General features: G+C 36.7%; 5 protein-coding genes across 6 annotated transcripts; 1 reads left to right on the top strand and 4 right to left on the bottom strand.

Annotated features, from left to right (window-relative positions):
* Positions 1 to 4,781: 4,781 nt before the first annotated feature.
* Positions 4,782 to 5,945, bottom strand: LOC108986934. The gene is made up of 2 exons (XM_018959748.1): positions 5,372 to 5,945; positions 4,782 to 5,164 (listed from the first exon to the last, which is right to left on the bottom strand). Exons 1-2 carry the CDS (start codon positions 5,943 to 5,945, stop codon positions 4,782 to 4,784), a joined length of 957 nt encoding a protein of 318 aa, XP_018815293.1.
* A 410-nt stretch (positions 5,946 to 6,355) lies between these two features.
* LOC118349195 lies at positions 6,356 to 21,051 on the bottom strand (the record flags this gene model as incomplete). The annotated part of the gene is made up of 8 exons (XM_035692787.1): positions 6,356 to 6,871; positions 7,397 to 7,606; positions 7,748 to 7,924; positions 16,723 to 17,057; positions 17,196 to 17,976; positions 18,106 to 18,741; positions 19,189 to 19,437; positions 19,939 to 21,051. Coding segments are annotated over 8 exons (4,017 nt in total), but the record flags the coding sequence as incomplete, so codon positions are not given.
* Positions 21,052 to 44,122: 23,071 nt separating this feature from the next.
* On the top strand, positions 44,123 to 63,391 carry LOC109000454 (beta-glucosidase 42). Its single transcript, XM_018977318.2, has 13 exons — positions 44,123 to 44,265; positions 45,758 to 45,824; positions 45,958 to 46,016; positions 49,221 to 49,296; positions 52,481 to 52,555; positions 52,625 to 52,712; positions 60,043 to 60,268; positions 60,986 to 61,101; positions 61,343 to 61,557; positions 61,711 to 61,745; positions 61,906 to 62,008; positions 62,388 to 62,496; positions 62,955 to 63,391. Exons 1-13 carry the CDS (start codon positions 44,146 to 44,148, stop codon positions 63,148 to 63,150), a joined length of 1,485 nt encoding a protein of 494 aa, XP_018832863.1. The 5' UTR covers positions 44,123 to 44,145; the 3' UTR covers positions 63,151 to 63,391.
* Positions 63,392 to 71,437: 8,046 nt separating this feature from the next.
* LOC109000455 (sister chromatid cohesion 1 protein 4-like) lies at positions 71,438 to 88,460 on the bottom strand. Its single transcript, XM_018977320.2, has 14 exons — positions 87,618 to 88,460; positions 85,779 to 86,040; positions 85,250 to 85,347; positions 85,098 to 85,147; positions 84,873 to 84,922; positions 80,901 to 81,973; positions 80,333 to 80,782; positions 79,909 to 80,053; positions 78,287 to 78,423; positions 76,656 to 77,686; positions 75,494 to 75,527; positions 74,936 to 75,044; positions 74,108 to 74,237; positions 71,438 to 71,834 (listed from the first exon to the last, which is right to left on the bottom strand). Exons 1-14 carry the CDS (start codon positions 87,739 to 87,741, stop codon positions 71,736 to 71,738), a joined length of 3,792 nt encoding a protein of 1,263 aa, XP_018832865.1. The 5' UTR covers positions 87,742 to 88,460; the 3' UTR covers positions 71,438 to 71,735.
* Positions 88,461 to 124,269: 35,809 nt separating this feature from the next.
* On the bottom strand, positions 124,270 to 140,961 carry LOC109000457 (mitochondrial proton/calcium exchanger protein-like). 2 transcript variants are annotated; one of them, XM_018977321.2, is made up of 16 exons: positions 140,754 to 140,961; positions 134,733 to 134,881; positions 133,847 to 134,510; positions 133,463 to 133,775; positions 130,622 to 130,768; positions 130,420 to 130,508; positions 130,168 to 130,260; positions 129,405 to 129,531; positions 128,588 to 128,652; positions 128,332 to 128,503; positions 127,699 to 127,893; positions 127,555 to 127,602; positions 126,693 to 126,839; positions 126,459 to 126,541; positions 125,583 to 125,698; positions 124,270 to 124,746 (listed from the first exon to the last, which is right to left on the bottom strand). In XM_018977321.2, exons 3-16 carry the CDS (start codon positions 134,437 to 134,439, stop codon positions 124,664 to 124,666), a joined length of 2,271 nt encoding a protein of 756 aa, XP_018832866.1. In that variant the 5' UTR covers positions 134,440 to 134,510; positions 134,733 to 134,881; positions 140,754 to 140,961; the 3' UTR covers positions 124,270 to 124,663. The 2 variants fall into 2 exon arrangements, with proteins under 2 accessions (XP_018832866.1, XP_035549246.1); XM_035693353.1 differs by lacking the exon at positions 134,733 to 134,881.
* Positions 140,962 to 144,179: the final 3,218 nt, after the last annotated feature.

Raw genomic sequence — 144,179 nt, 5'->3', positions numbered from 1 at the left:
AAGCTGTATAATATTTGGGATGTGGAGCTGTTGGTTTCTTTAGTGGGACGAGATAATGTGGATAACATTATTGAGGCTTTGGTCGGTGGTAAAGAGGGGTCTGTTGTGTTGATCTAGACCAAACATGAGAGTGGCAGTTTTTCTACTAAATCAGCTTGGGATTGTATTAGAGTACGAGGTTCAAGTATTGATTGGCATCCTTGGATGTGGCATAAGTTGTTGCCTCTTAAAATTTCGATTTTTATGTGGAGAGCATGGAAAATGGCTTTGAGCGTTTATGATCGTCTTAGACGGATTGGGATCCCTATAGTTTCTCGTTGTGATTGCTGTGAAGAAGGTAAATATGAAGATCAAAATCATGTACTGTTTGGAGGAGATTTTGCAACTAATATATGGCGTTATTGTGGTGCTATTTTTTGTTTTCCTCTTGGTCGTACTTGGATGCAGATGGTGGCGGCCTGGTTTCTACATGTGTCATCCAATTCTCAAGTGGGGATTTTTGTGGGGTTGCTTCCTTCTATTATTACTTGGCATCTTTGGTGCAGAAGATGCACTGTCCGTATGGAGGGTTACATTCAATCTATCAGTGTGGTTTGGGATACTCTTAAGAATTGGATGGGTTCAGTAAGTTGAGACATGAATAAAGTATATAAATGTTCTACGTATGACTTCCAAATTTTACAGGTTTTACAAATTCTGCCTTTGGTTCTCGAGAGGCAGTATTTAAAGCTTGTGGCTTGGCAAAAGCCCGCTCAAGGGTAGTTTAAATTGAATACAGATCGTAGTAGTCTAGGAAGCCTAGGCTCTTCAGGGGTGGGTGGTATTATTAGAAATGATCAAAGACATTTGGTTCATGCTTTCAATTCTCATATTGGCTTCGGTTCAAATAATAGCGCTAAGTTGTTAGCTTTGATGCAAGGGCCCAAAGCATGTAAAAATATGGGGATTAAGTTTGTGGAAATTGAACTAGATTCTCACGTGGTGATCTCGTGGTGGAATAGGCGGAGATGTGGAGTATGGTACTTGGAGGATTTTTGGGAGGATATACTTGCCCTTATGGACTTTATGGATTGCGTAGTTCGGCACGTTTATAGGGAAGGAAATAAAGTTGCTAACTGGTTGGCTCTGAGCGGGGCAGCTGGTCTTAACATGAAATGGAATATTATCGGGGATATGCCTAGGATCCTTCGAGGATTAATTCGCTTGGATAAACTGGGTTTACCATCTTTGTGTTGCTGTTAGAGTCATCCCTCATGTGGAGTTTGATTGTTGTGTTGGTTTTGTAAGATTTTATTTTCTATTTTTGTTGTTGTGCTAACGTTAACTTTGACAGGTGGGGTTTTTGTGCTTGTTTTTTCTCTTTGGCTTAACAGTTTTTTGGTAAGCAAAATCAAGGCTCTTTTGATACCTGGTTTCGAAATTATCTTGTATCCACAAGTATCCGTCTGTAACCACGATTTTCCTTTGCCATAAGTGAGGGTTTATTAATAAAATTGGGACGGGGTCACTCATGGACAAGTGATTCTCGGCTCTTTAATAATAAAAACAAAAAGTTCGATAGGCTTAATATATAAGCTTACTCGTATATGAAGCTATAGGTCTATGACTTTAGGAAAAGGAGCTTAGATTGAATCTGTTTTTTTTAATGGGAGACATTAGGAGATGAAGTTTTAAGAGAGTTGAAGGTATCGAATCCATAGGCCTTCCATACAAGGTGAATCTTATTGGGAGTGCAAGCTTGGGACATGAATCTAATCTTATTCAAGGTTGTAGATTGTGTAAACTTTAGGAAACTATTCGGTCGGACCTCTGAATAAAGATGTAGCTAGCCAAGATGAATGACTTATTTATTCATTGGTATAGGATATGATCAAGCTAAGATAGGACTCCTAGCATTGTCTTATGAACTTGAAATTGTTTTGGAATTAAGAAGTGGATTCTCAATCTGATAATCATAAGCATGTGTTTCAGGAAGTAACACATGGCGTGTAGTAGGCTACCGATAAATCCCGGTGGAGGCAACAACCAGGAGGAACGTAATCCTCCTATGGACGGAGGACAAGAGATAGCAGAAGCTCTTCGTTTATAGATAGAGGTGCTCAGACAGCAATAGCAACAGTAGCAAGTGCCTATACACATACCTGAAGTTAGAGGTTGTCCCTACGATAAGTTTTTGGTGCACCACTACACAAGCTTCATGGGCAACGAAGGGCTTATGAGGGGAGACAAGTGGACAACTGGGTATCTGTTTCAGAGAGAAGCCGGCATATGGTGGGATACAAGAAGGCTGCTTCTGATTAGGGAGTTGGGAACCCTGGCTGCCTTAACCTGGGAAAGATTTAGGGAGGAGTTCGATAATCGATTTTTTCCATAATTGATGAAGCAATAGAAGGCATAGGAGTTTGCGTCACTAGTACAAGGCAGCATGTCTGTGGAACAGAATGCTACCAAATTTATGGAGTTGGGGAAGTTTGCACCTCACCTAATTTCTATTGAGAAAATGCAAGCCCAAAAGTTTCAAGTAGGTTTGCCGCCATGGATCCGCATCCAAGTGGCTTGTCTCTGGCTCGAGAATTACCAAGAGTTGGTTAATGTGACAACTATTTCTGAAGTATAGCATAGGGGCTTAACTATAACACCCCAATGGAAGACCTAAATCATATGACCTATACTCCAAAAGGACTAGTCAATGATACAATTGGAGCCCCATTGGAACCTTATAAAGAGCAAGAAGTTCTCCTTCCCAAGCAATGTGGGATCTCATACACCACCTACTCTTATTCATATCATATGGGGTATCACAATTATAACGCCCCAATCCTGGAGATCCGAAGAGTTAGCTCTTAATACCTAATATCAACTTCAATAACACAACTATAAAGTCCAGAAAATTCCAAAAAATATTAATTCATTTACTCAACCCAAAAATCTATGTTCCTTCATAGGGACAGCAAAGAAATTCTCAATAACATAAATTAAAACTGTCAAAAGACTCGAAAATATCCTTAATTCATCAAATCAAAATAACTGAAAATAAATCAGTTTACTAACTACGACTCTCAAATAAGCACTTGTACCCTCAGGCACTTATTCCACTACGATCATCACACCTTGCTAAAACTTTATACTCTTGTTCTCCAGCTGAACCATCAAAATTATCTGAAAAATATATGGAGATAAGGGGTGAGTTATCAACAACTTAGTAAGTAGATGACATATACTAGTGTGCAAACATGAGCATTTACAGAGTTCAGAATGCATAACAAAATATTTTCTTTCAGAATGCAAAATCAGAATATTTGTTTTCAAAATGTAGCGTCAGAACATGTTATCAAAAATATTAGAGCGAAAGTTCAAAAATATTCATAATCAAAATCCCTTTGGCATATCATAAACTGAAATATCACATCTTATCTTATCATATCAGAACAGATACCATGTTTAACCCCCGTGGTAGGGTTGTGCAAAAACAGAATGCGAATCTTCCCCTTATTCATTCTCAGAGCCCCGAGTGTGCACATAGGAAAGACCACGCAGAAAATCACTTTGTTTCCAAAGTGGGTGCACTAGAAACAGAAAAGTTGGTACCAACCCGAATAGAGGCCACAGTTTTACACCCGTGGTAAGGTCAGAACGGAATAAAAATAGAAATAGAATGTTATGCCAGAGATTAGATCACAAAACATAATAGAACATAACATAATTAGATCACAAAAACTAAACATCTTTAGAACAAAACAGAATTACATCACAAAACATAATTTTATGCACAAAATTTCATATTTGCTCTCTTTTGCAAAGTTCAGAAACAAAATATAAAAAATAACTCATGTCTACACCAGTCATGCCAAAAAATATTTTATTCTTATACAAAATCTCATGAGTGATGCAGAACAAATAACTGAGATAGTTTAAATTTCTTTTCATATCCAAACATGAATATTTTTCAAAAACAACCTTAGCGCATTTTATTTTTATGCAAAATCTAGAATAGGAACCCCACTTACCTGGACTTCTTAGCTTTTTAAGAATTTTTCTCAAAAAATGTCGAACAATAATTAATCGTCACCTATAAAATAATCACATAATTCTCGTAAATTTCCAATCAATCACAAATTTAATTCATTTAAGCCTAAGCTTCTAAAATATCCATTTTAATTCTTCAATACCTAAAACTTTCCATAACCTTAAAATATTCCTTGAATCTAAAATATCCTCATTCTCTAAATTTCCTTGATATCAATAAACACTTTTTTTTTTTTTATTGAAGAGCAAGTAGCCACACAGTAGTGACTCTATCCCAAGTTTATTAAAAAATCTTCATTTATGGCGGAGGAAAACCGTGCTTACAAGCCAGATACCTAGGAGAGCACTCCTCCCAAAAACCAAAAACCAACACAAAACAAAAAACAAAGATCTAAACAGGCCTAAATAGTAAAGCAAAAATCTAAACAAGCCTATTTAACGAGCACCGAAGGATAAATTCTAAACAAGCCTAATATAAGAAAAAAACTAAACAAGCCTATATGAAAATAGAAAGAAAATCTAAACAGGCCTATAAAAAAAAACCACACACCAGACCAAACAAAAGACTATGAATACTGACAAATCCCATTGACGCAGGTATGGAAGACCCATCTTCTCAACACATGTAGTACCTCTTAGACGTCTTGGGAGAGAAAAATGCCCTTCATAAATCTCATTCTTCCCACTTTTGCCTTCTCTAGCCAGAAAATCAGCCGCACCATTTCCTTCCCTATATTGATGAACAACCACAAAGTTTATCCAATGAGCTCTCCATTTAGATCATCCCATAAATCCCAAAGGTACCATAAGGTACATCTCCCTTTCCAGAGCCAGTCTACAACAATACGAGAGTCACTTTCAATAATGATATTAAAAAAGTGAAATTGCTTGCAAAGAAGAATACCCTCCACGATCGCCTTAAGCTCGGCACTGTTATTGGTCCCATTCCCAAAGTGAGTTGAGAACACTGCTTTCACCACACTGTAAGAGTCACGGATAATTCCACCACCTCCCGAATTCCCTAGATTTCCACGACAGCTCCCATCGCAGTTTAGATTCACCCAACCCGAGGGAGGTTTGGACCAAGTCACTATTTTTACCTCCTTCGCCCCAGTTCTCGGACGTTCAATCTGAAATTCTTCAAGAATTTTAATGTCTTGAATAGATAACTTACGTTTAGCTCTAAGCTTATCAGTCAATAACTTCAATCTCTCCAGATTTTTTCGGCATTATCCTGTACACCTTCCATTCTGGCCTTGCACCTTCTTTTCCACAAACTCTAGGTAATGAGACAAGGAATTAAACCAACTAATATGCCTTTGATGGAGGGTTTTTTTTTGCGTACTAAAACCCAGACCATAACTCTGGTTTTCCAAGGCATCTGATGCATAAACGGGACTCCCATCACAGCACTTGCTCTGCACTCTATCATCGTTGATAGTTTCTGTGGCTTTTTGTGCGCAGCAATCACATGAAGAAGCCAGGTAAATGCCCTTACTCTGCACTCTATCATCCACGGCTAAGCAATTAAACCAAACTTTCCATAAACACATAGAAATACTTTTCGGCAACATATTGTGCCAAAAGCAATCATGGTACAATGTATTCAGGCTTTTGCCTCGCATCGCCTCCCACGCCGTGCCAATAGAGAAACTACCATCCAGAGCAGGTTTCCAGATGTACATGTCCTGTCCACTTTTACCAGTTGGCACATTTTGTAAAATCTCCTCTGTTAGTTCCGAACCCACTAACTCCAATAAACGATCAGAGTTCCTAGAATTATTGATCCAGCCATCTTTGATGCATAGCTTAGAGTTATGTACAGCCCCAACGCTAACTGATAATACGCCTGAAGCAAGCCATTTGTCAAACCAGAATGAAGCATTTCCTCCTCTCACCAGCACTTTTATATTCTCCATAACTTCCGGAAGGCAAGACATAAACTGATTTCCAAAAGCGGGATGCATTAGGCCTCACCACATGAGACGAAATATGCTCATTACGGAAGTATTTTGTGCTAAAAAATTTAGACCACAACGTCTTGGTAGTTATCAACTGGTAAGCAAACTTCATGTGAAGAGATTTTTGTACATCTTAAAGGTCTCTCAATCCCATACCCCCTTCTAAAATAGGCTTACAAACTTTCCCCCAAGATCTCCAATGCAGCTTTCTTTTGCTGTCTGCCTCACCCCAAAGAGGCCATAAGCGATTTTATACGAGACACAGTCACGATGGCGATACTCATCACCGACATAAGATGAATCGGCATGCTAGATAACATGTGTCTTAATAAAATAAGTCTCCCTCCATGCGAAAGAAGCTTCATTTTCTAGCCTGCGATTTTCTTCATTATCTTCGCAATTAATGGCTCCATGATACTATACGTTAATCTGCCTGAAACCAATGGTGCCCCCAAATACATAGCAAGAAATATGCCCTCCTTAAAACCAGTAATTCTCAATAAACCACGCTTACAGATTAAGGAAATATGCTTCGACATAAACAAAGCAGATTTATCCTTACTAATAATTTGTCCCGACCACTTCTCATAAGTCTCAAGAGTGTTGTAAACAAGGATTTTCATAGACCTCTTATTCCCATTTGCAAAACTAAGGATATCATCTACATTGAGTAAATGAGATACTAGAGGGGCACCAACTGGATGATAGAATTTTTGAATACGCCCAGAATTAAAATTCTTTTTGAGTAATCTTGTCAGAACTTCCTCCATGATAATGAATAAAAGAGGAGAAAGAGGGTCCCCTTGACACAGACCCCAAGTCGATTTAAAATAACCAGACACAGTCCCATTCATCATAACAGAAAACCACGGGGATTCCACACACTACTATATTAATTTGCAAAAATTATCAGAGAAGCCAAAGGCCCTAAATACCTCCAACAAAAAAAACCCAATTCACCCTATCGTAGGCCTTGGCCATGTCAAGTTTCATCATCACATTACCACCGACATTTTTCTTATGTCAAGAATGAACCATTTCCTGAGCGAGGATGATATTCTCAAAAATGCTTCGCCCAGGAATGAACGCCCCTTGTTCATGTGAGACTAACTTCTCTACAGCCACAGTAAGTCTAGATACAATAATCTTAGAAAATATTTTATAAGCCACATAACACAAACTAATCGGTCTGAATTTGACAAAACTAGAGGGATCAGGCACTTTTAGAATTAAGATAATAAAAGAAAAAGAAAAAAACCTGGTTAGGGGGTGCACCCCTGAAGAAATCTCTAGCCGTCTCAACGACATCATGTTTAATAATATCCCAGCAAGACATATAAAATCTAGATCCGAAACCATCAAAGACCCAGACTACTATATTTTGGAATAGAAAAAACAGCTTGTTTTACCTCATCCTCTGAAGGTTCAGCGCAATGGAATAAATTTGCTTCCTCAGATATTTGATTTTGAATCAAATCTGAGAGGTCACACTCCTCAACACTCGAGTTCTTAGAGAGAAAATTATGAAAGAAATCAGCAACTTCTTTATGAACAATATCGGCCCCCTCAAGAATTCTTCCATTTTCGAGCACCATCCTAGATATCAGACCTCTTTTCCGCTATTGATTAATAACTAATTGAAAAAATCTCATGTTTTGATCCGCCTCTGTTAGCAATCTTTTTTTAGCTATTTGACTCAAGCGGCTAGCTTCCCTCTTTTCGCACAGCTGAAGTTCAATTTTAGTAACTAGGAAATCAACCTCAGCTTCCTCCGAAAAACCACCTTGTAATTGGTTTTCCAGAAATTCCATACGTTCCTCAAGAGCTTTTAAGTGATCACCCACTCCCCCAAAAATATTTGTATTCCAAGCACGTAAAGCCACCTTAGTACGCTTAAGTTTGATAGCAAGCTTCAAAAGTCCCAAGGCTAAGTCCCGCTGATTCCACGCATCTCTAACACATGACAGGAAGGCTTCATGAGTACACCACATGTTTAGAAAACGAAATGGCGAAGGACCATAAGAGGAATGTGGCACCTCCGGAAAGACCATTATCGGACAATGATCAGATGCTTTCCACAAAAGGAATTTAAATTGAGCCGATGGAAATTATTCCCTTAAGAATTCATCATTAATAAGCACTCTATCCAGCTTCGCCCAACTCCTAGATACCCCTTCATGGCCATTACACCATGACATACGATGGCCAAAATTTGATAAATCAAATAGACCACAATGATCTAAACAATCATTAAACTCTGACATCGAAATGAGAGGTCTTGGATTTCCACTAATCCTTTTCGAGTCCATGCGAATCACATTGAAGTCACCCAGCACCATCCAAGGTGCGTCAGCCACTTGTGTCGCTTCTAACAGGTTCCATAGCTCTCTTCTTTCAACATAAGTGCATTTGGCATAGACAAAAGAAATCATAATTCTATGGCCGGCCATAACCAACCATCCAAAAACCATTTGAGAAGTGCAGGACGTGGGCTGCTCTGTTTTTGGTATAGAAAACAGAGGGTTTTAACTTGGTAAAAGCTGTGGGTTGCTGTTTCCCATGGCTATGGAATGCGGTTCTGGTGGTTGGTCTAGGTGGATGTTTACGAGGGGTGGATGAACCAGACGACAACTATGTGGAGGTGCTGGGGTGGCGCGGCAATGCAAAGTGAGGGCTTCGTGCAAGCATGGGTTACGTCGATTTTGTATTGGGGGGGGGGGGGGCAGCATGAGTTTTGGACGATGCAACAGTTGGAAAAATAGAAGGCACGAGGAGGCTTGAAGCACTGGGCACTATCTCACAGTGATGCGTGGTGGCAAAGGGAGTCGACGACAGCAATGGGATGGCTAAAGAGGCAGCACATGTAATGAATGTCACAAGGTAGTTTCTCTATGCGTGGGCTAATGTATATGTATATATATGTGAGTGATGGAAACCCTAAGGGAAATGCTGAGATGAAGAAACGTGCATGCCAAGGACGTGAGGAAAACTCTAGGGGTGAAAATAGACAAAAAAGAAAACCTGCGGGGAAGTTAACGTGTGAAAAAAAAAAAGGTGATTGAAACAAAACAAAAACAAAAACCCTAAAGCTGAGGAGAATAGAGGTGTATTTGCATGGGAGTGCAATCGTGCGTGGTGGCGAAAAAAAAATCAGGCTTGACTAGGTCTGGGTGTTATATTTACTACCCAAATTAATTCGGAGAAGAAGAGAGCTTACCCATTCGCTGTCAGTGGAAGCTCAGATAATAAGCGGTGATGACCGGAGCAAACAAATGAAAGGGCATCATGACTAGAGGACAAATGCCAATTCCACTATCCGTCTGTAGAAAGTGTGGCAGGAAACATAGAGACGAATGTAGACTCGCTTGAGGAGCCTGTTTCAATTGTGGTAAGATAGACCATATGGAGAGAGGCTATCTCAATAAGGCTCAGGAAAGTGGAATTGCCCCCAACATTGACATCAAACCAAAGCCGAGGAATCATGTACCTGTTAGGGTGCACGCTGCCACCATGGGAGACGCAACTGCTAATGTAATGACCTTGTCCCACAAGGGTCAGAGAGTTACTTTTTATCACTTAAAATCATATCTCACAGTACATATATAAACTCCAATTTCTTAATAACACATAGATCTCATTGTTTTAAACGAACTATTCCCAAAATAATATACTAAGAACACCACAAAGTCTCAAAATAAATATCAACCTTCCAAACTACCTAGTCAACAGAGTAAAACAAAACTACTTAATAAAGCTCTCCAATCACCAAAGTACTTTCTTTGTATTTAATCCACTATGCTCACATAGTCTTACCCATGCTCCTTGTAGGCATAAAAATATTTGCAAGACCACATAATTGTAACAAGTAGTAAAATGTTTTAAAGAAAATGGATGTCAAACCTACAGGGAATAATTATGCTATTGAGTATTGAAACCTACTAAATTAATTACTATTTGGAAAACCAAAATTTGAAAAATAGATTATCTAAAATTAAACTGAAGAAAATCGCATTAAAATTAAGATTTTAAAGATAATAAGAATAGATCTAGAGCGTTTGATTTCATCTAGCAAATCCCACACAATTTATTCTTCCTTGTTATAGAATTCCAATTATCCCAAGTTGATGATAAAAATCCCTTAGCTATTCAATATTTTCTCTCGACCAATACCAAAAATATCTCCAACTAATAACTCCATATCTCTATATGAATTTAACTAATTAAAAACTCATTAAATTATTTGGATTTTTCTTGCAAATCACACTAATCGTGGTAAAGTATCTATACTTTCGCTCAACTAATCACCTCTCAGTCTCATTGCGATTCAACAGGTCGAATAATAATTAGCTAAAAAATTGCAAGCATTAAGAACAATGAATAAACACTCAATAATGGAAATATTGAAAAGACAATAACTTAAAATAGAAATTGTGTGTTCAATGCTAGACTACACCAAAACTCTAGAAAATTGAATTAGTTCATAATGAAATTGAAAGCAAAAAGAATAAAAACTAGTATTTTTCGTTAGAGTTGGTTGAAGAAGCATGCGGCTCTCGCTTCCGCTCTCCAGATCCTCCTCCTTGAAAGAAACTCAAAGAATAAGCTTTGGAATATTGAAATCTAAAACTCAGACTCTCGAAACTAACTCCAAAACTATAGAAACTCCAACTCTCTAAAAAACTCCCCTATTCATCTAACAAGACAGGATTAAATAGATGTCAAAATTTAAATTCGGAAATAAGATAAATACAGCTACAATCTAGCCTAAAGATCTGGAAAATAGTTTCTAAAGATAGAGTTTAGCATAAAAGAAATTATCCCAAGAATATAAAGATGATCTAAAATGGAAGATTCAGTGATATGCAGCTTGATTTTCGGAGTTTGGGAAGATTTGTTGGTCAGCAGATTGATTACGGAATTCAGAAGCGTCCCACCGGGTAGATGCCATGTGTGCTAAATATAACTGGTCTCCTCGCCTACCTAGAGGAAAGACTCCCGATCGGGATGATAGAACCCTTTCGCCAACCGACCGAGCAGTAAAGCTGCTCGCTTTTGCTCGTTGTCGCCCATGATGTCGTTTAGGTTGGTCGTTTAGACTAGTCACCCAATCTAGTCGCTCGGAGCCTTGCGCCAAGTAAACAATTTATTCTAAGAAGTTTGGGATCTAATTAACTATTCCATCCAATCCTGGCCCGTATGCTCGTGGTCATCTCCTCACCTAGACGGTTATAAACATGTAATAAAACTAAATTGAGTAAAAAACTCAGTAGGAAACTCATCACAATGTGAACATAATAAATGTAGGGTTTTTATAAAATATTTCGTGCTAAGAGCTGAAAATCATGATTGCCCATACTGATGCTTATGTTATGCATGACTGATTATCTGAATTAACTGACTGATTTAATTTATCTAATTGATCTGAATGTCCAACACACTTAACCCTATGTGAGAGGTTGTACACCAGCCCCACGTCTTGTAGCTGCAAGGGGAGCCACTGAGTAGTATTCTAGCATACTACGGTGGACTACACTTGTAATACCCAGCTCCTTCTTCTTACTTACGTTTCTTCTTTCTGACGTATGTTTCATCTTTATGACGTAAGCAAATCCCGAAGGCAGAGATTATGTGATCATCTGCCTTTCTCACTAGCGACTGCGAGCCACGTTATGCGTGTCGAACCATGATGGCGTGTCTCAAAGATATCGTGTGACTTCTAGGGCATGCCCAGTGTTTTAAATATGCTGGAAATATTTATAAGGAGTATTTCCATCATTATTGAATTAAGATTTGATCTTAAATACGACAATCATAATATTATTGAAGAGCTCTAAAAATATTATAATTGCCAGAAATCATTTTAATATTATTATTAAAATGATTTCAATTATTTAAGATATTATGATATTTAAATTATGTTGAGAACTTTTATTAATTAAATGGTTTTATTCCCTTTAATATGTTAAGTGAGACTTCATCATTTTATTAATGATGAAGAATATTATTTTATAAACTAAAGTTAGTTTAAAATAATATTTACCTTAATTACTCTAAGTGCTTTTAATTAAGTTAACGTTTACGCATTTTCAAATCAGCGTTTTAATTCCTCATCGTTAGATCGTTGTGTAGATCCCCAAGACGAAGGGACTGGATTATAAACTCAGACCCCCTCTCCTTTCCCCTCATTTCCCCCGTGGCTCTCTCTTTCCTCCCTCTCTCTTTCGGTGTACGCAGTACGCGATCCACCCCATGCCCGAACGGCTTAAGGCCTCAGCCCGGTGCCGCTGTGCGCCACTAGCTCTCACCGCCGGCACCATTGGCCCCCTCTCCCTCCGGCGAGCTCAACCATACCAGCCTTTCTCTCCCACGCTCTCTCTCTCTCTCCGCTGGCCATGTACAGCCCGTATGGGCTTAGTGCACGTAGTGCCGCTGTGCGCCGCCCTCCAACGCCACCACTCCCTCGGCAGCTTCCTCTACCACCGGCCACCACTCCCCAGCGAGCTTGGCCTCTCCCATGCAGCCACCTTCCCTCCATCGCAGACATGCACGCACAAGGAGACCCACTCACTGCTTCACCGTGCGCGGCCCCTGGCGCCGCCATGTGCAGCACCCACGGCCACCTAGCGACACCATGGCTCCTCCCCGAGCTCCTCCACGTGACCCATGGCCAAAAAGCCCCTCCTCCACCTCACGGCTTCTCCCCCCTCTCACGCACGGGTTGCACACCGTGCACCACTGTGCACCACCACCCACGGCATAAGACCACCATCTCCAGCCTCCTCAGGCCGCAACCAAGCCAACCCGACCTCCCTTGGCCCCGATCTGCCACCCACGAGAGCACACTCTCTCTCACTCTCCCACGGCTTCTCCTCCACGGTATGGCCAGATCCACCACCGTGAGCCACCGTGCCACCACCTCAACGCCACCACGAGATCCACCGCACCTCCCTTAGCCGAGCCCTAGGTCCAAACCACCACTTTATGTGGTGGGTAATCACTGCATGTGATGGACAGCCACTGCGCGTGGTTGACCGCCACTGTACACGGCTAGATCCAATGTGTTATGCTCTTCACTGCCATCACAATGCCATCACGAGCCCCTTCCAAGACCACACCTAGCTACCTAAACGCCTAAACAGTCACCGTACATGAGTTAGCCGCCACGTACGACTCTTCCGACATCATCGGCTATGACGGTCAACGAGCAATCCACGGGTTATCCCATCGATGGTATAACCCTCTATCTCTCGTTAGTTATGTTAGATATTGATCAGTTGACTAGGTTGTGGAGTGTGCTGTTAGTATTTGTGGAATTGTGGTATCGAGATGTGGTGTTGTATGATGAAGTGTTGGGCATTATGTGTAGTGATTGGGCTTATCTATGTTATATGGAGGTGCATTGTGCCGTGTACTGTGCTGTGATGTGTTGGGTGTAGATGGGAAGTGTTGTGGACTGTGCCATGTACTGTGATTGGGGAATGTGCTGTAATGGTGGCGTGGTGTATGTGGAATGGAAACAGTACACACTGAGTGTATGTGGCGTAGTGTATATGTGAAGGGAGTACATGTGGGATGTACTCCGTATGGTGGAGTAATGCACCAAGTGGCGAATACGCCATAATGGTAATGTGGCATATGTGGAATGGGAATAGTACACGCTGGGTGTACTTTATGTGTGGCGTAATGTGAGACAAGGAGAGTATATGTAAAATATACCCTCCTGGCATATTGTGGAACGGGATGAGTACAAGTGGAGTGTACTCAGTGGCGTAGTGCGTATAAAAAGGAGTACATGTGGAATGTACTCCATGTGATGGTGAGATGCACCATATGGCGGGTATGCCATAATGGTGATGTGGCATGTTGTATATGTGGGGAGTACAAATGGAATGTACTCCATGAGATGGTGAGATGCACCATATGGCGTGTATGCCATAGTGGTGATGTGGCATAACGTGCATGGAGTATATGCAGAGCGTATTCCCTGTAGTGGAGTGATGCATCATATGGCGGATATGCCATAATGGTGATGTAGCAGGATGTGTATGAATAGAGTACATGTGGAATGTACTCCATGTGATGGTGAGATGCAATATATGTTGTATGCCATAGTGGTGATGTGGCGTGTTGTATACGAGGGGAGTACAAATGGAATGTACTCCATGTGATGGTGAGACGCATCATATGGCGGGTATGCCATAATGGTGATGTAGCGGAATGTGTATGAATGGAGTACATGTGGAATGTACTCCATTTGATGGGTGATGGACCATGTGGCGGATATGCCATAATGGTGATGTGGCGTAATGCATGTAGATGGAGTATACAAGGTGTGTACTCCATGTGATATAGTGATGTACCATAAGGCAGGTATGCCATAGTGGTGATGTGGCGTGGTATATATGAAGGGAATATACGTGGAGTGTACTCCACATAGCAGCGACACTCCGTGTGGCGTGTCGTAGAGATAAGGATGGTTATGTGTTTGATGGGCGTGGAACGTGATGAATAATGTCAGGAACTATGGAACAATATCCCGAAGTAGTTATGGCATAGCCTGTAGTCTGAGGTGACAAGTGTCACTGTGATGGACTTATGGCTAGGGGTATGCGTGAAGTATTAGAACAAGTACAAGAGTGCGCAGCGGAAACATGACTGAGGAATGTCACGAAGTGACATGACTACTGACAGTCATGCTTGTGATGGGCGAAGTAGTGGAACAAATGTAAGAGTATGTAGCGGAAGCATGACTGGGCAACATCACAAAGTGACGTGGTTATTGGAAGTCATGCTTATGATGGGTGAAGTGTTAAAGTGTAGGAATGGCGTAAAGGGAACATGATGAGATGTCACGATGTGATGGGAGTACGTGAGGAACCGTACTCGTGATGAGTCAGGAGTTGATGTAGGAGAATGATGGGTAACGCGACAAGGTTGTAGCTCTGGAGCAATCTCGGGCTATGTGACATGACATAAGGCGTAGTTGTGAATAGAGTCTTGTCGTGTTAAGTGCTGGGATGAACTGTCAAAAGGGATGGGTAGCGTGAAGAGTCATGCTAGCTTGGTTAAGAGAAGATTGGTATCGAAGTATGGCCCTCGTCCCTACGATCAGGTGATCAACGTGTTATATATATGTTGATCTTAGGTGATAAAGGGGTAAGGTACATGTGTAATCTGGTTAGACACATCTGTCGAACGGATTCACCATATGTAATGGATAATCTGTAGTACAGTTGCACGATGCTTAAGCCTCAGAGTTGGCTTAGAGCCGTGTGCTTGTATGGATGGGAATGAGGATTTAGAATGGGCTAAGGTGCATGAAGGTAGTGACAGGCATATTATCTAGGATTGAGATGCTTGATTCCATTGGTCGGAATCATGCGTCGGAATGTGGTTGTAAGAAGAGTGAGACAGATGTCTTAGTGTTTTAATTCTAAGGTGAATAATGGGTTCACCTTAGTGGATGAGCACTTGAGACAAGACCATGAGTTGGAAGATGTGGTGACCACAAGTGGTCCCTGAAGGGTTTAACATAGTAAAGGGCACGTAAGTGCATGGGATAAAAGGAGAGTGTTCTAAGTATAGTGTAGTTCTATTTATAGTATAAGTTACTTATGCATTAGATAGAGAATGATGCTAAGGTTATGTGTATGTATGTAGGTTGCCATCTGACAAGCACATGAATGGACTGAATGACATCCAAGTAGCATGGAGTCCAGGTAAGTGTTACGTTCATACTCTTCTAGAGTTTTTATAAGATAAAAGAAAATGAAAACGAAAGCTTCTCCTTTATGACGCTTTAATAAAAGACTAAAGACGTTTTACGAAAGAAAATACTAAATGTTCAAAGGTATAAGTATGTACGGCCCCTCCTTGGCAGCCCCTGTTTACGCAACCAAAGTATTAATTGTACGCATGTGAATTGATGACTATACGCTGTATCTATTGTATGTATTTTCTAAGAAAATCCATAAACTGATGAAGATGCATGAAAGGCATGAAAGCGTGATATGAACCCGTGGGAATGAATTCCCTTGAACCCACAATCAATTTGAAAACTCCCCAAGAAAGCCAAAATCAAGTCAAGGATGGAGAATCTAGACCCGATGAGAACTCGTTTCAAGAACCTAGATTATATTAAAATCTAGACCCGTTGAAGAACCCGTCTCAAGAACCCAGATTACAAAGGAGGAACGCCACAAAGGTTGTGATTTACCTTTGATAAGTTCAAGAGTTCAATCAAGAACAAGAGGAGAAAACTCAACTCACAAATAAAATTCAATATTGTCTAACTCTCAAATGAGGCTACAAAGAGTTTTTAAAGCCAAACCTAATCAAAACCCTAGCCAAAATAATGCCCCTTTTACCCAAAATTACCCTTGATGAACAGTACCGGCTACAGTACGCGCGGCTACAGTAACCCCAACAGTAAATTGATGAAACCCTAGTTCCTAAAATGTAATTTTCCAAATAAGCCCTTGGCCAAAATACAAGGCCTTCCCAAAAACATAGTTCAAAAGAAATAAGACATGTGAGCCAAGCATCTTCAAGCCCACTTATTCTAAACTAATAAAATAAATCATTTAACCAAATTGGAAGCCTCCAATAACGATAGGCCGTATGTTTAAGTCATGTCTTCCACAGCTTGAATAAAGTGGATCAAAACTGGTTCTTCTTCTTTCAGACCCATCTTCAGTGTTGGGCTCTTGCTGGCTTCATCCCAGGTGGATTGCACCAATCCTTGCATTGCTTCCTTGATCTTCTTGGCCCTTGATCTTGTAATTGGCCCATCTGGAACTTGCAAAGGATCTTTAAGAGTAGGCCCACCTTGGTTCCTATCATTCCCCCTCTCCTCAAAAGGATTCGACCTCGAATCTTCACCTACATCAAAAGGAGAAAGATCAGAAACATTGAAAGTTGCAGAAACTTTATACTCACCTGGAAGATCCACTTTATATGCATTGTCATTAATTTTCTCAAGAATTTGGAAAGGTCCATCTCCTCGAGGATGCAACTTAGTCCTTCTATGGGCTGGGAATCTTTCTTTGCGCATGTGAACCCAAACCCAATCTCCTGGTTCAAAGATGACACGCCTTCGTCCTTTATTGGCTTGGGAAGCAACCCTTTCATTCTTTTGGGCAATTTGAAGCCGTACCCTCTCATGAAGTGATTTCACCAACTCCGCCTTCTTTTGTCCATCCAAACTACTCCTGTCATCAACAGGTAAAGGCATCAAATCCAAAGGAGTAAGTGGATTAAATCCATAAACAATTTCAAAAGGAGAGTATGAAGTAGTAGTATGCATCGTCCTATTATATGCAAACTCTATAAATGGCAAACAATCCTCCCAAGTTTTTAAATTCTTATGAACAACAGTGCGTAAAAGCTGAGTTAAAGTCCTATTAACTACTTCAGTCTGACCATCAGTCTGTGGATGACAAGTAGTGGAAAATAAGAGCTTAGTACCCAATTTCCCCCACAACACCTTCCAAAAGTAGCTAAGGAATTTAACATCCCTATCAGAAACAATACTCCTAGGTACACCATGGAGTCGCACTATCTCCCTGAAAAACAAGTCAGCTATATTTGTTGCATCATCTGTTTTATGGCATGGAATGAAATGTGCCATCTTACTGAATCTATCCACAACAACAAAAATAGAATCTCTACCCCTTTTGGTCCTAGGCAGCCCCAAAACAAAGTCCATAGATATGTCGACCCATGGCTCACTAGGAACGGGTAAGGGTGTATACAACCCATGTGGCAAAACCTTAGATTTGGCCTTTCTACATGTAATGCATCTTCCACAAATACGGTTAACATCTCTCTTCATCTTAGGCCAAAAGAAATGTTCATGCAAAATGTCTAAAGTTTTCTTGACACCAAAGTGTCCCATTAACCCCCCACCATGTGCCTCACGCACCAATAACTCACGCATAGAACAATTTGGCAGACAAAGTTTGCTTTCTTTAAACAAATAACCATCATGCTTGTAAAACTTACCAAATGCCGCCTTATCACATGCCACATACACATTTGAAAAATCAGCATCATCGGCATACATGTCTTTCACGTATTCAAACCCAAGCATTTTGGCACTCATAGAAGTAAGAAGTACATACCTCCGGGATAGAGCATCAGCAACAATGTTCTCCTTACCTTGCTTGTAACGGATGACATAGGGAAAGGTCTCAATGTATTCCATCCATCTAGCATGCCTTTTATTCAACTTACCTTGACCCTTGAGATGCTTCAATGATTCATGATCGGTGTGGATCACAAATTCCCTTGGCCATAGGTAGTGCTGCCAAGTCTCTAATGCACGAACAAGAGCATAAAGCTCTTTGTCATAAGTAGGGTACTTCAGGGATGCCCCACTTAACTTTTCACTGAAGAAGGCTATGGGCCGCCTATCCTGCATCAAAACGGCTCCAATCCCTATTCCTGAGGCATCACATTCAATCTCAAAAGCTTTGTTAAAATCAGGTAATGCTAACACAGGTGCAGAGCACAACCTTTCTTTAATAGTGGCAAAAGCATTCTCTTGATTAGCCCCCCAATGAAACCCAACATTCTTTTTAATTACCTCAGTGAGTGGTGCAGCAATGGTGCTGAAGTCTTTAACAAAACGCCGATAAAAGCTAGCTAGCCCATGAAAGCTTCTTACCTCAGTGATGCTTTTTGGCGTTGGCCACTCCTTGATGGCCTTGACTTTCTCTTCATCCACCTCAATACCCTTTGTACTAACAACGTAACCAAGAAAAACAACTTTTTCCATGCAAAAGGCACATTTCTTGAAATTAGCATACAACTTTTCACATCTCAACACATCAAACACATATCTCAAATGCTCAATATGTTCATTTAAGTTCTTGCTGTACACTAAGATATCATCAAAGTACACAACCACAAACTTGCCTATGAATGCACGTAGGACATGGTTCATTAATCTCATGAAAGTACTGGGCGCATTTGTAAGTCCAAATGGCATAACCAACCATTCATAAAGCCCATACTTAGTCTTAAAAGCAGTTTTCCATTCATCACCCTCTTTCATTCTAATTTGATGGTACCCACTTTTAAGATCAATTTTACTGAAAATACATGAACCATGCAATTCATCAAGCATATCATCCAATCTAGGAATGGGATGGCGATACTTTACCGTGATATTGTTGACCGCCCTGCAATCAATGCACATCCTCCACGTCCCATCCTTCTTTGGCACTAGTAGCACTGGTACTGCACAAGGGCTCATGCTCTCCCTCACGTACCCCTTGCTCATCAAATCCTCAACTTGCCTCTGAAGCTCCTTTGTCTCCTCTGGATTACTCCTATAGGCTGGTCGGTTTGGAATAGCAGCCCCGGGCACAAAATCAATCTGGTGCTCAATGCCTCTAATGGGTGGCAACTCATTCGGCATCTCCTCCGGGAATACATCCTCAAACTCCTGCAACAAAGAAACAGCCAAACTAGGAAGAGACTGGTTAGTTTCATCAAGAGTAAGATAAGACTCTTTATAGACAAGAAAAATCATAGGGCGATCTGCGAAGAAAGCCCTCTTAACCTCACTCTCTCTTGCATAGAAACTCACTTTTGCCTTTCCTTTTCTCTCAGAAGACTCTCTTTCTTTTTTCTCTCGTGGCTCCACTATTTTTTCTTTACTCTCAGCCACCTCTCTACTTTCTTTCTCACTCTTTCTTTTATGCTCATATTCACTCTCACTCTTTCTTTTTTGCTCAATCTCTTTTTCACTCTTCCTTTTTTGATCACTCTCATTTTCACTCTTTCTCTTCTGATCACTCTCATTTTCACTCTTTCTTTTTTGAGCAACCTCACTTTTCAATTTCAATTGGTCCTCATAGACCTGGCTTGGAGTTAAAGGAGCAAGTTTAATTGTTTTGCCCTCCTTTTCAAAGCTGTACATGTTCTTGAACCCATCATGTGTCACTCTCCTATCATACTGCCACGGCCTCCCCAACAAAATATGGCCCGCATGCATAGGCACAACATCACAAAGCACCTCATCTTGATACTTCCCAATAGAAAAAGTAACTAACACTTGTTTATCCACCCTAACCTCTCCACAATCATTCAACCACTGCAATTTGTATGGTCTAGAGTGTTTTAAGGTTGGTAAATTCAATTTCTCAACCAAAGTAGTGCTAGCCACATTAGTACAACTCCCTCCATCAATGATCATACTACATACCTTATTGTTGACATGGCATCTAGTATGGAAAATGTTCTCTCTCTGTTGCTCTGCATCATCCACCTTAATGTGTGCATTAAGAGCACGCCTGGCAACAAGAGACTCACCTGTCACAGGGTATACCACTCCATCATCATCACTAGCATCATCCAACTCGGGCACCTCATCACTATCATCTTCACTCTCAGTCATCACCTCCCCATTGTCACGCATAATCATCACCCTCCTATTTGGACATTGAGAAGCAATGTGCCCTGAACCCAAACACTTAAAACATTTGATATCTCTATTCCGTGAAGGTTGGGATTCTACCTTGGGTTTGTTGCTAGTTCCCTCATCTTTTCCCTTAGGTGGTTCGGTCTTTCTCTTTGCTTCAGCTGGATCATTCCTATCCCATTTTGATTTCCAAGTAGTGCTAGAAACCGTAGTGTACCTTGCTGTCCCTTTTCTCTTTAATTGCCTCTCCACCTTCATAGCCATGTGCACCATGTCCTCTATCTCCACATAATGCTGCAATTCAATTACATTGGCTATGTCCCTATTCAACCCACTCAAAAATCTAGCCATGGTGGCCTCTCGGTCCTCCTCTACATTAGCCCGAATCATCGCCACCTCCATCTCCTTATGGTAATCCTCCACACTCCTAGACCCCTGTGTAAGATTTTGTAATTTCTGAAAAAGGTCTCTATAGTAATGGCTAGGAACAAATCTCCGCCTCATGAGAGCTTTCAACTCTCCCCATGTCTCTATAGGCCTCTCATAATTCCTTCTCCTATTGGTCACTAATTGATCCCACCAAATAATAGCATAATCAGTGAACTCAATTACCGCCAACTTCACTTTCTTCTCCTCAGAGTAATTATGACAATCAAACACCAACTCTATTTTTTTCTCCCACTCTAGATAAACCTCAGGGTCAGTTCTACCTTGGAAAGATGGTATTTTCATTTTGATGCTACCAAGGTCTCTATCTACACCATCCCGACCCCTTAGATTCCCCTCAAGTCCTCTTTCATGCCTAACTCCTCTATTTCTACCCGACCCAACGTCAGATGCTAAATCTTCCTCTTCCCCACCATCTCCTTCATTCTCATACTGATTTTCGACTCTATGCTCACATCGCCTCCTATCCCTCCTACCTTGTAGATTTCTAATCGCTGCTTCTTGATGATCCATCCTATCCCTCACTTCACCCAACACCAAGTTTAACCGCTCAAACTGTTGTTGCATGGCTTGCAACACAAAGGATGAGTTATCTGCTCTCCCCCTTGGTGATGCGCTACTCCGATGAGACATTATTAGGCGCTACACAAGAGAAAGTTAGTGGCAAAAAAAAAAAGTAAACCTCACACACTCCCTCACGTGTTTACACTCGAATAATGACACTCCACTCGTGTTTCACTCTTAATTGGCTTTTTTCGATAATAGTCTCACACTCTCTTTGCCTTTTACCTCAAGAGTTTTCCCACTCAAGTTCTTTAAGAACTAATTGACTCAATCAAGACAAAGCAACCTTGTTTTATCCCAACTAGTAATTAAGTCCAAGAAACAAGAACAAGAGAAACACGGAATGAATGAAAAAAAAATGGCACGTGAATCAAGAAAATTATACGAATGAAACAGTAGCAATAAGACAAGATATCAACTAGAATCACCCCCTTTGATGATAAGGATCAAGGAAAAAAAAAATCTCGAATTTTTTTTTTTTTTTTCACGATTTTTTTTTTTCTTTTCCTTTCTTTTCTTTTCTTTTCTTTTCTTTTCTTTTCCTTTCACCAACTGATTTGATCACAATCAAGAATAAGCAGTTGAGAAAAACCCTAACAATAACTCAAAAACCCTTGGGCAAATGATATACGGCAGCCCCTAGAACAAGAGATTTCAGCCAACACAAACCCTAGAACAATGAATTTCAGCAACCCTACTAACCACCACTATTTTTTTTTTTGTAATCAATCCTAGAACAATGACACCCTAGAATTAAATATGCAAGAAATAAAAGATAGAATAAGACCTGATTGGAAACCTTGCTCTGAATACCAAATGATATGAACCCGTGGGAATGAATTCCCTTGAACCCACAATCAATTTGAAAACTCCCCAAGAAAGCCAAAATCAAGTCAAGGATGGAGAATCTAGACCCGATGAGAACTCGTTTCAAGAACCTAGATTATATTAAAATCTAGACCCGTTGAAGAACCCGTCTCAAGAACCCAGATTACAAAGGAGGAACGCCACAAAGGTTGTGATTTACCTTTGATAAGTTCAAGAGTTCAATCAAGAACAAGAGGAGAAAACTCAACTCACAAATAAAATTCAATATTGTCTAACTCTCAAATGAGGCTACAAAGAGTTTTTAAAGCCAAACCTAATCAAAACCCTAGCCAAAATAATGCCCCTTTTACCCAAAATTACCCTTGATGAACAGTACCGGCTACAGTACGCGCGGCTACAGTAACCCCAACAGTAAATTGATGAAACCCTAGTTCCTAAAATGTAATTTTCCAAATAAGCCCTTGGCCAAAATACAAGGCCTTCCCAAAAACATAGTTCAAAAGAAATAAGACATGTGAGCCAAGCATCTTCAAGCCCACTTATTCTAAACTAATAAAATAAATCATTTAACCAAATTGGAAGCCTCCAATAACGATAGGCCGTATGTTTAAGTCATGTCTTCCACAGCTTGAATAAAGTGGATCAAAACTGGTTCTTCTTCTTTCAGACCCATCTTCAGTGTTGGGCTCTTGCTGGCTTCATCCCAGGTGGATTGCACCAATCCTTGCATTGCTTCCTTGATCTTCTTGGCCCTTGATCTTGTAATTGACCCATCTGGAACTTGCAAAGGATCTTTAAGAGTAGGCCCACCTTGGTTCCTATCACTTGTTCTGGTACTTCACACATACTCCCAGCCATAAGTCAAATACGGTGACACCTGTCACCTCAGACTACAGGCCACATCACAGCTACTTTAGGACACTGTTCCACAGTTCCCGACACTACTCACCATGCTCTACACCCATCAACTACGCAACCATCCTTATCTTCGCGACACGCCACATGGTGTATCGCTTCACCTCATGGAGTACGTGTACTCCCTTCACACATGTTATGCCACAAAGTACACTCCACGTATACTCTTCCCAATCCACACAATGCCAAGTCACTATTATAACACATATTCCACAACCACCCTTCACAGCACAGTCCACAACACTACATAGCACACTTCCTAACTACGTCCAACACTTCACGTACACAGTACATCACAATTACTAACAGCACAGTCCACAACCTAACCAACCAACTAACGTAAATAACGAGAAATAGAAGGTTATACCATTGTCGGGGTTGACCCATGCATTGTTCGCTGACCATCATGATTCATAACGTCAGAAGGGTTGTACATGGCGGCTAACACCGCGTACGGTGGCTGTCATCCATGTGCAGTGGCTATTTTGGCCACTGGAGGTGGCTATAGGTGCGGGTCTGGAAAGGGCTAAGCATGAAAGGGCTTGGGAGGACCTTGGCGAGGTGGTGGTGGCATCTGTAAGGTGGTGTGGCAGCTCTACGGTGGCAAATCTAAGCCGTGCGTGAGGGAGAGTCTGTGCGTGTGAGGGAGGGGCTACCGGCCTCGGGTCAACGGGAGGAGGAAGGAGAGAGGTCAGGGGGAGCTCATGGTGGTACTCGATGGGGCTAGAACCGACACACGGCGGCGCTAGGGCCGTCGGTGGTGGTGAAACCCGTGTGAAACCCATTTATGGGTTGTGTGCGTGTGTGCGATAGAGAGGGAGAGAGAGGTTTGTGGTGGCTAGGTCTGCGAGAGGTGGTCACTGGTGTGAGGTGGTGGAGGTGCGGTGGCCTGGGTAACCGCGTACGGCGGCTCTAGGAGCCGTGCGACGGAGAAGGTGCCTGCGAGATGGAGGCTGGGTTCGATGGTGGGAGCTCGCCGGCGTGAGAGGACGCCGATGGTGGTGGCGGTGAGGCGGGCGGCACCGGGCTGGGTTGAGGGAGAATTGGGTGAGAGGGGGGAAAGCTTGCAGCGTACGTGTGAGGGAGAGGGAGGAGAGAGAGAGGAGAGGCAAAACTGAGGGAGAAAGAGATGGGGCTTGGGTATTTAATCCAGACCCTTCATCTTGGGATCCTCAAAACGATGTAACGGTAAGAGATTAAACACCGATTTAACTTAAAAACATTGAGAGGAATTAAGATAGAATATTATATAAATTAAACTTTAGTTTATAAAATAATATTATTTCATCATTAATAAAATGAAGTCTTATTTAATATCTTTAAAAGAATAAAACCATTTAATTAATTAGAGTTTTCAACATAATTTAAATCTCATAATATTTTAAATAACTGAAACTATTTTATTAAAATGATTTCCTAGAATTATAATATTTTTGGAGCTCTTCAAAAATATTATAATTGTCTTATTTAAAATCAAGTTTGGTTCAATAACACTGGAAATACCCTATATAAATATTTCCATGGCATTTAAAATATTTGAGGGCTTTAAAACATTGGCTTACTTTAGAAATCACATAATATCTTTAGAAAGATGCAATCGAGATTCAGCACGCATAACGAGGCTCGTAGTCAAATTTTTTACATAAAAAAGAATAAGCGGGCTGTTACATAGGCTACGACGGTTGTTTTGGGGTGGACCCATTAGGAAGAAGTAGGGGTTTGACTATTATGTAGAAAGTAAAAATTTGTTTTGAAGTTCACAATTTTTCCTTGGGACATGTTAGTGGTCGGATCATTGAAGAGAGGAAGAGAGTCAGATGGCTTCTGACTGGATTTTATGGTCACTCATAAGTGATTAAAAGGGAAATGTCATGGGACTTGTTGTCTAGACTTAATCAAAGGAACATTCTATGGTGCCTAATTGGAGATTTTAACGAGATTCTAGTTCATACTAAGAAGAGAGGGGGCAGAGATAGACTAGACAATCAAATGGATTCGTTTAGGATTGCTCTAGAAGAAAATCAGTTGCATGATCTAGGGTATAAAAGAGATATGTTTATGGGGAGTAACAAGCATGCATATGAAAGTTTCACCAAGGAGAGATTGAATAGGGTAGTGGCCGACCTTTCCTGAAAAGAACTATATACAGATGTTAGGGTTGTATGTATGGCAGCTAGATGCTCATATCATAAACCGATAATATTGTCAATGAGTAATGAGGAAATAAGGCAACATAAGAGAAGGCAAATGTTTAGATTTGAAGCTAGCTGGATAAAAGATGATGAGCGTGAAAAAATTATTGATAAGGAATGGAACTTGGGTTTCTCATCTATCTACCCCATGGAAAGAATTCAACTTACACTTAACAAGTGTAGTAAGGCTTTATCTAGCTGGAGTAATAGGAGACTTCCAATTGATGAAAAATGGATTAGAGAAAAGTCATAAGAGATAAAAAGACAGCAAAAGAATTAAGGGCCACAGAATGTTGAGTTGATTAAGAGATTATAGTGTGAAGTTGGAAGTTTACTAGAACAAGAAGATATTAAATAGAGGTAGAGGGCTAAGAGAAACTGGTATCAACATGGGGATGGAAACATTAGATATTCCATGTATGTGCTACTTAGAGCAAGAAGAAAAATCAGATTCTGCAAGGGATGGATTCTCAGTCTACTCTTACAACAGATCATGTGGAGATCTAAAAGGCTTTCCAAGATCATTACAGAGGAGTATACCGGTCAATCAAACCTATACCAGAGGCAATTAGAGAATGCTATTAATTCAACTTATATTGCCTTAATTTCAAAGGTTAAAAGCCCTAGTTAGTTGGAGATTATCGGCCAATAAGTTTATGCAATGTTTTGTACAAAATCATTGCAAATACTATTGCTAATAGATTAAAAAAGGTACTGCTAGAAGTTATTTCCCATAATTAGAGTGCTTTTATTCCAGGAAGACTCATTGCAAACAATATCATATTAGCATATGAAGCCCTAATGGATTAGAGAAAAATAAAAAGACAGCAAAAGAATGAAGGGCCATAGAATGTTGAGTTGATTAAGAGATTACAGTGTGAAGTTGGAAGTTTACTAGAACAAGAAGATATTAAATAGAGGTAGAGGGCTAAGAGAAACTGGTATCAACATGGGGATGGAAACATTAGATATTTCCATGTATGTGCTACTTAGAGCAAGAAGAAAAATCAGATTCTGCAGGGGAGGGATTCTCAATCTACTCTTAAAAAAAATCATGTGGAGATCTAAAAGGCTTTCCAAGATCATTACAGAGGAGTATACCGGTCAATCAAACCTATACCAGAGGCAATTAGAGAATGCTATTAATTCAACTTATATTGCCTTAATTTCAAAGGTTAAAAGCCCTAGTTAGTTGGAGATTATCGGCCAATAAGTTTATGCAATGTTTTGCACAAAATCATTGCAAAGACTATTGCTAATAAATTAAAAAAGGTACTACTAGAAGTTATTTCCCATAATTAGAGTGCTTTCATTCCAGGAAGACTCATTACAAACAATATCATATTAGCATATGAAGCCCTACACACGATGAAAATAAGACAAAAAGGTCAAGAATGGAGTATGACTCTAAAATTGGATATATCCAAGGCTTATGATAGAGCTGAGTGGGAGTATTTGAAGGTAGTGATGAAGAAGATTGGCTTTGGTGAGAACTGGATAGACCAAATAATGCAATGTTTGTCCTTAGTGCAATATTCAATATTAGTGAATGGACAGCCTAGTGGGAAAATAATTCCTACAAGGGGTCTCAAACAAGGAGATTTTCATTTCTTTTATGTGTAGAGGGGCTCAGTTCCATGGTCAACATCTCTAAAAGGAAGGGTGGTATATGTTGCCCAGATGACTAACATAAGAAAGGGTAAATTGGGTTGTATTTAAAAAATTCACAATTATAAACCAAATGCACAATATAAAATATGAATAAAATACGAAGCCACAATAAATATAAAGAGTAAGGATAAGAAGGAAGCAAACTCAGAATTTTAATGAGGTTCAACCCTATTGCCTATGTCCTCACCTCAAGATACCACTTGAGGATTCCCAAATTCACTATTCAACCTCCTTCAGGAGGAGAAAGAAACCTATTACACATTTCAGCAGTACTGCTACAAAGAATTCTTGTAGAACACCTTCTACACTTGCAATCACCTTGCACGTGGTGATTCAACTATTCCTAGTGTAGAACACATTCTACACGCACAAGGGTTATACACAATCCCTTTTACTAATACCAGAACTGACAATGGGTAGGTTATCAGAAAACAATTCTCAATGAGTGAAATAAAAACAATACAATGCAAACTATATATCTCTCAAAATGAACAAGAGTTAAGGCTCAATGTTTAGAGAATAGAGATTGAAATCTTTGAATGAATGTTGTAAAACTTGCAATTGATATGTGTATGCGCTTGTTATTGTCTGTGTTAGTTGATTTGAAGATCTCAATTGGGTTATTTATAGGCATATGAGATTTCGTTTTTAAATTTAAAAAGATTCACATGTCAAAAAGGAGCATCACTTATTTTTCAAAATTTTCAAATAAAAGTTTCTCATTTTTGCAATTGTTAAAGATGACATCATTCACTTTTCAAATTCTTCAAACCTAATCTTTTACTTTACAAATATGTCAAAAAGAACATTAATCATTTTTCAAAATTTTCAAAACTAATCTTTTACTTTTCGCATATGACAAAATGAGCAAGATTTACTTTTCAAAATATTCAAATAAAATAATCTTCCTTTTTCATATATCAAAAAGAGCATCAATTACTTTTCAAAATTTTCAAAAAAAAACATGCACATGTGAAATTCAATCATCTTTCAAATTTTCAAAATTCAAACTTTTAATCATGTCATGCACATGTGAAAGATGACAATCAATCATCTTTCCAAAAATACAAATTTCAAACTTTGAAATTTCAAATATGTCATGCACATGTGGAAAATGCAATTTGATACTTTATGAGAAAATATTAATTTTGAGCCTTAATCTAATTTTAAATTTTATCAAGAGATGTGCAAAATTTCTCTAAGAGTTTTATTTGTAAGCTTGTTCCATTTCTGCCCATGCTTGATTCTCTGATGTGCTTGATTCGCTGATGTACTTGATTCCATTGTGTAGACAACTTGAGTTTGAGACTCCTTTATGCTTGAATTCATTTGTTATCATCAAAATCCATATGTAGATATATAATTATATAAAACTTGAAATATTGGATTCAACAATCTCCCCATTTTTTATGATAACAAATACTTAGTAAAACTCTAAAACCTGTAGTAATATTTAAGCTCCCCTTGAGAATGTGCGTTATTTTTTCAAGCAATAGATAAACATAATTTGAAGTATATATAATAAGCTTAATAATTCAAAGGCTGTAAACTTAAAATAAGGCATTGGAAAGAACATGTTAATGTTCTTATTCTAAAACTTCTCCCCATTTTGGCATCATTAAAAAGGAACCGCAGTAAGCAATAGACTGATAAAAACTGTGCGTTTATAGAAACTGTGGAGAGCTGAATAATTGGAGCTGCTCGAGTCCCGACAAGTGTTCCAAAGCTAGAGGTCTAGCTCTATTGGTTTAGTACAGAAGGAGATATAATTCCGTTTAATGTTGTTGACAAACGAGATTTTGCAAAAATTTGAAAGCTCCAAGTTCCTTTTTAAAATGACCATTTTCACCAATCGGATACTCACTAAAAAAAGACTCTCACATTACTCATTGACCTAATTTCTATTTATCCAAAACAATAGTATGACTGAGAAACTTTCTTCCACTAATGTTCCAGATTTGAATCATAAACCCTTTATACCTCAACCATTAATTTTCTCTCATGAGGTCGTCAACACCATGATAGGAGCAGAAATGTATTTTTCTAGTAGGACTAATTCTGAGATTGTTGCATAATCAAGAATGCTCAATACTCAATATGTTGCCTCTGTTATGACCATGTCTCAGAGGTTACTGGCGAGAGTGAGTGAGGTTGATCGGCTTAACAATCAAATATCTGAGTTGCATCAAAGGCTTGCTAATAAAGATAGAAAGAATAAAAGGTTAAAGAAGAAAACAAGGAGTTGAAGAAATTTGCGGACTGATACGCTCATGACCTTCAACTACAAATAGAGGAGCTGGAATGATAGAGAGTTCAAATACAAAGTCAACATCAACCTATAACAACAGAGGTTTAGCATTTACGAGAAAAATAGGGACAGTCTTGATGGCTTAACTAAATAAATTTTGACAATATGCGTCTAGTATATCTTGTAATTTTTTACTAAGTAAGATTTGAAGAAATGATAGCTTGTCTTGTTCTCATTTCTATCTCTACAAAATCAGTCTTGAGTTTCATCTAATTTGCATCAAATCCTTTTTACTCTCTGTAACCCATCTGCATTCTCACCCTCTAAGGTTTTTTTTTTTTTTCTTTTCCTGATGGCTCCTTGATCACTATATGAGGTTTCTACATCTCAATCACCAGTTATTTCTGCATCTGTCATAGGTGCCATGATGCAGCATGAGAGTGATCTAACTAATAAGTCAGATGATGACACCTTTTATGAACTTGTGATTCTCGGTTCGATACTCATCGTCCATTATCGCATTTTTCCGGTGGTTGCAATCTAGAACTCGTGAGGTTGAAAACCTTAACGAGAAGATTTATGTACTTCAATGACTTGTTCTCGAGTCTAACAAAAAAATAGAAAACTTAAAGTAGAAGAATAAGGATTTAAAATCCTTGCTTGACTCTTCATTTCGAATTTCTAATCCTTTAGATAATGATAGCAAGTTGATATATAAAGAGCAATAGCACTTGAAAAATGAGGCTAAAAGTCTCAAGTTTTTTTAAGTAATTTGAGATAATAAAATAAAAATATTTAATAGATATTCATAGAATGCATCATTCATATTTCTCTTCTAATCAAGTTGTTGCTTCATGTAAAGAACTTGAGCACAACAACTACCCGCAACAACATATGCTGCCTCAACAGTAGATAATACAACATAATTTTGCTTTTTACTAAACCATGAAACAAGTGCATGACCTAAGAAATGACATGTTCCCTAGTGCCTTTTCAATCAACTTTGCAACCAGCATAATCTGCATCTAAGTACCTGATTAGATCGAAAGAAGTGTGCTTAGGATACCATAACCCTAGGTCAACTGTACCAACAAGATATCTAAGAATGCGCTTAACTGCTGTCAAATGAGATTCTTTTGGAGATAATAGAAAATGTGCACATAAGCATACACTGAACATAATATTTGGTTTACTGTCTGTCAAATATAATAAACTACTAATCATACCTTGTTATACTTTCGAGTCAACTGGCTTACCGTTTTCATCTTTATCAAGTTTGTTGGATGGGCTCATTGGTGTTCCAATTTCTTTTGCATCTTCCATTTCAAACGTTTTGAGTAATTCTTTGATATATTTTGACTAATTAATGAATGTTCCACTTTTTGCTTGCTTAATTTGCAATCCGAGAAAGAAGTTAAGTTCTCCCATCATGCGCATTTCAAATTCTTCCTGCATATTCTTAGCAAAAACTTGGCACATATTTTCATTAGTAGCACCAAATATTATATCATCCATATAAATCTGAATCAAAAGAATATCATCATTTTCGTGTTTAATGAAAATGGTTGTGTCAATTGTTCGTCTTTAGCTTTGTATGAGAGACTCAATAGTTTCTTGATTGAAAAAAGTATTTCAAGATGAACAATTGACACAACCTTTTTCATTAAACACAAAAATGATTATATTCTTTTGATTCGGATTTATGTGGATGATATAATATGTGGTGCTACTAATGAAAATATGTGCCAAGTTTTTGCTAAGAGTATGCAAAAAGAATTTGAAATGAGCATGATGAGAGAACCTAACTTCTTTCTCGGATTGCAAATTAAGTAAAGAGTTGAACATTCATTAATCAATCAAAATATATCAAAGAATTATTCAAAAAGCTTGGGATGGAAGGTACGAAGAAAATGGAATACCAATGAGACCATCCACCAAACTTGACAAGGATGAAACCGATAAGCCAATTGACTTAAAGGTATATCGAGGTATGATTGATAGTCTATTATATTTGACAGCCAGTAGACCAGATATTATGTTTAGTCTATGCTTGTGTGCATGTTTTCAATCATCTCCAAAAGAATCTCATTTGACAGCAGTTAAGCGCATTCTTAAATATCTTGATGGTACAATTGACAAAGGGTTATGGTATCCTAAGCACACTTCTTTTGATCTAATCAACTACTCAGATGCAGATTATGCTGGTTGCAAAGTTGATAAAAAAGGCACTAGTGGAACATGTCATTTTTTAGGTCATGCACTTGTTTCATGGTTTAGGAAAAAGCAAAATTATGTTGCATTATCCACTATTGAGGCAACATATGTTGCTGCAGGTAGTTGTTGTGCTCAAGTTCTTTATATGAAGCAACAACTTGAGGATTTTAAGCTCATGTACAATCTAATACAAGTGTTATAAATCTTTCAAAGAACTCAATACAACATTCTAGAACTAAGCATATTGAGATTAGATATCATTTTTTTCGAGATCATGTACAGAATGACGATATTGTACTAGAATTCACAAGCACACACGATCAGTTGGCAGACATTTTCACAAAACCTCTGCTAGAAGATAGACTATGCATGATTAGAAGAGAAATATGAATGATGCATGCTTTGAATATCTGTTAAATATTTTTATTTTATTATCTCAAATTACTTAAAAAAACTCTCATTTTTGAAATGCTCTTGCTCTTCATATATCAATATGCTATCCTTATCTAAAGGATTAGAAAGTCGAAATGAAGAGTCAGGCAAGAATTTTAAATCCTTATTCCTCTGCTTTAAGTCTTCTATTTTTTTGTTAGACTCGAGAACAAGTTATTGAAGTACATAAATCTTCTCGTTAAGGTTTTCAACCTCAAGAGTTCTAGATTGCAACCGCCGGAAAAATGCGACAATAGACGATGAGTACGAGTACCGAGACTCACAAGTTCATAAAAGGCATCATCATCTGACTTGTTAGTCAGATCACTCTCATGCTGCATCATGGCACCTATGGCAAATGTAGAAATAACTGGTGGCTAAGATGTAGAATACCTCATATAGCGATCAAGGAGCCATTGGGAAAAAAAAGCCTTAGAGGGTGAGAATGCAGATGAATTACAGAGAGTAAAGAAGATTTGATGCGTATTAGATGAAACTCAAGACTAATTTCATAGAGATGGAAATGAGAACAAGACAAGCTATCATTTCTTCAAATCTTATTCAGTCAAAAATTAAAAGATATGCTGGACGCATATTGTCAAAAGTTATTTAGCTAAGTTAACGAGATTAACTACAGACTAGCCCTATTTTTCTCATAAACGCTAAACCCTTGTTGTTATCTGCTGATGTTGACTTTGTATTTAAACTTTCTCTTATTAGCTCTTTTATTCATGGTTGCAAGTCATGAGTGTAACAGTTCGCAAATTTCTTCAATTCCTTGTTTTCTTGTTTTAACCTTTTATTTTTTTTTTCTATCTTGATTAGCAAGCTTTTGACACAATTCAAATATTTGATTGTTAAACTGATCAATCTCACTCAGCCTCGCCAATAGCCTCCGAGACATGGTCGTAACAGAGGCATCATATTGAGCATTGGGCATTCTTGATTCTACAACAACCTCATAATCAGTCATACTAGAAAAATACATCTCTGCACCTATCATGGTGTTGACGGCCTCAAGAGAAAAATTGATGGTTGAGGCATAAAGGGTTCCTGATTCAAATCTGGAACATTAAGGAAGAAATTTTATCGGCCATACTATCGTTCTGGATAAACAGAAATTAGGTCAAGGAGGAATGTGAGAATTTTTTTTTCTTGAGTATCCAATGGGTGAAAATGGTTCTTTGAAAAAGAAACCCAGAACTTTCAAATTTTTGTAAAATCTCGTTTGTCAACAATATCAAACAGATTTAAATCTTATTTCGCACTAGGTTGATAGAGTTAGGTCTCAAGATTTTGCAGCACTTGTCGGGACCTAGGTGGCTCCAATTATTTAGCTCTCCACAGTTTCTACAAATGCACAATTTTTATCAATCCATTGGTTGCAACTAGGGGAGGGCAGCGGGGCCCTGCCCCGCTTCCGCTCCACCCCCGCATGGCGGGGCGGGCAGTCCCGCTCCACCCATGCAGGGGCGGGCCCCCCCCCCCCCCCTCCGCATCTAGGGCTCCTAGCGGGGGCAGGTGACGGGGAAGGCCCAACCCCGCCCCGCATTTCCCCCGCCCCCATTTATATATATATATATATATATATATATTATATACATATATATAAACATAAATATATTTATATTTATATTTTACAAATTGTGTATATATAAATATATATTACAATTTGTTAGACTTGTTTACAAAATATGCATTGGAAAATTTAAAAACTATATAGTTTAAAAACTAATACACTACAATTTATACAAAATATGCACTAGCAAATTTAAAAGTTACATAGTTTTTAAATTATAGTTATATTTACAAAATTTAAATTTATAATTTGGATCTAAAAATATATTTTTAATTACTTTTACACTTATAAATAATTTTTAAATAAAATAAATATAGTATTTTTTTTAAGTGAAAAAAGGCGGCCCGCCCCCGCCCACCATGGCGGGGGATGGGGGTGAAAACCCCACCCCCCGCCCCATGCAGGGCGGGCTACGGGAAGGGGTGCCCCCGCCCCGTAGGGGGCATGTAGCACCCCTAATTGCAGCGGTTCCTTTTTAATGATGCCAAAAGGGGGAGAAATTTAGAGCTAGAACATTAATATGTTCTTTCCAATGCTTTATTTTAAATTTACATCATTTGAATTATTAAGCTTGTTATATATACTTGGAATTATGTTTATCCATTGCTTGAGAAACTAACGCACATTCTCAGGTGGGCTTAAGTATTACTATGGGTCTCAGAGTTCTACGAAGTATTTGTCATCATAAAAAAGGGGGAGATTGTTGAACCCAAGGTTTCAAGTTTCATATAATTATAAATCTACATATTGATTTTGATGATAACAAATAAATTCAAGCATAAAGGAATCTCAAGCTCAAATTTTCTACACAATGGAGCTAAGCACATCAACGAATCAAGTATGAGCAAGAAAGAGAAAAAGCTTACAAATAAAACTCTTAGAGTAATTTTGTACATCTCTTGGTAAAACTCGAAATTAGATTAAGGTTCAAAATTAATATTTTCTCATAAAACATCAAATTGCATTTTCCACATGTGCATGACATATTTGAAATTTCAAATTTTGAAATTTAAATTTTTGGAAAAATAATTTATTGTCATTTTTCACACGTGTATGACATGATTAAAAGTTTGAATTTTGAAAATTTAAAAGATGATTGATTGTCATCTTTCGCATGTGCATGTTTTGTTTGAAAATTTTGAAAAATGGTTGATGCTCTTTTTGACATATGCAAAAGGTAGATGATTTTGTTTGAAAATTTTGAAATGTAAATAATGCTCCTTTTGCTATATGCGAAAAATAAAAGATTAGGTTTGAAATTTTGAAAAGCGATTGATATTCTTTTTGACATATGTAAAAGGTAAATGATTTTATTTGAAAATTGTTGAACCGTAAAGAATGTTCATTTTGTCATATGCGAAAAGTAAAAGATTAGGTTTGAAAATTTTGAAAAGTGAATGATGTTTTATTTAGCAATTGCAAAAAGGAGATTTTTATTTGAAAATTTTGAAAAGTGAGTTGTGCTCCTTTTTTATTTGAATATTTTTAAATTTGAAATTAAAATCTCATATGCCTATAAATAGCTCAATTGAGATCTTTACAAACAACAACAAGAAGAACATACACACATCAATTGCAAGTTTTACGACATTTATTCAAACCTTTCAATCTCTCTTATCTAAGTATTGGCTTTAACCCTTGTTCATTTTGAAAGATATATAGTTTGCGATGTATTGTTCTTATTCCACTCATTAAGGAGTGTTTTCTAATAACATACTCACTATCAGTTCTTGTATCAGTAAAAGGGTGTGTATAACCCTTGTGCGTGTAGAAGATATTCTACATAGGGAATAGTTGAATCACCACGTGTAAGGTGATTGTAAGTATAGAGGGTGTTCTACACGTATTCTTTGTAACGGTACTGCTCAAATGTGTAATAGGTTTCTATCTCCACCTGAAAGAGGTTGAATGGTGAAGTTGAGAATCTCCAATTGGTAGCTTGAGGCGAGGACATGGGATGTGAGGCTGAACCTCGTTAAAATTCTGAGTTTGCTTCCATCTTACCCTTACTCTTTATATTTACTGATGCTTCATATTTTGTTCATATTTTATATTGTGTATTTGGTTTATAATTGTGAATTTTTTAAATACAACCCACTTCACTCTCTCTTCCAAGCAGGTTTGAGGGGTGGGATGAGACACAAAATTATCATCTCATCTCATCTCATCATTACACCTTTTTCAAATCCTCATATAAAATATGATAAACAATTTAATTTTTTTCAAATCTCAATTCAACATGTTCTGATATGAACCCGCGGGAAAGGAATCCCTTGAACCCACAGTCAATTTGAAAACTCCCTAAGAAAGCCAAAATCAAGTCAATGGATGGAGAACCTAGACCCGATGAGAACCCGTTTCAAGAACCTAGATTATATTAAAATCTAGACCCGTTGAAGAACCCGTCTCAAGAACCCAGATTACAAAGGAGGAACGCCACAAAGGTTGTGATTTACCTTTGATAAGTTCAAAAGTTCAATTAAGAACAAGAGGAGTAAAACTCAACTCATAATGAATAAATTCATCAAATTTTATAAATTTCATAATCTGATTAGAATGAGGATACATATAGTATTTAAAGGAAAACCTAATAAAACCCTAGCCAAAATAAACCCCCATCTTCCAAACGTGCCCCTGGATGAACAGTGCCGCGCTACAGTAACTCGGCTACAGTAACCCTAACCCTAGTTCAATAAAATAATAACTTTCCCAACATGCCCTTGCATAGGCCCCCTTAAGTGTTTCCTATAATAAACCCAATTATTCGAAACTAATAAAATAAGTGCTTTAAATGAATTAAATAAGTTGAAAGCCTTCAAGTGCCCAAAGCCTTTAAGTCTTGTTGTTGCCCTTTCCATAGTTTATCAAATGAATCAAAGCTGAATCTTCATCATTTAAGCTCTTGAACTTGTATTTGGCCAATCTAGAACATGCAACATATCTTTAAAACTAGGCCTACCTTGGTTCTCATCATTCCCCCTCTCCTCAAAAGAATTCGACCTCGAATCTCCACCTGGATCAAAAGGAAAAATGTTAGTAACATTATCATTAATTTCATAAGCATTATCATTAATTTGTTCAAGAATTTGGAATTGTCCATCCAAGCTACTCCTATCATCAACTGGTGAAGACTTTAAATCTAAAATAGGAAATGGATTAAGTCTATAAACAATTTCAATTGGTGAAAATTTAGTAGTAGCATGAACACTCCAATTATATGTAAACTCAATGAATGACAAACAATACTCCAACAAATGTTCATGAAACACATCTAAAGTCCCCCTCACCCCAAAATGATCACTCAAATTATATGCAAACTCAATGAAAGACAAATGATTCTCACGTAAACGTTTATGCAACAAGTCAATGAATGGCAAATGATATTCCCACAAACGTTCATGCAACACATTTACAATCTTATTTACACCAAAATGACTACTCCAATTATATGAAGACTCAATGAATGGCAAGCAATACTCCCACAAATGTTCACGCAACACATCAATGAATGAAAAAAGATACTTCCACAAACGTCCATGCAACACGTCATGGAATGGCAATTGATATTCCCAAAAACGTTCATGCAACACAACAAAAGTCTTCCTTACTCCAAGGTTACCCAACAAACCACCATGTCCATCACACACAAGCAACTTAGGCATAAAACTAGTAGGCACACAAAATCTATTCTTTCTAAACAAGTACCAATCTAGTTTATAGAACTTACCAAATGATGCTTTCTCACATGTTCCATACACACTAGCAAAGTCATCATCATAAGCATGTAATTCCTTATCATATTCAAGTCTCAACAATTTTGCATCTAAAAAGAAGACAATGACATACCTGCTTGCAAAAGCATCAACCACAAAATTTTCCATACCTTGTGTGTATTTGAATACATGAGGAAAAGTTTCAATACAATCTTCCCGCTTAGCACGCATTCTAGTCGACAACTTACCTTGTCCCTTTAAGTGTGTCAAGAACTCATGTTCTTCCAAGAAAGGTTGGTTAGGAATTGTCGCACTTGGCACAAAATCAATGTAGTGCTCTATCTCCTTAATAGGTGGCAATCCACTAAACACACCGCTAGTAATCACGACCTCATATCCCTGCAAGAAAGAAACAACAACACTAAGCAAAGAGTCGTTAAATTCGTTATTATAAAAGTTTGCCTTAGCATAAAAACTCACTTTTGTCTTTCTATTTCTCTCTGCAATCTTTCTTTCTTTTTCCTCTTGTGGCTCATCTCTTTTTTCTTGACTCTCAACCACCTCTCTATTTTCTTTTTCACTCTCTCTTTCTTTTGATGTTTTGGCCTCATTCTCTTTGTTTTTTTCACTCTCTCTTTTTCTTTCACTCTTCTCTTGTTTTGAACTCTCGGCCTCACAATTGTTTTTCAACTCATTCTCTTTTTTTCTTGAGGTTTCAGCCTCACCCAAATCTTTTCTCTTAGGTGGTTCGGTCTTTCCCATTGTAACAACTTGATCATTTTTGTCCCACTTTGATTTCCAATGAGTACTAGAAACCGAAGTATACATTGATGTACCCTTTCCTTTTAGCCGCCTCTCCACCTTCATAGCCATATGCACTATATCCTCTACCTCCACATAATGTTGCAACTTAACTCCATTGGCTATCTCCCTATTTAACCCACTCAAAAATCTTTTAATTGTGGCCTCCCGATTCTCCACTACATTAGCCCGAATCATAACCAACTCCATCTCCTTATGGTAATCCTCTACACTCCTAGACCCCTGTGAAAGATTTTGTAGTTTTTGGTTGAGGTCTCTATAGTAGTGGCTAGGTACAAATCTCCGCCTCATGATAGCTTTCAACTCTCTCCATGTTTCTACAGGCCTTTCAAGATTCCTCCTCCTATTGGATACTAATTGATCCCACCAAATAATCGCATAATCAGTGAACTCAATTACAACCAACTTCACCTTCTTTTCCTCAGAGTAATTATGACAATCAAACACCAACTCTATTCTTTTCTCCCACTCTAAATAAAATTCAGGGTCAGTTCTACCTTGGAATGATGGTATTTTCATTTTGATGCTCTCAAGGTTCTTATTTACTCCATCTCGACCCCCAGAGTTTGCCTTAAGGCCTCTTCCATGCCTAACTCCTCTATGTCCACCCATTCCAACTTCAAATGTTAAGCCTTTCTCATTCTCACCAAACTCTCCATTCTTATACCCATTCTCAATTCTAGGCTCACATCGCCTCCTATTTATCTCACCTTGTAGATTTCTAATCATTGCTTCTTGATTATCCATACTATCCCTCACTTCACCCAACACCAAGTTCAACTGCTCAAACTGTTGTTGCATGGCTTGCAACACAAAGGATGAGTTATCTGCCACACTTTTTGGTGATGAGTCACTTCTATGAGACATCATAATATGCTGCACAAAAAGAATGTTAGTGCAAAACCTCACACACTCCCTTACGTGTTTACACTCGAATAATGGCACTCTACTCGTGTTTTACTCTTAGTGGCTTTTTCCCGATAATAGTCTCGCACTCTCTTGCCTTTTACCTCAAGAGTTTTCCTACTCAAGTTCTTTAAGAACTAATTGAACACAATCAATAGAAAGCAACCTTATTTTATCCCAACTAGTAATTAGATCCAGGAAACAAGAACAAGAGAAACATGGAAGGAATAAAAATGACACGAGAATCAATGAAGTTATACGGATGAAAGAGTAACAATAAGACAAGATACCAACTTGAGTGATGTATGCAGCAGCCCCTTTGATCATAAGGTTTAAATCAACAAATTTCTTTCTTTCTCTTTGTTGTAACTATGTAGCAACTTTGAATATGCTACATTCTCTTTTCTTCATCTTCTTCTTTTTTTTTTTTTTGGAATTTTCTTTTCTTTTCTTTTCCTTTCCTTTCTTTTCTTTTCTTTTCTTTTCCTTTCCTTTCTTTTCTTTTCTTTTCTTTTCCTTTCTTTTCTTTTCTCTAATTCATCCACAAACAACAATATTCAATTGTGAAAACCAACCAATTGAATTCAAACACACAAACATGGACAATGAAATAGAAGAGAATCAATGGAACGACACTCCAAGCAATTGACAAACTTAGAGATGCAGGAAACCCTAGAATTTTGAAACCCTAGGTGATGCAAATTTCAGCCAAACCCAAAACCTTAAGAATTTCGGCAGCCTACTTTTTATTTCAATTTTTTTTTTTTTTTTTGGCAACCCTAGAACAATGAGGCCCTAGAATTAAATTTAAGGATACTAAAATTAAAAAATAGAATCAGACCTGATTGGAAACCTTGCTCTGAATACCAAATGATATGAACCCGCGGGAAAGGAATCCCTTGAACCCACAGTCAATTTGAAAACTCCCCAAGAAAGCCAAAATCAAGTCAATGGATGGAGAACCTAGACCCGATGAGAACCCGTTTCAAGAACCCAGATTACAAAGGAGGAACGCCACAAAGGTTGTGATTTACCTTTGATAAGTTCAAAAGTTCAATTAAGAACAAGAGGAGTAAAACTCAACTCACAATGAATAAATTCATCAAATTTTATAAATTTCATAATCTGATTAGAATGAGGATACATATAGTATTTAAAGGAAAACCTAATGAAACCCTAGCCAAAATAAACCCCCATCTTCCAAAAGTGCTCCTGGATGAACAGTGCCGCGCTACAGTAACTCGGCTACAGTAACCCTAACCCTAGTTCAATAAAATAATAACTTTCCCAACATGCCCTTGCATAGGCCCCCTTAAGTGTGTCCCATAATAAACTCAATTATTCGAAACTAATAAAATAAGTGCTTTAAATGAATTAAATAAGTTGAAAGCCTTCAAGTGCCCAAAGCCTTTAAGTCTTGTTGTTGCCCTTTCCATAGTTCATCAAATGAATCAAAGCTGAATCTTCATCATTTAAGCTCTTGAACTTGTATTTGGCCAATCTAGAACATGCAACATATCTTTAAAACTAGGCCCACCTTGGTTCTCATCATGTTCAAATCGTAACACAATAATAATATTAAAACATAATATTTTAAACTTTCAAACAAAACACAAAATTCTCATCTCACCCCCCAAACTAACAGACAAAATGAGCATGATCTACTTTTCAATTTTTTTCAAACAAAATCATATTCTTTTTGCATATGTACAAAAGAGCATCAATCTCTTTTCAAATTTTTCAAAACTAATCTTTTACTTTTCGCATATGACAAAATAAGCATGATTTACTTTTCAAAATTTTCAAACAAAATCGTCTTCCTTTTGTATATGTCAAAAAGAGTATCAATCACTTTTCAATTTTTTCGAACAAAACATGCACATGTGAAAGATGACAATCAATCATCTTTCAAATTTTCAAAATCAAACTTTTGATCATGCTATGCATATATGAAAAATGACAATCAATAATCTTTCCAAAAATTCAAATTTTAGACTTTTAAATTTTAAATATGTCATGCACATGTGGAAAATGAAATTTGATGCTTTATGAGAAAAGATTAATTTTGAACCTTAATCCAATTTCGAATTTTATCAAGAGATGTATAAAATTACTCTAAGAGTTTTATTTGTAAGCTTGTTCCATTTCTTGCTCATGCTTGTTTCGTTGATGTACATGGCTCCATTGTGTAAACAACTTGAGTTTGAGACTTCTCTATACTTGAATTCATTTGTTATCATCAAAATCCATATGTAGATATATAATTATATGAAACTTGAAACCTTGGGTTCAACACTATAAAATACTCGTATTTGTAGCAAAAAGTGTAATCGGTATCAATCATTTGCTCTTTGCATATGATTGCATACTTTTTTTTAATTCCAATATGAAGGAGTGGAGATGTGTAGATTAGATGTTGGATAAATATGCAGAAGACTTCTATCTATTTTACTACTAATACCAGGCCAGCAGTAAGAGGCCAGATAGTTAAAGAAACACGGGCAAGAGTCAGTGGGGATTTTGAGAAGTACCTGAGTTTGCCTATAGTGGTTGGAAGATCCAAATATAATTAACTTAAGAGGGATCAAGAGTTTGGGAGATGATTAATAATTGGAAGAATCACTTTATTTCTCAGGCAGGTAAAGAGATCCTTAATAAAGCTATGATACAAGCAATCCCAACATATGCAATGAGTGTTTTCAAACCTCCAAAGAAGTTATGGAAGGAATTTTCAGCCCTTATGGCAAGATTCTGGTGGGGGCATTTGAAACAAGACAAGAAAATTCAGTGGAAGAAATAAAGCAAGATACGTATATCAAAGAGTGAAGGATGGTTGGGCTTCTGAGATATTTTAAAGTTTTAATCAGGCAATGTTGGTAAAGCAGTTCTGGAGATTGCTTACTAATAATCCAAACTCCTTGGCTGCAAAGATCATGAAGGAAAAATACCATAAACAAGGTAATATTTTGACTGCTAAACTAGGTGGAGGTCCTTCACATATATGGAGTATATGGAGTTCAAGAAATCTGATTCAAAAGGGCATGAGATGGAGGGTAGGGAGTGGTATTAAGATAAAAATAAGGGGTGATAAATGGTTGCCTACACCTAGTTCTTTTAAGGTCCAATCTCTTGTGAAGAGTTTTACTAAGGAAGCAACAATGAATGAATTAACAGATAATACTAAAGGTTGCTAGAATATCAACCTTATTAAAGAAGTAGTGGATGGAAAAGAGGTAGAAATAACAAGTAGCATACCCCTTGAAAGTCCTAGAGCTATTCTTAGTTGTGCAAAGAATGACTTGGAAGAGTATCAGTCAATACAAGTTTACCTATGGAAGCAAACAACTACAACCGGTTCAGTAAACCGAGCTATCAGATGGCAAAAACCAGGTAAAATTTTTTTAAAACAAATTGAGATGCAGCTTTAGATGGAAAAAATTTGAAAATCGGAAGCTGGAGTAGTTATTAGGAACTAGGAAGGAGATCTAATAGCAACTTTATGCATGCCTCATTTTTTTGTCTCTCACTTAGTAATAGCAAAAAAATTAATGCCTTATGGAAGGCTATGGAATTATGCAAGGAAATGAGTCTAAACCAAGTCATATTTGAAGGGGATGCTCTATCTGTGATAAGGGATATACAAAGGTTTGAGGAGAACATGTTATGGTATGGACAGTTGATTGAAGACATCAAAACAATTTTGCAAAGGTAGTGTAAATTGGAGAATCCAATATACACCAAGAGAAGGGAATAATGCTGCTCAAATGGCTAAGTTAGCCTTGTCATTTGAAGAAGAGTCAGTTTGGTTAGAAGAGGATCCGGAATTGATTAAGAAAAGCATTGTAATGACTTATCTTTTGTCTGACGAATGAAGAATACTTTGATTTCAAAATAAATTAATTAATTAATTTCAAAACCTTTTGAAGAAAATCTTGGACCATATAATTTGGGAGTTCAGAGTTTTTCTAAATGCTTTCACTCTCAATTTAAACATATTTACGCTACAACGTCTTTATCATAAAAATATCTTTAGCTTTTATAGAGTAATACTATATATAATTATGGATTGTACAAGCGTCGGGTATTTTTTAAAAAAAAAAAAAGAGATATTTTTAAAAAATTATTTTTTTATGTAAATTTCATATTTATATATTTTTTTCAAAAAACGTATACGACACTTACACACTCTATAGATACAAATATCATTTCTTAAAAAAAAAAAACCAAAACAGTTCACAAAGTTTAAGCATTTTTTGAAAATATTTATTTTTAATAGATCCGCCATCTGTATAACGTCATAAATGACAAAAATATTTAATAAATAGAAAAATGCTTTTTTGACACCTATTTTTTACACTTTATTTTGATATTTCTTATATTTTAATTTTTTATTTTTAAGAAGTATTAAAAAAATATTTAAAAATAATAAAAATTTTAAATAAAAAATTTTAAAAAATAAAAAATAAATTTATGCTAAGGCCTAGCTGTCAATGCAGCGATGGCAGCCTAGCACTACTTAATTTTATTAATCATAAATAATAAAACTCATCTTTTATGTTATTTTATTTTTAAAAAAAATTCCATAAGTATCAAAAGTAGTCTAATCTCGGAACCGATGCCAATAACTGCAAAAGAACCTGATACGGGGATATAAGAATAAAGTACTGCCAGAGTGTCGCTGGGATGCCCTTGGCAAAACTTTTTTTTTAATTTTTTAATATTTAATTTTTTAATATTTTTAAAAAATATAAAATTCTTTAATTAAAAATAATATATAAAAAAGTTTAAATATATGAACGATTAAGAAGTAAAATGAGGCAGTATAATAATATTTTTTTAAATTTTTTTAAGAATAATGTTAATATATCATCGTTTCTGTATTTATTTATTTTTTTAATTAAATGATGATTTTTTTTATTTTTTAAAAATATAAAAAAAAAAAGATAAATTTTATCTAACCGACGGTCCGACACGTCCAATAATCACTGCAGCCAGACAGCTTAGCATATAATTGTCAACTTCTTTTAGGAAAAGGGACCAATTAGCATCTGACAGATCATGGCATCATGCATTAGTTTGGTAAATCGGGGCCCCACACTTAGAAGAGATCTCATCAGAGACCCACACGTGGCTAATTCCCTTTCCACTATATTTATACACATAAATGCATCCACTCTGCTCAGACTCCAACTGACAACAATGGTGAAGAAAAAGGACTACTTGAAAGAATATGAAGCTGCCGATGCCAGCAAGAACGACATCTCTCGCAGTGATTTCCCTCCAAACTTCGTCTTTGGCGTGGCCACTTCTGCCTATCAGGTGATCTTTCTGTTATCCACCCGTACACCCGCATTCTTATGCTTGAAATTGGTACTACCTTTGATTTCTGACATCTGGGTACTAGTTGATTTTCACTTTCTAATGCAAATGTGTGTATGTAAGGAAAATGCGTTTCTTTGTTATCCATTTCCTTGCAAATTACGATCTGGGCGTTTTCTGCTTGAGCGTGCAGTCTTCTGTTATCTATGGAAATGGGCTTTGTGTTGTACCGCGTTTGTCATGTCTTTCTAACGGACATAATTACGTGATTAAGATTTTTGCTCCTTTCGTTATGTTATTTCTCCGAATTCTGTTTGTAGTTACTGGGTGGTCATTCCTGGCAGGCATGATTGCCTGGTCCTCGCACGTTTTTCACTTCCCTTTTTTTTTTTTTTTTTTTTTTTTTTAATTTCTTGGTCTTTTAGGAGTAGTTTTTGTTGCATATTATCCGATTTCATTTTTTACTTGATAGATACTTAAAAGAATTATATATCCTTCATATAGGGAGATATGTTTCAAAGAACCTTGTGCCACTCTCATGGTTTGGTAATCTGCTCTCTGCTTGTAGTTGTACCTATGGGTGTGAGTAAAAGATTACAAGTTTCCTGCTGGAATGCATAATGATCTCTACATAAAAGTATCATTTTCTAATCAAAATTTGAAATAATAAACTCAGACTTTGAAAATCTTAGCGCAAGATGTCATATATTCAGTTATGGCATATTGTTATCTGTCTGTTTCCTCACTTTTAACGTTTTGAACAACTCTCACCTCGCACTCTTTATATGACTGGGAATTGAAGATGAAAGGGGGAAAAAACAGTTTGTAGTCAAGATCTTGGATATGAACTTGGTGGGTTGCCTTTTGCCACTCAGTCATGTGGTCAAACGGGAATCTTGTGTTCACTTTATCAAGGGTTTGATGATGCATATGCACACTAAGAGAAATGAACAATTTAATTCCGTAGAGATTTCTTTCATACTATAGTCTTACAGTAGAAAAAGGAAAAGATTTTTTTTTTTTAAGAATTGAAAGAAGCTAAGAAAAGAAAATTGGAGAAAAGGATGCATGAGATGAATTGAAGCCATTATTCACAGTCATCATATTTTCTTGACATATTAACTGAGATTTAATGCATTTTTTTCAGCAAGGTGTTTGATAGTGTGCCTCTTCTTATAAGGTATTAGAAAATGATGTGAAGGAGATGGATATTATTTGCCTTGGAAAATAAATTTTGTTAAACTAAATATGAGACTAACTTTCATACCATTGGTTTCAGAAATATTAGGCTAAAAATAAAGTTTGTTAAACTAAATATGAGACTTAACTTGCATACCATCACTTTCAGAAATATTAGGCTAAAAAGAGTTAGCTTATCTGTTTTATATTTTTATATTTATCATTTTATTTTTCTGTTGAGTTGGTTAATGTTGAGTCTTTAATGTAATCCTTAATGATCTTGGAATTCGGTCTTCTTTGTGGTTATTTGCAGGTTGAAGGAGCCTGTAAGGAGGGTGGTAGGGGCCCTAGTATTTGGGATGCTTTTTCACACACTGAGGGTATTCTTCTTGTTTTTTCTCCTCAAAAATTTTATATATGAAAATATCTTCTACGACAAGTTTTGGATTGACATGATTAAGTTTTTCTTTTTCATGTTTTGGAACTTATTTGTTTACGCATTTGTAATGTTAGGCAAGATTGTTGACAAAAGCAACGGTGATTCTGCAGTGGATCAATATCATAGATACAAGGTCGGTGATACTAGTGTTAGCCATGTATGGCACGTGTTCCTTTTGTTATTGCTTGGCCTTGTTATAATCATGCACTAATTTAGCCCATTCTTTCATTGTCATCTCACACTATTCTGTTGTGCCGTTTGGCTCAATTCTAATTCTTACTTCAAGAGCATAGTGCTGTTTGGCTCATTCCTAATCCCTATTCTGTGAGCAACACCATTCCATGGTGGATAATGCATCACCCTAATATGTATTTTTCTTCTCTTTCTTGCGTGAAGCTACAACATTTCATTGAACTGCTGTTGATTTGTAAAGCGGTTACAGAAAAAGCCAGATAATTTTCACATGATTAGCTTTTTCTGTTTGCTTTGCTTTATGAACTCTCATAACATGCATGAATATTAATTGCAGTTGTTAATAATCATCGCTCCTAAACAAGATGTTCAAGACGTTACCTGTTTCTCTGATCTAAACGTAAAAGTTATCGGTGCACCAATCACCTGTGCAAACAATTGCTAGGTCTTGATATGGAGTTTGGCTTTAGTGCAATGCTTCACCACCTGTTAATGCATTCTTTTTTTCTGAATTTGAAGTTCTAAGATCTAGAAATAATTATTTATTTTTTAAATGTTTTTTAGACTTACATTATCATTATCTATTTAATCATGTAATGTTGGCAGTAGGTAGGTATGATGTGCTTAATAGGAAGCTGTAAGAGAGTGAGTCTTTACATGAGATAGAATGCTGGATAAAGAAAGCTGTTTTGCATTAGCACAACCATTTTCTCACTCACAAGCTGCAATCTTTCTAAAATGCACACAGAAAGTGCTTTGAAAGGCACCGGCTCCATTCATACTGACAGCACAGCTACATGATGGCACTCAATTGGTACGCTGAGCACAACTAAGTAGTGCCACTCTATCTGCCTTGTTGGAATAATGTTCCAGATGACACTGATTGATTACACAACAGTCCCCACCTTTGCCCAGTCCTTCTCATCCATGAAAATCCAACAGAAGGGCAAGCATTATTTATTGATCTCTTTATTCATTATTTTGTTCTGTGTTGAGAGATAAGACTCCCATCCGTCCTCACATCCATCATTAAGTTGCTCAAATTATGGAAAGCCATCCTTTGAGTACCAACTAGTAGTGTAGGCCAAGCTTTTTTTAAGATGATGGTACCCCAATTTGTTGATAACTCTCACTTGTTGCGGAAGAATACCTTGTACAAAGGGAGCATTGGGGTTACAACCAAAATCCCAAAATTAAGCTCCCAAGGAAAATTAAAAGTGAAAATTAATTATAAAATGTTACAATTGGTCCATAAAGGAATTAAAGACTATAGCTAATGTCGAAGGCTAGGAGCACCTGCACAATCTAAAGCAAACAGTCCAAGCATATGTTTAACCAGTTGAACTAGAAAAGAGAAACCTGTAGTGTTGCCCAAGTCTCCAAAAGAGGCAAGGCTATCCACTAAAGCATTACTCTCCCTGTAAACATGTCTGAGACTAAAAGCAAAATGATGCTTGAACTATAAAATATCATCCCAAATATCAAAATATTGACAAGAAGGCTGGGATTCAGTATTAAACTAGTTAATAATGATCTAAGAAACACTTAATTGATAGCATATAGTAAGACCAAATCTCAAAGCTGATAATTCAGCAAGAGTATTTGTACCAAAGCCCAAAAAAAGAGAAAAAGCCAGCAATAATTGAACCTAAGAATACCCCGTTTCCAGAAGGATCTGGGTTGCCTTTGGAAGCACCATCAATATTTAATTTGGGATAATAATACCCTTACACTTCCTTTACTACTGTATTACTACTCAACTATTTTTTTTTTCCTTTTACACTTTGAATCTGGATTAAAATAATAAAATATGACCTTCTTGCATAATCTAGAATAAAATCAATTCAATCAACCAACTAATCATGTAATTTAATTAAAAATAAATTCAATTTTATAAAAATTGACTCAAAGAGCAAAAGAATGTCAATTTTTATCAAATTGAATTTATTTTTAATTAAATTACTTGATTACGTTAGTTGATTGAATTGATTTTTTTCTAAATTATGCAAGAAGTATTCTAATATTTTAATCAAGAGTCAAAGTGTAAAAGGAAAAATAGTTGAGTAGTAATACAGTAGTAAAGGAAGTATAAGGGTATCATTACCCTTTAATTTGAGGGTCCCCAAAGGAGGGGGAGACCACTTCACCAAGGTGGGCCTCTTAGCATAAATCGTAATCTAAGAAATATGATGAGACTCAAGGACGGAAGCATTGGCGGTGAGGAAAAGAGAACAAGGCTTAAGAAGGATGTCGAGATTCCTAAGCCAATTGACGATGTTATAAATGATGGTATCAGAGTTAGTGGGAATTTCCTCAAATCTAGCTATATTCCTTGCAAGCCAATCTCCCAGAGAATGGGAGACGGTAGAGAGCTAGCAAGTAGATGAAATTAGTCCGAGCCACAAGAGGCAAACCATCATTGAGTGACTTGATTACTCCAGCTGCCAAGGGTGATGAAGTTGTAACCAAAATGGAGGAGAAATGGTGCCACAACCGTTGGAGAGGACACAATTTGCAAAAACATGGTTAGTAGTCTCTAATGATCCCTCAGGGTAACAAGAACACTTGGAAGCGAAAGGGGTTCCATAGTGTTGGATTCTATCATCCAGAGGAATGCCATTATGCCACAATTTCCAAATGAAGACAGAAACTTTTATAGGTAGAACATTATTCCAGATATTCGAAGCAAAAGGTAATAAGGGGTAAGGCCAGGTTCAAATTTGTTTACAGGAGCAGACTTCTTAGCCTGTAATTGTGCCTGTTTGGTTAGCTGTTTTGTACATGTATTGCATTAGCTTTTCATTAACTAAACTTCTGCTAAATGCTGACTCCCTCTGTTTTCCTCCCAAAAGCTGAATTCATCCAATTCACTGATGATAAAAACAAGCAAAATGTGCCTTATACATGTAGTCGCTAACAATTAATGGGAGAAGGTCTATGGAGTTGACCCCAAAATTAGTTTGAAAATAACACTTGTTAAGTTGATTTGGCTTATGCTTATGTTTTTCTGCTTTCTGCATAATTGGATCCTTTTCCTTTGTTATAGAGAAAAAAAAAAATTCTTCTTATTACCGTTATGTCGTTTTTTGGTTATGTTTTGAAGCTTTGTTAGATCTTGGTCATTTCATTCAATAACTATCTGCAGGAAGACGTTGAGCTTATAGCCAAGTTGGGGTTTGATGCTTATCGCTTTTCCATATCATGGTCGCGTATTTTCCCTGGTATGTTGTTTAGAATGTGTTTAATATCTTCCCTGGTGTGTCGTTTAGAATGTATTTAGTGCATTTTATCATTTATATTTTCAAAAATTGTACAGTCTGTATATTTGGTTGTTTCATTTGATTAGGGTTGAAACTTACTAATTACTGGTAATTCCTTTGTGCAAAGCCCTTGGTCAATTCTATCATTGTTCTCCAATGTTTCTGCCTTGGTAAGTCTTGTCTAGGAGTAAGTGGGAGGTTTATTTTTGTTTGATTAGTGTTTGTGAGCTGGATATGCATTTTTATCCTTCTAGTTGATAATTAAGGCTTTCAAGTTAGGTGGTTCATGCATCATATCAGTGTGCTGTTCGACTAATAGATAATGTTTTCTAATCCTGGATCCCCATTATTTTGGTGTTTGTTTCATTTTTACAGATGCAAAGGCCCACCTCATATCAGGGTGTTATAATTCTATTGCTTTGTAATTACATTCTAAAGTTCTGAAGATGAAGAAAATACTTAAAATAGGACGCATGGACACAACCTACAGTATCATACCATTATACAGTGATCTAAAAAATGAATATTTATGCAGACTAGTCTCAACATCATTTCATGTCTATATTGTATTCTCTTTATATGGCCTGCATGAGGCAACTCAAATAATGATTTTATCTATTTTCATGACTCCAATAGGGAAACTCTTACTGAGTTTTCCAAGATTGAAAGCAATTGGAACTTAAGAATACTATAGTTGAGTTTCTTGAACAAAGAATTCGAGTTGAACTTTTAGTTTGAAGTTTAGGCAGGAGTTGTCAATTTGTAATACATTCTTTACATGCATGAGCTTTATAAAATAGGTATGTACATTTTTTCCGTTTTCTTTTGTGAAAAATAGATTTGGACCTGGTTTTCATAGATGGTTGGTTTTTCGTAATATCAGCATGAAAAGATTTGGACTGACACAAAAAGGGGCATTTCTATGGCTCAATACAAGCTGTTGTGTTTGTATGCACGAATGCCATGCTTGTACCAATAACACGTGTTTGCATTTCCATGTTGAATATCCTTATAAAAAATAGTCTCTTGACACGAGTTCGTGTATTTTCTTCTAAAATAATAGAGACAATTTTTTTGAAGAATAACACCATCCCCATGGGGGTGATGGGGACCCTTGTGCCACCCCCCCTGGGTGGGGGAGGGACCTACCATGAGGGGGGAGGCAATTCCTCCCTCTCTGTTGCATTAGCTTGATCTCCCCTCCACACATGATGGTGCAGCTACCCTGCATGCCACCCCCTGATGGATTATCTGCCCCCATTCCGCTCCATTGGGGTGGAGGGTGGATCCAGCCAATCCAATGGCCTATATCCGCACACTCTATCCACATTTTATGAATGAGGCTAACAATCTCTTATATGACCTGCAAATCTGACATGAACTCAACATGAAATTTGCAAGGTTGAGATATCTGACGCATTTAATTATATTGGTTGGATTAGGATCAATTTATATATGATACAAACCCAACTTGACACAACCCTATCCCAACATGACAATGCAAACTGTCAGCCTTAGCTGTGAAGGGTGAGGGGCTTCCCCTCTCCTGTGCTGCCCCTTTTGTGGTGACACAAGAGGTCCCCTCCCCCTATTTGGGTGGGGAGAGGGTGCTGCCACAGGAGAAGGGGCAGTCCTCTTCTTTTTATTTTGTTGTTTATAAATCATCATTTTAATTTTAATATTTTTAAATATATTTCTTAGTTATCCATTAAATAAAATTTTATTATTTTTCTTGTTCTAGATTTTATATGTACTCGTGTCAAGATTGATTTGATCAAAAGTAAAAGCTTAGTGATTAAAATGTCCAAACTAAATGGCCTATGGAGCATTCTATCCAAAAGGCAAGTGATGAAATAGGAGAGAATAAAATTACTTTTATGAGCTCCATGTAGGTGCAAAACCACAATTTTATAGTAATAATTCTTCAAACAAAATAAAGCCCACTCTTTCTATTTATAACCATGCACCCATGGTTATCTTATCATATTGAAACTAACACACCAAATAGAATCGTGAGTCCTAATTAAAAAAAGCTTGAACAAGCCACGAAGCAGCCTAGTTTGGGTATTGAGAATACTTTAGGTATTCTGAGAATACCTTACTACTATTTATTATTTTATTATTACTTTTCACTACTATTTACTAATATTCAATATTTTATTATTACTTTTTCATTACTTTTTTACTATTATTCATAGAATACCTGAGAATACCTCACTACTCAAGTGTTTCATCATAATACCTCCTGATGAAACACTTATTGCTTTCCATGAGACTAAAGTAACAGGATAGAAACAAGGGAAAGGAGCATCATGGATTCATAGCCAAATTAGTCTGAAATCTTCTCGTGGTTCTCTTCCTGCTGCAACTCCTTGTAGCAGCTCATTTTCTTGGGTTGCCTTTTTTCTATGTATATATCTTGGATTGAGATGATGTGGCCTTTGCCTTTGATATCTCGCCAATTTGCTACACCCCTCACCAATTTCTTGTCCCTTGAATCGCAATAGCTTCTCTTCTAAGCCCCATAAAACTCAGGTTAAGCTTATATGGCCTTCTAGCTATATCAGTAAACCACACGGACTACAATAGTAACCAGCCCCTAGTTGTTTATAGTTAAACAAATGTAACCTATGAAAGGACAACCATACCAAATATCCTCATTAAGAAGTAGGGTACTGTTTGTTTTTTAATGTAACAATGAACAACATGAAGTCTCTTTTTTTTTCCTCAGCCTAAAAAGAAGAGTATATATCTCTTTTCCTTTCTCATTTCCTCCTACCTGCCATATTAACAACTCCGTTTCATCTGAACCCTTTTTGTCTATCTATTCACCCTTCAGCATGTCCTCCTTTTAGGACTAAGCTGTTTTGACACTTTGAGTCCCTGGCTTTTTCTTCTTGGGTTTGGATCCTATTGCTCCCCTACGTACTTTGGTTGCACCCCTCTGCATATTTAATAAAATTATATTCCTTATAAAAAAAAAATCCTTGGTTTTCATCCTGACATTCCATTGCTATCAAAAACTAAGTTGACTGACAAGTTTTCCTTGTATTCCTATAGTCGAACAGTGATTCTTCTTGTCATTTCCACCATGTTGCCTGAGCTGATGACAGAAATTTTGTTGATGGTTTTCTTATGATTGCAGATGGTTTGGGAACCAAAGTTAATGATGAAGGGATTGCTTACTATAACAATGTCATTAATGCTCTTCTTGAGAAGGGTAAGAAATTGTACTTGAATCCCTCTTCAGTTGCATAAGCAATGCATGTTAACAGCTTTGTTACTGCAGGTATCCAGCCTTGCGTAACTTTGTACCATTGGGATCTTCCTTTGCATCTTCATGAGACAATGGGAGGGTGGTTGAATAAACAAATTGTGTAAGTATTATGTCATATTCAAATTTTCAGTTTTGCATACATTTTGGAAAATAACAATGCTTTTCTGATTGATTTATATTTTACTCGTTTCAGTGAAATACTATTCTGGGTTTGTGACTCCTAAATATAGTCTGATAGGTCCCAAATGTATAGAATAGAAAATATTAAGAAAAACGGTATTCTCTTCGGGTGAGAATAATACCACACTTTGAACGTAAGACTTTTTCTCCCCTTTTTTCATTAATCGCGTTGCTACTTAAATAGGCAAAAGCCCTTACAAACAAATATGAAGAAAACTGAATTACTAACAACTTACCTAAAACAAAGCAAGTAACAGAGCATGCCCGTAAAAACAGAGCACGTCCGTAGAACAGAACAACTTAACGAAAATAAAAAAAACGTAAGACCCGTTAAACTCTGCAGCTCCACTTCACGTAAGATTCTCATCTGTGAAGACTCAGTCCCTTCTCCATTCCTTACGTGTAACGTTTGCATGCAATTCTTTATTCCTCACGTGTAACGTTTGCATGCATTAACTCCTCACCTTCCCGCTTATTCCAAATATTTGGGATTCGGTTTATGGCCCCTCTCTGAACGTCGTGGCCTATCATTACCGCCCCCAGCAAGAGGATCCTTGTCCTCAAGGTCCAAATTTGGAAACATTTGCCGTAACTTCTTTATGGGCTCCCATGTGGCTTCCTCTGGGGGAAGGTGTTTCCAGTGCACCAAGCTCTCTTCGATTAATTGAGTTCCTTGTTTGACCCAGCGGAAGTTTAAAAGAGCTTGTGGCTCTAATAAAACCACTCCTTCATCTGTGAAAGGTGGTAACTCAATTTGTGGCTGATCCACGTTCCTTCCATTGTCTTGATACGGTTTGAGTAATGATACATGGAACACTGGATGGATGCGAGTCCCTTCTGGCAGTTGTAATTTGTACGCGACAGGGCCGATTTTTTCTAAAATCTGGTAAGGTCCATAAAAACGGGTAGCTAATTTTTGATGAACTCGCTTGAAGACTGTTTGCTGGCGGTATGGGTGTAATTTCAACAGAACCCATTCTCCGATATTGAACGAAATGTCTCTGCGTTTTTTATCCGCCATTTGTTTCATTCTGTTTACTGAGCGTTCTAAGTTTGCTTTCAATTGCTGTAGCAATTCATCTCGCGTCATCAGTTGCTTGTCCACTTCCTGTACCAGTGAGAGGCCTTCTTGGTATGTTGGAATGGTTGGTGGTAATCTACCATACAATGCCTGAAACGGGGTCATCCCAGTGGAAATATGATATGTTGTATTATACCAGTATTCTGCCCAAGGTAAGTAGCTGCTCCACTTCCGTGGCCATTGATGAACAAAACAGCGAAGGTATTGTTCGACGCAGCGGTTGATGACTTCCGTTTGGCCATCCGTCTGGGGGTGGTATGCGGAACTGAGTTGTAATTTGGTGCCTGATAGTTTAAAAAACTCTTTCCAGAAGTTACTAATGAAAATTGGGTCCCGATCACTAACAATTGATTTGGGCATGCCGTGGAGCTTGATGATGCCCTCCACAAATTTTTCTGCTACAAGTTTTGCAGTGAAAGGATGACTCAAAGTGATGAAATGAGCGGACTTACTTAGTCTGTCGACAACCACCATGATAGAGTCTTTTCCTTGCGACGTTGGAAGGCCTTCAATAAAGTCCAACGTGATGTCGTCCCACACTTGGCACGGAATGGGCAGCGGTTGAAGGAGACCAGCTGGGGCTAATGTCTCGGATTTTATTTTCTGGCATACCTCGCACCCTTTTATGTAGTCTTGTACTGACTTATGCATCCCCGGCCAATAAAATTGTTGTTTCAGCTTCTTGAATGTTCGTAGGACGCCTAAATGACCCCCTGTTTTAGTGTCATGCATTTCGTGTAACAGGGTTGCCCGTAAGTCCACATTATTTGGGATAATGACCCTCCCTTTGTATAGTAATAGACCCTGACGCCACATATATGATCCCTTTGGCTGCTCTGTTGCCTCGCGACTCTTTGACTGAATGTATTGGTCTGTTGCTGCAGCTTTTTTAATCTCTTCCCATAAATTAACCTGCGGAAAATTTTTTTTAAGAAGAGTGGGACTACCCTGCTTTCGGGAGAGGGCATCTGCTGCGGAATTCTCACGTCCTGGTTTGTATTTAATTTCATAATCGTAGCCCAAGAGCTTAGCAACCCATTTTTGTTGCTCCGGTGTTGTTATTCGTTGTTCCAGAAGATATTTGAGGCTGCGTTGGTCGGTCTGAATATAAAATTTATGGCCTAGAAGATAAGGCCGCCAGGTGCGTATGGCTTCAACGATAGCCAACATCTCCTTTGCGTACGTCGACCAGGATTTTTTTGTCATTCCGAGGGCTCGACTCATGTAAGCAATTGGTTTGCCTTGTTGAGACAGGACCGCTCCAATTCCTTCTCCTGATGCATCTGTTTCAATGGTGAAAACATCATTGAAGTTAGGCATAGCTAGAATCGGTGTGGTCGTCATGGCCTGTTTGAGATCCCGGAAAGCGTTTTCAGCTTCTGCATGCCATCCGAACTGGCCTTTTTTGAGAAGATTAGTGAGAGGCCGTGCTATTATGCCATAGTCCTTGACAAATTTCCGGTAATAACCTGTCAAGCCTAGAAACCCACGTAATTCCGAAATGTTAGTAGGTCGAGGCCAATCTACCATAGCAGAAATTTTATGTCTGTCCACTTTCACTCCTTGGTTAGTGATGATATGACCCAAGTACTCCAACTCCTGCTGCCCAAATGCACACTTGCTTGTTTTAACAAAAAATTTGTGCTGCCTCAGTATTTCGAAGGCTTGTCTTACATGCACTAAATGTTGATCCCAGTCTGGGCTATATATCAGAATATCATCAAAGAAAACTAATATGAATTTTCGGAGTTGTTTTCGGAAGATGGTATTCATGATAGCTTGAAACGTGGAAGGCGCATTACATAAGCCAAAGGGCATAACCAAGTATTCGTAATGCCCATTATGCGTTCGGAAAGCAGTTTTATGGATATCACCTGGTTTAACTCGTACTTGATGGTATCCTGCCCGCAGATCGAGCTTGGTAAAATAAGAAGCACCGTAGAGTTCATCCAGCATATCGTCCACTATTGGAATCGGAAATCGGTCTTTAATGGTTGCGGCGTTGAGCGCGCGATAATCTGTGCAGAATCGCCAGTTCCCGTCTTTCTTCTTTACCAGTAATACGGGTGAGGAGAAGGGGCTAGTGCTGGTTCGCACAAGCCCGACTTGCAGCATGTCTTGGACTTGTTTTTCAATCTCGTTTTTTTGATAACGTGCATATCTGTAAGGCCGCACATTAATTGGTTCGATCCCTTCCTTGAGGGTGATGCTGTGATCAACCTCTCTTGTTGGTGGTAAGCTCGAAGGTTCAATGAACAAGTCTGAGAACTCCTGCAATAACTCACGGAAACTTGGATGAATGTTCTGTTGCAGTTCCGTATGGGCAACCTGGAGGCACACTGCGAACAGAGCATGGCTAGGACGAATTCCCTTGGTTAGCTCTTCAATTGATGCTGCTTGAATATTTTGCCCGTCGATGCCCACCAACTTCTTGGTCTGGTTGTTCCATGTGAATTCCATAGTTAATTTTCTCCAATCGCACACCACAGAACCAAGAGTTTCAAGCCATTGAATACCCAAAACCACGTCTAATCCTGTGAGTGGTAAGGAATATAGCGTTAATGAAAATTTGGTGTCATGTAAATTGATTGGTACCTCCTCAAACCTCCCTCGGCATTTAAACTTTTCTCCATTGGCGACTCGGACCGTGAAGGTTTCCGTAGGTATCACTGGAAGACGCAGCAGATTGGCCATATGCTCACTAATGAAGTTGTGAGTTGATCCGCTATTGATTAATACGATAACCTCGTGGTTGCGAATTTTGGCAGCGATTCGCATGGTTTTGGGAGCTGTCCATCCCGTTAATGCATGCAGTGTAATTTCTGGTTCTGGAGCTCCTTCGTGGTTTTCTTTAATTGTTTGTTCGTCGGTGACATCATCGCACACCAAGTTGTCGTTATCCTCACAACTTTCCAACAGGAGTATCCGTGGGCCTTGACATTTATGACCTGTAGTAAAACGTTCATTACAATTGAAACATAAACCTTGGAGACGTCATCGCTGCATTTCCTCCCAACTCAGTCGTCGCACTGGAGCGACAGGTGCTGCCCGATTTGCTGGTGGAAGAGCTGGGGGAGCTCGTAATGGTGGTGCAGGTCATAAGAACCTCCTTTGTCTCATTAGTTGATCATCTCTCATCCTTGCGAAACGTATAGCATCTTTCAAAGTCTGCGGTTTAAACATACGGATTCCATCCGAAACTTCTGTCTTCAAACCACCCATGAAGGTGCCCACCAGAGCCTTCTGTGTCCAACCTTTGACCCGGTTGCCTAATTGCTCGAATTCCCGTTGGTAATCACGCAGGGAACCCGTCTGCCGAATTCGGGACAAAGCCTCGTCAAAGTCTTCGCAGTCCGATGGCCCAAAGCGCGCCCATAGTTCCTCTTCAAAATCGATCCATGAAAGAATTTGACCTTCCTCTTGAAACGTCCTGCGAATCCATTGCCACCACTGGTTGGCTTCTCCTTCCAAATGGTAAGATGCCAACGTAACCTTTTGGTTGTCAGGAGTGTTTTGGAACTTGAAAAACTGGTTCACACGGTTGAACCACTCCGTTGGATCATCTCCTGAAAATCGAGGAAATTCTAACTTTGCCGTTTTGGAGGATACCACAAGTCGTCCCCCATTGTGACCTTCACGGTTTTGAATACCTTGGTTTGGAGGTTCTTGGTTGGCAAGGAGCACATCAGAGAGACGGTTAAGAGTCTCTTCGACATGCCGCAGTCGATCCGCCATGCCCAGCTCCATCCGGTGTAGCCCCTCTTGAACTTCACCGAGTCCAGCCTCCAGATGTTCAATTCTCTCTTTATTGGTTCCCATATTAACCTGGCTCTGATACCAATTGATAGGTCCCAAATGTATAGAATAGAAAATATTAAGAAAAACGGTATTCTCTTCGGGTGAGAATAATACCACACTTTGAACGTAAGACTTTTTCTCCCCTTTTTTCATTAATCGCGTTGCTGCTTAAATAGGCAAAAGCCCTAACAAATATGAAGAAAACTGAATTACTAACAACTTACCTAAAACAAAGCAAGTAACAGAGCATGCCCGTAAAAACAGAGCACGTCCATAGAACAGAACAACTTAACGAAAATAAAAAAAACGTAAGACCCGTTAAACTCTGCAGCTCCACTTCACGTAAGATTCTCATCTGTGAAGACTCAGTCCCTTCTCCATTCCTTACATGTAACGTTTGCATGCAATTCTTTATTCCTCACGTGTAACGTTTGCATGCATTAACTCCTCACCTTCCCGCTTATTCCAAATATTTGGGATTCGGTTTATGGCCCCTCTCTGAACGTCGTGGCCTATCATTACTTGTTACGATCCCACATCGACTAAGTATGGGATTGGTTGATGGTTTATAAGCCCCTAGGCACCCTTCCCTTACAAGCTAGTTTTCAAGGGTAAGTTCTACCTAGTGGGTTCATAACAAATGGTATCAGAGCCACCCCACATCTAAAGTCATGTTGCGACGGTTGCAATCATGCGGCACGGGGGGTGATGCCGATATGGCAGTGTTCGCCCGGAGCTCATTGTTACGATCCCACATCGACTAAGTATGGGATTGGTTGATGGTTTATAAGCCCCTAGGCACCCTTCCCTTACAAGCTAGTTTTCAAGGGTAAGTTCTACCTAGTGGGTTCATAACAAATGGTATCAGAGCCACCCCACATCTAAAGTCATGTTGCGACGGTTGCAATCATGCGGCACGGGGGGTGATGCCGGTATGGCAGTGTTCGCCCGGAGCTAGGAAAAGACCTAGCGCACAGCCAGCCCCGTGTGAGCGCCGGGACCGCCGTGGACGTCGGCTGCGGAGCGTGGTGGTTGTTACGATCCCACATCGACTAAGTATGGGATTGGTTGATGGTTTATAAGCCCCTAGGCACCCTTCCCTTACAAGCTAGTTTTCAAGGGTAAGTTCTACCTAGTGGGTTCATAACAAATCAAACTTCTAAACATGCTAACTTCAGCTTCTTGAAGTAGAACAAATTTCTGTTTTAACATCTCAGGCTTGAAGGGAGATGTATCATGTAGATATAGGATGCCTTAACAGTTGTTGACTTGAAGCTTATTTGGAGAAAACATGTTAGAAGCTGCAAAACAGAGTTTTTCTGAGGGAATATGATAACTATATTTTTCTGGCCGATAAACTTCACAGCCATACCAAGGAATAAAGAATGCATATAATGATTATAGGAAGCTACTAAGTGGAATAAAGAATGTATATAATGATTATGGGAAACTAAGAAGTGAAAACAAATTATTATTCACATTTTATGAACGACAACCTTTCCTTCTTCATGCAAGGTAGAAAAAACAAAACCTCAAGGGACACTGTAACTGATTAAATATTGCATGGACCCTTCTCTTCCCATTGTCTAGCTAATGGCAGATGTTGCATTTTTTTATTTCTGTACAATCGTAGAGGGGCTGATTTTCTCTACATCTTCAGCCCAAAGCCAATTCCACACACACACTCACGTATGTATACATACATACATACTTGGGCTTTGCTTTTTTTTTTATTAATAAAATTTCTTTTGCTTATCAATAAATATATATATATATATATGTATAGTTCAAGAATTGGTTAAAAGATAAAGAATATTCTGAGAATATCAGTTGTTGGGTACGCCTCACCCAGAGCTTCTAGAATCTACCTTCTTGGAACAGATAAACTCTTAACTGGTAGCATTCTTACTGTTCCCTTCAAGCTGGAGCATATTTTTCATATCAGCAGAGCTTGAAACAGATAAACTATACCTGGTTCTTATGCAGATTTTGTGAGATTTCATTTTGAGAGCTTATATGTCATGTGCTGCTATTATTAGAGTTTGGTTACCCTATCTGTTCATTTACACAATTGTATTCTTCTTCTCTCTCTCTGAAAATGTAGTCAGTTACAAACTCAGTTGTTTAAAGGGAGAACCATATGAAAGTGAGAATATTGATAAATATTATATTAATGACTTTTAGAGGAAAAAACTTTGTAATTCACCAAATCATTACACTATCCATATATAAAGTATCATGGAAAAAATTGGTTCTTTTTCAGTTTATGTGTGTTTGAACATGTGTGCTTACATATATGCATGCATGCATGTCTTTTGTGCATTTCTGTTGTGTATATATTATTGATCCGGCTTCCATGTTTGGCATCCAGAAAATACTTTGCAATCTATGCAGAAACTTGCTTCGCCAGTTTTGGTGATAGGGTAAAGACCTGGATTACAATTAATGAGCCCCTTCAAACTTCTGTTAACGGATATGATGCTGGGATATTTGCTCCAGGAAGACGAGAGCATTCTTTAACAGAACCATATTTGGTTTCACACCACCAGATCTTGGCCCATGCAGCAGCTGTTTCGATATACCGAAACAAGTATAAGGTATTCTGTTCATTCTGTATTACTAATCAGCACTTTTCCTTCAAAATAAGGTTGTTGTGCTCACATATTTTGTTTCTCTCTCAGCCTCTCGCTTTATTAAGGGTTTACCGCCATTAATTCTGGCTTTTCTTCTTTTAAAGCTTTTCTCAACTCATGTCCCATTCCCATCCTTACTAGGCATTCTCATATGTTGAGTGTGCTTTGGTAGTGCCTCTTTGTACCTTTGATAGAATTCGTTGACTTTATTTATCCCAAAAAAAGCCTGGGCATGTTTCCTTTCTAATTCAAAATATTATTTCATTCAGAATTAGGAAATGGACCTTAGTAGAAGAGTAAGTAGTTCTTAGTAGTTATATGCTTAATATTTAGTTAAATAAACCACTTTCAGTTTCTAAAGTTAAAGCATGTCTTGATTCATCCTTAATAGAGTCATAGGACGGACTACATGAATCAACAGCATAGTTTTGAGAGACATGGCACCGGCTAATTCACGATAATTAAGTTACGTGAAGATTATACATAATTTGGTCTGCCAAACACGCCATATGGTCATTATCTCCTCCTTTGGTCAGAATGGTTATGGTCTGTTATGTTCTTAGTGTTTAGACCAATATGGATGTTATTATATAGTCATCAATGAAATCGTCATTTGTTCTCTTGAATCATTATAAGAGTGGTATTCTTTTCTTGCTCTTTCCATTCCTGTCGTCGTTCCAGGACAAGCAAGGGGGACAAATAGGGTTGGTGCTAGATTGTGAATGGGCAGAGGCTAATTCGGATAAAATGGAAGATAACTCTGCTGCAGCAAGACGTCTTGATTTTCAGTTTGGATGGTAGTTCCTCTTAGTTGATTTTATATTCTGCTAAATCTTGTCATTGTAGCTTCTTGGTAATGTAGCATTTTAACTGAAAACAAGTATGATGTTGATGATTGTACCAGTAAGAACATAATACATGAGAAGTTATTTTCAGAACTTGAAAGATGAATAACATTTTATGTTTCTCAATTTTTACATGATAAATTATTTACATATCTGCATACCAGTTGTAAAACTTCTACAAACGTTGGTGCAGGTTTTTGCATCCAATATGCTATGGGGAATATCCTAACGTGATGCATGAAAGACTTGGAGAGCGGCTTCCTAAATTTTCAGAGGAAGATAAGGAGTTGATTAGGAACTCAATTGATTTTGTTGGTCTGAATCATTATACATCAAGGTTTATTGCTTATGTAAAAGATAGTCCCGATGAAGGTGATTACTATAAAGCACAAGAGATGCAGAGACTCGGTAAACACTGCCACTGCCACTGCCACTGCTTGTCAATACTTCACAACTCTCTTCTTGTTTCTTTTATTATTATTATTATTATTATTATTTTTTATCTGGTGAGCTCTCTTATCTCATTGGAAACTTGCAATTTCTTTTTCACTTTATTATCAGCTGAATGGGAAGAGGGTGAAGCAATTGGTCCGAGGGTATGAACCAATCAATCCCCCATCTCTCTCTCTCTCTCTCTCTCTCTCTCTCTCTCTCTCCATATAAAATATATCTACATATGCATGTGTGTGTACATGCGCACCCATGTGCATGCACGTATCATTGTCTCTTGTCCTCTGAAATATTCTTTTGTGACAGGCTGCATCAGAATGGCTTTATGTGGTTCCTTGGGGCATCCGGAAGGTTCTCAATTACATAGCACAGAAATACAATAATGTCCCAATATATGTTACTGAGAATGGTACAAAACCTGACACATCCAATCAAAAGAAACTGGTTTAATACTTCCAATTGTTCTTGGTATATTTTGTATAGATGCACTTCTAGGCTCATTGTATATTTTTTTGCGAGTTCCCTTGTATACCAGTTTTGCCAATTGAGTGGCTGGTATTCTCTAATATATCACTTTTCCAGTTTTTCCAGTTGTGTGGCTGGTACTGACCGTTCTGCAGTCACTTCTTTGATATGACTTATGAGATACAATCAAGAAATAAAATGGAAATGATAGATTTTTGGTTGTTGGTCTGGCTTAGTATATGAGTGCTGGGCGCTTAAAGGCAATTATGATTTAGTACTTCTCTTTCAGTTTCTCTGAACCAATTTTGTTTGCCTTTTAACAGGAATGGATGACAATGACGATGGCACTTCCCCACTTGATGAGATGCTAGATGACAAACTGAGAATTTTTTACTACAAGACATACCTTGAGGCAGTTGCTCAGGCAATCAAGTAAATTACTTCTACCATTATCTATTTTGTTTTAATCTGCTTGTTAAGAAAAAACCTGTCAATGATTTTGTGATAAGTAAAAATCTGTCAATAATTAGGGGGTTCATTTTTTTCTTTCGCTTGAAACTACCTGGTAATTTGTGCTATGAGCCAAACAATTTATGGTTACTAATGATTCCTTTGTTGGTTGTATGTGCATTGACTTCCATTTTCATTTTACCAGAGCCAAGTTCATATACACAACAATTGATCAATTCTAAACCATAGCTCCTTTTCTGCTTTACCCATTGGTCTTCTAGCACCTCACCCTTTATGTAGGATGCATAGAGACCCTTGTGATTTGTAGCTTGCAACTCCATGTTTGTGAGAATTATGACTAAATTAGCAATTAGAGGTAATATGGCATAATGTAGGAATAACTGAATGAATCCTTGTTTATATATATATTGCTTGGACAGAGATGGAGTTGACGTGAGGGGATATTTTGCATGGTCATTACTGGACAACTTTGAGTGGGCTCAAGGTTATACCAAACGTTTTGGTTTAGTTTATGTGGATTACAAGAATGGGCTCTCTCGGCACCCAAAATCTTCTGCTTATTGGTTCCTAAGGTTCTTGAAAGGTGGGGAAGGAAATCATGTCAAGGAAGACTAATTGACTTGTATTCAGCTTCCCAATCTGTATCTGCTGGGTTATGTAATGAGTCAAACCAAAAATAAAGATCCTCAGGCAGGCATGTGTAACAGCCATTTACCATATAGCCATACTTATTCTAGCTTTAGTTAATTGTGCTGGTGTACTCTCTTATCCTATCCAGAACATAAACGAAAAAATGTCTTTTAATTTTTCTTTTTGTGACCTGACTTCCTTTGTTAATACTGTAATTGTTTTACTATATTGGCCGCCAATTGGGTAGTGAGAAGTGTTGAGAATGTTTGTGAATAGTAGTGAAAAAGTAATCATAAAATATTGAATAGTAGTGAAAAGTAGGTAAAAAGTAGAAAAGTAGGTAAAAAGTAATAATAAAATAAAGAATAGTAGTGAGAATACTTGAGATACTCTCACTTGCCAAACATAGCCTTAAGGGCTGGTTTGGAAAGTGAGATGGATAATTCTGTTAATAGTAGTGAAATAGTCTGTGAATAGTAGTGAAATGATTTGAGTTAAGATGTTTTATTAGATTTTGGTAAAGAAAAGAAAAAAAGTTAAATACGAATATTATAAAATTAAAATATTATTATAACTTATAATATAATTTTTGTTTTAGAATTTCAAAACGTTGTATATTTTTTTTGGTTTTGAAGTTTGAAAAAGTTATAATAATTAGTCAATGATAGATGAAAAAATTTCAAATTTCAAATTAAAAAATGTGTTTTGAGTGATATTTGGGAAGAAAATTATGAGAAATTTTGAGATGAGATGGTTTATATTTCCAAACAAACCCACATAGCCATGTTTGTGAGAAACCAAAAGTCTCTCTTTAAATTTGTCACCTAGCCTCGTTGATTCAGGTACCCCCGCCTGTTTGCCTTCCAAAAATCTAATTTTAAATCACCACTCGCAAGCATTAGGGTAGAAAAGCACTCGCTGGAACTCAATCCTCTTCATATTGTGGAGGATTGAAAGCATGGAGAGCATATTTGCGTCAGGATTCTGGAAGGAGGATTGATTTACCATTAGGTTTGTTTGCCTGCATCCAGCATAATACTCCCAATGCTCCCTCCCTGAGCATCTAGAGTATTGTGGGTCACAACGTAGTGACAAATTTAGAATTAACTTGATAATTGAATTTCAATATATAAGAAATGTTCTTTATTCTAAATATTCTAAATTTTATCATCTCTAATCATACTGACTGATGTGTAACATGTTAAGTGACTTTTAAGTGACTGATTTATAAAATCTTTTTTTTTTTTTGGGAAAAATGAGGTCAAGTCTCTTATTATTATAACCTCACTAAGGTGGAGGAAAAACCATGATCACAACGAGTCATCTTAATCACAAATATAAGGAATACCAAAACAATCTAAACGAACAATTTCCCGTAGCTTTCCTTGCACCAAATCTTCACTTATAAAATCAAAAGTTCTACCTATCACTCCCTTTTTCGCCAAAAAATCTGCAGCCATGTTAGCTTCTCTAAAATTATGTTGAAAATGAATTTTGTGCATCTCTACTAAAGTTTTAATCTCTTCCAAAAAATTTCAAAGAAATCAATATTTGCATATCCCGGAAGTTAGCCATCCATCACTACACTTGAATTAGATTCCACTAATACATCTCCCAACCCAAGAGATTGACACAAACGAAGACCATCAAAAAGAGCACAACACTCAGCAATAGTGTTCGTTGCATGCCCATAAAAATGTGCAAAACCCGCTATCACCTTCCCCCTTGAATCCTGAAGTATTCCCCAACCACCGGATTCCCTAGATTTCCACAAGATCCACCATCAACATTAAGTTTAATCCAACCTCTATCCGGTGGTGTCCAAGTTATTAATCTTGGCAACTTCCAACAAACAGGGACCATAGACCAATTCAATTCCTGCAAAACTAGAAGATCATTAGCACCCATCTTTTTAAATTTTCTCAAGCCATTGGAAATAGCTCTTAAGTTCACTTTCACTACTCTCAAAATTCATTTCCAATCAAAATTTATTCCCTCCATCCGAGAAGCACATCTAAGCCTCCAAATAGCCCAAGAAATTATAATAGGCAACACACCTCGAACCCAACCAACCTGTGAAGAACCTGCCGCCTGCCTCCACCATAGCGCCATCATCCCCTCCCAAGTCAACACCCTTGGCAACCTAATCCCGCAAATAATTGCAAAATGATTCCAGATTTTTTTCGGCCCTTCCCCCTCACAAAACACATGATCTAAAGTTTCAATCTTTGGCACTTCACAGCAATAGCACCTGGAGACCAACGGAATCCCCAACTTCATAATATCCTCATCCACTGATAAAGATTTTCTTCTAGCTCTCCAACAACAAAAAGACATTTTTTTAGAACCAAATCATTCCACAACCATCTACGCCAAGGACATAACTCTCCTTTATGTCTCACGAGCTACCAAGCAGATTTTGTGGAAAAATTCCCATCAACTGATGGAATCCAGACACAAACGTCCGCCCTGTCCGAACGTAGCATAGCCTTCGATTGAACCACTCGCTGCACCATCTGCTCTGGGAGCAAATCACACAATTTCTCTATGTTCCACCCAACCTTAGTCCATACCTCTTGAATCTGCAGCCCCTTATCACCTATCATTGTATATTGTTCTGCCAAATTCCTTCTCCCAACCATTTATCAAACCAGAAACTAGCCTTCCCATTACGAACAACCCATCTTGAATTTTCCAACACCATTGGCATTAGCCACATAATGCCCTTCCAAAATCGAGACCCTTTCCTCAAATTCATAACTGAATAAACATGCTCCTCCCCTACATATTTAGTTGAGAAAAAATTCGCCCATAGCCCCCTTCTTCAATCGGCAAACAAATTTTCTTCCATGAAATCCACTTCCTTTTCCTCTTTTCTACGGATGAACCCCATAAAAAATTGGAAAAAATCCTTTTCAATGCTGTCAAAACTCCCTTTGGTAAATTTAACACTGAAAGCATATGTATAGGCATGCTATTCAAAACATGTTTTATTAACACAATTTTCCCACCAAAAGAAAGAAGTTTACCTTTCCACCCGGCAAACTTTTTCTGAATTATAGCAATTATAGCATCAAACATCTGTAATCTCATTTTCCCCACATGCAAAGGAATCCCCAAATAAATACAAGGCCAACCACCTTCCTCAAAACCCAACATTCTTTTTAACTCCACTTTCCTCTCAACTGAAAAATTAGAAGAGAAAAACATAGAGGACTTATGAGGGCTCACCCGCTGTCCTGACATTGCCTCATATAACTAAATCACCTCCAAAAGTCTTCTAACTGAAGCTTTACCACCATTCAAAAAAATCAATAAATCATCCGCATACAACAAATGACTCACCATTGTTCCTCCACAAGAATTGAAAGGCTTAATCCTTCCCACTTGGAACTCCCTATTTAATAGACGCGAGAAAACTTCTTCTGATAAAATAAACAAGTATGGAGATAGAGGATTGCCTTGACGAAGTCCCCATGAAGCCTTGAAAAAATCTCGAGAGCACCCATTCAACATAACTGAAAAAAATGGAGAAGAAATACAATTATAAATTAAATTCCTCCATTTATCCGAGAAACTCAACCTCTTCAATACCTCCAATAAAAACCTCCAGTTGACCCTGTTATATGCCTTGGCCATATCAATTTTAAGCATAACATTCCCTCCTCTCACTTTCCGATTCATCCCCTGCACCAACTCTTGAGCAATAGCCATATTATCAAAAATGCTTCTCCCCCTAATAGCAGATTGCTCCTGAGAAATAACTTTATGCAATAACGAAACTAAACGGAACACCATTACCTTCGATAAGATTTTATAAATCACCGAGTACAGGCTAATAGGGTGAAATTGTCCAAATCCAACAGGTTCACCAAGTTTAGGAATAAGGACCAAATTAGTAGCACCAAAAAAAGTGATTAGCGGCTTGCCCTCAAAAAACTCAATGGCCATCTCCAAAATGTCATTTTTAACAATATCCCACGCAATAATAAAGAAACTAGCCGAAAACCAATCAGGTCTTGGGCGGCTATCCAAAGGAATAGACCACAGTGCAGATTTTACCTCTTCCATGGAGGGCTTCATGAGTGAGGCTTCATTTTCCAAACTTGAAATGGACGGCGTAAGCAAAGACAATGTATCTTCATCTCTTTGCGTGCCTTTCGTAGCCAACAAATTCTGGAAAAATTCCACCGCACCAATGTGTATTTCCTCCTCAGATTCAAGCATCTCCCCAAAATCCAACCTCATCTTCTCCACCCTTCTATTCTTCTTTTTAATACGCATTCAAAGCATGAAAAAAAGCCGTATTCGAGTCCCCCTCCATTAGCCATTTAATTCGAGATTTTTTACAACCCAAAATTTCCTCTCTATGCAACCATTGCAAATGCTTTTGTTTACAAGATAAAAGCTCCACTTCAGCCTGAGGAGAGTAGTCAGCCACCACCGATTGCTCCAGCCAAACAATATGATCTTCGAGAGCTTCAACTCTCCCAAACACCTCAACATTTCATTTCCTCAAAGCCCCTTTTAATAATTTTAATTTTTTGCTAATTTGCACTATTGGACAGCCCTCAACAAAACCATCCCAAACCTCCTTAACAAGTGGCAGAAACCCCTCATGAGTGCCCCACATCCTCTGAAAACGAAATGGCCTACCCATCTTGCAACACTCACGACCCAACGACACCAACATTGGCGCAGGATCCAATGATGATCTCGGAAGATATTCAACACGCGCATCACCCCATAAATTAATGAATTCCACATTAACCAACACTCTATCCAATCTCGCCTAAATACACCTCACACCACTTCTACCATTACACCACGAGAGTCGATTCCCTACCATAAGGCAAATCAATCAAACCACAATGCTGAATACACTCATTAAACTCAGCTTTAGCACAAGGAGCTCGCATAATCCCACTCACTTTGTCTTCATCACATCGAATAATATTAAAATCACCCCCAATAAACCAAGGACAGCTACTCGAATCTTGATTACACAGAAAATCCCAAAGCTCCAATCTCTTATTACAAAAAAAACTAGCATAAACAAACGTACCAAAACTCGCAAACTGCCAAGGGTAAACCAACCACTCACAGCCTGATCCGTCATCAAAACTAAGTAAAAAACAAGGTCTTCATCCCAAAAAAGCCACAACTTCCCCCCAACCTCAGCATTATTTACAAAATTTGGTGATTTCATCCACTGTGCCCACCGGCAACATTTATTCTCACCAAGAAACGGTTCTAAAAGAGCCACCACAAAAGGGCGACGTTTATTCAAAAGTCATCAAAGCCTACTCTTCAACGAAAGAATTCCCCTAACATTCCACGTCAATATGTTCAACATAATTAAAGTGATTTCTTTGAGCGAGTCCGTCGCTCCAAAACCACAATAGATTTTTCTTTCCTTATACCTTTAAATTTCTTTATAGGAACATGCAAATCCGGATACGAATCAAAGCATTTAACTGCTAGCTCATTCAATTCATCTTCAGGTTCAACATCTGAAATTGCTCTCCCATTCAAAAATAATCCTTCTTCTCTACTCCCTTCCTCCCCAAAACAATCCCCATCTTCCAAACCTCCCAACTCAAACTCCAAAGACTCATCAATAAGCTTTAGAGAGCTTCTCGGGGACGCACTAACAACCACTTCAGCGTCCTCTGATTCCCTTTCCATCAACTCACCACAGCTCTTTAAACCAACCAAACGTTTCTCATTCAACCCAGCCCCTCCCTCACACACTACCACTGCTTCCGTCAATTCCGACCCAGAAATAGGGACCATGCCTTCACCTTGAATACTTAATCGCACCTCACCATCAACATCAACAAACAAAGAGTATTGTGCAACCCTCTCTCCACCTCCTTCTTCCGCAATTTATTAGCTTCCAAGATTTCATTCCGACGCATCCCATTGTACACCCCGTCCGCCCCATTTTGTTCCACAATTGGCTTTTCTTGCTCCTTAGTATTCACCATTTTCCACACCTTTTTTGCCCCTTCCAATTTTCCCACCTCAACTCTCGTCATTTCCTTTTTACTCTGACTTCTCTCTTGCTTTTTACATTTATGAACCAAATGACCCTGCTTCCGACAGTGTAAGCAAAAAGCAGGAATTGTGTCAAACACAACCTCTTGAAAATGACTATTTTCCAGCCCTGGCGTTCCTAGCCAAAAAGAATGACGTAATGGCTTCGAAACATCAACCTCCACACAAATTCGCACAGCCTCCGGACTAGTCACACACACCGTCACATTATCCCTTATCAAGAAACGCCCAAAACCTCCACCAATTCTTCTCAAGATTGACTCATGGAAAAAATTAGGAGGCAATCCCGACAACGTAATCCATAAGGGAACCCACGGCGAGTCCTCATCTACAAAATCCGGTGTCCAGTGTGAGACTCTATAAGGAACCCCCTCTATATTAGAATTTCCCCGTGCCATAACACTGATAAAATCCTCCTCATTTAAGATACGAACAAGAACATTCCTCGGATTTCGCAACTGCCCAACTACAGGAATCGTTCTCATTCCCCGATGATTTTTAATAAAACCACAGACTTGGTCCAGAGATGGCCTTCTCTGCAGAAATTTTAGAACCACAGAAAATCTGAAAGGCTCCGCTGATTGCTTGATCTCAGACTTTGAAAACAGGAAAAACATCTCCTCCCCATAAAATTTTGGCTCCTGAAATGGGAGCACCACTTCTTGAAGCATTTGAGGTCTTGATGCTACAACGTCCACAAACGCACGTGACGTAACAGAACGTCCATCAGCCTTTCGATTTGTAACATTCGCACCCTCCCTAGCAGAACCATCACCCCTACCCTGTCCTCCCGCCCTAGATGGAGGCCCCGCCGCAGGGCCGGCAGCTAGGACCATCAACGAAACCCTACTCGCCTCTCCAAATCAGAGAGAGAGAAAATATACCCTCCACATCAGGACTAAGAGCCAATGCAATATGCTTGATTTATAAAATCACTTAAAATATGTCACATCAATCATTATAAATAACGATAAAATTCATAATGAAGATGATAAATAATAGTGTAGGAGAAGGCTGATCAAAGAGGTTAGTACTCTTTATTTGGGCATAATTATACTTGCAAATCATAGTAGAACTCTACCTACGTAGACACTTGACATGAGAATGTCCAAATGAATCCTCAAAACAAGCGATGTAAATGCTCATAAGCCTGAACATCATCCTTCACGAAGGTCAACCCAATACCTCTCATTTACCAAATCGCAGGGAAAACAAACTTTACAATTAAGCCATCAACCTCCTCATGGCAAAGCCACCTTTCCTTGAATGGGTTCTCGTCTTCATCGGCACCTTCGCTTGCAATATTTATCTCTGTTCTCAGTGTGGCGTTCATGATCTTCAGATCTGAATGTCCTGTCACCTTTTTTTTTTCTAAGAGACTACGGTTTTCTTCACAACAATTCCCATTTTGAATAATTTATAGATTTATTAGGTGCCAACATAATTCTCTATTAAATTAGTTGCAATAACATGTGACAAATATTACTTATAAAAAAAAAAAATACCACTCAAAATTCTAATATTTGTAGGAGTTCGTGAGAGCAATGGCAATTGAATAGTTAAAAAAAAATTATTCATACAAATCTCGAATAGACAAGTCTCGCATAGTATCTATGTAAAAAAATGACCCGTCCACAAAAAGTGTAAAAAAAAACCTACTATTTTAAGTGGAATCTACTTTTTTACAAAAGATAGACTTGTCTATGTGAGACTCGTACTTAGTATTACAAAGTTGATTTGCAGCGGAGGTAGCCACTAAGTTAGCTTTGAGCTACAATGTCTGATAAATTTGTTGGACACTAAAACTCAACTAAAGGCATTAAACTAATCTATCTCTCACCCTCCCTCCCTCCCTCCCTCCTGGTAGTAGCTTTCTCCAAGTCTCCAGTTGGCACAATCATTCACCATTTCACACATTCATTCTCTTTCTCCCCCTTCTCTGCCTTCATACAATGTGTGGAATATTGTAAAAGTTATTTGCTAGAAACTGGGTGATGTTGAATCCTGTACACTCTCAGTTAATGTTTGGCCATAAATTGCAAGCTCTAAACAGATAACTAAGAAGCAGTTAAAAAACATTATTTTAATAGTTTAGATAAAGGATTGGGAGCATTTGAAATAGGTTAGGCGAAATTAGATATAATAAATCATTTATCCAGCCAAGTTAATGCAGTTTATAGTTTCTGGAAGAAGTTATTTTTAAAAAAAAAAAAAAACCAAACAAATAAATTAGCGTCTTCATTGCAAATGGTAATATTTTACAGATATATACATATAATTATGATTCACACTAACAACACTAATGCTAGAATCAACATCATGAAACTCTCACTGTTAAAGCTACATAGACTATTCAAAGACAATTCCTAGACTAAAAATTATAGATAGAAATACAAGATTAAGCAAAGAATCTAATCAAGAAAAAATGACTAACCCATCCCTGCCGCCCCATCAGAACACTAAAACTATATGGTTCTTTTCAACTGTATCTGCGTTTCCTACTTGAGATATCAGAAGCCTGACTTCGTGAGCTTTACCCGAGGTTTTATATTTACGTTGTCGAAAGGCTTTGCCTGTTCTACGTGTATGTAATCCCTAGTCTTGAGAACCTGCAATAGAGTGAAATTCACATCATGAATGAATAGTATTTTTCTTATCATGCATTGAAAAGAATGTGAATTCCCTTTTTTTTTCTTCTTTTTGGTGGGGAAGGGTTTTTGCAAAACCTAATTTAGAAAACAACACTAAATTTAAACGCTGCAATATGTTATATAAAATTGTTCCCGTTTTGGAAACAATGATTTTCATTGCAGCAGTGTCTCGTCTGAGAAATCAACTTTTCTCCTTTCCCAATATACCAGAAGTTGAGGTCCATGTCCAGTTCCCCCAATTTCATTTTTATAGAAAGGTAAGTAGAATTTAGCAAACAATCAAAGTAGAACTAACCATCAAAACTAGACAGTGACACTCATTGCTTAGGGGGCAATATACAGCTTCTAATGGCAACCAACCTGCCATGTCACCCACTTTTGTCAAAGAAACATTCCATTTTATAAACTCTGGCTTTGAAACCACCTTTTCATTCCACATAAGAAATCTACAAAGCTCCTTTCTCTACCAGAGGTATCCGCTAGGGCTGCTACCCGCCTTATAAGGGCACATAGCCCCCCCCCCCCCGGGCTGCTCTCACCCTTCCCTGTTGAACGGGCAGACAGATTGGCAACACATCATCCGGTCACCCCATCAATTCATAAAAATTGTAGCACAAGTCATCCAATCCAAAAATCGCATTAACCATCCAAAACGGATCTGAGAATCTGCCCACAACCACAGTTCTGACCGTAGACCATGAATCTCAATGTACACAGACTTGAGACCATGGGTCTCAGTGACTACGGAGATGCAGCTGTGGGTCTAGGGTGGAGATGTGGAGAAGAAGAGAGAAGAAAGGAGAAGGAGAAGGAGAAGAAAGAAGAAATGAAGAGGAAGAAGAGGCGGATAACAAAGGAGAGCTGAAGAAATGGGTGAAGGGTTCTTTTTACCTTATATAAGTAAACTCAGCGGGCAGGTGGGCAGGTGAAAACCCGAGAGTGGGTACCCCAACTGCCACCTGCCTGTGTGGTAAAAAAGTTTATACAACCTGCCCACCCCGCCCGTTCTCTACCGGGAAGGGTCCAGGTGACCTGCCCCACCCCTAGTATCCACAAGCACGTACAAGCATCATGCAAGTTTCAATACAGAGGCCCATAGGCCATACAGGAATGCAAGTGCACATTAAATCAGAATCTAAAATTACAAATATAAATATCATGCATTAATGCATGCAAGCATGCTGTATATACATTCAATATGCAAACGAAAAAGTGAGCTACAAGCTTCAAATAAAAACAAGCAGCAGCTACAGTATATTAAAAAGAGAGATTAAGGTATATAACACTTCACCACTCAATATATCCCACATTTTGAGCAGGTACCGTTCAAAATCTTCAATAATTTTAATCCTGGAAAAGTCGATTGATACTACAGAAATGGTTCTCATTCTTTCTTTTTCCTTTTTTTAATAATGTAGCATATACTAAAATTGTATGATCCTTAAGTTCTCTCTCTCTCTCCCTCCAACCACCCACTCCCAAAAAAAAAATAATACACCCACACTTCCTTGGGACAAGGGTTTTTGCAAGGTCTCGCAACTATGTTGTTTCACTCAACATCCTCTCTAGACTCTAGCTTTTGCACTAGTGGAGAAATGAACAGCAAGGATTTTTGTGACTTCAGAAGATTGTTGTAAATTTAGGGTCCCTTATTTCCCAGTTTGTGATCCGTGCACAGCCAGCAAATGAGTTCTAATTACGATGAGAATATAGATTAGTCAAGGATTCAGATTAGGAATTGTTTTTCATAGCTTTCAATATGGACTCAGATGTTGTATTGTTGGAGAAGTAGAGAATTCAGATCCAGGATGCAGAACCCAAGCCTCTCCCTCTCCCTCTCCCTCAAGTCAACGATGAACTCAGCATTGGAAGGAGTGGATTTGGGTTCGGCTTGGGTACAGTGGTAGTAGAGTCTAGTGGGTCTGTAGTGTGGATGGATGGCTTCTAAGGGCAGAGATCTTCATCTTTTGCATGCATATACACAAGCAAATACGTTTGTTTGGACTTCCAATACCAAAACTTCTATAGATAAGAAGCACTCCCACATTTCATCATGTATATGATTTGTAATTGTCTAGTAATCTGCATCATGTATTTACATAGGATCACCAAGAACACAATACCTTAATATTTTTTCTACAGTTTTGCTGAAAACTTTTCAGCAAATCTTTGAAGATATGAAAGCAAGGTAAAATATAACTTCAACCAGGAAAGGTTAATAATAAACATACCAGTGTCTCAAAAAACATCCTTGATGCTTCCTTACGAGTTTTACCAGCTAATAGATTGTCCATGGCGAGGGTCTTTCTTCCATGTACAGCTTGCTTATCAAATAAAGTCTGTAGATAATTGGCGACGGCCCTAATTTTTTAAAAAAAAAAAGGAAAAAAAAAACATTGAGTTGTTAAAGTTGGAGTCAATCGATATAGAATGGCCTGAAATCTGATTCAGGGCATCATAAGCAATTTAAGGATAATAAAGGAAGTCTATGAGACTAGTCAAGTTCAAATCAGAAGAGTAGACAAGGGCAAACTTTCTAAATATTTATTGAAATAGGCATAGCCCAAGTACACACAACTGGAAGAGAAATAATTGGAGGATTCCAGTGATCTAAACATGCATGCAAAAAGACTTCTATCAGAACTCCTTACAGAACCTTCAACCCAGTCATCAGCCTATCTCGCTATGTATTCAATCCAGGTTTGGGGTAAAACCTAGCGAAAACCATAAAACCAGACTATTATACAACTTAAGACCAGTGTCATGACATGCTGCCCAAGCTATTGGGGAAAGGGATTTGCATTCCCAAGTTCCAACAGGAGAATTAGCCACCACATCCTATCCCCATTCCAAAGCCATTGCTAATCGAGAGTTTAATCAAGATAGTAACCACCGTGGGTAAGCCCGAATACACCATTATGATTAGTATTATATTTTGGCTAGACTTCGAACAAAAACCCTGTTGCTACCATAAAAAATTAGTGATATAAACAGGCAACAGAGTCTAGAAGACTATTGCCCCCAGCATTAAGACATAAAACAAAACACAAGATGCATACCTGGTGCGAGAAGACCATCCACTGTTCTCAAGAAGACGAGTTTCTTCAGCACATGGCATACTGTCATCATCTTCTTCAACTGCCTCATCATCATCTACATTCAAAAATTCTAAGAGAAAGGAAAAAGAACATATATCAAACAGGGAAATCACAGGGCACAAATAAATGTACAAGCAGTAAAGATAAGTCTCTACAATAAAACTGCTATAAACTTGTAAAGCTCCAAGGGAGGCCCAAAACACATCTAGGCCCTACCGTCCCTATGAGACAGAGAGAGGTGCTGGCTGGCCATAAGCAATTCATAGGTTTCTCTAACCCCACAGCAACACAAATGAAAAACAAAAAGTCAAAGTAATTCCTCCGTTTTCAGATTCTAGAAATTATAAAGCTAGCACAGGTAACTGTACACCAATCTCATAACAAATTTATGAAAATGTATTCTACTAAATTCATAATTTATTCAGCCAACAAACATCACAAAGTACAACTAAAAATCTAGGACAATATAGAAATTCAGAATTGAGCACCAATGACAAACAAAAGAAAGAAAAGTTGAACCTGTATCATTCTCAAGAGTGACATCTTCATAACCCTGCAACATGTACCCAAAGGTTCTCTTTAAAATATGTAAGAGAATAAAAGACAGAACTTTCAGATAATATTGTGAAATTACTCTTATCATATAAGAGAGCATACTCGTAACATGAAGATGTTGTGCATGACAGATGCAGACTAAACTACTACCAAATTAAGGAATAGTAAATTGCCAGTTGATCACGTTTTATGCAACAAAAAAATCACAAAATAAATGGCAGACAGTGTATTAGAAAAGTACATGTCTATGCATTCATGTGTAATTTAGTATAGTATATAGGTATCCAAGTTAGATTAGACTGAAAGGAGATTAACTCAGAAAAAGCATTCTGCTGATGGGAAATGGAGGCTCATTGTGTACCTTTCATTGATTATGTATATAAGTTTTTTCTTTTAATTTGATATTGTTGCATTTACTTCCGAGAGGGAAAATTTTTTGTCAACAAAAGAATTCCCATATAGTTGAGTTTGGATATAACTATATTGTTTTTATATTTTTTTATTTACTCCAAAGAGGAAGAATTGCTCGTCAGCAAAAAGTTTCCCAAAGTGGTGACTGTTTTGGCACTGACAGAGCCAGTGTTGAGCTGTTGATGGTCAAGATGCAAAGATGGCAACAGAATGTAGTTGCAATGTCTAGGTGGTTGCAAGCGTAAGTGTGGCAGAAATGTCAAGTGGGTGGTGTTATACGGAGAATATGACAGTCACGATGAGGAGGCAAGATGCTCGTGATGGCACCCGTCAAAGTTTTGCTTTTCCTTTTTTAGAGGTTGAAGTTTTCATTTCTAAAACATTTTTTCCCTTTTATGCCTGGAAATTATTTTGTAAAACACTTTTTTCCCTTTTATGAGTGGAAGATTAAATTTTCATTAAGCAAGCCAAAATTCACATTAGAAATATGCTTAGCTTTATTAGAACCAGTTTCTATAATCTTATTAGAACCTAACTGAAGTTCCTTGACATCTTTCTGGTTAAGGAGTAGTTTCTAAGAGTTTAGAGAAGGGGAAAATAAGTAGAGGGAGAAAGAGACATGGAGCATGGAACAAAAATAATGAAATCAAACCCACCGTCCATGTAGTGCCAATTCATAAGACATCTTTAAAAAAGGATAAGGTCTACAACTTACACTGCGATCTTCATTGCCAGGATAGTCAAGGGCAGGGATTTCTCCATCCATGATACTAGGTGGATCAGCTTCCTGATAGCCAGCATTTACTTGACCATTCAGGGAAGCATTATTCACATCCAAAGGAAGTTCAACAGAATCTGGACAATCTATTTTACTTTCTCCACTCCACATAAGAGGGTCTTTAACATCACAACCCAAGTCCACAGGCAGGACTACTTCTTCATTGACAACTCCTAGCTTATTATTTTCTGCTTCCTCCAAGGTTTGGATACCATTTTCAAAAGCTAGAATATTGTACTCACTTGCAAGTGAAGCTTCTAAACCATCAGCAGGTTTAAAACAATCTGACTGAACATGTTCTTCAATTCCTACATTATCTTGTACAATTTCAATGGACTCAGTTACTTTCCCATTGCTTATATCCACCATTGAAGCATCCCCCTCGACAGTTTGAGCATCCAATTTCTTATCAGGTGACATGCATGATACATTCATCCGTAGGCAAGCAGATGCATCATTGGTTTTATCAATGAGAGCTGGCCGAACTGCTAAGTCAGCTGTCATGTTGCAAATATCTTCGGCAACAAGATCAGTTGGACATGATGATTCAAGCCTATTAACAGTAGAGCAATTTATGCCTTCAGCAACTTCAACATTCTCTCTCTCAAATTCCATTTCAGTGATCTCCCCAAAGGATTCATGTTGAGAAGTTTTAAGCTCCTCGACATCAGAAATTGCCTTTATCTGACCTTGAGAATCAATTCCATGACACCCAAAGTTAAAATTGCTGGCCTGATGCCGCTGACTAGGACTGGAAATGTCAGCAGGTTGTGCGTCTACATCACATCTCACTACCACGGATTCAGAACTTCCATTCATTCCACTTTCTTCAGCGACATATGGCCGAACGGAAGATTCTATATCCTTCGCTACTTCTAAAGAAGTATTGCCTTGATCATTTTCAGAAACCCTGGTTCTGCTCAGATCAAATGTCTCACTATGCACAAATATCAATTCAGCAGACATACCTGAAAGATATACAACAAAACCCCAGGTACATTGTAAACTGATGGTTAAAACAATTGCATAAGCAGATCTCAATTAGTCGCTTAAAACTAACAAAATCAACATAACAACAAAATCAAAATAAATGAGTTCAAAGATCTTGAAACAGAAGCTGCACTATATGAACTCATGAAATGTATTCTTAGTCAAAAACTCAACCTGTCCAAGTGTTCACCCCATTATTTTGGGGTCTTCTATGAATCCTCATTAACTAATCAGGGTCCGCTATGCATCCATGTTCAGTGAAATTCTTACAACAAAACATTGAATATCCACATTTCAAAAGTAACCATTTATATCTATCAGCGGCATAATTAACAGGCACAGGCAGGCAAAAGAGTGACTAGTGGAAATCTTAAAACTAGATATGCGACTGGTTAAGCAATATCCATCTCAAGTTAAACAATGCTACCAAAAAAAGGACAGAGAGACGGACAAAAACAGCTAAAATAAATTAATAAATAAACTAAGGCGAAAACAGCTCTAGCATCTTTCATCAACAAGAAGGAGCTCGTCAGTAAACAAGAATGAACTTGATTGAATCTTTAGCACTAGGAACTCACCAGTAGAAACGGGCTCACTAAATATTTCATCCTCCAAGAATTGTCTAAGAATAGTTGAGATCTCAGGGAGTGTGCAAGGAGCTTTCTTTCTAACACGACGTATGTCTTCAGTATTTGTCAGCTGTTCACGAATTGTACTAAAGAAAATAACAAAGTTGATTAGTTGTTACTTAAGAGACCCAAGAAAATACTTAGAAGTTAAATACTTTCTTTTTTCGTTGTGGGGGTTAACAGTTAGTTTCACTACAAAATATCAAATCAGGCAAGCTTAGTTTGATATTAAAATGGAGATATTATTGTATAAACAATATTAAAATACTGGCATTGGAACTAGAACTATTCTAGCATTCAAGGAATAGCTATCACAAAGAACCAGACTTGACTTGCATCCTACATATGAAAAAAACCACCAATGTGTTCCCACAAGTGAACATATCATATTGAAACTACACAGGGCATGGACAGCTTGGTCAAAGAGCATAGCCGAGGAATTAATGTAATTCCCCAAGGGCGGCCCAAGCAATATATGGTCCATACTCCAAAATTACTAGTCAGTGGTATAATTCAAAACCCATTGGAATCATTACAAAAAGCGAAAACTTCTCCCTACCAAGCAATGTACAATCCCGTACACCACCTACAATCACCACTCAGTATGGGGTATCACAATCTCCCCCCTTTAAATTCCCGACATCCTTGTTGAGTCATTTCATCATAGGTGGCATGGCTCAAGTCCCACACTTCTGGTTGGATAGGCTTTAATAAAATTTGTAATGCCCCACAGGAGGTCCAAGCCACATAGGTTCACAGTCCAAAAGAGCTAGTCAATAGTAAGATTGAAGCCCCATTAGAATCATTATAAAGAGCAAGAACTTCTTCCTCCCAAGCATTGTGAGATCTCATACACTACCTACACTCATCACTCAGTATGGGGTCTCCCAATTAACCATCCCTATCACAACAGGTCAGGATATTTCTTTTAATCTGATACAGTACGTACGACTTCCTTAGCCTTGCCCTGCAGCACCTAATTATGTGGCAAGGAAATTCCACTTGATCTGAAGGTAACTGGATAAACTCTAAAAAAGTTTTGAAATAAAAAAAAAAAAACAATACTCACTTTCACTAAAAAAAAAAAAAAAATTAGAGCAGTTATCAATATGGCTAATTTATGCCACACTATGGATGACTCCTGACTGTTAAGATGCTAAGGTATATCATTCGTTCCTTGCAGTGTTTTGGAGGGCAGGGGGAAATAGCCAAAATGGAGAGTAAGAGAACGATAAGCAGTTCGGTAGGTAAGGGAGGGGGAAAAGCCACTTTCGACAAAATTGAGAGATCTTTGTTTCCATATTGAGCTCCCTACTGACTTCTGTTAACCAAGAGATAGAGAAAAAGTTCATGAAAATAAAACAAAATAGAATGTCTATATTTTTCTGTTTTTCAATTATCTTCATAGAAAGAGAATAAAGCACTATAATCTATTTTTATCAGTAAATAATAAAGCACTATAATCTAAGTAGTATCACATCAAACGGGAAAAAACAGATCAACTACAAAAGATGTGTCAGTGGGTTCCATTAGGTGTACCCAAAGTAAAGGACATAGGAAATAGAACATACTCGCCATGCAAGACCATCGTATCATCCATAAGCACTTTCCTCTTCAAGGTGCTAGATCGGGGTGCAGACCGAGGACGTTTCATGGATACTATTTCCGGTGCAGGTGGAGTAGGCCTCATTTTGAAAACTGAAGATTTTCTTCCAACTGAAACAAACAAAATAATCATTTAAGTCGCATCCATATTTTAACTGGAACAACCTTCCATGTCAAATAAAATAACTTCTTTTATAATTAAGAGTTTTATTAATATAAGACTTGGCAAGCCCAAGTACCCATCCCCGTATTTTCCAAGCCAAATAGAATAACTACCGTTACTTCCAGAAAACAATAGGGCAAACTATTCATCCACTCATTCAACAGTAATATTGAAACTACGAAAAGCATGCCTTATTGTAAAGGAATTAAGAAAAAACTGCTTCACACCTAAAATGGAAGACAATAAATCATCATCATCAGGAATCGACTCTGCAGTTCTCTTGGATCGTGTCATGCCAAAAGAGTCCACTGAGTTTAAACTCTGCACTGTTAGATTACTTTCTGTGAAGCTACGCTTTTTTCCTGAGATGATTTTGGTCTCTTCAGCAGCTCCATCACCACCAGCTAGGTCTGCTTTATCTGGTGTAGACTCCACTAGCAAATCATTTGATTTACCAGTGAGCCCCTCCGGTACAGCAAGCAACTTTTCAGGAGCAGGAAAGTCTGAAGTCCCAGAACTATTTACATTATTGAACCGACTATCATTAGAACCTGCATTGTCCAGTTGCTCATCTATCAACCTGGAACCTGCCTGAATTTCACCACATGAAGCAGGCTCTGAAATTTTATCTTTTAGTAAGACCTTATCCGTAACATCATTTGCAAGGTGCCCTTCACCTAAAAAAATGGGGAAAAAATTAATCAGGAGGTACCAGCAGTAGGGTGCACAAACATGGAGGAATGTTTCATGTATGAGTCAACATAGACTTCACGCCACTAGTTTACTAATTAATACCTCCAAGAGATGAAGTGTTAGGTTCGCTAAGATGAGACTTGCATGCCCTAAGCACATGGGATTGATTTGATGGTGTAACCTCAAGAGCAATAGGGTTTAAAGTCTCATTCTCCTTTGGCTCTTGACAAGCATGAGCCTCAAAATTTACAACCTCAGGTCGCTCAGGTGATTCCAATGGGAAGACAGCAGTTGAAACTGCTACTTTGGTGGGGGAGCATGATACTCCCACATCATTATTAATTTCAACATCATTGAGAATTTCGGGTCTTGGAGATGCTTGATCATCTTCTAGATAGCCCTTTGCTTGTAGTGCACCAGTGCTACTTGAAAAGGTTCTATGAACAGTATCCTCAAAATCACAGGTGACATGAGAGCAACTAGGTGATGCAGCAGTTTCATCCAACCTAGCACCAGCGGACTTCACATCAGTTTGATGTACAAGGTGTGTACTAGGTTCAGTGTCTATCACAACTCCATTATTGATATCTTCAACCCTGTCCATACCATCTGACACACCAATGATCCCATCCGAACATTCTGATACCGGAAAAATGGGTTTGATTTGTTCAGTGGGATCTGAAGAGGTTAAAGAAGTTGAAAGGCAATTATCTGGCGCCCTATGCTCCATAGTCGCTGCAGTAGGTTGCATGTGTCCCTGTGGCTTCAAATGTTTGATGTCCAGATCACCCGGAAAGCAGCCATTCTCCTCGACAGTATTAGGATTCAAACCATTGCATGAAGATAAATTTGCCATATCAGTATCCCCAGAATGAAGATCTGACTTTCGGCAAGCATTGACTGCACCCTCCACGGCAACTAATCGTGTTAAATTATGATCTTCTGATTCCATATGATCGTCACAAGCCAGAGCCTCCTGAGCACCGGACAAGTCTGGTTCTTCCAATAATCCAGGAGTAGATGGAGCCTGAGCATTCTCGACCATTTCAGTATCCGTGGCTGGACCAACCTGATTTTCACTGATTGGATGGACACCTGAAGGTTCAGTAATCCCCTTGTAACTTCCATCTTTTGATAAGAGTGTCACTGGTTGGATCGACACCTGTGAATCAGCACTGCAAGCAAGAAATGAATAAATCATCAGGAAATTCGGGGACTGTCGATGGATCAAGCAGCAGAGAATCCTGTCAACAACAACAATGATCTAAAAAGTTACAGCTTCTTGATGGCTTTAAGACAGAACAGTAAATTTATGATTCCTCTCTGTCTTATGTGGCGCCTTAGTCTCTGATAACTCACGGAGGCCAAGACAAGGAGATCTATCATCACCTTAGTTGTTAGCTAGAGGCCCTTAGCATAATGATATTGGCATTAGTAGATTGGGGGGGGGTTTCTTACCATGGTTCTTAATATAACAAGGGTGAAGGAGAAATTCTATCTCACACCTCTTATTTGCAAATGATACATTAATTTTTGGTGATGCAAATCTGGAGCATCTACATGCCTTGCGATGTTTGTTTCTTTGTTTTGAGGATGTTTCACGACTAAGGATCAATTTGGCTTAAGTCTGAGTTACTTGTAATCATAAATGTGGGTGATGTAGAAGGTTTGGCCCAAATCCTTGAATGTAAGGTATCTTCCCTACTTATGGCACATCTAAATCTCCCCCCATGTGTGCATTTTAAAGCCAAGACAATCTGGAAAGGCATTCTTGAAAAGGTGGAGCACTAGTTGGTGGGATGGAAGATGATAAATTTATCAGAGGGAGGGAGAATAAACTCTAATCAAGAGTATTCTCTTAAATTTACCCACCTACTTTATATTTCTATTATCTCTATATGCAGGTGTAGCCAAACTGCATTGACAAATTACAAAGAGACTTTTTTGAGGGTGTTAAGGAAGAGAAGATGAAATCTTATCTACTGAATTGCCCAAGGTGCGTTCCCCAATCTTTGAGGGTGGTTTGGGTATCGAGATATCAGTTAGGTTGAAAAATACCAAATATGAGGTGGGCAATGGATTCAAGATAAAGCTCTTACATGATGTGTATCATGGAGAGCAGCCTCTCAAAAGGGACCTTTGTAGATTTATTCCACATTGCTCGAGCTAAGGATGCATCAATGGCTGATCATTCACAGATTTCAAGTGGATCCCACTAATGGCAAGTCAACTAATGGGAGATGGACCTCTTTAACTCAGTTCATGCTCGGTTGAGATAGGATAGGGAAGACAAAAAGCATTGAGCCATGTCCAAGACAGTTGTTCTCTAGAGAATTGATCCCTCATCCCTATTTTACTAACCTTGCAAGGGCATTTTGGCTAATCAGAACTACATCCACTTCCCCAGGATTCCAACAAACCAAAATCCTACCGAAAATCAATCTAGAGCACGGCCCCCCTAGAGCAGCTTAACTTTAATGCCTCGTTTGGTTACGGAGTTCAGATGAGATGAGATGTTTTGTTGAAAGTTCAATAAAATATTATTATAATATAATTTTTGTTTTGGGATTTGAAAATTTTGAATTGTTTATTTTATTTTATATGGGAGTTTGGAAAATTTGTAATGATTATATAAGATGAGATAGTTTGGTTTTGTGTAACCAAACCAGCCCTAAGTCTCTTTGGGCTAGATTAGGTAATGCCTCGATAGGTGGCAGATTTACTAGCATCAATGTTGGGAAAGCACTAGGTGCACGTATGAGCAAATGCACGCATAATTGAAGTAATGTGAACTTTTTTCCCAAAAATTAATGTATAACAACAAAATATCCATAAAATATAATAAAAAAAATCTTTTTTTAACACTTTTTTACTGAAACATATTTTTCCCATTTTTGATCAGTTTTAGATTTTTTTCGGTAGAAATATATTTTATATGTTTCCCAATTTGATAGAGAATATGCAAATTGCAACACGACAATCAAGTGATCAACTAATTATATAAAAAATAAACATAGCATTTTATATAATCCTCGTGCTTTACAAAATATAAACAGCCATGATATATGATGCCACAATCAAAATAAGTACATGGTTAAATCAAAATATGTCCAAGAGGCAATGACCAAGAAAGTACATGTATTGTAAGTATTGACTTCCTTGCTAACATATGCAATAGAATACAATCCTAAAGTATATTATCATCTTCATCGTTAAGTAGAGGATCATCATTATTATTATCAAAAAACTTGTAACCCTCATCATCCTCTCTTATCTACTTCATCTAAATTACTGATCCAAAAAACACTTATTAGTTAGAACTGTTATTTTCTATATTTTTTCGAAAAGGTACAAAAGTGCACTTTAGTGCTGTAAGCTCACAAAAAAAGTGCCAAAAAGCAAGCATAATGCTCCTTTCTGCCTTGACACTTTACGCTTTTCACTTAATAGCATTTTTACAAACACTGACTAGCATGATGGAAAGGAAGATTTGAGAGTGATCAAAATAGGATCTTATGGAGAATGATCTTGATCTACTTAGGCTTCGTTTGGAAAGCAAACCCATCTCAACTCATCATTACAACTTTTTCAAATTCCAATATAAAATATAATAAACAATTCAACTTTTTCAAATCTCAAAATAATAATAATAATAATAAATAATAGTCTAACAATATTTTATCATCTCAACTCAACTCACTCAGTTTAACATCCAAACGCACTCTTAATGTGATACATAAGGAGAGAGAATTAATTGAAGCTTCCAATACAGCACAAGAAGCATGGAGGAACTCAAAACTTTCTTTTTCAATACACTATACTATTACAAGGCTGCCCATTTATGTTTCTATAGCTTTAGCTTCCATAATTTTCTTAACCATATTTCTTTCTCCACTTAGGTGTTCTGTGTACTTGGATGGTGTCCTTTTTATCATTTTAAAACTTATCATAGATGTTAAAACAAATATGTGGCATAGAAAAATGCACATATGCATAAAGCACAATCATGCCTTGAATCTAAACATGGTTTAAGAAGATATTAAACAATAATCCATACAAAGACAAAGAACTTACTTTGAACCTCCATCATGCCCTGGAGCTACAACCTTGTTTAAGAGCAGCTCCTGTCAAAGTCCAAGGTAAAAAATAAGGGAAACAGAAAAGACAAGAAGGTAAGTCAATACATCCATAAGCAAGGAAAGGCACAAGGAAAAGCTACATACAGAACTCAAAACAAACTAATAACAGGAGCTCCAAGAGAAATCCCAAATCCACCGGACATGGTTACATCTTAATTACCTCATCAAGGTCTAAACCAATCTGAGAAGTGTCACCATCACCAAACCGCTCTGAAGTAAACCGATAGAATGTCAATTTATTTTCATTTGTTCATACATGATTAAAATACATAACATCACACCATGACATATAATGAACCAAAGCACACTAACCGTCCAATCCAAACTGTGATGTTGAGTAAATGACACCCTCCATGGTATCCTGCAGTGTAATCTGTTCCTTTGTACTGACGTGATGATCAACATAATTACTGCAACAAAGTTAAATTTTTATATACCAGTATAAGATCTTACACTCTTGAGCATCAATAGAGTTTCATGATCCAAATGCTAGCTCATGATACATCGACAGATTCAATCACATATCCCATTACAGGAACCTATAATTTTTCTTGCTAACACTATCAACCAAACCAGATGACAGAGCCAGTTTAATTAAATTAAAAAATATTAATTAAAAAATTATTATTTTCTTTTTCAATCAACTTATCCAATCAACAAAAGAAGAAACATTTAAATGGAAAATAGACCTTCAAATAGAAAATTAAACAAAACCACTTTAATTGTACCCCAAGAACCATTGCAACATCCATACCAATCTAATAAATTTGTTCATTAGAAGTATAAAACATAATCTCCACATCTTTAATTAGAAACAAAGCTGGAATATTCTGGAACTAACCCCTGAAATATTTCATTATCTGGCAGCTCAAAATCATCAAGATCAAAAGTCTCTGGCAAGGTGATGGAATGGTATGGTGCAGTAGACTCTTCAGGTGGTAAATCAACAGCAGTGGAGCGAAAAGCTTGCTTTATCTTAAGCAAAGCCTCGCTGCAATCATCAAACAGGTAATTAACCTTTCTAGAATATATTCTCACCACACCAAGCAGAAGATGGCTGGACAACCGAAGTGCAATTGGTACATCAGGAAAAAGAATTGAATCTGCTCAAAGAACATAAACCACAGAAATTAGGAAGTTAAGCAAAAAAATTTATTATCGGATACAGGAACAACTGAAGAAGTCAGCAAGATTTCAAACAATATTTTATTATATTGTGTTATATAGATTCTTCAAATGGAATATTAACTGTCAAAACAGATGTATAAAAGAACTCAGCAAATGCAATCACACAGTTCAGACCATCACAAAAATACTTACAGGGCAAGGAAATTCAGTGACCAATTAAACTGGTGCAGCTACACCACAATTTAATATTAACTGTTTATGTTAACATGGAAATTACCAACAAAATCAAACAGATTTTCGTGATGAAAAAATCACAGCAACACAACAAGAAGAGATCTGAAAGAATAAGAAATCATTATGAAAAGTAACGAGGGCAAGCAGTCCCCCCATGACCTTCATTCTAGACCAACAAGAACATTCTCAAAGAGAGTAATCTTTTCTTTTCTTTTTTCTTTTTTCTTTTTATTGCTAAGTAAATAACGATGCTTATACTTGGATTTACATCCAACAATTTCTCTGAAAACTGTTCATTTACAATGCCCAGTCCATAAATTTATGCATCCTTATCTGCTTAATGGTGGTAAGCAGAGAATACATACCCAGAAAAGAAACATTTGGTTAACGATGTGGATATCATGGCAAGATGAAACAATATAACAAAGTAATAATGACAAAATTATGGAATTAGGAACCCCGAACATGATTTTTTCCAATTCCCAGTAATGGCAGTTCAGGCATATGTGAGGCCAGTGGAATGTATCAGTGGATTTGTAGACACTGTTTTGCAGAGAAAACAAAAAATTAAATGTCTATGCAGCTTAACATAGGGCAGTGACACGAGGCATTATTGTGACAGCAGTGCAAAGCTGGCTTTTACAGTGATACCAATGTCTTTATCTACTCCGCAAAGTGGCTATTGGCGGATTTTTTTTTTTTTTCCAGAAAAGGGTGGACAATAACGTCATTATTCAATCACATGCAGGTGCAGGAAATATCTTAAACTATCAAAAAATCAGGATTTATACTAATGATGTTGCGAGTCATGTGGCAAGTTTCTTGATTCCCTCATATTAAATTCATTGCAGGTAAGCATACTAAAGTTGGTTTCAGGAAACATTTTGATTTAGCCAATTACAATTGATCATCAATAATTAACTTCAGAACAAGGATCGATGAACCCTACAGGTTATGCATCCGTTGGGGAAAATATGCGCAGGAGAACATGGGAAAAACAGTAAAACGAGTCTAAAAAAAATATGTACAAACATAAACAACGAGGAAACCCACTTCACAACCAAGCATATAACCAACTTCCTAACTGAGACAAGTTCTCAAAAAAACCCCTTCAGAAAAACTGCAACAACATTACAACACAAAATTTTCCACCATATCCCATATTTTTTCCATTTTTCTTGTAATTAAGGAAACATTATTTGAACAAAAATAAAGCAATAAGGTTCAAACTTCAATTTATTTTCTTTTCCCCTGCTTCCACAGGAGCCAAACCTAAAAAATATCAAAAGCGTATGAAGCGGGGAATCCGAAGACTGACCTACGGAAACACCAATATCAGTATCGGCAACCTGATTCTTTCGTAGCTTCCGCTCCAAATGCGCTGCTATCCAGATCGTCCCTAGTGGCCCTTTCTTGGCCAATATAAACTGAGAATAAAACATTTCCTATATGTATTCCCCTCACTTCGCTACCGAAACCTTATATTTCATGCAATCAAATTGTCTAAATTATGTTTTAAAAACCCACAAATTCACACCAGTCCGAAATCGAAAACCCAAATTCAAAGGAAATACTAAGAGATTAGCTACTAAGCTTTGTTTCTCATCGTTCAGAATCAAAAACGAACAACAAGCCTTCAACTTCAGCAATTTACATAATTCACAACACTAACCCTGGATTACAAACACGACCAACCCAAATTTCCGACCAAAACACAACTTTCCAGATTTGTCTCGACCCCGAATAGTTCGTATTCATAAAAGCACTCCCGAATTCGCAGGAAAACAAAAAGCCCTAACCACACCTCAGCTACAACCACACCACTTCCAGACCCCCGTCCAAAACTTCAAAACTGAAGAAAACAGCTCCATTCTCGCCAAATTGACCAGAACCTTTCCAAATTCAAGAGCTTGAGAATCGAAGCTATGAAGAGACACAGAAAAGAGCTTCCGACAAACAATTTCGCAGCAGCTATATCAGAAAGCCTTAGTAGAAGTCGCAGGACATTGTTGTGGGTGAGCGTAGAAGAAGAGCAGGCATGTCGTGGAATTCAGCAGCGGGTACTGAGTCACTCGAGCGGACCGAGTCACTGAGTGCGGGATCGGGCGAGTGCACGCTTGAGAGAGAGAGAGAGATGTGAGAGAAAAGAGAAGAGAGAGCAGCGCCCTTTGTCGAGAGAATTTCGAACGTGATAGATGTTAAAGTGTAGTTAAGGTGTATATGTGCTCTAGTCGTGGCTGTGATTGGTTGGGTAATTTTTCTTGAGGCGGGGAATTTTCAAATACAATTGGTCCAAATTTTGAAATAGGATGAATCTTGCTCACTGCAACTTCGGCGTTGAAGCATGTCTAGGAGCCGTCTCTAACAAGCTTGATGAATCATGACCAATTTTGTTGTAAAATATTTAGACCAGTAGAAATTTAACAAGTCTCTATTTGTCAGACAAGTTTTTTAAGGTTTTTATTTTATTTATTAAGTAATGTTATATGCAGTCGTATAATATGTAAGTATTGTACAATTATTTTAAAAAATAATGAAATTTATAATTAAAAAATATTTTTTTTTAATTTGAGTCTCATATTTATTCATTTTTTTAAAAATAATTGTATAACATTTATACACTCACGACTGTAACTATCATTTTTCTTATTTATTTATTCTCATTTATTAGATTATATTATTGAGTTAAATAAGAATTGTTGTGGTTCATTTAATTGAGTAGAAATTTAAAAAAGTCATATAATTTGGGTTGTTTTAAAAAAGTTTCTATATCAAAATTTTCATTTTATCTCATTCCCAAATTTTAATCAAATATAAATACTTTCAAATTAATTATTACAATTTTTTCAAATTAATCATTACAATTTTCTCAAACTTTCAAAAAAAAAATAAAAACAATTCAATTTTTTCAAATCTGAAAAAAACATAATATTAAAAAAATTATATTATAACAATAATTTAACTTTATAATATTTTTTCTCTCTTATTTTCTAAAATCTCATAAAATATGTTTGTATTCAAAGATAAGTTAAGATGTTTTGATAATAGTAGAATAAAATATTGTTAGAATATTATTTTTTAATATTATTATTGTTTTATAATTTGAAAAAATTAAATTATTTATTATATTTTGTATGAGAATTTTGAAAAGTTGTAATGATAAGTTTATGTGAGTTTCCAATTTAAATCGTGGCTCAAACTATCTCATTACTATTCACAAACTATCTTACTATTATTCACAAAATTATCATATCATCTCGTTCTCCAAGCTTGTCTTTAGATGGATTTGATAGGACCTTTCATTCCAGCAATCTAATTTTTCTACAATTATTTTACAATTCATTTTTAAATGAGAAATTATAAATTATGAAATGCGTAAGCGCTACACAATTCCTTTGAAAAAAGTGAGAAAATACGGAACTTACAAAAAAAAAATTATAATAATATATTTCACTCTTTTTCAAAACGATTACACGGCACTTATATATTCCATGATTATAAATGGTACTACTCTTTTCAAATAAACAATATAATTATACCACTCCATTAAGAATAAATTTTGATATTACAAAACTATTCCATTTCATTAATGTAGAGTTATAAAATAAATATAAAATGATTGTAACTTCTAAGTAGATTATTTTCTTCCTACTTCATTTTGTATTTCTATTTTTAAGGATGTAATATCTGAAAAACTAATTCCCTACGAACGGACAAAAACTCATCTTTAAAAATATGATAAAATATTCTTAGGGAACGTTTGGAAAAACGAGAATTCAATGAATAATAATTAAATGATTTATAAATTATAGTAAAATAGTTTGAATTAAGATATTTTATTGAATTTTAAAAAATAAAAGAGAAAAATTGAATAAATATATTATAAAGTTAAAATATTGTTAGGATATAATTTTTTAATATAATTATTTTTTTTTAAAATTTGAAAAAATTGTATTAATTTTTGTATCTTATTTGGAAGTATTGAAAGTTTGTATTGATTAGATAAAAATATTGAAAATTAAAAATTAAAAAGTATTTGTATCTTAGTTATGTTTGGGAAGGAAATTAGTCAGGTTTAGATAGTGAATTGAGATGAGATGAGTTAAGATAAAAATTGAAAGTTGAATAAAATATTGTTATAATATTATTTTTTAATATTATTATTATTTTGATATTTGAAAAAGTTGAATTATTTATTATATTTTATGTGCAAATTTAAAAAAATTGTAATGATTAGATGATATAAATTGAGATCAACTCTAAACCCAAACAATAAGAGAAATTTTGAAATGAGATTAGAAGAGATCATCTCACTTCTCAAATAAGCCCTTAATGTTATATTTTAATACTTGGTTGAGTATTAAAATCATATACAATTGAATTTAGAAAAATGAAATTCAGTCTTAATGACCAGTTTTTTTAATATATTTAATAGTAATCTTAGTTACAGTTATAAAGTATATAAGTTTCACGTATCGCTTTAAAAAAAAAAACATGTTCCACTATTAAAAAATAATTTTTTCATATAGGTCCTAAATTTAATTATTTTTTTCAAAAAAAGTACATGATACTTATACATTATAGGATTACAAATATATTTTCTCTATCTTTAAATTTGTAAACTTTATTACATAAAAGATACTTTTTAACTATTTTTTAAGAGAATTTAATATATATATATATATATATATATATATTGAAATAAAATGGTCAAAAATTAGGTCTCAAACCTTAAATTAAATCTAGTTTGTTTTTACAGATAAGATGAGATAGATTGAGATAAGAGTTGAAAATTAAATTAAATATTATTAGAATATATATTTTTATTTTGAGATTTAAAAATATTGAATTGTTTATTTTATTTTATATAAAAATTTAAAAATTATAATAATGAGATAAAATAAAATAAAAATAATTATAAAAACAACCGATATTTAAGATATCTGAATTCACCATTCATCCAAGCACGTCCTTTCAAATTTAAAATTTGCAACTGGCAGCTTCGCATGGTCCCATATTGCTGATATTCGACCGACTCAAAACCTCATCAGTCCATTCCACTTTTAATTAATTATAAGTAATTAAGTAACTATTAAGAGATTAAATATATAAATACAATAATTAGTAAATTTTGTTATTTAAATAATTTTGTTATCTTCCCTTAGTGCAGATTTAAAGATGCATTAAAACAAAATTAGAGAATGAATCCCACTCCCATTCAATTTAATTACATTAATTGGACAGAAGAAAATATTTATATTAACAAAATATGTTTATTATTTTTATTTTTATTTATAGTTGAAGTTGAATCTCACTTCATTTAAGAATACACGTCCACCAATCTTAACCTTCACGAGTTATATTGACTAATCATTTTTCGCTTATTTAAAAGTGGGTCCACCGAATCACTTCAACAGAGGAAATGTACTGAAACCTAACCAATTTTCAAAAAGCTGTCCCACAAAACTTATGGCAACCACACAATTAAAAATTAAAATATTTTAAATTTTAAAATTTAAATTTTTTCATCAATTTATTATTTAATTATTATTTTTCTAAAACTATAAATAAAAAATAAAAAATAATATAATTTTTAAAATAAAAATAAATAGTAAAAATTTATATTCAAACATCTTTTTAACTTATGAGTTTTGCTACATAACCTTCACCACACTCCACACTCTACATTTTTTTAAATTTTTTAAATTTTTAATATTTTTTTAAATTTTTTTTAAGTTTATTTTTTTAAAATTATTTTAAATTTTCTATTCATTATTCATATAATAAATATTTGATAAAAGAAAAAAATAATAAAAATTAAAAAAAAATAGAATGTGGAGTGTCAGGAGGTTGTAAAGATTTATTCTTAACTTTATAATATTTATATTCAATATTTTTTCTTTTCTTCTTTAAGATTTTGTTACTATTAATTTTATTCTAGTTTATTTGAGTTTTAAAATAAAAAATATTTTTTATTATATGAATGTAAAATAGTTGTGTTCATACCAACTCTCTTTAATTTTATACAATTTTTTTAAGGTATTACTTGGTTTCACATATGATCTCAATCAATTTTATATCATTTCATCTCAATAAATTTATAAATTTCACTATTATTTATAAATAAAAAAATATTCTTGCAAGTAATTTCGTGTATCAAACTGCGTACCAATATTAAATGTAAGGCATTCTTTTATTTATTTTTGTAATAAAAAAAAGTTATGTTAGTGTTGGTACGCAATTTGGTACGCCAAACTGTTTGTACTTGACAAATTTCTTCATAAATTTTCTATCTCATCTCGTCTCATCATCTATATAGCTAAACCAAACCCAACCCAACTCTTTTGCCTACGTGCCTATGTTTATGCCGTGCTCTATAACTGGTCATGTATTGTTAGAAAGATGATAGGAGTACGATTACATTTAACATCCTCCGAAGAGATTGCCATATTCCGGAAAGTAGTTGGTACATAAATGTTTGAAATTTAAAATACCAATTAGATAATATTTTTTAATTTGTAATAAATGTATGCAAGGAGAATCTGTCACGATATAGCATTGATGGTTAACTAGCTAGCTACTCTTTGGCTAAAGTTTGACTCCAAATTTTCAAAATTCATCTTTTGTATTTTAACTAGCTACTTTTCAAAATCATCATATAACAAATTCTCTAATTTATTTCGATTCTATTCAAATACTTATTTTCATTCTTCTTTTATGTTGTCTTAGGCTCGTTTGGATGACGAGAACATGTTTAAATATGTGTGAATAATAGTAAGTTACGATATCTGAATGAGTTTTGTAGGTCCCATTAAGATATATTCAGTGAGTAAAATAGGTTGAGATAATTTTAATTTTTATAGAAATTTTAAAAAAAATAATAAGTCTAATCAATGATTGACAAGTTTTTGTTGTGATCGAATAATTATTTTATAGTTATGTTTTATTTATTGGAAAATCCCTAAATGGAAAATTCTTGTATTTTTCCCCCAAATTAGTTTTATTCGAAGTTTCCCAAATTTATTTAATTAGAATTTTTTTCAAAATTAGCAATTATCAATTATGAAGACACAATTCTAATTAAAAATTATTAAATAGAAATTTTATAGAGATTATTTAAAAAGTACAAAAAATAATTAGAATGGTGGATTAAATTGTTATATAACTGTTAGAAATACTAGATCAGAATGCACAGCCGAAGCCATATTACCTCACAGGAAATATCTCGGATCTAGTGCGATTGTTCCACAGATTCTCCAGCGTCGTTGTTCATCCACGATCTTCACATCGATGGTGGAGTATGCTACGTGGTAATACCAAAGTAACACTCACACGTTCCACAGTCTAGATGCCGTGACTAGAGAGAGCCATTTGAGAGAGAGTTTGTTTGTCTAAGTGTTTTCTCTAAAGAGGGGGAGAGACTATGTAAATAGTCTCTCTAGTGTAACCCCCTGGCAGGCCATTAACGGCCAGTCATCAAGCCTCATGAAGTGGCTTAAGAGCCACTTCATAACCCCCAAGAGGAGGGTGAATGGGTGTCCACTATGGGTGCCCCTTTCTTACATCTCCCACTCACTCATAGTGGACAAGACCCCAAGTCTGCTTCCCTCTCAATATGTTCTCAATCTTGTTCATACTGACAAATAGGCCGTGCGACCATCGAGCATAGCTGTAAAAGAAAAATGGGAGCACTATACCAAATCTCTCCTAGAGAAGACCAGTATAACAACATCCCTAAAAGTGTCTTGTTATGTCCCGACTCATTTGGTCACATCAGACTAAGCATCCATAATCCCTCTCGAGTCCAAATGACTCAGAGCAATGCTAAATCTCCATAAAACATGATGTACTCACAACTATATTGCAACTCCCAAGAAGCAACATAACTTGCCAGCAACGAGTACACACCATTATCGATGTGTTACCAAATAGTCTTCCCTTCGCTCTAATTTCATTTAGTTTCAGTCTAGTTGCTTTCCCAACAATGCCTCTTTAGACCGTATCATTCATGGCCATAGATAACATCCCAAAATAGCATACACTAAAACATCAACCTCGTGACATAGTCAAAGGTCTCCTAACGGCATAAATAAATTATGGTCATCAATTATAACCTACAGGATTCACACGGTGAGGAAGCAGGGAACCATTCACTCACATCTACTGTTGGTCACAAAAGCACATGTAGTATGAAATACATATTATGGTGGAGTTCTCTTTCTAAAGAAAGAGCGTATATCTAATCTCAATTCACCGTACAGATCTTAGTCTAGTCACTATCTCAGCGCCTAACCCGAGTCTCTATGGATTGTGGATAACCATGCACGGTCCTTAGACCTCATCTAAGTTCCCACTAAGGTGACGTATATTTTGTGTCTTACAACTTATCCATCTCTGGACAAGTATCAAGTGACACATTGTCTCATCTTTGCTCGTTACTCTTTGTAGCGCTAAAGGCGATCACTCGTGTAAGTGAGTCAATCTAAGCCTGTCGATATACCTTTTTCACCATAATTCCTAAATTTATGGTGAATGTGTGTGCTTACCAAAAAATGCTTCCAATCACGCCACATGATCATAGAACACATCACTATCATGTGCATGACGAGCAATACCATGAAGTACAGAGAAATCACATGGTCAACAACAAATTATTAAACCACAACTCTCAAGTGGTGTTTAATGACCATTTCTCTCCATACACATTTTAATGTGTAGTAACTTTTTAAATCATGCTCCTACCAAGAGACTTAGCATTTACATATAAAAGTCATTTGCATAACCATGAAGTCAGCGATGATTCATCGCGAATCTCATTTAGGTCAGACTCACAATTTAAGCAGTAGATTCCAGTTAGCAAGTCTAATTGCGATTTTTAAGATTCTACAAGGTGACCACAAATGTTATTCAGCAAACTTAATTTGCGACTTCAAGGTTTCATATAAATCTCTTGCACTCAACAAAAGCATGTGAGATAACCATTATTTATTTTTCATTAAGGGTAAAGCGATTAGAGCCTTTGCTCCCAAAGATAATCATAATAGTCTAGTCGTTACTATTAACGGCAATCGCATCACAAACTCACTTAATTAAGTAAGCCATATTTATCCTCTAACAAAAACTTAACCTCTAACTCCCATGAGCAAACCATAATGGAAACACCAAATAGTATAGGCAAAACTAGATTCTTTAGTATTTTTCATATCATTAATTGTCTATGGATTTTGAACAAAAGCTCTTGGAAACTGTTTTCCTCAAAAACAGTCTCACAAGACATGAAATCTGAGCTTCTTTTCACAAACTCATGTCCATCACCTCATAGTATGGAAAACCTCTTATTAGGTGACAATTAATTATCTAAGATAACCAGTTCGCAATATCTCTTATGATGACACTTTTTATAATATTGTCAACAGCGTTCAAAGAACCCCATTTTATTCAATAGGTCGTTTAATAAAAAAAACGACTAGGTACATTGGGTATCTTTGAATAGATGGTTTGTTTAGGCTGCATGTAAACAGCACCAGCAGCATTCATTCGCTTTCTGTACTAAAATAGTACTAGCAACAATCATGCGTACCATCTAATTCTCCTATGAGATTCATCTAGTTAACACATTTAAGAAAAGTTTCAATAAATATGCGATCAATAGCTATCTAAATGCAACTCAATTAGTGCCAAGAGATGGATCTATACCTCTATCAACTCCACTTTTCATTTGTCAATTATATCAACAACCCCAGATTGGATCATATAAGTGAAGCGAATCTAAGATTTTATGTTGGGATTCCTACTATATGAATTCAATACCTTTAGCGGAGCCATATTACAAATATTCTCTTCTAGTCTCTAAACGACGAGAGAATATTGATATAAAACCACCACGCTATTTATGAGGATCCTTATATTCTATAATTTTTGGGAGTCACTATCACTAATGGTACACCTTAACTCAAAGGTATACTCCCACTAATTGTTGAATTACTCCCACTATTTTCGACGATCTTATATAAAAAGAATTTTGAAAATATTAAGGTTAACGTAATGTGGAATGAAATGTGATGAAAACGTTCTTTCCAAAAATAAGTGTTACAAAAATCCACAATTCCCCACCCTTGCCGAAAATACGAGTAATTTTCTTGACTCAACCAAAAAATGATCAAGCTTAGATCCTCTCGACTTTTAATAGAATTCACGTTTGCACAAAATAGTCACTCAGCCTTTCTCAAAAGCGAATGAACTCGATCTAAGGACGACAAATCAGAATTAAGACTGCAACCCATATTACATCAACCCAAGTGTGATGTAACAACTGATTTGCGTCATAATTCATTTATAATACCATTCTTAACAAGTCAATAAATTGCAAGATAATTGTTCTCATCATATAACTCATAGTTTCTTAAAAAAAAATTTTGGATCGCATTTATATGATGAAACAACATATTTATTATCAAAGTCCTTAGTGTGCATGTATAGGAGCTTTCACATAGAAAATGTTAATATTACCTTTTCTCTTTGACTCCACTAAACCAATGAGAGGGATCTCAATAGCGATAAAATTTTCAATTTCTCAACCTTCACACTCATTATCCTATGCCTCCATGGCATATTTTAGTATATCATTTCCCCACATGAGAAATAATACTACTAAGTCGATAAGTGACCATCCAATTTCTAAACCTCTAGGAATTCTCACTAACACCACTACTTTCAATAAGTCTTAAATCAAATTAGGTATAGACTTCACTAATATCGCATTAAAAAAGCGCTAATAAAAACATCGTTTTGTGCAACAAGTGTAGTATGTGATATTTTAGCTGCTAACTAGCGATATATCCTTATTTCTTGCATACTCAATATTTTTCATATTCTCCAATCCACTATAGGAGAGAAAAGAAGAAAAAAAAAAACTTTGCAAGAAATTATCTTAGCCTAAAACCTATCTTGCATCAGCGCAACCAAGAGTAAAATTTTTAACTTAGGTTTAGATAAGTCATACCTAATTATTCAGACTTTTGTCATAGTTGCCATGCAAACCTCCAAGGTACTTGGTATTACTCTCAAGGGGTGCTCCAAAGTTTATATATTTGCAAGAACCTATCTGTTCTCACTAGAGAGAAATAAAACTTGAGCAAGATTACCAGTGCTAATACCACATAAAGGTGCACTGATAAAATCTTTAAAAAATGAATGTGCCAATCAAGAATGTCTTCAACACACTTGCACACTTAGATTTTAATATCCTTACTTGCCAGACATATTAGCAAGTTTTAGAGAGTATGTTCTTATCTGTGAGTAATCTAAATTGCTTTAAGATTATAATGTTCAACCTCAAAATATAGGAGCAATTAATCTTTGCGTTACAAAAACAACGCGCAATTTCTACTATTACCCACAAGATTCTTAAAAGCAAAATAGTGATTTAGCTCTATATGATAGTTGATCCCATCAACTTCTATAAAAATTGTAGTGCATACGTCTCATGCGCACTTCCAATTTTATTTTAGACATTTTAGAGGTTTTACAATAATGATGGTCTCATGCGTACTTCCAATTTTATTTTAGACATTTTATTCTGACACTCAAAATAATTTTCATTCATTTCCAACTACTACTCATGGAGGAGATTAATATGACAATTAAGTTGCATACATAATCTCTAGACTTTATTCTTGGTTATCTCAAAGTTACTAAACTATGCGCATCTTATTGCACACACATCTATGAAATTTGCCACCGTTAATCTAAGTCAGAACAAAAATAATTAATACATGTCGCAAGATCGAAAATTCGCTAAGCTTCCTAATCATCTCTTGCACCTCAATGTCTAATTATTAGTTTCTAACTTAATTTTCGCGCAAATTTATATCGTATAGGAGATTAATTCCAAATCAATCTCAACTATACTCCCATTAGGATAAGCAATCTACCGAGTTAGTCACATAAAAAAAAAAACAATTTCTTCTCATATCAAAAAAATTCATTTGAGCCAATCAGAAGCATGGATAAATCAAATTGGGGCTACTTAATCCTCTAGCTTATCACATTAAAAAAAACTAAAGACAATTCTTAAAAATAGTCTAACAATACAAGTGATAAAATAAGCTCGTACAATTACATGTAATCACAATACATGTACAAAAAACAATCATCACATTTCATTCAAATAATTATCACAAAAAATAATAATCTAGGCAATTTATAACTTAAAATAAAATGCCAAACAAATGTGACAAAAATAATATCATGGCAAGCATGTATTTAATAACCATAATGTCATGCAGAATAACATGCTGAATAAATAACTAAAATCAGCAAACTTACCAATAATAAGCTCTAGCTCAAATGGTTGAGCTTATAGTCTTTGTGTGTGAGGTCTTGGGTTCAAATCACCACCCAAGCATTTTGCACAAAAAAAATTTGTGCCACTGAATTTTGGGCAGCCAATGGGCCTCACCAACATGGGCGCCCAGTTACTGTGCAAGCCTATGCCTGCTGGGCTCACAGCCCAAATCGCCTAGTGGCCTCCTTTTTTTTTTTTTAATTAAAACAGATGGATTTAATAGAAAACAAATTTACAGGGCCGGGCCCAAAGCTTGATTTAAAAAAAATGGCCCAAATCCATTTTTTTTAATTGATTTTTGGTGAGATTTGCATGGTTGATCTTTCTTTATCGTGCCAACAAGATTTACTAGCGAAAGCATGAGATGACCATCTCGTTGCTTGAAACGACACGTCCATATCATCCACATCAATGGGAAATCCTTCAACATTGCCAAGTACGAAGCTTCGGGCCCGCAACTCCTTCTCAAGGCGTCGTTCCTCATCACAGGTGGGGGGGGGGGGGTTCTTGCATTGAGGCATGTTGGAGTACTATTGCAATGGATCCCCCAAATATGGTGCAAAGTTTATTGTAGTTTTGATATTTGTATTTTCTGAAATGTCAAAACTGGGGTTTCACCTAACAAGAGTAAAAGACAAAAAGAAAGGATAAGCAATGATTTGGTAATCTGTTAGAGCATGTATACAATAATTGAAATGATTAGCCTAATGGCTACAAAAAAATAAGAAGTATGTTATTTGAGAATAAAAAGGTTACTACCCATTTTGATTTGGCCCAATGTTCTTTCGTGCGAACTATAGTTTTCGTGTCAGGGTTACAACTCATACCAGTTTGACCAATCAAGCCAATGAATAGGTGTTGTTTCTGTTTTAGATGTACAAGCTTGCCCCTAACTTGGGCAATATCAATTGGCTTCGTACTGTCCCAATAAACTGCCTCACAAGTCATACATGATCTCAATTAGTTATTTCTAAGCCCACCAACATACCCTCGATGGCTTTCTGGTAGAGCATGTCTATAAATACTTCCTTTAACCTATCAGTCCACAAGTCATGATCACAGATAGTTTCGACTTCATCCATCGTGTGCTGCTCATTTCAAATATGAGAAAAGCTAGTTTTTTAGGTACATCAAAGTAAACATGGATTGACACTAAGGGATTCTTGAAAGCAGTTCAAAGATACAAGTGGCCACAGTTGGATGTGACTATTGTCCATGTGTGGTAGTAAATGGTTAAAGCATTAGCATCAAGATGTAAGAAGCTATATGTTGAACTATATATGATGCCAACGAAAATGGTACAACATAAAGTCATATCTCTTAGCAATGTACTAGTATCATCAACATCTATATAAAACATACAGAGATGAGGAAAAAACAGGGTTGTGTATTGTCAAGGGTATCTAAAGAAACAAGTCATACCTCCCGAGAGATCTGTCTAGATGAGCGTAGGAAGTAACGCTGCAAAATAAAGGCAAACATCAATTATTAATAATGTGATTTTGTTGAGTGAAGCAGTATACCCAAAGGAATTGGTGTGGACTGGTAGGAATAGGCTTGGAATTTACCCAAATGAGATATTGGCCTTATTTGTTTTCACAGAAGAGATGAGTTGAGATTAAAGTTAAAAGTTGAATAAAATATTGTTAGAATATATTTTTTTTAATATTATTTTTGTTTTGAAATTTAAAAATTTTGAATTACTTATTTTATTTTGTATGGGAATTTGAAAAAATTGTAATAATTAAATAAGATGAAATGAGATGAGTTGTAAAAACAAATGAGGCCTAAGAGCCCCAAAATTGGAATTTGTACAACATCCCATCATTTGCCTGAATGATCAAGAACAAAACAAGTTGTTCTTGACCAAAATGTTTAGATGTGGGTACTTAAATGAGTAGCTCAATACATTAGGTGTCCAATTCTGACTATCAAACTTCTAACTAACATCTAGCACCAATCTTTTTGTTATGAGTAAAGTGTTATTAGTAGCGTTTATAACATTTAGGATTCACTCACCAATACTTTTTCCCCTACATCTAAATCTTTTAGTTTCTAGCATTGCATAATGCACTATTAATGCTAACATGCAGCCACCCCATAAGAAAAAATTATAGCAAGCAATTTGACCTTAAGGTGCGGTTTGATTTTAGAGTTGAGATGAAAACTCACTATGTACGGAGATACATATTCTGTTACTTTTGTATTCAAACACAAAAGTTGAAAATTTAAAAATGGTTTCATGTATGTTTTCACAAAACGATAAAATAGGGATGAGATATCAATATTTTATGCTTTTTCTGCAGAAAGCAAAAAAGGGATGTTGTCTCATTGTCTCTTTTTTTTTAGGCATTGAAAAGAAAGAAAAAAAGCTTGGTTGTTCTCTTTCAAATTCAAGCTGTAGAAATTCTACAATTGAATTTCTAGCGGGTTGTAACAACTTCACCATTGTCAATACTATTACATCATCTTCTCTTTACCACTCGAGCACCATAGTTCAACATTCTTGCCTTCGTCCACCTCCATCCTAGCACAAATTGGACAACTCACAATCACTTATGCATGCTGTATGAAACTCATTCGCAGCGCATTGACCAAGTTGACAGTCAAACACAAATTTCATGGTTGTGAAGCATGCGTGCTCCATGCTAAGCAAATCTGTCGACTTTAACTCAGCCACTGTCAACCTATGCTCTAATTTTTTGGCTCATTTGCCATCTTCAAGTGGCATGGGCTATCATTGTCCAAATTACCCCAATTTGGTAAATGAACCAATTTTTGTCTATTGTATGCCGAAAGCAAGAATACCCACCATTTTGACTCTATGCAAGCGCCACACCTACACGTTGAAGTCTAACCATAGTACTCGTGAAATCAAGGCAATCATGGGTCCAAAGACGCGTTCCTTCCAAGTAAGCAAAACTACACTCCCATTTCATGTTTATCGTTAGTATTCCATGGTCCATAAGTTTTCATGATATGAGGTGCTGTCATGTAAGTTTTCACGAATCGACCAATCACGTAAGTTTTAGTTTCTCAGCATAGTCAGTGTTACCATTCACTTTGGTGCCATAAGCGCGATTTTATTTATTTGAGATAGTTAGAAGTGTCAGAATGCGATATGGTCTGGCCTATTAGACTCAGATAAATATTTAAGATTTTATGGTGCAATAAACTCATTTTCAATTTTTGAAAGAAATGCTTGTTCGAAAATGCGTTTTGTTTATTTCGAGATACTTTGGGGTTGAATTTTGATAAACGAATTGCACAATTATTTTAGTGTGTATGTTTAGAATTTTGACAGTGTAAATTTTATTTTCACTTTTTCCGAAGTGAATAGTAACCTCAATAGTAGCTCCAAGTGCAGTGTTTTCAAAATCATAGTATGGAATGTCTAAATTAGCCACATTTGGTGAAGTTTTATTTGGATACTTGTCAAGATTTTAGCTACATTTGATGAATATTGGCACCAAGAGGAACCATGAGATGGAAATGTGAAGGAAATCAATGCGTGAGATCATGTCACCTAAGCAAAACACTATTCTATCCAACCAACCACATTGTGTCAAACCAAAGGTTGTTTCAACCCTAGTGAAATTTTAAATACTTAGAATCCAATTGAAATCCCAAGATTTTGGTTGAAACTAAAACCCTAAACGGTTTCCCGAAACCCTTAAGTTGGCCTCTAAACCCTATTTGATCCAATTTCTAGCATTGTGTTTAATCGTTTGAATAAAACACTTTCACATACTATTAATTCCTCAAATTCACGTTATGTCATCATTACTCAACCCTTTAAATCTTGGAAACTTGATTGGGCAAAAAACAATTGGATTTATGTTTGACATCATCTCAAAACTTAACCAAACCCTCTTTAAACCCCAAATTGAAGCCCACTTGTTTGAGGCCCACGAATTTTGGCCACCTTGACAAAGCTTCTTGAGGAAGTTTCCACTCACCCATGGCAGGCCAACCTCTGCTTAGGACAATCCCAAATAGTAACTTGATGTGAGAGGAAAAGGCCACCTCCCATCACCATTCTCTTGGAAGTTTGCTTGGTTGAAAACCACTTACGATTTGTACATTTTTGTGACCTAAGAACTATCCATCAAGGTGTCACTCAAGCCTATACTTTCACTTTTTAGAAATGTATTAGGCATGCAAGTCATCCTTTCACTCATTTCACCCCTTTTCATTTTCGTTCTTGGAGAGAACACTTAGAAGCTCTCTTGGATAGTTTTCTGAGCCTTTTTGCGTGCTATTTTTGAAACCCTTGTAAGTATTTTATCACAATTATTCCTTCATGAAAGTTGTTCACCTTTTGAGTCTAGTTTTTTTTTGTACCATTTTTTGTTTGGTTTCATGGTTTAATTGATTAGTCAAAAGTTTCTTTAACCATGGAGAGGTCAATTTGGGCGATAAATTGGATAGTGTGTTGTATTTTAGAGTTTTTGACCAAACTAATAGACAAATCTTGATCCTAAATTTTTATGTAGTGTTTTAAACATGTTATATGAATGTTACTTGAAGATTTGTTACATGATTAAAACTTTGAATGAAAGATTTTCTCAAATCTAGAAACTTAGAAAGTGGAATGAAAAAAACAGTCTCTGTTTTAAGAAGTTTGGATCTTTTGTGGTCTAATCTTACTCCAATGACTTTGAAATTTTTATTTGATAATTCTAAGTCTTGAATATACATGTTAGGATGTTGGTTTGAAGAGTTTAGTGTTGATTTGTGAAAATTTGATTTTTATGCAGGAGAATACTCGGGTAGGTAAAAAGTTTGATGTTTTTTGCTAGATCCATGTTTTGGTTTATTTTTAGCCATATGATTTTAAGTTTAATACTTGGATCTACTTTAGGAAACATTTTTAAACCATATGATGTTTTGATTTGAAGATCGCATTATGATCTGTCTCGGATCAAGTGTTTGATCAAAGCAAAGTTTAGAAAAATTTTTGTTTTTGACTAAGTGTTAGAGCCGAGTACTTCAAGTGAGATTTTGTTATTTTTGGTGACTTTTATGTGCTGATTCAGAACATGTTAATTCTTATGAATGTGTTATGAACACGTTAGAAGAAAGTTTTAGATTTTTAGAATTCTTGGAGATGTTTTGAGATTGGTCAAAACCTTCTGATTCAATAGTTTGTATTTTAGTTAAAAAGTTCGGATCATTTTACTAAAATTTTTTGCATTTATGAGAAGTAGATTTTTGTTGGATGAAGCATATTTTTAAGCTTAAGATATGAGGATCTTTGTTACAGTACTTCAGTTTGATCATGATTTTTAAAGTTGGAAGAAATTGCAACTAAATCAAAAGATATGGCCTTGGGAGTGTTTCGGCCCTATAATGTTTTTCATAGTTTTGTTTGGTTTAAGTTTTTTTTCTAATTAGGTATTTGAGTTTAGGACAAAGTTTAAATGAAAAATGTAAAGTTTAGTATTTTTGGAGTTAGGATGTGAAGTATTTAAGTTAGGAGTAAAATAATCATTTTTTAACATGTAGAAGGTAATTTACTCTAAGTTAGCATTTTTTATGTTTCTAAGTTATTAATGATAAATTTCCTAACATTAAGAACTCATAGTTTCTCGTTTTTCATGTTTTACCTCGTAAAACGTGATGATTATTGTAAGTTAGCTTCTAACTTACTTTCAGATTACTGTGTATGTGTGTTGGTAAGAGAACTATTAGTTATGTACATATTATATTCTATCATGAAATGGTTATATGTTACACGTTATGTCATGTCACGTAATGCTATATGTTACCCGTTATTCCATGTCATATAATATTATCTGTTACACGTTATGCCATGTTATGTAATGTTGTCTGTTACATATTATACCATGTCGCGTAATGTTATATGTTATTCCATGTTACGTATTGTTTATTTGTTTCATATTATGTCAAGTCATGCATCTCACGTATATGTCACGTTACATTTGTCATGTCATATGTCATTTCATTTCACATCCCGTTATGTTTCGAGTATAGAGTGTATCTCTAAAATAATATTTTCTTAGTCAGTCATATATGGGATACTCGTGATGTAATTACTATGATTGTTCAACCATCTTGATTTATAATTTACGAGAGGTACTTCCAGCGTAATCATTTTGATTGTTAGAGTATCTTCACTCAAATGTTTCTCGCGTAATCATTTTGATTATCATAATGTTACTAGATACTCTTGACGTAATCATTTTGATTTTTAGGGTATCTCATTTAAAATACTCATGGTGTAATCATTCTAATTATCTGAGTATCTCTAATGGAATATATTGGGTGAAATCATTCTAATTATTCACTTTCTTGACGAAATGACTGGCAAAATCGTTTTGATTGTAATAATTCATTTAACGTTCAGTTCATATTTCAAGTTTACGTTCAACCATGTTTCAAGTTCACATTCAGTTCATGTTTTAATTCACATTAAGTTCATATTTAATTTATGTTCAAGTTTAGTTTATGTTCATGTTCATATTTAAGTTCATGTAAAGTGAAGTCTTAGTTAAGTTCATGTCATGTCAAATTTAGTTTTAGTTCAGTCTATGCCTAAGTTCAAGTTCAAATAATTTCAGTTTATGCCATGTTAAATGTCAAGTCACGTCAAGTTTATTTATAATCATGTATGCATTCATGCTTTTACTGTCATGCATGAGTCTTTGACTTGTATGTTAAGTTATCTGTTAATTTGCTGAAATTTGTAATTAAATCTTACTGTAGTAGTCCCAACTACCGTTTCTCCCACAATGATAGACTATGTGTCACGATCAAGAGGCACACCAGAGGCTGACCGATTTGAGACTGTAGATTAGACGGCGACGGCACGATGTGGAGTTTATAGCCTTAATGCTCCGACTTATCGTTAATATTATGACATCCTTGACTGAGTTGTGCGAGCTTCTTAATAGATTTATCTAGAAGTTGTTGTAGTTCCAGGTTATATACTTAAGGAGCTCAGTCTCCAATACTTTTATGATTACAGACCTTTTGGACTCATGTTGTTATCATGGATGTTTAGCATTTCAATATGTATGGATTATGTTTTAAGTATTTGGGATATTTTTAGTTTGGTACATAATATTGCTCAAGAAAAAAACTATCCGCTGCTAATGTTACATATTGTTAGATGCATGCTAAGTGCATTGCATCTTTATATGTCATGAACGAGGGCAGATAACCTTGTGTTGCATGTCCTGACGCTTCAGATGTCAGTCTGATCCCAAACGGAATCTGGTGCGCCTCTTGTTTTTAACACTTGGTCTACCATTCTGAGAGCCTGTTTGTTTTCAGAGATGAGATGAGATGAGATGAGATATATGTGAATAGTATTGAGATATATTGAGTATAAATGAGATAAGATGAGATGAGATAAAATTGTGTTTGTTTATAGAGATGAGATGAGATTAGTTTGACTTTTTTGTACTAAGAATTGATTGCCGTGGGACCCACAACTAATAATATTATTTTTAAACAAACGTCAGCCGCCGAAATGCTAGCAACCCGCGCATGAACAGTAAATCCGGAATGTGAGATTCTGCTAGCGTTGTCAAGTGCCCAATTGCGACATTCATGTTCATTTTTATTTCCCACACACGCATGCATGCTTGCTTTATTAAACCCAGGTTGTAATAATTTATGACCCACCTTATCAAATATTGAATTTAGTTTGGTGGAATTTTTTGTAATGTAGGAAAAAAAAAACAGCAATTTTTTATAAAATAATATGCAAAAATCTGGAACTATGCAGTACCTATTTTATCAAATATTTGTCTCACTCATTCCTAATATTTTAATATTATTTTTGTCATTCATTGTTACTACAACAGACATTCGTTAAAAACAAAAAAAAAAAATTTAAAATAAATGTGATGCACGGCTAAGAAAGAATTTATTATTTTTAATATTTAAAGGTATTTCAGCAATTTTTGATATACATTAACACGTGTGTTAATAAAGGAAGCTTCGGCAAACCTATTTTAATTTGAACGAAGATTAAAAACACTAATCATTTGGAAGGGACCAAATAAATAAACAAAGAAATAACCAAATCCAATAACGTAATTCATCTACCATTTGCCATTAAATAAATAATATGTCCACCATGATCAAATGTTTAGCAATCCACATCGAGAATTATATCATGTTTAAATTCACATCTCCCATAAAATATATTATGTTCTCGAAGATAAGGATACGTGCAATCACAACAAAAAATATCAGTATTAAATACACGCATAGATGCCTTAAATAACACCATCAATGGCCACCCTTTGCTTCCCACATAGCAATGGCAATATCATCTCTAATTGCACTCATATTGTTTTGGGCCTCAGTTGACAAGTCTACATGACTAGGTGAGGATCCCCCGTCACCAACCGCAGGCTCAATAACTGGTAGACGCATCGTACTCCACGTCTGAAATATCCAGTCATCGGGGGTGACCGTTCTAATATAGTTGTGCAGTGCACAGCACGCTGTAATAATAAGTCCTTGCCTCCCAACTGAATATGGAGGCATGTTGGAGAGAATGTGGAATCGTTCTTTTATAACACCAAATGTTCGTTCTACAATATTACGAACTGTTGAGTGATGATAATTAAAATAATCTTTATACCCATGAAAACCTCTGTCATTGTGACGATCACTCCGGTGATAACGTTCTCTTGGATAGGGGGCAACAATCCCGTAGTGCATGGATAAGCTAAATCCACAAGATAATACTGACATGAGCGTCAATTTATTTTCAAAGCACAAATTTCAATTAATATAATGACAATCACAAAGAAAGTTCCAACTTCATAATATTTGACAAAGTTGTTTGGAAAAAAAATATTACCTTCTGGTGGCCATGGAAAACGGGCTTCTGGATCACTGGCAGCATGGTGGAACACACGTGCATCATGCTCGGATCCCTCCCATCCAGTGTAAACAAATATAAACTTCATATCGAAATCAACTATTGCCAACACATTTTGGGCAACTCTACCCAACCGATTTCGATATGCCTCGCGCAACTAAGCTGGGACGACAGCTGGTATCATCGTACCGTCCATCGCGCCAATGCAACCCTATAATATCAACAAATCAATCCCAACTGCCTAACACAACCAACTAATGCTAATAATACTATTGTTACATGTTTTGTTGTAAAACAAAGTTTGAATTTATAAAATTACCTAAAACCAAGGATAATTACGATTGTTGCTTGAAATATAAGGGTGCACGCTGTTCCTTGGAGTTGGCACAATCAAATGCCTCCCAACCTCACATAATGCATTAATGACTTTTCTAACGTTTTTATTGATTGTTTGCGTCGAATGTTGAAACCTGTCCCCAACAATTCGCTGGCCTTCCGCATGGCCCACAAGAAGACAAAACATACCCACAGCTTCCTCTACCGTCACTTCTCTTCTAGAATCACGTACCAAGTGATTGGTACGTAACAATCCGCATAAACAGCGGAATGTAGGTACCTCCATACGAAACATAATCTTGCAATTATCTGGATGGCCATTTAGAATTCCTAATATATATTGATGCCCTCGGAGGCCGATATTATGTTGTGGCCTTGGGGGATTCCTTCGCTGTCGGTGGGACAGTATCCTAATAATATTCATGATATCTATGGGCTCCATCGGATCATCACTATCACTCTCGTCGGTCCAAGAATTGTTATGCGCCATTCTCTACTATATGATGTCGAACTAGTCTAAAAACTCAAGACAAGTTCGGGAATAGACCAACAGGAGGGACCTATAGCATTGTTAAGTATTTTTCATGAGTGTATGTTGCAATTATAGAGAAGAAACCAAGAAGCTTAATATATGCAAAGAACCATGCATAGTTAATGGATTCTTAACGATATCCCATATATGTAATTTTCATGTAAATTGAACTTACATTATTATTTCAGCAAAACATAGAAAATATATGCTTGAAAATATATTTATAAATTCTTATGAATATAGTATATATATATATATATATATATATATATTCTATATTAGTTCAGTAAAGACATGTTAGTTGATGTCTTTGTGTCTACTATTCATACTAACTTGAGAGTATATATATATTCTAAACTAGTTCAGCAAAGATATGTGTGCCCAGTGTGACTGTATTTTCACTTGAAAGGAGAAAGAGAGGCTATAATTAATGTTCCATTGTCCTGCTTCAGTTCTTCTACCTTTTTAACGTCTTTTCCAAACTCAAATGTGTATTATTTTGTGTGACATGGACCGATAGGTGAGTGTGATAGAAAAGAGAGGTTCTTTAGCCTTAAAAGACTCTGGGATTGATGCAAAGATTAAAACGCAAATGACAATTTCACTATTGCTAACTTCCTGCATTTTATTAATTACTCGGAGAGGAAAGAATAATATATAAATAATTAAAAAAAAGAATATATATATATATATATATAAGACATTTATTATTTCACTCTTTTAAATAATAAATGTCTACTCTATCGCCTAACATCAAAGAATGGTTTGTAATGAAAATTAAGAGACTCATATAGCTAGCATAGCCCTAGAAATTAGTAGCCCCGTAGAAGCAGTAGTGTAATTTAAGGACGCACTTTCATATGGCATCCTTGATCATTAAATAAATTTAATAATATTTGTTATTATTTGTTAATACATGATAATAGTAAAATACATTATCATGTATCATTACTCCCAAATTAGTTTGATATCTTATAAAACTGTGTTTAAAAAGAAAAACAAAAAGAAAAAAAAATGGAAAAAAAGTGCCTTGAGTTTCTCATGTCTGTAGATGTTATCCATGCCCATGAGAATTCTGGTATTAAAACAAGTGTCTTGAGTTCCTTCATTTGCAGGTAGAAGTGGTGGGTTGGCATATTCTAGAAGAAGGAAGTGGATTTAATGGTGACAAATTTCTCAAATTTCTAGAAGAAGGAAGTGGGTTGGCATACTCGCTGAGTGAATACCTACAGCTGCATATTCACACTGCAATTACAAACATATTTCCATAAGATGTCTATTAATAGTTTAAGTGAAAACAGTCCACTTGCACTAGTTTTTCCAGAAACAAACTAATATATGCTATATATATATATATAGCATTGGTCCAGTCACCTAGTTAATATAATTAATATACATCTTATTCAAAGTAAGATGCAGTGTAAACAATATATTAAAGACATCGTATTCAGCAATATATATGGAATATATTTAATCACAATAACCAACACAAATATATCTATGCACAAGCTAAACATGTTCCTATGGACAAGTTGTTTGCAATAACATCACAATAACAAATCAGCAGCTCCAACAGCCAGTTTTAAAACACAGTAATCTGTAACCATGTCAATCTTTAATTAAAAACATGTAATAATGGTCCTACCACATAATGAACCAACCAAATATTTAACATCAAAATTTCTGGGCTTTTTCCTTCCATCCATTCCTTGACAAGTGGGGTATAAAGGGGATGATATCCCTCACAACAGAAATATTAAAGTTTGAGAGGAAGCATAACCTAGGGGGCAGCAACCAAGACCTTTGGGGCGTCGAGTAGATGCCTTTGTGAAAAGTTGATCACGTTCACAACAACCTACAGCTGGTCATTGGGAAGAGCACAAAATCAGACATAAATTCAAGAGGCAGGAAAAAAATGATATAAACAAACTCAATAACATTAGGAAAAAACCATCAACACAATTTTGTTGATCTACCCAACACATAAGACAATACTATTAATTAATGTTGGCATCATTCTGCAATATCACAACTAGATTTGAATTAAAAAAAGTGCATGGAACTGGTCCAAAGATATCCATCAAACGAACAAATGTTAACAAGTATTCAGCAAACTCAAATTACATAACGCCGATAATTAATTACAACGAAGCAAAGCTACTAATCAACCACTCAAGACATCTACTCACTAATCGAACTATGCATAGTTCGATCACTCAACTATGCGATGCCCACGCGTGCCTATGCGCATCATCCAATACCAAGAATCCTCGTTGTGCCATGGGATTCATTAAGCGATCAAACGCATGAGAGAAAACATCGGGAGGCAGTGGGGTTGAAGTGCTTGTAATATGGCCACACAGTGGGAAAAAGAATCGAAACCGTCATCACTTTCCATGCAATGTGCGGAGGTCCTACTCCGCTTTTCCCCTGACGCGGAGCCTCTGCCCTCGTAACACTTTCGGCGTGCCTCGTAGGAACTCGTGATCACTGCAACCATGTTCAATATCTCTTCGTCGTGCTGGTTGCGTTGCCCTCCCTTCTGACTTCGTCTAGACGAGTGAGTCGATGGTGTCTCCATGTCCATGGAAAACTGGGACGGGTCGTACATGAAAAAATCAGAGTTCCCTTGGGTGCCAAGCGCTGGGCCCCGACGGCGCATCTCAGCATCAAGACGCTCCTCCTCGTCGGAAGAGGGTGGTGGTTGGGTGGACGCGTGGTGGAGCGTACCGGTGGCAACAGCAGCGCCAAAAATGGTACAGAGGTCTGCATATCGTGGGCAACCCGACGTACGAAACTTCTTTACTTGTGGCTTGGCCTGGATAAGGAATTTTAAATTCAACATATTAGGGAGGGATTACCGCGGGAAATAATGACATATAATAAAGGGATAATTTTCGTAATATGAAGATATGGCATGCTTAGAGAAGTATTATCCTAATGGCATTTGCCTAGTATTCATCGCTCCCTATAACCGTTTTCGTATCGAGGTCCCATCCCATACCAGTTTGGTGCATGAGGTCCGTGAAAAGTCGTTGCATCATCTTAAGCCGATGTATTTTCCCCTTGATTTGGCTCGCTTCGTACGTCCTTACGCCCATTGCCATAAGACGATTAGCATAGGAAGCATGGTCCCTAGAAGTGATCTTTCCAGCCCTCAATGCACCATTAAGGGCGTCCGCTAACATCATGTCAATGAAGACATCCTCCATTCCATCCGCCCAAATCATTGGATCAACGTGTGGAATGTCGGTATCGGGGTCCATTTGAAAATGCTAATAATATGATATTTTAATCCAAAGACATTTATATCATATGGCGAAATAAATGATAAAATGAAATCCAAATTGTTTAATTTAGAAGTGGGTCATACCTGCCGAGGGTGAGGTAATCGAGAGGAGCGTAGGTAGTAACGCTAACAAATTAAAAATGTTGTTAAAAACAGTTTGTTGCCAATATGGAATCCAAAATAAAGATGTGTGCGTCCAAAAAATTGTCACGTGATCATATACGAGCTTGACATATATTACCCACATAATCAACCCAAGATGTTCTATAATATTATTTTTATTATTACATACTGAAATGAGATGAGAATGTGACTAATATAGTACACACAAGTGATTTTTTTTTCTCCCAAATGGGTATGTAGAAAGACCGATTCCTTTCAACTAGTTGATAGACAATATGAATAATGGAAACTGGTTGATAGACAATATGATTTTGACTTATTAGCACAGAATAATGAGAGTAGATTATATAACTTTATATTTTACATATCGAAATAATTTCTAGTACTAGATCATTTTCTTGCTCAATAATTTATTATTATATTAAAAAACCAATGAGAGTGACAAAAGGATGAGACAAGTCTCGTCAAATTGCTTTTTAAGAATTGGTAGAAGCTCTTTCTGAAGAAGAGCTGAAACAATTCGGAGAAGTTATTTTAGTAGTTGTTAATTGCAAAAGAAAACGGGGGAGTGGTTATTTTAAAACCTTCATGGTAAAAGGGTCCATAGATTAATTTTTTGCTAGTAGAGGAGCATTATTCTTGTTGTTTCCTGATATCATCATCATCATCATAATATCTGCTAAGCAAGCATTAATTGCTTCAAAAGCTTATTCTATTGGACTGTTGCATGAAAAATAGTATGTAAGAACTCCCCCCCCCCTGCGGTTTGAATATTACAACCAAGTGCATACTAGTCAAATTTCTGGATACTGCTTTTTCTTGTAACCAAGTTTTTAATAATGGTAATTTGTATTAGAGCAGGTGCTTTTGTATTATAGTATTGGGGCCTGCCTAAAAAAGGTTTTAGGGTACGAAATCTTTCTGAATATATTTCCCCACTCTGGTGGGGTCCTCATGAAGTGTCATTCAGCAATTTTTTCCTGTCTTTGTTTCAAGCTATTTGGAAATACAACTGCATTCTTTTTCAAATATTACATCCTGCCTCATATACATTTTTTCTATTTCCAGTAAGTTATAATGGTGAAAACAACCATGTTTGATTTTGTTTCTCTCCATTTTTTTTATTCTTTATGAAGAAAGAAATCATATTGATTTCGGAAGCAATATGTTTTTATAAGCCATTGCAACTTCACTTACAAAGTTTACATTTCCTTCTACAGTTTCATGTTCTACCATTTTAACTTCTAACACACAAGGAGTCTCAAACCCAAAACAGTCAACAACCACTAATCGATCCACAGCCACAAACAAATCAGTCCCAAAGCATCAATCACCAACAAAAATGCAGTTCATTTGCACAAATTATTGATATAAAAAAAATAAATCTTAGAGGGGACCAACCGCAAGCTCACCTGGTATGATCTCGTTCTCGGACCCGTCCTGCCCTTGGAGACGATGGTGAGGGAGCGTTTATGGCAGTGGTTTTTGAGAGCTAAACCCAGGTTGCAGCATCGAATCGTGGTGGACGAGCGGGGGGTTTTGGCAGCTTTCGGCATTTTCGTATATGTAGGGCGATTGGAGCAATGAAAGGGGAGAAGAGGATTTCGCAGCAATCAATTCAGTGATGGGTGGGGGAATAGGGGAGATTCGCACGGCAAGAACAGATTGGACACAGAGTCCGATTTTTCTTGGAGATGTGCCTTCTCGGGATGTCGATTGGAAGGCAATCAGCTTGGCGAGGATGAGTGACTGCAGGCGAGGGATTTTCCGGAATCAGTTCTGAACGAATATCAAAGGGAATCGAAATCTTGAGATGGGATGGCCGTTTTCAAAGATTCGCACGGCTTGAATATGGAAATGGGCTACACGCATAGAGCAGAGAGAGCGTTCGAATCACGGGAGAGAGGAGACAGAGCATGTGAGATTCGCACGGATGTGAGATGGAAACCTGTCAACAGTGTTGAGATAGGAGAGAACGACTGAGATGAAAACTTTGGGATAAAATTGTGTTTGTTTTCGGGAACCCATCTAATCGTACGAAAACTGGTTTTAGGTTTTCAAAGTTTTCGGATTATCTCCGAAAACAAACGGGCCCTAGAAATGGTAGTTGAGACTATCACGGTTGAGATTTGGTACAAATTTCAGCAAGTTAACAGATAACTTAACATACATGTCAAAGATGCATGCATGGCAGTAAAAATATGAATGCATACATGATCATAAATAAGCTTGACGTGATTTGACATTTAATATGACATAAACTGACACGACTTGAACTTAAGCATAGACTGAACTAAAATTAAACTTGACATGACATGAACTTAACTGAGACTTGACTTGATATGACATGAACTTGAATGTGAATTGACTTGGACATGAACGTAAACATAAATTGAACTTGAATAGAAACTGAATATGAACTTAATATGAATTGAAACATGAACTAAACGTGAACTTGAAATATGAACTGGACTTGAAATGAATTCTGACAATCAAAATGATTTCGCTAGTCATTTTGTCAGGAATAGTAAACAATAGAATGATTATGTCCAACATATTTCGTCAGAAATATTCAGACAATCAGAATGATTGCACCATGAGTATTTTATAAGAGATATCCTAACAATCAAAATGATTATGCCAGAAGTACTTATTAATACTCTGATAATCAGAATGATTACGCCGAGAGCATTTGAGTAGAGGTATTCTAACAATCAAATTGATTACGAAAAAAGTACCTTGCCTAAATTATAAATGAAGATGGCCAGACAATTTTACATCAAGAGTATTCAGGCTGGACTGACTGAGAAAATACGGTTATAGAGATACACTATGTACTCGAGACATGACATGACATAACGTGAAACAAAATGACAGATGATATGACATACGTTACGTGAAATGCATGACTTGATGTAACATGAAATAGATAAACAATACATAACGTGTAACAGATAAGATTAGGTGTAACAGACATGCAATAAATAACAATACGCAACATGACATAATGTGTAACAGATAAGATTAGGTGACATGGCATAACATATAACAAATAGCATTATGTGATATGAAATAACATGTAACAGATAGTATTACGTAACATGACATAATGTGTAATGGATAACTATATCATGACAGAATATAATATTTGTAACAAATAAATATTTCGTTACATAATATAATATTGTGTATAATAGATAAACGTGTAGTGACATGTCATGAGATGTCATATATTATAACATAAGTACATAACCAATTATTCCCTTACAAACACATATACACAGTAATATGACAATAAGTTAAAAGCTAACTTACATTTAACGTTGCATTTTACGAGACAAAGCACGAAACATGAGAACTGTAAGTATGAGTTTTAAATCTTAGAAACTTCATCACTAATAACTAGAAACATGAAAAATACTAACTTAGAGTAAAATTACCATTTTACCATCTACATGTGAAAAAATGACCATTTTACCTTTAACTTAAGGATTTCACATCTAACTTCAAAAATCACAAAACTTACATTACTCATGTAAATTTTTTCCTAAACTCAATTATGTAATCATAAAATTTTAAAAACAGTCACAATTATGAAAAACACCATAAGACTTAAACTTCCAAAGGCCATACTCGTGATTTTGTTGCAATTTCATCCAACTCCAAATCTCATGATCAGACTGAAATATTGCAACAAATATCCTAATATCCTAAGCTTAAAAACATGCTTAAAACATCCAATAAAATTTACTTCTCATAAATACAAAAATTTTTAAGCAAAAGATAATGAACTTTTAACCAAAACACAAACCCTTGAATATAAAGGTTTTGACATTTTTCAAAACATCTCCAAAAACTTCTAAAAATCCAAAGATTTCTTCTAAAATATTCATAACACATTCCTAAGAACTAACATGCCTTGAATCAACACATAAAAGTCACCAAAAATCACAAAATCTCTCTTGAAGTACTCAACTCCAACACTTGGTCAAAAACTGCTTCAATCAAACACTTGATCCAAGACATAAAATATTGAGATCTTCAAACCAAGGTATCATATGGTTTAAAAATGTGTCCTAAAGTAGATTCAAGCATTAAATTAAAAATCACATAGCTAAAAATAAACCAAAACATTGATCTAGCCGAAAACATCAAACTTTTGACTTAACCGAGTATTCTCTTATATAAAAATCATATCTTCACAAATCAACACCTAAAATCTTCAAACCAACATCCTAACATGTAGATCCAAGGCTTAGAAATATCAAATAAAAATATCAAAGTCATTGGAATAAGATTAAACCACAAAAGATCCAAACTTTCTTGAAATAGAAAATGTTTTTTTTATTCCAGTTTCTAAGTTTCTAGATTTGAGAAAATATTTCATCAAAAGTTTTAATCATGTAACGAATCTTCAATGAAAATTCATATAAACATGTTGAAAACACTCCATAAAACTTTTGGACCAAGATCTATCTATTAGCTTAGCCAAAAACTTCAAAATACAACACACTATCCAGTTTATTGTTTAGATTGATCTCTCTATAGTTAAATCAACTTTTGACCAACCAATGATAATGAAATCGAACACGAAAGGTACCAACAAAACTAGACTCAAATACAAAAATTTTTATGAAGAAAATTTTTTTACAAGGTTCCTAAAGCCTGTAGAAGTTCCACTATTGAATTTCTAGCAAACTGTTACATTCTCCCCTCCTAAAAAAACGATTTCATCCTCGAAATCAACGCAACTACTTACAATCAACAAAACTAAGGAAAAGATGCTGCTCACCAAACCTACTGTCCATTACTGGACTATCGTCACTGGTCGGTGTCGGTGGTGGTGCGTCGATATACTTCTGCATGGCGTGCTGGGGTAAGTAGTAGAATATGTTGTCATTTGGATTATACATCACGTTATGCGCTAGGCTGTGGTGCTACTCAACATCTTCATCATTGTCACTATCTGGCACTTGACCCTCTGCTAGAAACTATCTGTGGTGAGTCGATGACATAGATGAGCCTGATGTTATGGGCTCAGCGTTGGCAGCTCTGGCGCGCTCATTTGCTGCTTGGCTAGATTTAGTTTTGTCCTGTGCCATCCTTACTAAACTATCTCGATCTATCCACGTAGTCGGGTGTAGAGGCGGGTAACATTCTTTATGAGGTAACGTCTTTCTCTCGTAGCCTACCTCGTTCTTATCTATAACCATCACATGGGTACACAAAATAGTATGTATCCTAAAAAGGAGATTATAACACTCATAAGGTTACTGCTTAAATTGAACAAGTCCTAGGCTAATCGTCTAGGACACAGAATCCTTGCCTAAGTGAACTCACTACTTTTCTTACTACCCAAAACGAATCATTCATCTTCCTAGGTGGTACCTCAATAATCATTCAGGCATTAATATAAACTCAAGACTTTCTCTCTTGTGAGTATGCAATACTCGTAGCGGATAATTTTTTTCTTGAATAATACTATGCACCAAACTTGTGACGCCTCCAAATTCCGCTTGGGATTTGATGGAACTTGAATCGTCGGGACATGCAATACAAAATTACTTACTTCCATTCATGAAAATTAAGGATGAAATGCACCTAGCAAGCATATAGCAATATGTAATATTCGCAGAAATAATATATCCCAAAACATAAACATGCTTCATAAACTTCACATGATAGCTAGTATCCAAAAGGTTATAGTACTTGTCTACTAAGTCTGTAACATAAAGAGTATTAGAGATAGCGCTCCATAACTACAATCTGGAAATAAAAACTATTGTACTAATTCGTTGAGCTGTTCACATAGTTAAACTTTGATATCCAAACTAACGTCTAAAAAATGAGGGATTAGGCTCCTCAACTCATTTTCTGCTCCACATTATATTAGACCTCGTCCAATCTCCCATGCGTGGCTTCTCCAGATCTTGAAACGTCGTCTACTATTCGGGGGGGAATCTATCAAGTGAGATTTAATTACAAGTCTCTACAAGTCTTAGCAAGTTAACAGATAACTTAACGTATAAGTTAAAGATGCATGCATGACAGTAAAAGCATGAATGTATATATGATCATAAATAAGCTTGACGTGACTTGACATTTAACAAGACGTGTACTGACATGATTTTAGCTGACATGAGAAGAATTGAATTGACGTGAACTAAACATGACATAAAGCTGAACGTGAATTGAACTGAATTGAACTTGAACTAAACCTGAACTAGACTAAGACTGAACATGAATTGAACTGAACTAAACATGGACTGAACTAAACTGGAAAGGCTAGCTCTTCTAACTGAAATTATGTATTCTAATTAAGAAAATAGGAGTACTCAAGTAGCTCCTACACCTTCACCATGAGTATCCTTTTGTATTAGGGCAGATTATAGTCCTTCACCATGTCATAATACTAATGATAAATCGGTGCATTAGGGCTATAAGCTCCGCATTGTGTCATCGTCGTCTAATCAATTATCTCTAGTTTGTCAACCTTTGGTGCACCTCCTAATCCTGACACATGGTCTACCATTCCGAAGGGAATGATAATTGGGACTACCATAGTGAGATTTGATTGCAAATTTCAGCAAGTAATAGATAACTTAACGTACAGGTCTAAGATGCATGCATGACAGTAAAAGCATGAATGCATACATGTTCATAAATAAGGTTGACGTGACTTGACATTTAATATGACATAAACTGACATGACTTGAACTTGAGCATAGACTGAATGGAAGCAACACTTGACATGACATGAACTTAATGAGACACGACTTGACATGACATGAACTTGAACATGAACTAACTTGGACATGAACCAACTTGGACATGAACTTAAACATGAACATGAACATAAATTGAAATTGAATATGAACTTAACGTGAATTGGAACTTGAACTGAACGTGAACTTGAAACATTAAATGAATGTGAACTTGAAACATGAATGGACATAAACTTGAAATATGATTGAACGTGAACTTGAAACATGAACTAAACGTGAAATGAATTCTAACAATCAAAATGATTTTGCCAATCATTTCGTCAAGAATAGTGAACAATCAGAATGATTCCGCCCAACATATTCTGTTAGAGATACTCAGATAATCAGAATGATTACACAATGTGTATTTTAAATAAGATACCCTAACAATCATAATGATTACGCTAGGAGCATTTGAGTAGAGGTATTCTAACAATCAAAATGATTATGCTGGAAGTACCTCGCGTGAATTATAAATGGAAATGCTAGAACAATCATAGTGATTACATCATGATCCCAAGCATGACTAATTGAGAAACTACTGTTTAGAAACACACTTTGTACTCGAGACATGACGTGACATGAAACAAAATGACAAATATTTCACATCACATCTCGAGTATAAAATGAAACACACTTTGTACTCGAGACATATGTAACGTGACATATACATGAGATGCATGACTTGACGTAACATGAAACAGATGAACAATACGTAACTTGGCATGACATATAATAAATAACAATACGCAACATGATATAACATATAACAGACAACATTATGTGACATACCATAATATGTAACAGATAGCATTATGTGACATGGAATAACGTGTAATAGATAGCATAACGTGACACGGCATAACGTGTAATAGATAACAATTTTGTGACAGAATATAATATGTACCAAATAAATATTTAGTAACAAAATATAATATTGTGTAATAGATAAACGTGTAGTGATATGGGGCCGTTGGATTAGAAGTTAATTGTAATTGTTCCATAATTGTAAAGACCACAATTGTTAAAAACCCATAATGGCTCTCGAGATAGAACCCAAGAATTGTATAAAGAGATTACAGTCAGAATGATGAATATACAAGAAAATACACATCAATTTTCAATTAATTCGCTCTCATATTCTCTCTCTAATTCTTTCTCTATATCTTCTTTCTCTCTCTACTTCTTGGTGCGTGTAACACTATCACTATTCTATTCCTCTTTTGATGATTTTTTTGGTAGAGATATCTTTATGGTTTAAGGATGAGAGAAGAATATGTATTAATGCCATGGATTCATAGTAGAATAGAGCAAAGATTTGGTTTCATCTAAGGAGATAGCATATTTTTCTAGCATTAATGCATGTGCTGAATAAAGGAGACGCGTTTGATGATTTTATGAGTTAATTAATGCATGCTAGAGGCTCCATGATATATGGTCAAGGCAATTGAAATGCATAGACAGATTTTACGTAATAGGTGTGATTTGGGGATGGCATATAGCATAGGTGTAAACTCTCATGTTTTGTGCTAGCTTTACATTTCTATGGCCTTTTCCAAGTGATCCAGAGCATTGAGGAAGTTGCTTATTGGCTCCAGTTGCCACCATCATCTCAGATTCATCCGGTCTTTCATGTGTTTCAGTTGAAGCGCAAACTTGGATCTACCATGGTCGTTCTACCTCAGCTACCTCCAGTTGATTCATTCGATGTCATTAAACCATAACCTATTGAGATTCTTAACCATCGACTTTGCAAGCATCACAATCGGTTATTGGTCGAGCTACTAGTCCGTTGGTAGGGACAAATAGTTGAGGATGCCACTTGGGAAGAGTTTCATTCGCTCGCGGTGGCCTTTCCACACCTTGTGGGTAAGGTGTTCTAAAGGGAGGAGGGATTGTCACATATCGGGGACGACTAGGGCAACACAAGCTCAGACAAGATACATGAGATTCAGACACAAGGGTTAGGGCAACATATGACAATCATGGATTGTATGGGCTGAAGTTGTGATGGGCTCAGTTAGTTGGGCCTTGGATTAGAAGTTAATTGTAATTGTTTCATAATTGTAAAGACCGCAATCGTTAAAAACCCATAATGACTCTTGAGATAGAACCCAAGAATTGTATAAAGAGATTATAGCCAGAATGATGAATATACAAGAAAATACAAATCAATTTTCAATTAATTCGCTCTCGTATTCTCTCTCTATTTCTTAGTGCGTGTAACACTATCACTATTCTATTCCTCTTTTGATGATTTTTTTGGTAGAGATATCCTTATGGTTTAAGGATGAGAGAAGAATATGTATTAATGCCATGGATTCATAGTAGAATAGAGCAAAGATTTGGTTTCATCGAAGGAGATAGCATATTTTTCTTGCATTAATGCATGTGCTGAATAAAGGAGACGCTTGATGGTTTTATGAGTTAATTAATGCATGCTAGAGGCTCCATGATATACGTTCAAGGCAATTGAAATGCATAGACATATTTTACGTAATAGGTGTGATTTGGGGATGGCATATAGCATAGGTGTAAAGTTTAAACTCATGTTATGTGCCGCATGAAAGGTATGAGAATAGCTTTAGGTTGATAATAATTTATAAGGCTTGAACATGGACTGTGATGCATTGAGGTTGTGAACATATGAACTCAAATGGTTAAGGATTAGAGCATCCTCATTGGTGTAGGCAAATGCCACTGCAATCCAAAATTTGGCTAATAAGCCCTTAAAATGGTTTGCAGTGGAGGAGGCAAACTGTTTGCATTTGCCTTAAACACTATAATAATTCTATATATATGTATAGTTAATGTTGCCCCTCCATTGTTGGATATGAAAGTTCCAAGTTGATTTTGTAAATATTTTGATGTTTTGTGTTTGACAATGAAGTTAATTTATGGTTGTTTGATAGGTTTTATGTATTTTGATGTATAGATTATTGAAAATTATGAAAAGTAAAATAAAAACTATTTCGAAAACATAAAAAAATACATACATTAATGTGTAGATAAAATTTAAAAAAAAAAAATTTAAAACATAATAATATTTTATTATTATAGCTAGTGATACGGCTAATCCAATGTGGGATACAAAATTGTTATGGATAGGTAAAAGGTGACATTTTATCCAAAATTTGCTTAAAACTTTAGCTACACCATTGTTAATGCTCTTACTTGCAGGCATAGTCACAGGTTGCCTTAGACAAAATTAGGCTTGATGATTTTTAGAGTGTATTGGCATGGATTATGGCTGGAAGTTGATGGAGTACATCAGCTAAGGGTAACATGATAAGGTTCAAAGGCTAATTAAATGCTAGAGAACCCAATGTACACTTGGGTAGAAGATCATGCAAGCCTCATTAGGCAAAGTTCTAGATTTAAATTGGTTATGGGCTTGAGTAGAGTTTTTCTTTAATGAAACAAGGAGCTTATATATGTATGTGTCTATTGAAGAGCATGTGATTAAATTGCATTTATAGGTAATTAATATGATCAAGATCTTTATCACCACTTATTTTTTCTAAGTTATGCAAGTGTATATGATCATGTCTTTCTAGAATGTATCTTTTCAAAATGAGATCATAAACATGTTTTATAAACAAAAAGCTCATTCTCATGTCATGGTTTTAAAGTATTATCATGTGTAAAGCCTATTCATCTTTAGTCTCTTTTCAAGTGCACTATAATTACAAAAGTGTGTGAACGTGAATGGATTTGACTGCATGAATGTTGTTGTTGTTGTTATTATTATTATTATTATTATTATTATTGAATGATTGAATTACTAAATGATTGACTGATGATTGATGAATGATGATAAATAATAATAAATGATGACAGATTATGGTACCTACATACAGGATACTTGTGTATGATGACAAATGATGGATGTGATAGTTAAAACGTTTATAATAATGGATGTAATGTTATGAAAATGATGGAATGATTGAGGAATGCCTACTTCTATATTTATGTTTTGAGTGCTGCTACATTTTTTGAAAAAAGCTCCTAAATACATTTCTCGAACAACATATTTCAATTTTTTTATTATTATTTTTATATATTTTTTTAATCATCATAAATATTTTTAAAAAAATAAAAAAATTTACAAATATCATTAAAAAAAATTCCTTAATCACTAAAGAAAAAAAAAACATTCGGGACAATTTTTGGATCTCGAATTCGGGATGTTTAGCATTTCTATTATGTTTTATGCATGATCATTTTAAAAGAAAAGCATATATGAAGTATATTATCTTAATTGCATAAAGTATTACTTATTGAGTTACATTTTTAAAATATTTTAACTACTTCAAGTTATGGTCAATGCAAAAATAATGCGGCAAAATGAGATTTGGCTTAAGAAAATGAGGAGAGACTGAGTTATTTAAGTAAGTTCTTCCGTTAACTCTCTTTTAAATTTTTAATAGTTTTGTTTTATTTTAAGATTATAGAATCTTTTATCCCTAGCACATAAATGATTTTAAAAGGATAGTAGAGCTCTTGATCTTACTAGTGAATAGGTATTATAGGTACTCCTTTTTTTTTTTTTTTAATAATCGAGGGTGTTCGGGTCAGCTTGCGCCCACCTCGACTAATTTCATAGGGCCCTAAAGTTAACGACGAGGTAAACTTCTAGTAATTTAAAGGAGACTCGAATTATAGGTATATTTCTCTATTAGTTTCTTTTATTTCCCTAGACATTGGAAAGGAGAATTCTAGAGTCAGATCTCACATCCGAAATAAGAAGGCGAATGATGTTATACACACAACTCGTCTACATAATACTACCAAATAATAATAAAATATTTTCAATACAAGTCAATAACATGACAATATCATGTAAGCTATTGTTAAATAATAATGTACAAACTGCGTTCCTATAATTCTTCTACAAAGAATGGTGTTATTGAGCCAAAGATATTAACGAATATTTAATATGATATATTTGGACCTTTTAAATTATTGTTTATATAAATAATTATATTTTTATTTATTTAGAATTGTAAATAATAAACAGGTCTCGTTTGTTTTTGCAGATAAGATGAGTTAAAATAAAAGTCGAAAGTTGAATAAAATATTGTTATAATACATTTTTTAATTTTTGTTTTAAAATTTGAAAAAAGTTGAATTTTTTATTTTATTTTATGTAAAAATTTAAGAAGATTGTAATGATTAGATGTGATAAAATGAGATGAGTTATGAAAATAAACGAGACAATATTTCATGATTTTCTTGTTTCTTTTTCAAACTTCTTATAAGTGCTTCCTTTTGTATACTACCATGCCTATTCTATATCCAATATAATCTTACATTTATGGATTTAAAAAAAAAAATGATATTTGTAGACTAGAGTATACAAACTCTGCACCCATTTTGAAAAAAATAAATAAATCTAAGACTCATAATGTTTTTTTTAATAGTAGGCTTAATTTTTTTTAAGGAAATGCGTGAGAATTGCACATTCTAAAATTATATTTAAAATTATTAAAAAAAAAAAAAAACCCGAGAATGAGAACTCAAATCTCTGGGCATCCTTTGTCAGAGTGGGGATAAATTTGCCACCAGCATGTTTAGCAAAAACTGAAACGGATCTTCTAAAAGTTGCAAAAGACGTAAATGACTGTTTTGGGAAACGTCTACACGTTTTGAGAGGATCACACATCTTCTAAACATGTTAACCAGGTACAGAAATGGAGCTTATATTCATGATCAGCTCAATTTCCCATTTGGATTTGAACATTTCAAAAAAGGCTGAGTTTCGAATATCAATCAAAATCAGACACCTTAAGCTCGGGATCACACGGTTTGGAACCAGAATGCACTGGTTTACAAAATTGACACGAACATAAATGACCTGCATCTATGAAATATAATATATTTTTGGCAGAGGATTATTTCTTCCATCTCCTACACTCGATCTTCTTTTACATATATAGATTTTGAGGCAGTTTGGAATGCATCACCATTTCCAACTGCTAAAACTACAAAAATCTTTAACTTTATTCTTTGGTTCATGTAAGGCATAACACGAAGATATCAGATATGGAGGCCGGCATTGAGTATTGAAGTAAAAAGCTCGGATTAATTAAATGGGGCACATACCCTCTATGATTTCCCTGTTTGGGCAGTATCAGAATCTTCTGTTTCGCTGCCTAATCTAACAATGTCTTCAACCAGTATCTTCCCTTCTGTTGCAAGGAAAATGGCAAAAGTAACAGTCAATGTACATCAGACCAAGTCAGTGTGAAGAGTGAAAAAACAGAAAAAAACCATATAGATGAAGTTATTAAAACATTTGTACACATTCAGACCAAGTCATTTTATTCCGCAATTGAAGCATGCTCATGCTGCTCCTCCCAATCAGTATTTTTTGGCACCTAAAGACTATAAAGAATTGGGAACCCCTTGGTTTCACTGCATGTATTGCATTTTAACTGGTCATAATCATTGAGGTTTTGATGTTTTTTTTTTTAAAGGTTTTGTTTTTTGGGAGGGGGGAGGGTGTAACGACTTTTAAGACGATAGAGAAAGCTTTCATCTCCATGTGGCATCACAACCCCTCCGTACTTCATATCTAATTGCATCACAAAGGAAATATGAAAAAATGAGAGCTGGGATCTCTCTAACAGGTCTGCCTGTAGACATTCCTATTCATTTCAATCTGTTGAGCACTGTACATGCTTATAGTTTAAGATCTACATTTTTCTTTTTTTTTTTGTCAGGGAACCTCTCCAAGGCTCCTTCAAACCCACCCTCTGCAAAGTAAACCCGGTCTCATGCACCGCACCCTCGGAAGTTTCCCTACACGGAATTGGTTAAATCGCTGGCTTTTCACTAGGAGGTGTGGCCCTAAAGGATTGTTTGCATCCATGAGGTATTGAACCTTGGACCTTGAAGGGAGTGATATACCCCAAGACCAAGGCTTTCACCACTTTGGGCCAACCCTTGGGGTTTAAGATCTACATTTATTAAGTGAAGATACGATGATGGAACCAGGAGAGGAGAATAACCTACTGCCACTGACCTTTATCCTTGGAAAGGTTGCCGATAAGTTCCTGAATACCCTCCTTGCCCAAGGTGTCCTTGAGGTACATCGCAGCAGATGCAACCTCCTCAGGTGTCACTTTCCCATCATAGTCCCTGGTATTGAAAATGTCAAAACCGAGTTGACAATAATTTCAAGGAAAAGGGTAATTTACCAATTCCTTTATCATTGGGATCAGACTAAAAGCTTATTAGCAAACAGATGATGGTAATTATCAGTTATCAAATGCATAGGCAGGGGATGACTCAAAATTGGATGTACTGTGCAACATTTGAGGAGAATACCAAATTACACTGGTGCATCATGCATAGGAAGCAGTGACCTTCCTTTGTTAATTCCGTAATATATGGAATCATGCAATATGTAATGACGCAATTGTAAAAGAAAAAGGAGAGGATACATCTAGTTATGGGCAATTCAAACAAGGGAAATACTATAGACACAAAGAGGTTATACAAAAGTAAACTTTCAAACTGATGTGGCTTGATGTGGTACGTCAGATTGTAAAGTTACTTTCATTGTAAAGTAGATCTAATGGATCCCATAAAACCATATCAGTTTATGGGTTTACTTTTGTGTAATCTCTTTGTATATGTAGTAGTTCTCTTCAAACAATGATAGGCACCATGTTTCTTTTTCCTTTTGGTGGGGGAGGAGCTCTAATACTTTTTCTTTCGGAACCGCAGCAAACATTTCAATCAGTTCTGATTATCCTTTCTGCTTCCGTTCCATAATTCCATATCCATGGAATAGTCTTAAAACAGCCTATGCACACATCATACATGTGTTTAAAAGTCTAGAAAAATTCAAAATTGCATCACCTGCAAAAGATATGGTGACCAAAGGGCAACAAACCTGTCAAGCACCCGCCAACGGTCTCCAATTTTTGCATCAACATCATCAATTTCCTTTTCAAGCTTGTGAAGCATAGCATCCACCTGAAACATGAACATCCCATAAAAAAATTATTTGTAACTTGCCAGTTGCACATAGACTGCATAGAATCAAAATGCAGAAATCAAATACGTTGGATGGGGCTAAAATCAAGATAGATAAGCCTCATAACAAGAGTTTTTAAAATCTCGTTACCCTCTCTATAAGTGCTGAAGAAACCTTGTGACCTATAGCTTTCTCAGCAGCATGGTCACTGTCCTCCCTAACAGCTTTGTATGCTTTCCTAGCTTCTTCTTCACCAACTGTACCTTCTTTCTCCACCATACTGTTATACATCTCTATCTAGAAAATGATAATAGAAAAAATTAAATATAACCAATATAATGAGACATACAGTTTTCAATGAAAAAATGAGAGCAAATAAAACATAGGAAAGTTTTACCACAAGAGTACCTGTTATTTTTATCCATCAGCATGAAAAGTTACTTACTAAGAGTTTGTATTAAGATACTGTTGACAAAAAAATTCACCTTGAATTGACACTGTTGCCTATCTTTACACTCAAAACAGTGTTTCTGAAATCACTTTTTTGCTTAATTATTGGTCGACTAAAGATTTGAATCCTCAATTAATTTTACTGAATTTCCAATTTTAGGACTCAACTTTTATTCTTCCACCCCTGTATTTTATCCTTTCCTTCCTAGGTGGGGTTTTATACATCATGTGTACTTGAGCATTGCTCTTTTTTTTCTTAAACAAGGGCAGCAATCAACAGAGAGTCAGCAGGAGTGGTTATAGATGATATGTGAGAAACAGATTGGTTGACATATATAAAGGGTATTTTTCACATTGATGATTGTGAACTTACAACCTAAAAAGAAAATGAGATTTAATAATGTCAATTGATCTGCTCCTAATTTTGAAGACTCCAAACTTTGATGATTATTATACTAGCATCATATTCCCTCTAATTTTCTAGTAAAGACATTGCCACTTTTCAAGGACTACAAAAACGAAGTATGGGTTCGGGGGTAAGAGATAGAACTAGTTTGCTTACCTCCTTATTGACAAGTCGCAAGAACTCTTCACGCTCCCTGCTTACTGACTAAAATGAGTAGCAGAGAAAGCAAATCAAGAGTCAGAGTAAATCTTATAAAAATAATAAAACAGCAATAACAAGCCTAGTGACATTAATCCTTACAGATGCTGAAGCCAAAACAGCCAATGCTCGACTGAGCTCACAAAGCTGCTCCACTTTCTCCAATGTTTTAACTCTTGCCTGTTCGCTTGCCTCTCTAGCCGTTGCCATGGTCATCTCTTCCAAAGCCACATCCTTTTGGCTACTAGCAGATTCCTTCATCCTAGCTTCTTCTTCCTCCTCCTCGTCTTCCTCCTCCTATATATAAAAATATTCCAATCACTCACAAGTGAAGATTGTAGGATCAGCTTACCCAGAAAAAAAAAAGGGGAAAAGATTTCTCTGATATTCCAAAGATCTAGAAACTAATGAACTATAAAAGTCTTAAACCAACCAAATTACAAGCCCCATGCACATTAATTGGTTCACAAAACATTAGAGGCCTTCAAGGTATTGAAATTATAATTGATGTGCTTCACAAATTTAGATTAATGGTGATCAGACATGGCATATGCAAACTTCAAATATGATCCATCTCATTTTGAAGGACAGCCTTCTTTTAGTATAAGCTCAAAAGCCTAGAAGTTTATGTTACCTTTATAACATCAAGGTCATTAGTGATAGAACATCACACGAATCTCTAGTATAAGAGGCCGGTGAACATGGAAAAAACACCTAAAGCATAGTAAAATCAACCTTGATCAATTCTTCCTGCATCTCTAGGAATTCCAGCTTCCTCTTCCGGTCTGAAACAGTATCTTCAGATGGCAAAGTTGTCACTTGAACAGTATCCACAACCTCATCTGGCAGAGAGGAGATTGCCTCCTGAACAACTTCTTCAGGCCTTTTACCAGACACTGAGAAGGCTCTGCAGAGGGAAGGACACAAACATTAAGCAATTTAGATGTGGTTGTTTCTTGAAACAAACTATAAACAGGGAGCATTAAGTTACCTAGAAAGAATCAAGAGGGAAGATGGAAGAGAGTGGTTGAGGGACAAATCCAACCAATCACGCAGCTGCAAACATATATAACTACTTACATTCCTGAATAAAGAGGAACTGTCTAGAACCTCCAATGAGGAATGTAATAACCCAAAAAGATCAAAAGCAATAACTAGATTTTTTAAGGGCATTTTGAAAAATAATCATAAGTTATAGACATCAGAAGAGGTTCACTCCATAAGCATGTTAGATATGACTGCTTCTCAAAGGAGTCAAGAAAGCCTTTACAAATTAGCATACTTATGTGTAAAATGGCTTAATTACAAATGATTCTCACTGCTTAACAAAATGCTTTATGTTCCCCATCCAGGGGACAGGGTTAAGTTCAAGACAAAATCACTATTTGGACAATTTACATGAGATCATTGCAGATCAAGTTCACAAGTGATATAAACCCAATAAAGGCATGAAAATTCCTTTGTCCTGAGAGTAACTACTAGGGAAGAGGTACAATCAAAATGCTGCAGATTGCTTTAAATAGGGTCAGGCTTGCAGCACAGTGATTCAAGATATCTGCACTTCTAACAGCCCTGAGCATAACTTTTTTTATTTTGTTTTTTCTTCTGGTAAGGGCAGCCCTGGGCAAAACCATTAGGCCAATGCTGACCAAAAAGAAAAACAAGTTTCTGATGGATGCATGTAAGTTCTATAGACAGGACTTCAATATAAGGCTACAGAAATTGATACAATCACAGTAACTTGAATAAAAGGTCCACGCTCTTTTGTTACTGGAAATAATGGATGGATAATATGTCAGAGCAAGAACCTGTAGCTGCATTTCCTCCAGCGATAATAATCCTAGCATTCCTCGATCTCTACAGGCTTGACGAAGTTCTGCTTCTGAAAGTGAATCCACACCCTCAGCTTGAATCAACTTATCGTCATTCTTGATCCTGCCAAGCCCAAACTTATAGTTCAAACCTTCAACTCGTCTCAAAAGTCTAAGAAGCTTATGTTCATCCTAAGTTTTTGTTTATCCTCATTTGTAGCTTCTCCTAAATCCTCAAATAGGATACATATTTTTAAAAATATTAATGCATAGGAAGCTCTTTTCATAGAGTGGGAAAGATAAGGTTTTTAATATATTGAATTATAACACGTTTTTACAAAAACCCAACTTTTTTTACATGTAATGAAGAATCTTATCGAGGAGGTGATTTATGCATAAAATTTACACAGAAACCAAATTCAAGGGAAAAAATAAAGAACCAAAAAGATCCTCAGAATCTTGGTCCCAAGCATTAACTTATTACCTGAAAAAGCTACACTTAATCTTCAAACGCCAGAACTTAAATAAACAAATATTAGAAAGAGTGTAAGCAGATTGGCAAAAAGATTATTCTTTTTAATAAACAAACAGTAGAAAGACCAGTTGTGATAAGATTCAGTTAAAATACATCTGTCAAAGGTTGCCATAAACTTCTGACCACACAACATAAGCTCAAAGCTCCATGTCCAGACTGAAAAGCATACAAGCAAGCTAACAGAAAGAGAGAGGGCGGGGGTAGTGAAAACAAAATGTATCTTACTGTTGCAATCTTTTCCTAAGCATAAATCGCAGATAAGCATCAGTTCCATATGAGCTGATGCCCATATATTTGCACATGTTTACTAACCGAGGCCTGTATTTGACAAAGAACACAAAACACAGATACTTTTGTCAAATGCTCCAGTGATAACATAAGCACCAATAACCTTAAGAGTTACTTCATAAAAGAGCAAATCATAAACTAAAAGGCAATAACACAATCAAAATACAAAGGGATAACAGAAACACCAACCTGCTAATATTATCCAAAGTAAGCTCATCATTGAATAACTTGGCAAAGCCCAAAATTTCATCGTTGGAAACATGGCCACCTCTTCTAAACTATTTACGTCACAGAACAAAAACAAAAATTATGTATCACCAACAGGACAACACATAATTATCAAGTAACGCAACATCCCTTGTTTATGGAGAGGAAAAATATATTAACTTACATTATTGATAAACTCATCAAGATCTTCTGCTGTCTTCTTAACCTCTCCACTTCGAGAGTTTTGGATTTCCTTTGCCATTTCTTTCACTGTGTCCTGAAGAAACTTTGCATATTCTATCCTTGCATTTAGTCTTCTTTTCAAAGCCTCCTACAGGTTAACTATTTTTATTGAGACCGACACCCTCCACAACGGGAATGTGCAAAATCTGAAGGCTACAGGCAAAGATATACACGCATACTATCCAAACTGTACCACCATACCCAGCCACAAGTAATTTACATCTCAATGTTCTTATAAGATCTTGGAAATTTCAGGCAGCAAGAAATTGAAATCAACCACAGTTTCAAACTTTTAGTTCTATGCAAACATATAACTATCTCACTTTACTATAATATCATGCATTTGAAATTGTGCCTAGCAGGCTAATCAAACACTTCGATATATGAACTCTTTGGGCATTTGCATGGGGAAAGCAATAGATAAAAATTCAAATTCTCTTGAGGAATCTCGGAGACCGTGCAAATGAAACATATCTTTAATTTAATTAAACCTTGGACCCGTGTAACACATCCCCATGACACGGATCATGTATATCATTGGCTTTTCACCAATGGGATACTGCCTCTAGAAATTGTTTACACCCAAGGGTTCGAACATTAGACCTGGAGGGAGCATACCACTAAGACCAAGGCCCTTACAACTTGAGCCAACTCCTATGGGTTAAACTTAACATTTCATTATGACTTAACGATCAACTATTGCCGAGCAGAAACATGACATGCAAAAAGCAATCAGGCGCAAAAACCTGCAATACTTTAAATAATCAAGGCCTAAGCAACAGTGTTATAACTAGTTTAGCCTTCTCTTCTCCAAATATACATGACACGTTTAGTTATATGTTTCCTGATACATATGACAATATATACATCACTTTTGGCAGTTTGGAATCACCAACCAGTCTGCTCAAAGCATAGAAATTAAAACTATAGAGACAACTTGTGATACCTCATAAGATATGGATAAGGGTAGGTGGTGTATGGGATCCCACATTGCTTGGGAATGAAAAGTTTTTGCTCTTTATAAGGTTCCAATAGGGCTCCAATTGTATCATTGACTAGTCATTTTAGAGTATAGGTCATGTGGTTTGGACCTTCTATTGGGGCGTTACAAATGGTATCAGAGACTATCTCAACCAGAAATGTGGGACTTGAGCCGTGTCACCTACAATGGATAGGCCAAACGAGGACGTTGGGAATTTAAGGGGGGTATATTGTTATACCCCATAAGATATGGATAAAGGAAGGTGATGTATGAGATTTCACATTGCTTGGGAAGGAAAAGTTCTTGCTCTTTATAAGATTCCAATGAGGTTCCAATTCTATCATTGACTAATCCTTTTGGAGTATAGGCCATGTGGTTTGGACCTTCTATTGGGGCGTTACACAACTAGTTAGTTGAGTCATGCTTGGAAGAATTGCGGAGCTTTTTTCTGCTTAGCAAAAACTAGGAGGCAGCCTGCAAATTCCGTCCCTATTTTCCTTAGTTGGTGTATTTGGAATGAGAGCTAGAACTTTCAAGGACCATGAATGGATGATGGAGAAGCTCAATAACTTCTTTATCAATACTTTTTTCTTTTTCTTTTTTGGCTTTGGACTTTATCTATAAACTTTAATGGCTCAACTTGCACGAACTTTTAATATCTTCTTCACCTTCAAGATAGGTGTACCTCTTGTATATTCCCTGTGTACTTATGTTGTGCCTTTATTCTTATCAATAAGAATTTGAGAAAAAAAAGTGTTTTCATTTTCTATATTCCGAGCCTGTTCCATCTTCTGCATCTTGCATATGACAAAATAGATGAATAAATAAGTTTTCTGATAATTAAGACGAGTTTTATTTATGATTAATCAAGGAGAAAGAGGCATAACCGAAGTACACAAGGGGGTATACAATAAAAACACCTAACGAGAGAATGAAAAAAGAACTGAAAAATCCTGGTTAGCAAGAGTAGAGGTACATTAGTGAGCCTTGAGATATTGGTACTCCTGATGACGTCTTTGAAACTACAGTTTTTTCTTTTCCTCCATATACACCACAAAAAGCAAAATGTGATCAGCTTCCAAAAGGTCCCACCATGATGAGTCTCAAAGCGTCCCTTCCAGCATGCTAAAAGGTCTACTAACTTCCAAAGCATCATCCCAATTTAGCCCACACAAATTGAAAATAGCTTGCCATAACATGCTAACTACGTCATGATGTGGTAAAAGATGATCCACTGACTTCCCATTCCACTTAAAAATGGAACACCATTCTACCACCATGACATGATGCTTTCTTAGGTTGTCCAACATAAGAATCTTCCTCGTGCAACAATCCAAACAAAGAAGCCGGCTCTCAATGGGGCCTTGCTCCTCCAAATGGTCTGCCATGGAAAAGAAAAAGTTTTCATGAGGGACTAAAGCCTTATAAAAAGACTTCATTTTGGAAGATCTGCTCTATCGCATCTTATCTTCCCCTCCCAATCTTCTTTGAACTTCAGTCCATCATCTATAGCATATTTTTAATGGAAAATTCACAAAAAGCACTCATAGGGACTGTATAACTAAGATACGTTCTCACAGTAAAATCTGACGGCCAGTGACCTAGAGCCACTGATTAGCAAGAAAGGATACATATTTCGAGCACCACCCACTTATAAGGGTTAGCAATCAGTAACACTTTAGAGAGGTAAATAAAAAGGAACTAGACCACAAAGGCTGGTCCACTCACTATCCTCCAAGACTATGATGTTAGGAATCATATATACCTTACACCTTTTATGACAGGCATCACAACTATTACCTGTTCTTTCATCTTGTCCTGGAAGGTTGATGGTAGCATGTTGGGAAATAATTTCAGGAAGACTGGCAGCAAGAACTCCATGAATGGAACAATAATAAAGACTGCAACAGGAACTACCCTGAAAATATCAGCTGTGGTGCGTGTGAGTTGTTGTCTCTCCCTTCTAGAAAGATTCTTTCCCTTTGCAAGCTTCAACAATAACCTTGAGCTGATCCTAACATCAGCCCAAAGTAGTTTTGTGCCCAACCAATAGTGCTGCAATGTAGATATAAATTCATCCTTCCAATGTTGAAGCTTCTTTGCCCAGTCCTCCCTATAAATATAAAAACAAAGTGAGTACCGAGCAAGTTTGATCAAACATGACAGAAAAAAAGAGTTCTAAACCTGCTCATGGAGGCAACAGCTCTCAATGCAGGACCAACTCCTAGAAGCATGGTCCATACTCTCTTCATCAAAAATTCAGCGCTCTGTGGCGGTTCCTTCATCTGCTTAGCTTTTGCTTTGGCTTTAATGGTACTCAAACCTTCAACTGCTTGATCACACTCCTCTGGTGAAGCTTCCTTTACCTTTTTAGAAGCTTGTTGTTCATTTTCATCATTATTAGCACTAGCCATTTTAGGTTGACCAGCTGTTGCAGTAGAAGTATAGCTAATACATTGTGAAATCCATTGAACTCCCAAAGAAGGAAAAAAATATGTGCTTCCAATTTCACAATGTAAGATTGGAATTATGCAGGAGTTATTCCTATGAAGGCCTGCTGCTAAAGAACCTGGTAATTCATCTTTTTTGACTGAAGATAGATCTCCTTCATTTCTATAATCAGCAGCTGGAAATGGAGGATCAAAAACCCAGTTTGAACCCAATAAATGAGATGTTTGTCCAAGCTTGAAACTTGGGAAACCTCGAATGAAGAAAGTGGATTGGTTCAGGGGGCTGAAGAGACTTCTTTTCCTTTGCAAGATGGCTCTTGAAGCCATTATTAAAATCTTCACTCTCTATGCAGAGAAAAAAGTCAGCATATCTCATGCAGCCACTTGACTTAGCCAGCCTGTATACAGTGGGGCAATCACCCACCAAATCAATTCTATCAACAAGAGAAAGAAATATCCTTATTTTTTATAAACAAAATAAGGTCTGAAAGCTTTGATAAATTTAATAACGTCCACATTCTCACTTGTATATGTGGTTTGATTAACAACAGTGACCAAAGAAAGTATCAACAAAATTTGCTTGTGTCATACCCAAGAGCCTACATAAAATAACAACTTACTTGAATTTTTCTTTGGTTTATTTTCTTGTGAGGGTCGGTTTTTGAATTGTATGTTCCATGAAGCTATTGACTGAATGATGCTGTTCTTCTGCCTTAAATGTCGTCTGGTCAATTGGGGGCTGAGTTATTTCCTTTGACTAGCCTAAAATCTTGCAATTTTGAATTCAAAGCAGATTAGGGAAGCAATTGCACCATTTATTAAAGGCTGAGCCCTAGACACCTAGAACCTTCCTTGAACAAATAAGTAAGGTATTTAAAGTGTGTAAATGCTGAAAGGTATTTAATGGAATTTTCCTAATCTGTCTGCCAGCCAGCATATTAAGGTTCTCAACCCCTATATTAGGGGATAAACCAACTTCAATTAGGAAAGGGTTTGTAGGAAACCACTTAGACAAGACTGTCACAGCCAACATCAATAGCAAAAACCCCTAGAACATCTCTAATGAGGCTGCTGGCACCCAAAACTAAGTAAGGAAGTTTTTAGGATCCTCAAGGAATAGGAAATAATCTGGAAAGGCCTGTTAAGACAAAATTATGCTTTTGGTTTTATTTAAAATTTCAATAAAATGAAGTAATATTCATTATATTTGATTTCTAACTGATACAAGTTATATGTTTTAGTGGCATTCCAAAACCTGCGGGAACAGGGAGAAAAACTACAATGCTTTCTCAAGTTGTTTTATTTTCATTTACCCTCTTTTAGATTGAAAACACGACAATAAAACTTCAAATTTCTGTTCATCTGTTCCCGGAAATGAAAAAATGAACTTGAAAAGGCGAATTAATAACACAAGGGCTTAGGGTCCATAATATTTCCTGAAGCCTAAATATCAGAAGTCTAAATGCATAATTATCTTCTGGTTCTCAGCACCCTGACTTAATTATACACATGCACACAAAGATACAACCATATATGCAGACATAAATATGAAGAGTCTACAAATCTATCAATCTACCTACATATCTATCAATCTATTATCTATATATGTGTATATATCACTGTATTCAAATTAAAAAAGGAATAGTTCAACCCATAAAACTATTCCTAACAATACAATTTCTTTTTTTTTTTTGATAAGTAATCGATAATATTATAAATAGAGATAGGCAAAGCCCAAGTACACAAGATGGTAAATAAGAGATAAGACCTATCTAGGTCAACGAAAGGGAAGCTAGAAAGTCATGAACATTCAGGCCATTAAAATCTAAAGCAATGGCCCATAGCAATAAAGTACGGAAAAATAGAGCTCTAAGTTCCTCCGGCGACTACTCCTTGTTTTTGAAAGTCCGATCATTGCGCTCTTGCCATATGCACCACATGATACAGATCGGGATCATTTTCCACACTTCCTTAATTTGTTGAACTCCTCTCGGAAGTGTCCAACTGGCCAATAGATCAACCACAGTTGCCAGCATAACAAAGGATAACTCTACTCAGCTGAAAACTTCCACCCACAAGGCTCTAGTTATCTCGCAATGTAACAAGAGGTGTTTCACTGTCTCACTGGATCTCTTACACATGCAACACCAGTCTAGTATAACTATCCGTCGCTTCCTCAGGTTGTCGGTAGTCAAAATCTTCCCCCACGCTGTTGTCCATGTAAAGAAGACCGCTTTCGGAGGCGCCTTATTTCTCCAAAGTCTCTTCCATGGGAACTGAATGGTTGCGGCTTGGGAAAGGGCCTTATAGAAGGATCGAACTGAGAAGATGCCCTTACCCGCGGGGTTCCACCATAAATTGTCAGCTTGTTGTCTATTCAGCTTCACAGAATATAAGAGGCTGAAAAAGGCCTCAAAGATGTCTACTTCTCAATCTTGCGCCGCTCTACTAAATGTAACATTCCACTGCACTTGGTCCCCTGATATAAGCATGTGGTCCATTGAGTCCCCTGATATAAGCATGAGGTCCTCAATGGATGCTTCCTGATTGCGAGCCACTCGAAAAACAGCTGGAAATGCGTCATTTAGAGTCTCATTCCCACACCAAATGTCCTCACAAAATTTAATATGAGACTCCCTCTCCAACACCAATTTAGAATGAGAAATAAAGTCCCCCCACCCGTGCCTAATGTGTTGCCAAATCCCAACACCACTTGCCCCATTTACCTCTTTGGTGCACCAGCCCCCTCATAAGCTTCCATATTTACAATCAATCACCAGTTTTCATAGGGCTTCTATCTTCATGTTATACCTCCATAGCCACTTCCCAAGCAAGGCCCGATTGAATGTTCTCAAATTCTTTATACCCAAACCACCTGAAGAGATTGGTCTACACACCTTATCCCAGCTGACCAGGTGAAATTTGAATTCATCCCCTATCCCACTCCATAGGAAATCACGATACAGTTTCTCAATTCAAGCCGCTACACTGACAAGCAATTGGAACAAAGATAGAAAGTACGTAGGTAAGTTAGAAATGGTGTTCTTGATGAGAGTCAACCGGCCACCTTTCGACAAATACAATCTCTTTCACCCTGCCAATTTCCTTCATATCTTTTCAATAACTGATTCCCATATAGATGAGGCCCTAGCAGCAGCCCCCAAAGGTAATCCCATGTAAGTAATGGGAAGAGAAGCTACCTTGCACCCAAGAATGCTAGCTAGCTGCCTAGTGTTACTCACATTCTCCACTGGTACTAAATCTGACTTGTCAAAATTAACTTTCAGGCCTAACGCTACTTCGAAGTATAAAAGAGCCTTCAATGTCCTCAACTGGTTGTGATCTGCCTCACAGAATAAAAGGGTATCATCTGCAAAAAGTAAATGAGACAAAGTAATAGTGCCCCTATTGGGGTCACCAATCGGAAAACCAGCGCCAAAACCATGCGTGACCACCACCGATATCATCCTACTCAATGCATCCATAACGATAACAAAGAGAAGTGGGGACAGAGGATCTCTTTGCCTTAGACCTCTAGAGTTGCTAAAGAAGCCAGTCGGGTAGCCATTAATCAAGACTGAAAATCTGGCCGTAGAGATACACCAACTGATCCAACTACGCCATCTAACCCCAAAGCCGCATCTCCCCAACAAATACAAGAGGAAATCCCAGTTTACATGGTCATATGCATTCTCCATATCTAGTTTGCAAAGAATCCCTGTGGAGCCAGCCTTTAATTTGCATTCTAGGCCCTTGTTTGCTATAGGACTAAATCCAGGATTTGTCGCCCCCTAACAAATGCATTTTGTGGCTTTGTAATAATCTTGCCCAGAACCACCCCTAATTTGTTGGCAAGAACCTTGGAGATAATTTTATACACTCAATTCACCAGGCTGGTGGGTCAAAAATCTTAACCTCCAACGCTCCAATCTTCTTAGGGATCAATGCAATAAAAGTGGCATTTAGGCTTTTCTCAAATTTTCCAACCAAGGAAACTTCCTAAAACACATTCATTAAATCCATTTTCACCACTTCCCAACAAGGATGGAAGAAGCCCATCGAGAAGCCATCTCTAGACCTGGAGCATTATCTTTACCCATACATTTCACTACATCATACACTTCCTCCTCTTCAGAAGGCCTCTCCAACCACACCGCTTCTTGGGGCTCAATAGTATCAAAACCAAGGCCATCCAGCTTTGTCCTCCATCCCCACGTTCTGTAAGCAATTGTTCATAGAAATCTACCACATGGTCACTAATCACAGGAGCCTCCTTACACACCATACCATTAATATTCAGCATTTCAATGGTATTATTTCTTCTATAAGAGTTAACAACTCTATGGAAAAACTTTGTACTCCGATCCCCTTCTTTCAGCCACAATGCTCTCGACTTTAGGCGCTAAGAAATCTCTTCTAATGATAATACTCTCTCTAATTCTAAAACCAATTCGGCCTTCCACAATATTTCTTCTGGTAAAAGAGCTCTAGCCTCAAGTATTCGTTCAAACTGTTGCCACTCCTCCACCATGAGTTTCTTACGCTCCCCTATATCTTCAAAGGATTGTGTGTTCCAAAGCTTAAGGTCATTTTTCAAAACTTTTAGTTTACAAGCTAAGATGAAAGAGGGGTTACCATAGAACTGATAAGAAGACCACCATTGCCTAACCTTATCCACAAAACCTTCACTTTTCAACTACATGTTTTCAAACTTAAAGTATTGGCCCCCGCTTCGAATGCCCCCATAATCCAATAAGATAGGAAAATGATCTGAGCAAAGACAAGGTAGCCTCTTTTGGCACCGAGTAATGCACCTCCCACTCCGGTGAGATGAGAAATTTGTCCAGCCAAGACCATTTCTGATTATTCAACCAAGTAAAGGAGCCCCCCAAGAGAGGAATATCCAACAAGTTTAACTCAAAGATACAATCTGAGAACTCTATCATTGTGGGTCACATCCTACTCTCCCCAGACCATTCACTAGAGGATCTGATAACATTAAAACCCCTCCTATACACCAAGGAAGCTCCCACCAGTTGTGTAACCCAGCAAGTTCCTCCCATAAAAATCTTCTGTCGTTGTTGACATTTGGACCATATAACCCAGCAAAGGCCCACACAAAATTATTTGCCACACTCTTAAAAGAGCATGCCACTGTATATTCCCCCACAAACTCCTCAATTTTTTCAACGACTCTTTTATCCCACATTACTAGTATGCCACCTAAAGCCCCATTCGAAACAAGATACGCCCAATCCGCATAAGTACAACTCCAAACATTTCGAACTAGTCTTCTAGAAATAGTTTTCAGCTTAGTTTCTTGTAAACATACTATGTGTGCCCTCCACTCTTGCAACAAGTTTTTTATTTACTTGCCTCATTTAACCTCCGGACGTTCCAAGATACAATTTTTGGCTTCATAAAGGAGAAGTAAGCCCATTCCCTTTGGATCTTTCGCGGCTTGAGCTTCCTTCATAATTCAAGGACCAAGTGAGGTGCTTGAGCTCCCGCTGTTTTTTCGACCCTGATTTTGTAGACTGTGCGTGAGCTGCTTCAATGGCAGTAAGTAACGCCAAAAACTTATCTTCATAACCCATACAATCCATACCTATCAAGTGCTGTAGATCTTTCACCTTCTGTAGCATCCAATCCGGTGTAGTCGACTCATTTGGTAGTAAACGGTTCAATAGGATAGGCTCCCCTTCACTAGAAGCCCACTGCAGAGTAGGTGTCACTCCCCTTTCTTCCTCCCCAAATAATTTTCTACCCTCCCATTCAACCACAACATCACTAGAGGGAAATTGAGTCTCCGAGACTATCAATACCTCACTACCAAGGAGCCCAACATCAGCCACCTCCAACCCTACCCCCTCTGCCCCTAGAGCTGGGGCTTTAGCACCATCGGCGTACCCTATAGACTCAAGATGATCCTCGAGTTGGACCTGGACCTCCAGCAGGGGAGATGAACCTCCCAACGAGTTCATCGGTAGTTTCTGGCTACAAGAAACTGCAGCAGCGGCACTCGGTGGCGGGAACTCCACCATCTCTACAATACAAAATTTTGAAATGCCAGAAATGGAGATATTGAATTCACATCTGAATCCGCTTAGGGATAGCAATTAGAATAACCTGCTTTAACTAGTGGAGTATGCATAAACTACCAAGTACTGATTAAACCCTTTGCCTCACCCACACCAACAAAAAACACGTTTCTAATTCATATCAGGATTTAAAATCCATGCTCATGAATGGGTTCCGATAAGAGGGGAAAAAACTATTAATCTTCACTCATTTGAAGTTTAGGTACCAAACTACAACAGCCAAATAACCATACAATTCTTGGTTTTTACGGACTTCTTCTCATCTCAACTAGTCAAAATCAGAAATCAAACGAATCAATAGTAGTAGAGGTAATCACGACATCAGAAGAAAAACAACGACAGCAGCAGAAGCAATAATAATAATTTCAAACCCATTTAGCTCCCAGAACAATGAGAACACTAATCTTGTGTAACAATGAGAACAATTAGGCAAATCCAGGAACAAATTACAGGAAGGCAACGAAGAAAATGCTTATGGAGGACGTTTGATACAAGAAATGCGTCGAGACAAGAAGACAAATCGGTCAAGCCGAAACTTACCTTTGAAGCTCACGGAGAAGAATATCGGTCGGAGAGAGTGGTACGTTCCGAGATTGTGAGAGCTGTAGTGAGAAGGAGCGGCCGAGGATGCAGACGGACTTAAGCACGGGGCAAGAAAGTGGAAAACCGACTCGTGTGTCGCTGCCGGAGCGACCAGAATTCGGTATATATGCACGTACCGTAAGTTTGTGCGAGTATGTGATCTGTAACGGCGGTATATTCACTATTCAGTGTGGCTTTGTACAAATTTTAGGGTGTACCAATTTTAAAAATTTATATGTATCTATCACCGAAATTAAAAATTTTATTTTTTCAGATTTCGATCCACTCTATCTAATGTCTTCAATTTATCGTTTACATGTGTGATATATAAATTTTGACTTATAATCAATTCTCTAATGCTTATTCTTATGAGAGGAACTTTTTTTTATACCGTTTACCATTGTCGACCTGTACAAAAAGCATCCTACCACACTTCAACCCGTGATGATACTAAACAACAATTAAAACAATGACACTCAAATATTACTTCTTCGCAATCTATGTAAGAGTGTAATCGGTCCAATCCAAGGGATTACGGGCAGGTTTGGGACCTCAAACAAAACACAAAATTCTCATCTCATCTCATTTTATCATTACACATTTTTTAAATCTCCATACAAAATATAATAAACAATTCAACTTTTTTAAATCCCAATACACCTTTTTCAAATTCCAAAACAATAATAATATTAAAACTTAATATTTTAAACTTCAAAACAAAACACAAAATTCTCATCTCACCCCCCAAACTTACCCTATGAATTGAAATTTTTGATCTATGATTTTTCTAGACTATTAGCTATCGGTCTGATTTGGTCCATATGAGTTAAGAACATTTTTTTTCCTCTTTTCTTTTTCTAGAAAACTAATAAATAAAAAATTAATTAAATTAGTAAAAATAAAATTAAGTAAACTCTTTAATATGAATTATGTAACTAACTCATTAAAAATATAATTAATTATAATTATATCTATGATGTTAATAGTTACTAACTTAGTACTTCAGTATTTATAATGGCCTATATTAAAATTCTAACTAATTAGTACTTTAGTATTTATAATGGTCTATATTAAAATTCTAACATTTAATATATGTGTTAACGTCGTGTTTCGTACGCGTTTGGACTGGGCTCCAGCAACTAAGGTCTGGCGTTTATATCTGCACACTTAAGAAAACAGAGAAAGGGGGAGCCGAGTGGAGGCCGGGGAGTCTCCGATGCTTAAGTTAATATATCTCCTTAGTAGTTTGTGCGAGAGTGCGAGTGTTCAGAGAGAGTTCTTTGTACCTAGGGGTCGGCTTTTATACGAGATTTTTGGGTAAAGACATCTCGTACCTTGCTTTAGGGGGGCTCATGTCACTTCGACTATTGTTCGGTCAGAATCATTTAATGCGGTGTGGCTCCTAGGGTGACACCCTTAATGTAGCGTGGCTCCCTAACTAAACGTCATCCTATGAGTGATCATTGCCGAGTCTCTTCATACCTGCTGTCAGGAGATCAAGGGTCCTCCGCATCTCTCGCCCACTAGTCTATACAGGTTCTTGAGAGTTAAGTGTTACTGGGGTGTGTCAGGGTGGCGAGTCCCATTTGTTCCTATCGTTCATTTTTCCCGCATGAGGGTTGTTTCACAGGTTGGTTTTACTTACAAGCCGAGTGCTCCGTAGAGGCCCAGTGACTTCTCTTAAAGGAGAGTCATTAGGCCGGGTTGGGCTCCCCCTTTCCCAAGGTCCCTCATGGGCTTGTTACTAAGGCCTAACAAAAGGGAAATTCACTTGCAGTTACCCTTCCAATTCCTATTGAACTAGTTCGGTAGGAATTTATTCTTGCATTTGTCTTCTTGTTCTTATTTTTATGTGCTTGCTTATGTTAAACTCTCTCACCTTCGAGATGGGCGGTCATTACTTTTCTCGGCTCCATGGCATATGTCAAGCTCTTGGACTTGATTGTACCCATATGGCTTTTTCTTCATTAATGGTGTCAGGCGACGGTTTCTCTCCCGACTTTAGTGGCACGTCCTCTGACAGTTGGATTTGGCACTTGATTGTGTCTGTTCAGTTCTCCTAGCATTAATGGTGTTAGGCGGCTCTTTCTCTGCACGTCGCATCATACAATATGTGTTGCGGGATTCATGCTTGTCTTGCTGGCCTTGTGGGGCGCGTGTGCTCCCACGATTTCGGATCCCAACCATCACTGGGGCTTATTTAAACCCCAACCCTTTCATCATTTGAAGCCTACCTGTGTTTTTTGCTTTCGTCTTCCTTCTCTAAATCCCTTGTGCTTTTCTTTATTTTCTCTAAATCCTTCTTCTGCATGCACCTAGCCTCATTTTTCTCCATCTTTACATTCTTATGATACCCAAAAACTCTTCACGCCTTGCTCCCAAAAGCTCCAAGCATGTCAAACCCTCTGACTTCTCTCAGACTCCCGGGTGTTTAGACCCTCCCGAGGTTTGTATTGAGCCACAACAATTCGAAAAGTTTTCTTGGCAGTTAATAGTGACTCCTGGTGAGTTGGAGTCCCTGAAATCAACCTTCAAGGTTCCTGGCATCGTTGAGTTTGTGGTGCCAGCGCCTCAAGAAGGAGCGGTGGACTTTGAAGGCTACGCTTCGAAGGTAGCCTTGTATCCCAACATGTTCTTTAATGGCCTTCGGCTGCCCTTCTGCGATCCAGTTCACGACTTGTTAGACTACCTCCGTTTGGCACTTGCACAACTCCATCCAAACGCATGGAGGATCTTGGTATCTTGTTGTGTCATTTGGAGGAGGTGGGTTCAGAATACCCTGACCTCACTGCTCGCGAGTTCCTCTTTACTCATAACGTCTTGAAACAACACAGTAACACATGCAGCTTCTGGTCTATTCACGCCTTGGCCCATCTGGAGCTACTATACAACCAGGTGAAGGGGTAGAACCAATGTTTCTTTTTCCTGTCAGGCAAAGGATGAGAGTTTCCAGTCGGCCAGATCAACAGGCGCAACTATCCCGTTTGTGCCATCTTGGGAGTTGTTGGCCAGGACAAAATCTTTAGGCCCCAGGCAACTCCCGAGGAAGTGAGCCAAATTAAAATTGTCCGACCTTGGGTGAGGGCTTAACCAAACGATATTTACTCCAAGGCCCTACTAGATGAAATTAGCCTCCGATGATACTTGGCTCCTTCGGCTAATATGCATTTTGCCGATGGGACTATACCGATGCAATCAACTATTCTTCAAGTTCGTAGGCATTCCCCTAGCCTTTCGGCGGTAGGGAAAGGGAAGAAGCCATGCCCCCCGGGGGGTAGTCTTCTGTTCCTGTGCTTATTCGGCGGCCAAAGCCATCCTTGGAGAGGGGAGGGAAGCCTTCCCCATCTCCCACAACCGCGTCTTCTTCTTCTTCTCCACATGAGG

The sequence above is a fragment of the Juglans regia genome, chromosome 8 (assembly GCF_001411555.2).
Source record: "Juglans regia cultivar Chandler chromosome 8, Walnut 2.0, whole genome shotgun sequence".
In the NCBI taxonomy this organism is placed as follows: Eukaryota; Viridiplantae; Streptophyta; class Magnoliopsida; order Fagales; family Juglandaceae; genus Juglans; species Juglans regia.
This window is presented reverse-complemented; position numbering and strand designations above follow the sequence as displayed.

Excerpts from the sequence above, each read along its gene's own strand:
- LOC109000455 (XM_018977320.2), bottom strand. The coding sequence starts at position 87,741 with ATGTTTTATTCTCAGTTTATATTGGCCAAGAAAGGGCCACTAGGGACG. Across the intron at positions 77,687-78,286 it reads TAGTGAGCCCGTTTCTACTG|GTATGTCTGCTGAATTGATA; the intron begins GTGAGTTCCTAG and ends TATATCTTTCAG. Across the intron at positions 75,528-76,655 it reads CTGGCAATGAAGATCGCAGT|GGTTATGAAGATGTCACTCT; the intron begins GTAAGTTGTAGA and ends TACATGTTGCAG.
- LOC109000457 (XM_018977321.2), bottom strand. The coding sequence starts at position 134,439 with ATGGCTTCAAGAGCCATCTTGCAAAGGAAAAGAAGTCTCTTCAGCCCC. Across the intron at positions 129,532-130,167 it reads CTTAGGAAAAGATTGCAACA|GATCAAGAATGACGATAAGT; the intron begins GTAAGATACATT and ends TGGGCTTGGCAG. Across the intron at positions 125,699-126,458 it reads CGTTGGCGGGTGCTTGACAG|GGACTATGATGGGAAAGTGA; the intron begins GTTTGTTGCCCT and ends TTTCAATACCAG.
- LOC109000454 (XM_018977318.2), top strand. The coding sequence starts at position 44,146 with ATGGTGAAGAAAAAGGACTACTTGAAAGAATATGAAGCTGCCGATGCC. Across the intron at positions 45,825-45,957 it reads TGCTTTTTCACACACTGAGG|GCAAGATTGTTGACAAAAGC; the intron begins GTATTCTTCTTG and ends TTGTAATGTTAG. Across the intron at positions 46,017-49,220 it reads ATCAATATCATAGATACAAG|GAAGACGTTGAGCTTATAGC; the intron begins GTCGGTGATACT and ends AACTATCTGCAG.
- LOC108986934 (XM_018959748.1), bottom strand. The coding sequence starts at position 5,945 with ATGGAGAATATAAAAGTGCTGGTGAGAGGAGGAAATGCTTCATTCTGG. Across the intron at positions 5,165-5,371 it reads GAGTTATGGTCTGGGTTTTA|AATTTCAGATTGAACGTCCG; the intron begins GTACGCAAAAAA and ends AAATTCTTGAAG.